At 38.7% G+C, this 133,659-nt stretch overlaps 6 protein-coding genes, 1 long non-coding RNA gene and 2 pseudogenes across 26 annotated transcripts in view; 4 read left to right on the top strand and 5 right to left on the bottom strand.

Annotated features, from left to right (window-relative positions):
* The first annotated feature begins 13,957 nt into the window (after nucleotides 1-13,957).
* On the top strand, nucleotides 13,958-25,026 carry LOC103708317 (CTP synthase-like). Of its 6 annotated transcripts, none has more exons than XM_039131208.1 (22): nucleotides 13,963-14,504; nucleotides 16,103-16,182; nucleotides 17,132-17,218; nucleotides 17,421-17,471; nucleotides 17,583-17,700; nucleotides 17,837-17,941; nucleotides 18,048-18,112; nucleotides 18,276-18,359; nucleotides 18,461-18,511; nucleotides 18,607-18,669; nucleotides 18,776-18,822; nucleotides 18,963-19,032; nucleotides 19,208-19,270; nucleotides 21,943-22,032; nucleotides 22,105-22,143; nucleotides 22,276-22,503; nucleotides 22,582-22,667; nucleotides 22,782-22,830; nucleotides 22,974-23,054; nucleotides 23,145-23,238; nucleotides 24,484-24,672; nucleotides 24,765-25,026. In XM_039131208.1, the coding sequence occupies exons 1-22, from the start codon at nucleotides 14,387-14,389 to the stop codon at nucleotides 24,803-24,805; spliced, it is 1,899 nt and encodes a 632-aa protein (XP_038987136.1). In that variant the 5' UTR covers nucleotides 13,963-14,386; the 3' UTR covers nucleotides 24,806-25,026. The 6 variants fall into 6 exon arrangements, with proteins under 6 accessions (XP_038987138.1, XP_038987136.1, XP_038987139.1 ...); XM_039131209.1 differs by having other exon boundaries at nucleotides 13,982-14,504; nucleotides 17,885-17,941; XM_039131212.1 differs by lacking the exon at nucleotides 13,963-14,504 and adding an exon at nucleotides 14,537-15,440.
* Nucleotides 25,027-29,108: 4,082 nt separating this feature from the next.
* On the bottom strand, nucleotides 29,109-37,705 carry LOC103708318 (membrane-bound transcription factor site-2 protease homolog). Of its 11 annotated transcripts, none has more exons than XM_008793188.4 (12): nucleotides 37,603-37,705; nucleotides 36,850-37,156; nucleotides 36,571-36,636; nucleotides 35,618-35,684; nucleotides 34,947-35,045; nucleotides 34,770-34,873; nucleotides 32,776-32,923; nucleotides 32,446-32,526; nucleotides 31,930-32,373; nucleotides 31,172-31,498; nucleotides 29,979-30,171; nucleotides 29,109-29,899 (listed from the first exon to the last, which is right to left on the bottom strand). In XM_008793188.4, the coding sequence occupies exons 2-11, from the start codon at nucleotides 36,936-36,938 to the stop codon at nucleotides 30,013-30,015; spliced, it is 1,584 nt and encodes a 527-aa protein (XP_008791410.2). In that variant the 5' UTR covers nucleotides 36,939-37,156; nucleotides 37,603-37,705; the 3' UTR covers nucleotides 29,109-29,899; nucleotides 29,979-30,012. The 11 variants fall into 11 exon arrangements, with proteins under 11 accessions (XP_008791410.2, XP_008791409.2, XP_017698586.2 ...); XM_008793187.4 differs by having other exon boundaries at nucleotides 29,987-30,171; XM_017843097.3 differs by having other exon boundaries at nucleotides 29,109-30,171.
* A 404-nt stretch (nucleotides 37,706-38,109) lies between these two features.
* LOC103708320 (zinc finger CCCH domain-containing protein 8-like) lies at nucleotides 38,110-49,587 on the top strand. The gene is made up of 12 exons (XM_008793198.3): nucleotides 38,110-38,607; nucleotides 40,747-40,994; nucleotides 45,143-45,202; nucleotides 45,306-45,404; nucleotides 45,505-45,555; nucleotides 45,634-45,855; nucleotides 46,406-46,443; nucleotides 46,539-46,585; nucleotides 46,709-46,842; nucleotides 46,975-47,028; nucleotides 47,664-47,810; nucleotides 49,140-49,587. The coding sequence occupies exons 1-12, from the start codon at nucleotides 38,241-38,243 to the stop codon at nucleotides 49,287-49,289; spliced, it is 1,617 nt and encodes a 538-aa protein (XP_008791420.1). The 5' UTR covers nucleotides 38,110-38,240; the 3' UTR covers nucleotides 49,290-49,587.
* A 350-nt stretch (nucleotides 49,588-49,937) lies between these two features.
* On the bottom strand, nucleotides 49,938-51,520 carry LOC103708321. Of its 3 annotated transcripts, XR_005513788.1 has the most exons (4): nucleotides 51,107-51,520; nucleotides 50,873-51,015; nucleotides 50,688-50,785; nucleotides 49,938-50,393 (listed from the first exon to the last, which is right to left on the bottom strand). It is a non-coding gene; the product is annotated as an uncharacterized LOC103708321 (long non-coding RNA). The 3 variants fall into 3 exon arrangements; XR_003385935.2 differs by having other exon boundaries at nucleotides 49,938-50,785; XR_005513787.1 differs by having other exon boundaries at nucleotides 49,938-50,725.
* A 4,834-nt stretch (nucleotides 51,521-56,354) lies between these two features.
* LOC103708322 lies at nucleotides 56,355-63,179 on the bottom strand (annotated as a pseudogene).
* Nucleotides 63,180-68,806: 5,627 nt separating this feature from the next.
* Nucleotides 68,807-86,207, top strand: LOC103708376 (annotated as a pseudogene).
* A 1,875-nt stretch (nucleotides 86,208-88,082) lies between these two features.
* Nucleotides 88,083-101,268, bottom strand: LOC103708323. The gene is made up of 5 exons (XM_008793199.4): nucleotides 100,163-101,268; nucleotides 92,242-92,905; nucleotides 89,510-90,938; nucleotides 89,312-89,401; nucleotides 88,083-88,656 (listed from the first exon to the last, which is right to left on the bottom strand). Exons 1-5 carry the CDS (start codon nucleotides 100,851-100,853, stop codon nucleotides 88,144-88,146), a joined length of 3,387 nt encoding a protein of 1,128 aa, XP_008791421.1. The 5' UTR covers nucleotides 100,854-101,268; the 3' UTR covers nucleotides 88,083-88,143.
* Nucleotides 101,269-103,744: 2,476 nt separating this feature from the next.
* On the bottom strand, nucleotides 103,745-116,210 carry LOC103708324 (splicing factor SF3a60 homolog). 3 transcript variants are annotated; one of them, XR_604281.3, is made up of 14 exons: nucleotides 115,876-116,210; nucleotides 115,664-115,771; nucleotides 114,744-114,848; nucleotides 112,644-112,786; nucleotides 111,957-112,053; nucleotides 110,925-111,089; nucleotides 110,623-110,694; nucleotides 109,444-109,593; nucleotides 108,753-108,830; nucleotides 106,775-106,903; nucleotides 105,738-105,884; nucleotides 104,667-104,818; nucleotides 104,487-104,569; nucleotides 103,745-104,255 (listed from the first exon to the last, which is right to left on the bottom strand). XR_604281.3 is itself a non-coding variant. In XM_008793200.4 (13 exons), the coding sequence occupies exons 1-12, from the start codon at nucleotides 116,047-116,049 to the stop codon at nucleotides 104,672-104,674; spliced, it is 1,515 nt and encodes a 504-aa protein (XP_008791422.1). In that variant the 5' UTR covers nucleotides 116,050-116,210; the 3' UTR covers nucleotides 104,217-104,569; nucleotides 104,667-104,671. The 3 variants fall into 3 exon arrangements, 1 of the variants encoding a protein (XP_008791422.1); XR_604282.3 differs by having other exon boundaries at nucleotides 103,745-104,082; XM_008793200.4 differs by having other exon boundaries at nucleotides 104,217-104,569.
* Nucleotides 116,211-130,566: 14,356 nt separating this feature from the next.
* The window catches only part of LOC103708325 (glutamate synthase 1 [NADH], chloroplastic-like), a 15,744-nt gene continuing 12,651 nt past the window's right edge, over nucleotides 130,567-133,659 (top strand). Inside the window, exons 1-6 of the mRNA XM_039131205.1 lie at nucleotides 130,567-130,818; nucleotides 131,117-131,729; nucleotides 131,848-131,967; nucleotides 132,211-132,324; nucleotides 133,174-133,326; nucleotides 133,429-133,529. Coding sequence (XP_038987133.1) covers nucleotides 131,370-131,729; nucleotides 131,848-131,967; nucleotides 132,211-132,324; nucleotides 133,174-133,326; nucleotides 133,429-133,529 — 848 coding nt within the window. The 5' untranslated portion in view covers nucleotides 130,567-130,818; nucleotides 131,117-131,369. The remainder of the gene's footprint in view (nucleotides 130,819-131,116; nucleotides 131,730-131,847; nucleotides 131,968-132,210; nucleotides 132,325-133,173; nucleotides 133,327-133,428; nucleotides 133,530-133,659) is intronic.

The raw sequence follows: 133,659 nt of genomic DNA, 5'->3' as shown, positions 1-133,659 counted from the left end.
GCTCTAGACGCATGACAGGGGATGAATCCCAATTCATATTCTTCAAAAAGAAAGTAGGAGGAATAGTTACTTTTGGTGATAATGGCAAAGGCAAGATTATTGGTATTGGTAACATTCGGATCACTCCAACAATTTTTATTGAAAATGTTTTATTAGTAGATGGCTTAAAGCATAATTTACTAAGCATCAGTCAATTCTGTGATAAAGGATATATCGTAACTGTTGAATCATCTATGTGTTTAGTCTCTAGTACAAATAATTATGGTATAATATTTACTGGACATAGACATGGAAATATGTATTTGGTTGATTTAGATCAAATACTCATGAAAAACATGGATTGTTTGGTAGTTATGAAAACCAAAGACAGTGAGACTAGCTGGTTATGGCATCGAAAATTAGCTCATGCCGGCATGGATTTAATCTCAAAACTTATTCGAAAAGAACTTGTTTTTGGATTGCCTAAACTGATTTTTGAAAAAGATAGAATTTGCACTGCATGTAATGCTCTGCTTTTGAAAAATGAAAAGGAACTGCATGAAGAAAATCAAAAGTTAGCTAAAGAAGTTGGTAAACTGAAACCTATAGTAGACAAATTAACCTTAAGCTCTGAAAAAATTAAATCTAATTCTTGAAAGTCAAAAAGTTGTTTATGATAAGGCTGGATTAGGATATAATCCATGGAGAAAACAGAAATTTCTGAAAAACATATCTGTAAAGCCTTCTTATATTCAACGAAAATTCTTCTTTTTTTTTTTTGGTACACCGGCTGCTTGTAACATGAATACAGCCAAGAGAGTAAAAAAAAATAAAAAATAAAAAAAAGAAGATGGCATAGAGGTGGAGTGACAGCTACATGACATGTCCAGGACCTCTTCCGAGTGTTGAGTAGCAAAGGAAGCGACCTAGTCTGTGATATTATTCACCTTCCGGTATATATGCACAGCATAAAAGGTGCTACAATCTCTCACCAGCCAATGAATATTACAAAGCAGTAGGTGTCCATCCCCTCGCTACCCCTCGTCTCGTATCCACTCGATCACCGTGGCTAAGTCCCCTTCAAGAAAGATACTATTAGGCTCCAAAATCCATCTAGTATAGGTGATACCCTCTCATGCTGTCCTGAGCTCCACCCCTGAACGTCATTTAAAAAATGCATTGCCCCCTAATAGCAATCAACCTAGACTCATGATTTCTGGTCACAAAACCCATATCTCCTCTGTCCCCACCTGTGGACATGCAAAATGTTTAGTTTTGTTTGATCTGAGCTGGATTTGATAAAATGTAGATCAGTTATCATTGTTTTGTTTCCTTTAGGCAAAAAAAAAAAGGAAAAAAAAATCCTCCACAGCCTCTTCCGTAGGAAATTCTTATGATCAGCCCATGAAAATTCTTACGGGTTGTGCAATTTTCAAACAATTCATAAGAGAGGCTAGTTTAAACATGAAATAAAGGAAGGGGAAAAGAAAGAACGGAGTAGAACGCCAAATCAGAACTACTGTAAACCAATCAACATTCTCCAAACATTCAAAATGTGAAGTCCCCATAGTTCAAGGTATGGTGTAAACATTTTAACATCCCGAGCAACGGTAAAAAATTTCTGCAGCGTAAGATCTATTTGAATATTCTTACATAATCAGGTTGAAAATTTTATAGAATTTATCGATTGATCCATCTATTTAAATATGGCCATATATCAATCAAATACCACCTAACTCAAATCCTATAGGACGGCCTAAATACTAGGATCTGAGCTAGGTTTAGATAGGCACTTAGAAAATGCAAACTAAATGAGCCAACATGCCCGATCCCTATAGATTTTTCAACCTAATTTCGTGAGAATATCCGAATAGGCCATTAGTGTTATTACCCTTAAAGAATTCTGGAACCCAGAAAGGAAGGACTTATGGCATTGGATTTGCTTCATCGTCTAGCATTACATTCTATATACGTTCAAGTGTCCGAATAAGTTGATTGATGCCAAGTTATCAACCCCAGTACTGTGTGACTACGGTGCACGGATTAATATTCTTCCAAGGCTATACACGTAGCACCGGCCAGTTCCTTTTCAACGAGAATACTGATCGAAGAATACGAAAAAGGATTAAATTTATATTCCAGCATACCCCGTGACGAGTATTGTTTTGTCTGTATGAGAAGCTAGCCGGCTTCGCCAACCACCATTCTATATCACGTAAAAATCGCATGCTAGGTGCCTAATTCGGATTGCTCTGGTTGAAAAATGGTCAAAGCGAACGGTGGAAGCAACGCTATCATATGACCGTATGTCATTAACCGGACAAATTTAGGCATGCATCGAAGGATAAAGTCTTCTGTCTGTCTTGTATGTTGTTACTACTAAATTAAAACTTCCAATGACTAAGAAGAAGGTCAATATTGGTCCTCGGCCAGAGTGGAAAATGGTCCATTCAAAGCCAAACCATACAAAAGAAAGATTGAGCAAGATATGACAACCATATCATCCATGATCGGTATTTTCGTTGATCAAAATATTCTGCTATCGAAAAAAACCATCCCCAAGGATACAATTATCAAAATCTAATTGTGGAAGAGACTTTCTATCATTTGACTGTTGTGTAGGTCCGACATGTGTTGGATCCTACGCGATGCAACATTACCTGCACGTCATGCACTCATGACAAGCACATGCATGGTCTAGAAGATGCATGCCAATTGCATAGCACAAGCACATGGTATTTGATCAATACATATGCCTCTCCTGTGCATTTCATGGCTTGAATTGTTGGCTGGTCTGACAGGTGTCGTACCAATCTCAAAATTCTAATCCTCTCAACACTTACTACAGAAATAAGTGTGAAAAGCGACAGAATTTGCCGATGCCAGAAAGAAGCGTCGGTAAAAAAAATAAAGCATGCAAAATTTTACCGAAGCAGGAGCGTCGTCTTAGCGTCAGCAAGTTAAAACTATTTTTCCAACATTTTTTTAAGCATGACACTCTAAATGTTTGGCAAGTAAAAATTAATTTTCTATGTAATCCAAAAACCCTAGCCCGATTGGTGCCATGTGTTACAATGACCGTATTGAATTCAGACATTCATGGTCATGATTCAGACGACTCGGTTGGCACGGAGACCTTCGCCCCAACCAACCACAACTAACAAAACGTGTTCCACCGTGCAAACTAAAAAAGAATTAAAGTAATCGACACAGCTGCAGCATGGAAGAACCTTGAAGGAGGTTTGTTTGACGTAGAAGATACGGTGGTTGGTTGACCCACGGACCACTGCAGTACTGCTCCATCAATTACAGATAGACCAAGATCAGATCCTTTGTATCCTAACAGGATGATAACATGAAGTCACTGGTGCAGTGGCCACCTTACACCTTTGATGGCATCACACTGATGCTATCACGCATGCAACCTTGTTCCGTCTACCCCAGTCCACGTGTACCCTTCGTGTCCATTCTTTCTTCGTACGTTCCCGTCTTCCACGCGGCAAGAACAATGGGAAGATATGGTGTTAATGTCCTTCCGCTCGTCCTTCTCCAATTCTTTGTCGCCAGCCTACGCAGCACCGACGCAGCACTGAGGCCTCTTGACGTGTCAAATACGTGCGTTGACCGCGACCCTTCGAGTTTGCTCAACTTATTATTATTAGGCCAGAAAAAAAAAAAGAAGAAAAGGAAAAGTCTTCCTGCACTATTCTATTCCACAAAGCAAACTATCTTCATTGGACTGGAACAAAAGCTTTTAATTAGCTATGCGCGGTCCCGGAGGTATCGGTGGCCTACTCCCATTGGAGTTGGAATAAAAGCTAAATTATTCCCGGAGGCATGGGTGGCCTATTCCCACTTCCCTGTGGAGAAAAGAACGAGAAGGTGGATGGACTTCATTTAGGCAGTGGTTCCATCACCGGGTCCCATATTATAATACGGTTCGCTCCGATCCCGCGACGCGGAGCGGAGACTTTCGGGCGTCGGCACGTCGGCGCGTCGGCAGGCGGTGGCCATCGGGCGATGCCGACTGCCCAGCGGATTGATGATCGGCTGGTTCCGAGCTTCGGCCAATTTCGGAGAAAAAAACTTTTGAGAATATTAAAGCATGGTCTGTATATCCATCGGTTCCTGGAGCCAACTCCCATCATCGATCCCTTGCTTCGAAGAACTGTTGGAGAATCATTCCCACTCGATATTCTTTTGAAACGACCCATATTTATTAAAAAGTAAACAGTGCTACTAATTGAATAACGACTTATATATGTCGCTAACTATAAGGCACTGCTCTATGGAAGGTTGTATTAGATATTTCTTTTATTTTTTAAAATATTTTATTTTTTAATTCACATAAATGTATTTTTAATAGATTAGTTTAACAAATCAGATTTTACTAAGAAGAAACATGATTTCAATAACGGACCAGTGTAAGATTATAATTGCCATTGCAGTCATGTATATACGCTATCCGACTGATATTTAATCATTACCAGCTCATTATATTGGCCATTGTGCTATGGATTACGAATTACTAACCATGCTAATTATTTATCAAATTAAAAAAAAGAATAGATTAAATTCGGAACATCCACTTAGATCGATCAAGTTCAAATATTGGTTATCTTGTGGAGGGCGGTGCAGTCAAATAAAATTATATTTTGCTGCATTGCTTCATTATCTTTCTGATGCCGTTAGTGACAGTTTGAACTATAAAATGACTAAATTTATTTAAAAAGAAAAATAAAAGAAATGTTGTTATTATGCCCATTATAATTTTACTCTTACATGATCCAGCTTATATTTGAACTAGGCACATAGCATTTCTTATTTTCTGTTATAACTAAAATATTTTTGTTGGCATCCATGTTTAAATGTTCCTTCAAGTGAGCCCCATGATCCAAAGATGGCTGATGGAATACAGTACATGCGCATGAGGGGTGCCCGTTATTTTTCTGCTCCCTGCCACCATCAGCCAGTTACATTAAAGCTGATAAATGTTTTTCTTTTCTTTTTTTTCTTTTTTTGCTTCATTCTTGACAACAAAGTTTCTAAGCTCAAGTTGTTCTGAGACATGATATCCAAAAATAAGAATTTTAAATATCATGGATTCAATATTTTTATTTAATTAATCTAGTTGATCTCGTGAGTGTTCTCACATCTCTATTTGTTATTCATCATGCGGGGTTGACGCCTTGAAAAAAGAGAGAAGAAGCGCCAAATGCATGCCACATACGCTGATATCATATGTAACGTAGAACAAATGCATACCGTAATATGAGAGAAAGGTTGGCAAATATAATAGCTGATAGCCATCTCGCACCGAGACGCATGTCGCACATCGAAGCCAACATCCTTGCACGTGGCAACGATTCATGCATAAGCTATTTGATACCTAGGTCGCATGCAATCTCTCCTCTCCGTCAAAAGCTTGCGTAGATCCAGTCACAGGATCACCCTTTTCGTCCTTTGGATAAGTGGTCCCGTGCGAGCACGGACACGTGCCAGATGCCGTCCGCACGTCCGGGGGCTCCGCCGACCAAGCCCGCTGTCGGCAGAAGCCGGAACCAGCCCTGGCCCGCCGGTTCCGCACGACCCAATTAACCACCCAACTTCCACTTGCCCCAGCGTGGTCGCGAACACAGCGCGGATACACGCTTTTATGACGTGGCAGCTTCCGGATGATACGGTTGGCGACGCCGGATCCGCGGACCCCACACCAAATCCTCGGAATAGTGCTACAGCCCACCAACCGGATCCCCGCGCGGTCAAGGCGGAATTCCCGCGCTCGGATTCATCATCGTTAATCGTTATGCTGGATGGGTACAGGAACGGTCATGATTGAGCCACGCGAGCGAGGTCGGTGGCGCACAGGTGATCTCTGTTCGCATGTCGCACGTTTGGACCACCATATGACCTTCTAGGCTTCTGCCATGATGCACCATAACCTGGAAGCAGAGGAAGCTTTCATGGATGCATGGTCTGGCTTCATGGGGGAACATGGATGCATTGGGCCATGCTTTTCCAGGTTAAGTTTTGCATGCGGAGACTCCACGCGTAAAACAAAAGTTTTAACGATTCACAAAATTCTGAGAAGAATGTTATACAGCATATGTATTTTGATAACTGATTCCATCATGATGTAGATACTATCTTAATTCAGACGCTTTTTGATGCGGCAGTCGAAACCATAGTCGAGTTGTGCAAAAAGTTTACATGTTTTTTATACAGCATTGACACCTGAGTCATCGATCTTTAAAGATGAACCAAATGGTGATATCAGCTCTAATGGTTTTGGTGGATGATATCTAGGAGTTGAACCACACCTTGTCCAAAGGCAACACCTCTGTTTTGAGACCGTAGAGACTATCCTGGATGTTTGGAGGATTTGTATTGCCAATTTGATTATGGAGAAGTGTAAAAGATGTGCCCCATTATGTTCTTGTGCAATTAGCACGTAACTGATAGGAGGAAATAATAGCATTGGACTATTGGAGCACCGTGTAGTACTGTGACATAGTAGAGTTAAGTGAACGTATCCGCCATTCCATGCATGGGTGGCCAAGTGCCCAAAAGCATCGTAGTGTCCGCTATGACCATTTTAAAGAACTAATTATATAATCCAATCCTGCTTGCGATGATTTAATGGGGAGGGGCCTACCAGGTGCAGGACTTGAGACAAAACACGGAGCTCCATGCCATGCATCGCCGAGTGAGCTAGAAGGACGCACTTCGCTGCATTTTAGCCAGCAGCTTTTCAGAAATCCAAGCCGAGACTATTTTTAGTTTTTACCTTGCTTTTGAGAGGGCTACTACTGCATGCAGCTGGGGTGAAACCACGCCACCGGAGCACTCTGCAGCCATTGGAAAAGAGACAGACTGAAAACTAGAATCCTGCGGGCTAAGAACATGCCATTATTTGACTTTCAAATCAGGAATTTTCTGTGCTGCGTTTCGGAGAGCGATACTCCTTTTCATTCCCGTGGCACAAATAGCCCTGAAAGCAACGAATTCCAAACAAGTTGTCACTTCCCCATGTATCACACTATATATTTAGTGGCGAGAAATTATACTCTACACCATGCATGCAAATCACCCGGTCTCATTTTATGTGGGTCAGTCAACGAGACAAGATGAGGAGGCCTATGGAAATAAGATGAGATGATTGACGTGGTACATTGTCATATAGTGCAAGGGGTGTGGGATATAATTTTGTCTTAGCGATACTGACTAGAAAAAACATCCAGATATACCATATGGCGGTGCATCATGTCAATCATCCCACCTCGTCTCATTTACAACAAGACGAGCCAAGAAGGCCTATAGAAATAAGATATAAGGTGATTGATGTAGTACACTATCATATGGTGCACATGGTGCAGGGTATAATTTTTTCTTAGTGATACTGGCTAGAGGAAATATCCACTATTAGGATATGTGATATACCAAATGGCGGTGCACTATGTCAATCACCCCACCCCATCTCATTTATGTGGGCCAGTCAACGAGACGAGCCGAGGAGGCCTATAAAAATAAGACGAGGTGATTGACGTAATACAATGTTATATAGTGCATATGGTGTGGAGTATAATTTTTTCTTAGTAATATTGGCTGGAGGAAATATCCACAATTAGGATATGCAATATATTTTTTTTGGTTGAGCAACTTTGAACACATCTAATATTATACCAAGGTGGCCAAATTTAAATGTAAACAAAGAATCTGCCTTTTTTTTTTTTTTTGGGTCTATCAAAACCATCATGTACCCAAAAAAATTGCTTATAATTAACTTGGTCGCAGAGGATATACATGTCGGTAAAAGGGTACGTCCTTAGGCGGTCCAAATGATGGATGCATCAAGAAGTGCATTAGTTCAAAATGGAGACAGCTTGTTTGAAGTTCATGAATCACGAATCCACGTGTTCAATACCAACAAGCAGCAATTAACAGGCATCAAGCAAGCAAACAACACACCATCTTTGGAAGTCAATGAAGGAATAGCACGATACGTACTTCTAATTCGAAAGGTTATGAAATTTGAGTGCATGCACCATTTGCTAATGCATGCATTTACGTACGTACTCATTATGTCGCATCATTTATGAAATTCCAGCATGCGGCACACATGAAATAATCATATGATGCTGCTGCCGTGAGATTACATCTTGAACCTTGAAGTTGGTATACTTAGTGTTTTTACACCAAAAGCAGGGGGAAAAAACCAAGTGCTTACAACCAACACCCTCTCTCACCAACTCCAGTACTGAAGCATCCTATGCCAACCTGCCGCACTAGCCAAGCATGCGATGCTTTATTGCAAAGATGAAGAGTAATGGAAATAATTTCTTAGGATTTATATATTGAGCTGATAATAATTAGATAATCCCCATAAACACTGGGTCACAGTAACACTTAACCTGTATCTGTCACAATAGGAGGTCAGGGAAGATGGCTTACTATGCCCTTTGTTTTTTAATTCTGCGAAACAGTTATTATTTCTAAACGTTTGCACCGTCCACCTTTCATCAGGAAGACAAAAGGCTTTACAGATCATACAATTTCAGTGGATAATACTAATGGTGTTGGACTTTAATCTGACAAAATCTAGCAGTCCCCAAAGTTGGGCTTCTTGGAGAGAAAAAAAGCAGAAGATTTCATTTGACGAGGACAAAGGGCTCTAGCTTTTCCTCTAGAGATAGGCTATTTCTTTAGGGAGGCGGCATGACTCTCACCTACCACTAGTGGCTTGACCTTCCCCACGCGATATTCAAGGACATGTTTAGTTGGGGGAGCCGGCTTTAGAATAAAAATGAAAATGAGTAACCTCCATTCTGGCCATCTGGTTGAAGGGAGTCTCATTTGTAGAGGGAAATGAAAATGTTTCAATCACTTAAAACCCAATCTGGACTCTTCCCTAATATTCAAATTTCATTTTGATTCCGATTCTATTTCTAATCACGAGCTAAACACATTAAAGAATATGGCCATTTTGATTCTTATTTCGAAATAATATCAAAATAACATAATTATTACAGCACCCATTCCTTGTTGCACTATCCATTTTCAGGGTCGGCTAGGTATTCGAAACTTAATTAGCAATATAAAATGTCTCGACTTAATATTTGTGCACATATTAATAGATACATATTGTATAATAAGATGCAAGTAGCTTATATATGTTTGGATTCACTGTAGACTTTACGAAAAATAATCCAATCTGTCTATGAATCTATAAGCTGACCTTGGATACACAAGCTGGGGTCAAATCCATGTATATAGGATATGGGCCATGCCAAGTCCAGATCGGTCCTCATCCACCTGTCCCTTGTTCCTACTCCTGTCGAGTGTAATATAACTCTTGTCATGCCATCATAATTACCTTGCACAACAAAATGCTAGAAATATTACATACTTTTCTTTCAATGGAAGAAAAAAATATCTGCATGGTCCCGGGTTGCCCAACTTGATGCTTATCTTCCTCGTTAGTCTTTTCATACGTGGCTTTCGGAAAGTGAAGGGAGACCAGCTACGTTGACATTTTATGTTGTTATTACATTATTCTACAGTATTCTTTTCTTAAGCAATCCTAGAACAAGGATGACATTTTTTTTTATCACCCAACCAGGGTTGAAGCTTTAACTTTCGTTGGAACAAAGGGGGGAGCTTGGAAAGACCGGCTCCAGCTTACGAATGTCGAAAGAGAGCCACCGAAAAGTAGGTGAACTTATTCATACTAGGAAAGAAAAAAAAGGAAAGGCCCGGTGACATATATAGGGAATGGAGCTTCTAGGGTATATGTGCCACAAAGGACGTAGATCCATATAGTGTGATTTAGGGAACATGATCTTGTTGACGTCCTAGATCCTAGATAGGCATGGTGGTCTTTAGGTTGCATAATTGGTGCAATCTATAATCGATTACTACAAGTGTAGATTGATTTCATAATAATTAATTGTGGTGCGATTGATTAGACACTTCAGCAAATACTCATCATCCCAAAAGATCATCACAGAACGCAAAACAGAACATACTAGATATCTTAGTAATGAAGCCTAATCAATGAAATATAACCGGTGCAGCAAACTGAAAATAACTATAATAGAACAATAAAAAAAATACTACCAGTAAACTTGGGTTCCAAGGATGTGATAGATGGCAACGATGATAATGATGATGGGTGGAGATAATGATTGATGGACGAAGAAACGAGGGCTGGGCAAAAGATGGTGATAGAATTAGTCGGATAATTACCTCTGTGAGTTTGGTTCTTCCAATCCAATAAAAATCTTCAGGCCGCACTCCACCAAGGTATAGAGATAAATGATGACGAGGTCAAAAAAGTAGCTCTAAGAAGAAATATGTCAAGAAGCAGTATGAAAGTGGAAGAAAAAAGGTCTCTCAAGGCTTCGCCCACGATGGCACTCACATTTCTAAGATTTCTTCTTTTCTTCCTCTCTTTTTGGCTGATGTCTTCTCTTTTTATAGGCCGAGTTACTGTTCCGTGAACAATAACTCAGATCGGGTTACTGTTTATGTGAACAGTATTTTTTTTTTCTTTTCTAACTTATTTCTCTCATTTTTTTCATACGTTTGACATTTATAATTCTATCTCCAAGACTATCATCCATCCTTCTCTGTTCTTAGAGATAAGTGATGGTCGTGGGCATTAAAGAAATGCCCAGGCTCAAGCAATTAAGTGTAGTGGTTTGGGATTGTGTTAGTCTTCTTATCACACCTAGGTGGACCTTTTTTGCTTGGCAGTCCTAGCACATGACTTGATTGAAAATCCAAGCCTAAACATAGCTTTGGATGAAAAACACAGAAACAACAAAAAATATAAACCATGTCCAAGATGGAGTCCCGAGACTGCCTCAATGATGGATGTTACAATCAAAGATCGACTACATGCAAATTGAGCCATTCATGAATAGCTTGTCTTGAGTTGATAATTTATTCATTCACATAATGAATCTTGCATGGCCTCCATTTATTCAGCTCGAACTCAAGTCCTTTGTATGATCACGAGCTTATGCAGATTGAATCAACCAATCTACATTATAGTGCCAATGCATACCTTCATAGCTGAAAGCTCAATTGCCAACCAGTTGAAACCTTTATAAGTTGGCTGTCATTTCTCATCCCCCATATGAAAAATATGGGGAGTTCAAACTATATTGATGGTATTTCCATCATATATATCTCAAGACCTAAAAAACTAGAAGCTTATCTTTGTTTTCTTAATTTCTCAATTATTTCTTTCTTATGCGAGATAGCTTTATTTCTAATATGACCTCAGAAATAAGAGAACCTAGACCAATAAATTTAAAACATAGGTCCAAGGTGTTTGCTAATGTAACTTAGATAAGTAAGTAAAGCATGATTATGCTTGCTGCAGTTATATTTTTTTTTCATATATTACTATACAACCTAGTCCATTACATGTGTTCTTATATTTTCAATATCACCGGAATTCCATGGTTATTCTCTTTAAAATCATAGACAATTATTGGAATCCATTTCTACGTATGTACTTTCTACAATCATCGAAGTCTTTATTGTTGCACCATCATTGTACATTCCTTGTAGCTATTGCTTCTAAGATTATGGGATTTGTATATTATAGCTTTCCAAAAATTATGAAATATGTATTTTATAAAATTATATACATTCAATGAATTCAATATAAAAGATTAACTCATTCTCCACAAACTAATTTTCTAATGGCATCATAGTAGGGCATCCAACACTCCATGTCCTCTTTGTTGCAATCCATCGCATTCCTTCTTGCATTATACGACTAGAAATATATCGAAAGAAATTACCTTTTAGAAATCCGACATTCCTTCTTACATTTCCAATTGTTGAAACCAAGTCATTGCCGGTTTGCTACGAAATCACAAGATGGCTTATCCAAGAGAAGCATCCAATGAATGAAGCACGTTCCGTTCTTCTTATGAGCTAATAGAAGTGACGCTATCTACCTTTTCTTTATATCGACCGACAAATCTATGGAGAATCCGTTCGTGTTGCCTTCTCCTCGGGACGCTTGTACTGCCACCATTTTGTTACTTCTCCCGGAAGCTCAGAATAACATTCCATAGCAAATTGCTTATAAAAGGAAAAGAAAGAAAGAAAGAAGCTTTTGCCAAGAAAAAAGATCATAGAGCAAATTAGTTTATGGTGATGGTTTTGTGTGGCTAAAACTCTGACCCCAGGTTCCTTGGACAACCTGCGGTACAAGCCGCCTAGGACCTCACCCGTTGGAACAAGAAAGGGCCGGAAGACACGCCACAACCGCTGTTTTTTTTTCCTCCTTCTTTCTCTTTTCTCTTTAAGATGGATGGATCCTACCTGACGAGTACAGGTACACCCAATAAAATCAAAAAATAAAATATCTCGGAGTGATACTGCCAGAGTGACTAGCTACATAATTAACCACTAAGTTCGCAACTCCATTGACTTCACGGAAAACATGCTTGGCCTGGAAGGCCCCTCCGTCCCTCACCAATACTCAGATGTCTTGGAGCAAAGGGTGAATGCAACCATTACTACTTGGACCCCCCCTGAATCCAGCTGATGATCGTGGCCCAGTCTTCCTCTAGGACAATAGAACTGGCCCGTAAACACACCGGACATGACAGAGGCTTGCCCAAGCGGCCCTCAGCTTCGTATCCGGAACTGAAATGTCGAAGAGTTGACTACCCCTGCAGCCACGATCCTGGCAGATGGATCCCAAATAACAAAATCCGTACCACCACGCGTACCTCCGTCCAAGACAGACCCATCGAAGTTGACCTTGAAGAAATCTAGAAGTGGGGGCTCTCAGGTAAAAAATACCGTACATGATGCTGCCGAAGCAAAATAGAAGCCCCAGATGTCTCGAGCTGTCAAGGTCCTTCAATATATATGATATTATGAGCTCTATCGCCTGCACACATGCACTTTCCACTATAAGTCTCGGCGACATACTGCATTCGCCAAAGGTACGAGCGTTCCTACCTAGCCAAACCTAGTAGGACGTGCAAATCGCTTGGGCCTCCTTCTAACGAAGCAGTGGAGACTCCGAACATTGACGCATGGCCTGTAAAAATTGGTCCCACAACCACTACTTTGAGTGCAGTGGAAAAATCCAAAAATCCAAAGGGAACAATAACATACTTTAATTCATCTTTGCTTCTACCCAATAAGGATTTAAAACCACTGATGTGTACAAGATAAACCACATATTATATATGGGCTAATCTAGATAGTGAATTGGCTCCAAGTTTATGACCAATGTGTGGACTTTTTTTTTTTCTATTAGAATGTGTTGTTTTTTATTATACATTCACGATCAACTTTTTCTGCTGGCGTGGCGCACTGCATCAGTGCCTCGGTGGATCTGCGCTGGTCCGCTTGCAATGCTTGCGCTGATGTAGCATGTGGGGACCTGGGTGGTTAGTTATGCATGAAAAGTAAAAAATAGGATCCACACTTTTATTTTTTGTGAAAAAAGAATAGGTGATTTTTTTTTTTTGGTAAAAAATAGGAGGAGAGGGGGAGAATCAGCCTACCCACGTAGCAACCCCTACCGAGCCCTCTTTTTTCTTCCACCTTAGTACAGATGGAAGGAAAGCATATTCGCCAACAAGTTGTCCGGGCGTGGAACATTCGGTCTCCTAATTTAATCGATGCCCATCCATTTTGAACTCGGACAACTTAGATAGAATTATCGCTCCCTTACGACTAGGCTACCATCTTGGTGGCATAGCTATATCAACCATGCATAGCTATCGAAGCATTCCGAACCCACTGCATATATCTTGAAGTGGCGAATGCGCGGTCCATTGATTGAGAAGATGAATCGTTCTTTCGTGTGATACAACCCGAACCCGAGAACTATGGACCGCAAGATAGGTGGTCTCCGATAACTAATATTTATATGTAGCGGATTTTTTTTTTTTTCAAGAGCACGCGAACGAGGGAAAAACCCTAATCCGTCAATGTGGCGGGAGGAATATTGGCAGCGCCCAATTAAATAAAAAGGAAAGAGAACAAAAATCTATTCCCGATTGCTATCGAGAGAGAGCAGGGGCGACGGTATTTAATCCCCTCCGCCTCTACCATTTCTTTCCGCCCCAAATCTTATTACGCCTCCCCGCTTCGCCGCGCCGTTTACAACGCCTCCGGCAAGAGAGATAGAGAGGTATAATATAGTCATATAGATAGAGAGCGAGAGAGTTTCGTCGCCTCCGCCGCTCATACCTTTCTCGTGCTCTGCTCTCACCGAGCTCTCGGCTCTTTTTACCGCCGAGATTCTTAACTCTTCTTCTCTTCGTCGCTTGATTCCAATCCTCTTCTCCTTGTTCGTGGCTTTTTGCCGTAGAGAGAAGTGAGAGAGAGAGAGAGGGAGAGTGGGAAGAAGGGAGAGAAGATGAAGTACGTGTTGGTGACGGGGGGAGTGGTGAGCGGGCTGGGGAAAGGGGTGACGGCTAGCAGCATTGGAGTCGTCCTCAAGGCGTGCGGCCTCCGTGTTACGTCCATCAAGATCGGTATTTGCCTTGTCTTTCTCTTAAAAGTATTGTCCTTTGATGGTTCTTGGGTTCTTTTCTGGAAAAGGGTGGACTCTTTCTTTCCATTAAGATTCCGTTAGGGGTATGGAGTCTTCACGTTCCTCAAGATTGGTTTTTGTTTTATTTTTATCTTTGAAATCTATGTTCGAAAGGACCCTTTTGCTCCTTTTTTAAGAAAAGAATGCGTGCTCTTTCTAATGAGTTCGTTTGGTTTTTGTTTTATTTTTCTCTTTGAAATCTATGTTCTAAATGATCCTTTTGCTCCTTTTTAAAGAAAAGAATGCGTGCTCTTTCTAATGAGATCGTTTTTCTTGGCACAGAGGTTTCACCTCCATCAAGAATGGTCTTTGCCTTACATTTCTCTTCGAAATTTATGTCTTCAATGACCTTTTTCTGTTCCTTTTTTTTTTTCCAAGCAAAGAAAGAGCCTTTCTTTCTAATTAGCTCTTTTTGTTTTTGTCTCACCTACCTCTTTGTAATCTCTGTTGGAAATGATATTTTCTTTTACATCTATAGGGAATGAGATCTTTTTTGGGTCCAGATATTATCTGCCTTCCGTTCCTCTTTGTTGTGATTCCTATTTTGAATACTGCAAACTCTTCTTGCTTGAGAGAAAGATAGTTTTTCTGTCTAACTAGGTCTTGTTGCAGTATAAAGGCCCTAAGAGGAGAAATTAGTTGGTTTTCCCCAAATAATCTCCTTTAATTGTTTAATGAGCAGAACTTGCAAAGTGCTATCTTGAAGCTTAGGAATTTTCTTTTGTTCGGGGCGTTGTAAATTTTGGTTTTTTATTGCCACTCTCTTGGATTAGTACTCTTGGGTTAAGGGGCAATTTTATATTCTTTGGGATTTGCTTATATATCATCTACATGTGGTGGGAGTGATTCTGTGGAAATAGATGCTGCACAAGCCCAGGTGAAATATGGCATCCTTTTGATTTATTTCTTTTTAATAATTTAGGTTTTGGCTTCTAATTTTTTTCTCCTTTTCCTCGCAAAAATCGTTGCCGTTACTTGTGTTTAGTTATTTTAATTTGTGCTTTGTCCACAAATTGACATCTAGAGTGCCCCTTCTTTTAAAATTAGTTTTAACTCACCAAAGAAAAGAAGGGGCAAAAGTAGGTGGCCTTTTTTTCATTTATTCTTCTATATGAGGAGGAATCTGCTGTTACGGTGCTTTGAATCATCTTTTGTCTCAGTGCTTGCCTACTGGGCCGTTGCTTTTAGGTCCTTTTGCCTGTCCTGACATGAATTGGAAACAAACATTGGTTTTGATACGTGGTAGACATAGCTGCTTAATTTGTTTAGTTATAGAAGTTCTTTTCGCAAGGTTATTAAAATACCTATACAGTCTTCTCTTCCTACTGTTCTTCTGTTGATTAAGTTTTATATTCTTTATAATATAAAAACATATCTTCATGGATTTGTCAAATTGAATGGATTATGTGCTGAGATCATTTTGCCTTTTCTATCCTTTATGTCAATGTCCAAGCCACTGTAGGTTGACAAATGAAGTCACATGTTTTCTTTTGTTTTGACGAGGATAACTTATGCTTGGTGTACATAAAATACATGCAGATCCATATCTGAACACTGATGCTGGAACGATGTCCCCATTTGAGCATGGGGAAGTGTTTGTTTTAGATGATGGTGGTGAGGTAAAGAACGCTTCCGATCCCTTCTATATTCTTCCTTACTGTTTTAGATTTTTGAGGACTCGTTTGGTTTGCGGAAAAATTTTTTGCTCCCTGAAATGTTTTTTCTAGGAAGATTTTTGGAAATATGATGCCTGAAAAAATGCTTTTAGCATGTTTGGCTGATCATGGAAAAGTCGCACATCTCAGAGTGGCTTATGTTTGGTTGAACATCTATTTTTTTTGAAAAAGTTGTATAAAATACCTATTATACCCTTAATAAAGGAAAATGCTTTACCCATAGATTTTGATGACTTAAGGGTACTTTTGGAAAAAAAAGAGATCCCAATTTCTAACCAGTGAAAAAATAGCTTTCTCATATCTCCCATGGATTTTTCTTTTTCATGAAACATGAGAATCTTATTCCCATGGGAATGCTACTTTTTCATCTCTCTCCTTTGAAAACTCCTACCAAACAAGAGGTATTTCTTTGTTTTCCGTTGACCACATTTTTTCTCCTTTTCTTGCAAACCAAACGAGTCTTAAAGGTCTCAACATGCCTCTACTTCCCTTCCTTATTCTTATTGTCATATTAGTGTTTGGCTGAAAACATCTGCTGAATGGGATGTTCTGGAAGCAATCATGGTTTGACAAGGCTTACAATTTTCACCTCTTAATTATGTGATTTTTTTTCTTCAAATTCCCCAGAATAAACCTTTGGAATATAATCATTATCATTCAAACTTTCTCTAAACTACGGGTTAATTACTCGACTTTTTTTTCTAAAAAAATTTGAACCTAATGGCTTGTAATTTAAACATTTTTAGTTGCCTTAAAGCCATCCAAGTAAACTTGTTCTCTTGCTTCATTCTTTCACCATGTCTGGGAAATTCTATGTTTTTGCCTGTTATTAGTAAGGTTTCAGCTATGATGCATTGAAATTGTTGTGCCTTACGTACTTTTTATGTTGAAGGTGGACTTGGATCTTGGAAACTATGAAAGGTTCCTAGATATCAAATTGACTTGTGATAACAATATCACCACTGGCAAGATCTACCAGGTATTCAGGCAATCAGGCTTTCTAGATGTAGATATATTGCATTTTAAAGTTACTCTGAAGTATGATGGACAATGTAATCAGGAAATTTTGGGGTCAACTTTTTTTTTTAAAAAAAATTTCAATTTAATGTCCCAGCCTTCCATTTTATTTTTGGGGAATCTGTTTATACTTTCCTTTTTCTTTGGGTTGTCTTTGGTGATAGTCTGTCATTGACAAGGAGCGGAGGGGGGACTATCTAGGGAAAACAGTGCAGGTGTGATCATATTGCCAGCATCTTTTTTCTTGATCATTTTGTTAGTTGGATGGCTCATGTTTGTCTATATATTTAAGAATTCTGAAGCTGTGCCATCATTTTCTTTTTAAGGTTGTGCCACACATCACAGATGCCATACAAGAGTGGATAGAACACGTGGCAGTGATACCTGTGGATGGCAAAGAAGGACCTGCTGATGTTTGTGTCATAGAATTGGGTGGAACTATAGGTAAAATGAACTTATAAATTGCTGTTTATTATAAAAGGGAACTTATAAAACAAAATGTTGGTGCTTTTGAAAATTGCTGTTTTAAAAATTATAATTTGCATTATACTTCCCATAGTGGTGTGAGTATGTGGTGCAGGAGCCACAGTCTATTCAAAGAATAACGGCAATGGAATTCTTGATGCAGGGGATATTGAATCAATGCCATTTATTGAAGCGTTGGGTCAATTTTCTTATCGTGTAGGTGAGTAGACTGTGCAGGCACCTGTTAAAAGATGGTTGGTTTTAAAATCATCTTCCTTTCTCGTACTCTTTCATAATGACATTTCTCCTTTTGGTTCTTGTTTCAGGTCCTGGTAACTTCTGTCTGGTTCATGTCAGTCTTGTGCCAGTTTTGAATGTAGTTGGTGAACAGGTAAGTCAATTTAAAATAGTTGTGCACTCTCTAGAAATTTTAGCACTCAATTTACGTACTCTTTACTAAAAGTTACCTTGTATAACCAGTCAATATCCGACTCTTCATCCTTTTAATGTGATATTCAGTTAGGATAATAATATTTTTTTATATATCCCTGCAGAAAACTAAGCCAACCCAGCATAGTGTTCGTGGCCTAAGAGGACTTGGGTTGACACCAAATATTCTGGCTTGTCGCAGTGCTAAGGTGTCGACTCCAGTCCTTTCTTTCCCTCCTGTTCTTCCCTTTTCCTCATTTTGATTCTTTTGTGGCACTTTATGACTAGTCTGTTTGAATGCTTTTGACAGGTGCTGGAGGAAAATGTAAAAGAAAAACTCTCACAATTTTGCCATGTCCCGGTATCGTAATCAGCTTAATAGTTGCTGTATACTTTTTGCAATTTAGGTGTGTTTGGAGTAACCCACATGTTAATCAATCAGCAACATTTTTGCAGGCGGCAAATATCATTACTCTTAATGATGTTACAAATATATGGCACATTCCTTTACTGTTAAGGGTAGAGTATAATTTATTTTCAATATAGTGAATTCTTTGTTTTGCTGGATCATACAACTTTTCCTAGTTTGTTCGATATCTCATTTTAAACACTTTTTTTCCTGTAGGACCAGAAGGCACATGAAGCTATTTTAAAAGTACTGAACCTTCAACGGTTTGTCCGATGCACTTAACCCATTTTATGTCATTTCTGTTAAAATTAAGCATTTTGATTCATTTGTTTGGGATATCCAATCTGTAGAAGGCAATAGTAATTGCTTTGTTGTCTTGTTGCTTTATCATTGATGTATGTAGAGTTGCCCGAGAGCCAAAGTTGGAGGAATGGATGAATAGAGCTAAACTCTGTGATGCACTGCATGATCCTGTGAGTTGCTTCTCTCTCTCTCTCTCTCTCTCTCTCCCTCTTCCTCTTCTCTCTTCTCCTCTCTTCTCTTCTCTCTCTCTCTCTCTCGCACGCGCCTGCTTGCCTGCTTGTTTATTTGCTTGAGGGTGGTGGTTAGTTTGGCTGGTGATTTATAATCTTTTTGGTAACTTTTCAGGTTAGGATTGCCATGGTTGGAAAGTACACTGGTCTTTCTGATTCTTATCTCTCTGTATTGAAGGTGATTACACATGTCATTCACCAGTACCTATACTTTTCCCCTTGTATGTTGGTGATTTAATTGTCTCGAACTTAATCAAACATTGTTTCCACTAATTATGTGCACTTGTATTTATTCCAACTATCAAAAAGAATATGAAAAGAGGCTAGATTGCTCCTCCTCCCCATCTCTCTCTCTCTCTCACACACACACACACGCACACTTTTTCCACTTTTTGGCTCTTCTAACCAACTAAAAGTGAAACTTAGCTGATGTGAGCTAGTACTGACCCATGCATGCTTTACTTTAAATGCTGGAAGACTATCTTTTCCTTTATTATGAATTATGAGTTGCAATGGCTTGCGTTATCCTATACATGTGATGGATCTTGTATTGTTTTATTTTAGCATTTTGCTTTATTATGTGTTTTAAGTAGACTATTTTATCTCCCAGCTTGGTTATCACATAGTACAACTCCATCATACATGCACTAACTTCAACGCTACTCTGCTTAGGACAGTTTTACTTCTATCCTTATGTTTATAATAAGCTTTGTGCTGCACATGTTATTGATGTGCGCATGAACCACCAGAAAATTTCCAGTAATCAGCCTGTCTGTGTCAGTTAATTTAGTAGGCTGTTGGCTTTGTGCTGCACATGTTATTGATGTGCGCATGAACCACCAGAAAATTTCCAGTAATCAGCCTGTCTGTGTCAGTTAATTTGGTAGACTGTTGGAGAATACTCCTCGTGCAAGTGCTGTATGTTTTATTGTATGTAACAGCTGTCACAATGTTTTCCCTATACAGATTTTAGTTGCAGCAGATTCAATGCTTATTTTTCTAAAACAGCCAGGCCAGTTGCCAATATGTGCTTGTTGGCACGCATGTGCACTAAATATGGTTACCATTTTTTTCCTGCACAGTTTTTCCATGGTGCTGTTTATCCTCTATATGTAACATCATCAAATCTCGTTTCTGTACTCTTAACCTAGTGTGTTGGATCCTCAATAAGTCCTGCACCTTCTTCGATTCATCTTTCCATATAGTTTACCCCTTCTGTCAGATAACATATCTAAGTATCTCATATTTATCAAATTAATCGTACCTTTCTATTCCATGATTTGGATAAGTTATTTTAGAATTATTCTGCAAATGTTTATCAGAAGATTTTTAACAATCAAAGTTTCCCCCCTGACTAATGGCATTCCCATGCCAAGCAGATGCACTGCGAAGTTCATTGGACATTCAACAAAAGTTGTGTTCATACTGTAAACCAAGTTTGTGTCCTTCTTTCTTCCCCTGTTTTGAGGCCTTATGACTGAGCAACTCCTTATGATTTAGTTCCTTGACATCTTGGAATGAATTTTTGATGAAGTTTTGTTTTTCAGTCTATTAACTTCAGATGGTAGAACTATAAATCTAGTTTCCAAGAATTCAATTTTGATTAGGTAGCTGCCAGCACAAAAATACACGTAACTAATAAATTATCATAGAATTACTCTTGTTGATGGTTAATTTTATATGCACCAAGTACAAGAGGGGCTATGCTGCTGGGGATTTCATTTTGTCAAATCTAACTCCACTTCAAACTAGCAAACCTCAATTCTTATGTACAAAATTGGCTTTATGGATTCAATGATGACTCATTGGAGTTTGAGGATGTATTGGAACAAGATCAACCTGACATCAACCTTCCAAACTGCTGCTGAGTTATAGGCTAATGCAATTCTGTGCAAAAGGGGAGAGGGTTGTGCCACAAAGCCTTTACCTTATTAATTACATAGTTTAAGTTCATGCAGCTGGAAATGACCCTGTAAGGTTCTTCAACACTGGAAGGCTCTGAGACGAAAAGGGTATGAAGTAAGGTTGGACATAGGGAACCTAGTTCATCTCTTAGGCAAGAATTATAAGCTGTGATACTAAAGCAAGATCTTATATTCTATGGTCTTTTCTCTTTTCACATTCTTAAACATTTTTAAATTTTCCCTTCCAAGGTTTTACAAAAGGAGGAGGATTGACGTTGATAGACAAGAAAATGTGGAAGCGAAATCAAATTGTATAACGTAGTTGTAGCAAGACTGCAAGAATCAATAGATGGGAGGTGCTTGTTGGCTCTTCTTATTCCTTTTAGTATATTGGCATTTTCCTTGACTTTTAATTAATAAAAGTGCTGGTTCGGCAACTAACTTACCCAGCCAAATAATTCCAAGTTGATATTGATCCTGAAACAAGTTATGTTTGACCTTTAATAGTAAAAGCACCCCATGCACCTAAGCCTATTAATAGCATTTCTTTCTTTTTCTTTTTCTTTTTTCTTTTTTGGTCCAAACTCTTGGTTATACCTGCAATTTTGAGGAAAAGAGAGAGGACTAAGAAAAATAGAGGTTGCTGGCTTTACTTTTTATTGAAGAATGAGATTATTAGTACTTATTGTGTATATTAATTGTTTATATATGTGATTTGTCTATGTTCACATACATAAAATGCAATATTGACTAGACATAAAAGTAAGGATGTATTCAATGCTGATATAGCTCTTTTTTTACGTCCTTTTAAGGTCAACATGAGTAACCATCAGTTTATGCATACTCTAAATGGATGAACCGGTCCATTTACTGATGTATCTGATGTTTTTGGATGTTGTAATATTGACTAAACATCAGTTAATTTATTTTCTGAACCTGGTTGCAGGCTCTTTTGCATGCTAGTGTTGCTTGCCGTAAGAAACTTGTGGTGGACTGGGTTCCATCTACTGATCTCGAAGAAAATACTGCAAAAGAGGTCAGTCTATTACTTTAGTTCTTTCTTTTTGGTGTTCTGTATTGAAGATTAATAGATGTTTTCCTTATATAGGCACCTGATGCTTATAACGCTGCTTGGAATCTATTAAAGGCGAGCACTGTTTTTGCGACACTTGTCTTACATTCAAAATAACACAAATTATTAAGCTTTCTTAACTATATCCAATATTTGTATTAAGATATGTGGCTTCACTTTAGTCATCTGAAAAGTTTCTCAGTTCAGGGTGCAGATGGCATACTAGTTCCAGGAGGTTTTGGAGACAGAGGAGTGCAGGGGAAAATTCTTGCTGCAAAATATGCCCGTGAGAATAATGTTCCATACCTTGGCATTTGTCTGGGCATGCAAATTGCTGTGATTGATTTTGCTCGTTCTGTTATGAACTTGTGGGATGCAAACAGCACAGAGTTTGATCCTGATACAAGAACTCCATGTGTTGTTTTTATGCCAGAGGTAATTAATTTTGTGACCATCTTCTGCTGTTCTTAGTCAATATTTTTGAACTACATATCCTTGAAATTGCATTTGCAGGGCTCCAAAACTCACATGGGAGGGACGATGCGTCTTGGATCAAGGAGGACATATTTCCATGTTACCGACTGCAAATCTGTAAAGTTGTGAGCACCAACATATGCCCTGAATTTTAATTGTTATGTGATGTGTGATTTTGAAATTCGAATATTGTTTTAATTGGGGTATTTGATTCTTGAATTGCACTGTTTCTTTGTTAGGTATGGCAATGTTAGCTATGTAGATGAACGGCATCGACACAGATATGAGGTTTGTTTAATGAAGTTTCTTATTAACAATAGGTCAATTTTGTTATGAGATTATTAAATTCTGTAAAGCTGCAGATGTCCCGGTGCTAGGCTTTATGTCATTATTTCTTTCTTTAATGATCATATTTATTAATTTGTTCACAGGTCAATCCTGATATGGTTGCAGAATTTGAAAGTGCTGGCCTTGCATTTGTCGGTAAGGATGAAACTGGAAAACGTATGGAGGTGTGCACTGCAAATCTTCACTCTTCATTTTGTGATTTCTTTCTCACCCAAATTTCTGATGGTTATCTTTTATGTTGTATATTGTTGCAGATTATTGAGCTGCCTGCCCATCCATACTTTGTCGGTGTCCAATTTCATCCAGAGTTCAAGTCGAGACCTGGACAACCCTCAGCACTTTTCTCAGGTAATCCTTCATTTAAAATGCTGTCAACTTTCTGTGATGCAATATACTTATCTTGCTCTTAAATAGTGCAACCCACAAAATCGTGAAGAGTTCTCATCTGACTTGTTCTCTGATGCATTCTTTAACTTACATTTAAAAAGTCTTACCTATTCTGGGCCTAATGTTTTTTTTTCTTTTTGGGTTAAGGCCTGGTTGATGTTTGTAAATATATATTTTTTTAATACCTTACGTGAATAGGCTGCTAATCCTTAAAATGTTCTTGTTCCTAAGTCCCCTTCAGCTCGTTTTTATTCTTTTTTGCTTATCCTGTCTTCTGATATGTAATTTGTGCCTTTTGTGAACATGTACTTCCAATTATGTGCTTGGTGTTGATAGATGTACATCTAGTATCTTTTTCTTTGGTTGAGCTGTTGATCATTGAAGATGTTTGGTTGGATGCTGCTTGTTTGTTATCATCACAGCTGTGGGTTCCATCCTGGTTGGTTTGCTGCTTCCCATTTAGGAAGGCTGTTGCATATAATAGTACTATGTCTTGCTTAACGATTCTAGGCAATAGTCTCGACTCTCGAATTTATTGAACCACTCGAGTCTTCTTCAAAGCATGCTGCAAGTCCTGATACTCTCCATTTTGATCATGTCAAAATGCAAGATGTGTTCTAAAATTGCAGAATGGAGTTTATCGCTTTATGAATACCTTAAAACCATTACAATTTATTATGAGGCTTGGGTTCAGAATTGTCTGTGTAACACTAAACGAGTTGAGGCTAATCATCACATGCCCAGTTGAATATAACATATCATTTCCCCTGATATCAACATCTTGTCAAGCCCTTTTCCAACTGATCTGCTGGACCTGGTAATGATACCATTTATGACTTCTTTTTTTAAAGTAAATGATAATCTTTATGAGTTTTTTCTGTTGATGCATAACTTATAGTGCAATTTCTTTTTTCCTTGTTATCCATGCACAAGGTTCACTTAGTAAATGCATGACTACCTGTTATAGGTCTGTTTTTCATATGCATGCTTGCTTCTGAGTGTTGTTTCAGAGGTCCAATATGCACCTTTTCTGTGAACTGATACTATACTCTTTACATGCATTATTTTTGGTTAGGCCCCCATTTTGGGTTGCTGTAAATGAGTATCAGGACTTTTTTCAACTTAAAACTGCGAATATGTAGGATTACTAAATTTCCTCTTGTTGAAACCCTGTTTCACAAATACCTGTGATGGAATATTCTACAGGACTAATAGCAGCCTCATGTGGGCAATTGGATGCTTTGCTGCAAAATCCCAGCCACCTTAACAAGCCCATCAAAGCAAAAATTTCAAGCAATGGTGTTTTCTCACCAAAGGTCTATCAAAATGGACATCAAAAAGGACATACACACAAGCCTGCTAATAACCTGGTGAATGGAAACTACTATTCAAACGGTAATGGTGTGCATGTCTAACACCGGCCAGATGACATGGCTTCTTGCATTTTTCCCTCTTGTGGTTTTCTTTGTTGATTTTGCTTCTTTCAGATTGGTTTCATCTCCGCAGTCCATTGAGAAGAGAGGTTTAAACTCGAGCAGACTGCTGCAAGAATTAAGCTTGTTCCAGGGTTTTAACAAGGAACAACCTTGTATTTCCCCCCAAACAACTGGGGTGTGAGGGTGTCTTTTTGTTTCATTTCTTGATAGGTTGGGATTTGTTGGAACTTGTTGATGGGGACTTTGCTACCTTAACATGTGCATTGAGAATTACTTTTTGCAGTGTCTGCTTATATTTCCTGCTACTGACTTCTTTGACCTGTCAAATTGGCTGGCTGCATTATGTGTGCTGGAGTATGATGACCAATCTAGACTATTTCATGCTTCATGGGCATCCCTTAGCTGGAGCCTTGATTATTTTTCTTATGAAATAGGTTAGGAAGTTTGCTTAATCTCAAACTGCGCATGTAACAGCTCAGGACTTCCAGCTGATGAGAATTCTACAGTTGGCTGTAGCTTTTCAGTTAGGGGTGAATGCAATACCCAAGAGTTGGTGGAGACTGGTGAGTGTTCCTCTGGTTGCATGTAAATTGTAAGATTTGTAGAGTCAAATCATTAGGGCTGCCCTATACAGGTTTTTTTTGGTTCTGTTATAGCAACAAACCATGCAATTTCAGTTTCAAAATGAACATCACAAAAGCTACTGCATGGTTTAGAACCAATATTATATGTAGGCCAGCAAGAACTTTAATCCTGTCTCATTCAGAACCTTGGGTTGTCTAAACTACAACTTCATACTGTTATTATGGATAAGAATTTAACACGATATCATATATGGATACGGATTCGATCGAATAATATGCAATAATTTTTAGCGATGCTACCTGTTGTCATGCTTTTTCAACCATTCGTATGTTTTATCAATGGTTTGATATGTTTTCTGCCACGATTTTGACTGCCATAGATCTTTGTTATAGTAACTATTACCAGCACCTTTGTGCCTCTCTGCCTCACTACCACAATATTGATGCCATTATTGTCATTGTCTCTCCCACACTATTGCTAGCATTACTATTGTGGCCTCCACCATGTCGCCTTCATCGTCACAATCTCTAACACAATGCTGCCTCTCTTGCGACCAACACTACCACCGCTGCGTCCACTATACTATCGCTGCTCCTGTCATCAACGCTACAACTACTGTCATTATATTTGCCTTGATTACTGTCACAGCTATATTTATATTTTTTAAAAATAATGTATTACTTTTAAAAATAAGAAAAAGAAGTAGAAGTAGGATTACTATTTTTTTTTGAAAATAGAACAAAATGAAAGTGACTCTAGCACAGCACCTTACAGCTTTTCTTGAGTTTTTTTTTTTTTTTTTGTTGCTAATGCGGGTGGATCACACCTAACGAGACCGGATACACCCAATAAAGTCAGAAAATAAAATACCTCGGAGTGCCAAAGGCAACTCCCCATCGCCACTCCATAAGGTGCCTCCGGAGTGAGAAGCTACATACGCAGCTACCCAATCCGCAGCACCATTACCTTCACGGTAAATATGCTTGGCCCGAAAGGCCCATCCATCCCTCGCCATAACCCAAATGTCACGGAGCAAGGGATGGTCACACCCGCCACGCCTTGGACCCCCCTGGATCCAACTGACAATGGTGGCTGAGTCACCCTCCAGGATAATGGACCTAGCCCGTAAGACACACCGGGCATGGCGAAGGCCTGCCCAGGCTGCTGTCAGCTCCGCGCTGGGAACTGAAGTGTCGAATAACTGACTGCCACCGGCAGCCACAACCCTGGCACACGGGTCCCGGATAACAAAACCCGCGCCTCCCCGCGTGCCACCATCCAAAACAGACCCATCAAAGTTGACCTTGAGGAAACTCGGGGGTGGGGGCTCCCAGGTGAAAAACACCGTACGAGAGGCTGCCGAAGCAGAGTGGGAACCCCAGGTGTCCCGAGCTATCAAGGTCCCTCCAACAGGGATAGTGTAACACAGCTCCGTCGCCTGAGCGCGGGCACTCTCGACAACAAATCGCGGCGACATACGTCGTTCGCTGAAGGTACGAGCATTCCTGGCCAACCAGATCTGGTAGGCAATACAGGTAGCTCGGACAGCCTCCTGACACAGCACCAAGGACTCCGATCCCTGACGCATGGCCTGTAAGTCACTGTTAAGTGCGACAGGCCTCGCCGCGTGTAAAAACGCCCACTAATCGTGTATAAAGCCGGGCCTAGCTGTGTGTAAAGACCTACGTGGCTCCACGATCTCTCACACGCAGACACAAATGTTCGTTTGTATCATCCGAGTTTCCTTGTATCGCCAGTACAAGAGGATGATACCATGGCATAATATTTAGACTAGAAAGGCTTCTTACTTATATACAAAACAGATACTTATGGCTCTTCCTCTATGCCTCGGGCTGGTCACAGATATCCCGGCAACCACTGGGGCAACTTTTGGCGAGCTTTATTGGTATGTAACAAGCCTGCCTTAAATCCAAGAAGAAACCTTCTCCATCGAAATCCTAATGCTCCATTGAGTTATCTCAGGACAAGAAGTGATCCTGCGCTGCGAGAGCCCGGGACCGACCGTGGGGATCCACCGCTTGGTCTTCGTGCGGTTCGAGCAGCAGCTCGGCCGCCAGACGGTGTACGCCCCTGGCTGGCGCCGGAACTTCAGTACCCGGGACTCTGCAGAGCTCCACAACCTCGGCTCTCCGGTTCGCCGTCGTCTACTTCAATTGCCAGAGGGAGTCTGGCTCCGGTGGCGGACTTATAAAGCTCCCCTAAATCTTTTCATAGGATAGTGTTATTCTAGGCCCGACCATCTATCTACTAGTCTTCTATAAGTGTGGCTCGCAGCTTTATAATGTTAGTATATAGGGTGGAATAATGTGTCTAACTAAACTACACCTAACCTCCTTGAATTATAGTAGTAGCGGTAGTGTTTTTAATACTTGTGGTTTGGCCTCTCTTTAGATATGAGCTCGTGCATGGTTAATTTGGTGGGAATAGTCTTTCGATTTTGTTCTGTGAAATTTGATCCACGTACCGATATTCTTTTGGCTGTAAAGAGGAGCACCGTCGTGAAGTCGATGCCAAGGCTGGGATGACGCAGGACCACCCGGGCTTCTCGGCCAACTTTCAAAATACAACATGTTCCCTTGACAACCTGAAACGCAATTCAACCTTTAGGGGTGAAAGTGAAAGTGGATGGAATACGTCCCCCCTAGATCCATTTTAATATCTAAAATTATCCGAATATGAATAAAATTTAAATATTTGACCAATATCTGTATTTATATCCGTATCTATATAAAAAAAATAGATATGAATAGATAACCATTCGATCTATATTTGAATATTTGATTTTATTTATAACTTTATTTAATTTTTTATATGATTCTTATGAACTTTTAAAAGAAATAAACGGCTATACTAAATTTTATTAACTTGATTTGTCTCTAACTTAGTAATATCTTTAATTCTATAGTCGTAAAATTTAATTATCTAATTTATATCTATATTTATATCTATACTTTTAGAATTATATCCGAATCTAAATAAATAGATGTAAATTTTTATGTCCGAGTAGCATCCATTTTTGTATCTGTATTCGACAAACAAAACGAAGATGGATATTCGATCCGTAACTAATCCGATTCCAGTCCTATCAATTTGAGACAAAGCGGGTTCTGTGTTTCCATCATGTGACATTGGTAATTCTCCTATCTTTCTTAAAATAATATATTATACCTATTATTATTAAATTATTTTTTACAAAATTGCTTCGCTCAGGCTATACAATGGGCAACATGGGATTTTGGCATATAATTTTTTAAGTCAGCCATGTTATATACAATATGCAACGGTTATTTTCACTTTAAGTTTTCCATTTATTTTTAAAAAAAGCAAGAAAAGTGAAGGGGATAATAATGCGAGGCTAAGAGCCGGACACATTTTCATTTAAGTCATAATTTCAAAGAAGATTATACAACACTTCACAAGTTGTCCTTGTGATTGCATTGTTCATTAACTAGATAATTAACAAATGATAATTTAGGAAAAACGTGGATGTTAGGATGAAATCGATCAAACCCTGTCTTTTTCTGGATGAAGGTTCCAGGAAAGAAGAACATGTTTTTTTTTTGTTAAAAAAGAAGAACATGTTCGGGCGACGCAGGAAAGGGATAAATAGGAGATCAATGCTATTTTTTGGTTGCTCCCGTGAAAAAGTTCTCTTCGAAAACAGCATCTGTCGATTGCCCCATCCGTGCAAAGCCATAGTCGATTTGCGCATGGCATCGAATTGCATGACATACGTGGCAACGTAACCATGCACGCATTTAAGTTCATGTTACTAACAGCAACTTCAGAGACCCACAACAAATTCAAAGCCCACCTCTTATTTCTCAACAACAAATATAAAAAAGGATGACAACGCCCACCTTGATCATAGATCCTTTTCTCAATTGTACATCTCCTGTCGTTCACTCATAGTAGCACACAAGGCCTTGTACTTTTGTTCAAAACATTATGATCCTCTTCAAAAACATCTGGGACCTAATTCACAAGGCTCCCAAGTTCCAACACAATAAATTGAAAAAAAGAACATTTATAGCAGTTTAGATTTTGTTTTTCCCTACAGAAAAAGCAAGACAATGGATGACTACCAAGTCTCCAGCAAGGTTAGAAGAACCAATTTGCCAAAGTCCCTGTGTACAGATCCCCACCTTTTCCCTGGCAATGGTGCAGAGCGCCGTAGACTGCTCGCCCTCGGTTTGCTACAGATTGGGTTCAAGAAAAGAACAAAACAGAAGCCCGGATATTATGTGGTCTTAAGCCCAGATGTACCCCAAGCTGGGTTTGAGTAAGACTCAGGCAGTCGGTGAAACCTTTTTTCAGCACATCCATCCAAATGAGGTTGCAGCTTGAGAACTAATCTTAGGATGATTCCCACATGATGCTCGACATGGCTCTGTCGCTAGGTCTCTCGCTGGATACCATTCTACGTCAGTCCGCAATGCATGGACAGTTTACAATCTGGCAAGCATATGCTGAGACAATTGATGAAAACCAGAACCCAGGTCGGTGCTAACATGCCAAAGCAAGCTGAATACTGGTTTTGGTGATAAGCTTTTCAGCAGAACTGCCTTGTTGAGTTGTCTCTGTAATAATTTTAGAAATTAGTAATCGAACTCCACCGGTCCGGATAAGAAAAACCCAAGGAAGAAGAGATCAACTCACAATACGACCTGTGATAATTCAAGTTAATTCCATCTCATAGGATGGAGTAAAGGATTCTCAGAATGGTAATGACGGATAAGAGAGTCCCTGTAGCAAGGCAAAATCTAAGGACTCCACGCCGCCGCCTTGGAGTTAGCCAGGTGATGTAGCAAAGACTAGTCTCCAGAATAGATTCACCATCTAGAAAATATACCTATAAAAAAATTGCATGTTTAGAGAAAGCAGTATTAAAATGTATAGAATTGTGTATGTTGTCATTCTTGAGACAGAGAGATGTGCTACAAGAAATGACAAGAAAATTTGAAATTCATCGATAAGCTAGAGCTTTTTATAGAATTTGATAGCTGAAACCACTTAAATAAAGTGACATTTTGTAACATGATGAAATGGTTGAGCTAAAGCTAAGCACAAGCTAGAGGTTTACAAGTAAATACAATGCATCTGACTACTATAGAAAAAACATGAAAGAAAGACACTGGAAGTCATTTTGCAGATGTTAGCTTTCATATAGAGGACTTTGCATAACATATCCACTTAATTATTGGTTTTGCAAGAAAAGATCAGAATTCAGATTTATCTTTTTGCAGAATGATTCACATTTAGAAGCTTCCTGATGATATTGCTCCTGGATTTAGTATGAGACATGCTGTAGTCTAAACAATTGAATAATGGATATTCAAAATATGTGGATCAGGCATTCAGTTAATGTGTATTGGACATTTTAAATTTGTGTATTATCCGTCTGACTAAAAATGGGCATCCTAGAAAACAAATCTCCCACTACTATGGGGTCTAAGAGGTTCAAATGTACGCAGCCTTACCCTCGTGTACAAAGAGGTCATTTGTATGTTTCGGACCTGTGATACCCGGGACAAAATTGCTGAAGGACTCCTAAATGTGTTTCGTTTTGCACAAAAAAAACTGTCCTTTCTTGCAAATCAATAAATAAGTTGATTTTTTATGCAAAACTCAATTCTATAAACAATGCTATTCAGCAAAAACTTATTTCATAAAGGGGGGGAATATACTAATGCTAATGTGAAAAATGAGCAAGGGTTTCTTATGTACTTATAAATTGTCATTCTGCAATATAGCATATAATGCAGGAAGAATCAAATAATGCAAGTAAACTGGTAAAAGAACCATGATGCTCGAGAATTTTCAGAAAATAGATATACTGCACTATGACTTACTGGCAAGCTATTTAGTAAACCCAAAGTTGCAGACACATGGAAGGCACACCCCAAAAGCTTCTCCAGTACATATGGTAAATATGCACTAAAAATAATTGATGACCATCGGGGCTGATATGCTGATAATTGAATGGAATATGCCACCGAGGGCACATCACCAACATATACAAAAGACCCCCCACATGAAGTTGATCCAGAGTTATTTTCAGAATATGTTGATGATAAATTTCTTCTTAGCTTCAAGCACTCCGAAGAATATGGGCTTGAATAAGAGATCTCAACCCATGACAAGCCTGGTATCTGAACAGGTGCCATGCAAGATTCTTCCTGTTGCCATTGTTCAAATCCATATGATTAGATATACTATCAAACCACACTAATAAAAAAGATAATAAAATAATTTTATGGTAGTTTGATTGGTGAGAAAAAACACAAATGTTTAGATTTTGGAAAGACACCAGGATGCATTTATGCTGAGAAATAAGATAATATTGGAAATATGCATTCATGACCTCATACAGTTTTTGAGAAAGCAATCAGTTTTTCATTTGAGAGATGCTTGATCCAATAACCAAGCAGCCTAAAAATTCAAGTGTATTGCTCAATCTTCACATGCATATTATTGTTTTACTTGAGTAGGGAACAAAGCTTAGCAATGAAATAGTAAACTTTAAGATTTATGTGCGGCTTGAAAAGTAAAAATACCTGGATGAGTTGGTCCTTAGGTGGTAATCTATGTTAGATAGAAGTTTTCATACCTCTGAACATGCACAATGGCTTCTTTCATTTCCAGTCATTTCCCATTCATCTCCGCATTTTTTTAACTTGACCACATCTTTAGCAGGCAAGCAATGTCTATCTTCTACTTTGTCCTTGTCACTATCTCCACGCCCAACTAACAAGCTTGAATTGGAACAGGATATGCGCACAAAAGCTGTAAGTTCATCAGGACAAGAGAACTGCTCACTTCTGCTCTCTTCTACCCAAGAATTAGGGATGCAATATCCTTTTCTACCACTAACAGCCTGAGAATGTAGAGACTCTTCCAGGTAGGTAGATTTAGGAAGTATTTGGGCATTAATCTGAGCCATCTTCTTCATCCATTCTTGAGGACTTTTGATGTTTGAACCATCCAACGATACAATAACATCGTAAGGAGACAAAAATCCAGATAAGGCAGATGTTTGGGGCACCCCCAGAACCTGTTGCAACACGTGATTCAGAAACAAAAGAATATCAGTGGGAAACAAATTACTGACTATAAAGGGACTTACCATGGGGCCTTCATTGTGTAAATAAACAGGATGCAAGATTAGAGGAAGTAAGAACAATGCTAGCGCACAAACTGCACAAAACTAGAAACGAGAAGTACATAAGCATTGCTGTTTTAAAATATGAGGCAGTGTCATGACAAAAGGCAAACTGATGCAGCAAACTAGCAACATATTCCCCATACATTAATTCATGACGACCGCATATCGTGCATATTACTAGTTACTCTACCTATAACTACACGAAATCTGACGGGTACAACATAGTGGCTAGGATATTGGGTTAGAAATGACATACATTTTGCTGGAAATTTACACAAAAATATAACTCACCATTACATTATGCCAGATCCCTGCACAATATATTCGAAGGGCAGCAAAATGAGGTAAACTCCGCACCATATCATAGTTGAAAGCGACCAAGGCTCCAGGAAACAAGACTGCTAGGAATATGGCAATGTACTCTATTTGAAGGCCCTCACTGTTTGTTCTTGGAAATGCATATAGTACCGATGAGAAACTAACCATCAGAAGCTAAATATATTTAATGAACTGATAGTTCCTATGGACTCTTTTTACTCAAATAATTTTAATGAGAGTCATTTATAAAGCATCAGAAACACCATTAGAAAACACAAATTTTATTCTAGCACAAGCATATCACAAATATAGTATAATTCAGAGTGCTAATTTGTGTTTGTGGCATTCCACATTGAAACAATAGACATGTTAAGTGCCTACAAATTAATGTTAACATCATTTGCGTCATGCATTTGTCACAACCTTGATCTAAATCAAGCTTCAACATCTTCTGCATTGCAAGCTATAGAAGAATGAGTCGCATGTTAAGAATGTTCCATATGCTGCTTTCTTGCAATCTTCTATAATTCAAATGTTGAGCACCGTAGAGGGTCAAAGGACACAAAATGCACATGGCAGAGATAAGAATGTTGAGGTGTGTCAGCTAGAGGAAGAGTATAACACAAGTACAGAAAACACATCAAGTGAGAATTAAGTTTGGCATGAAGATATATAAAGGTGCCAGCAAGATGAAGAACTCAGTTTTTTTTCAAGGGTCATGGGAAGGAAAAGTTATAAGACGGTACGAAGAAAGAGATTCAGGAAAGCTTATAGTGGCACCAGCAGCAACCTAAGAGGATTGACTGGCGAGGAAGTGAAAGAACTGATACCACATAATTAGGACAATGATTGATGGTTGAAGGTTGATGGTTATGGATGGTTATCAAGAATAAAAGATCCAAAATCCTTAAAAAGCCATATTATTACATAAATAAATTCAATTAGAAAAAAGTTTGACAATCCACAAAATCCAAGGTTTCTTACATGATAAGTGCAGACTATCTGAAGCTTGTCAAGATTACTACAAGAACAAGCTTCAATTTGTTGCTTCACATGAAACAGTTCATTACTCGTCAAGAACTACAAATTCTTATTAATAGATTCCTTATGCTTTCTGCTGACCAGCTTACCACTTTCAGTAAAATAATATCCTTTTTTGAGGAAAGTTAAGCAAAGAACTGCATAATACAACAACAAGAGAAATACCAAATGAAACTTCTCTTTGATGAGCATGGCTTTGATATTTTCCCATCTACTTTTCTCGAATCTTCAGCATAATCCTAAGTCAAATCACTGCTACCTAACATTGTGAAGTCATCACACTCACGTTTATATTCTACATCGCAGTATTTCTTTCATGCCTATGCAATCGCGCTTGTAAATGACAATTATGATGAGAATTTGCTTTAAAGGAGTGGTCCAAGGCTTCTTGTTGTTCATAATGCTAGAGCCGATAAATATGATGAGAACCCGGTTCAAAACATAGTCCTCTTGGTTTCTTGTATGCTCGCTTCTTTACCTTCTTTTTGAAGACATAAATCAGATTTTGGAAGAATTATAGAATACACTGACCTCAAGGCATTGCGTGGAGATAATTTATATGTTTTATAAAGCATAGTAACCGTAGTTTGATATCATCCATTTTGATGATTACCAGTATATTTGAAAACAATAAAGCTTTTCCTTGATGCATCCAGTTTTAAATCTAAATAATGATTTCAAGACGGCCAATATGACACCCATCGCTAGTAGAATATTCTTCATCATGTAAAGCAGAAAGAAAAGTAGAATTTTGTACAGTTGTTATCAGAAACAAGTTGCTAATCAGGAGTTGCACTTAATGTTTACCAACAAGTTACAGCTTAAACCAGAGAGAATAAGCAATATCTTGCTATCCTTCTTCTTTCAATAAAATGGCATCGAATGGCTGAAAGATTATACAATTAGTAAAAGGGAAGAGAATGGACCTTGCAGCAGCAACAGCATGTCCGAATTCATGTAATGCAACAGATATCAGTGTTGAAACTATCATAATGCCAGTGTCCATTATTGATAAGCTCAATCCAGGTACCTACATATATGAAAATAATAAATATTCCAGCATTTTCAGACATGCAGACTCCAATTATTCAACTAATACTAACCAAACGAGAGGTGCCAAACAACCAACTCACTGAAAGACTGTTAATCTCCATATCTCTGCTGCGGAGATGAAAAGGCCCAGCTGAATCCCAGAGTAGCATCTGCCAGTCATATAAAACAAAAAGCAAGTGAATCAGGATTGCTTAATTTTGCCTCCAAAAATAATTGGTAATAATTGATTTGAATCTCATGACATGAATTACTGTGGAAACTGCATTGAACATGGATCCCTAGATACGCACCATAAAATTGGTATACGAAAACATAAAAAGTCTATATCAAAATAATGCAATCAATTTGCATAGGGTGAAATAGGAATTTAGTTTGTACCCTACTTCTTGGATCATAATCTGAACTACTTAAGACTGTTAATAATACGACAGCCAATAGGGACACAGTCATTGGCCTTATGGGACAGCTGATGTTGCATGACACTTTGACCTCAGAACAAACAATTTCAGTCTCTAGAGTTATCGGTATATTCTGCCATATGGTGCTTTTTTATCCAGAGATTATTGGAAGCTGATGGATTCATTAACTTATATATGACCCTGTTTAGAGTGCAGAAGGATGATGACTCTTCGATCTGCAGATAACATATAACTAAAGGGCTCACAGATGGATGGTTTCAATGGTACATGCAGTATGCAACAAATAAAGAACCATCTCTAACCACTGAAACTCCAAGTAGAGCCATGAAACTGAAGGCAACTCCCACTGTGAACCAAACACGCAGAAATCTGTTGAATCAAAAATTGTGCAATCAGCAAATCAACAGGCCAAGTGCTAAATGACAATGTGAACTACTGAAAAACTGCATGCAAAAGAATATGATAGCAAAAAATAAACATAAGTAGAAAGAACGAGTTGTTTGTTAAATTAGGTAATGTAATGTCAGACAACTAATGAATAGACATAATATGTATGTTAGACTTGACAACTTAATGAAGTTGGCAGAACCTCCTCTAATGTAATGTTTGACTTGACTTCTTTTGCAAAAAGAGTCAACTATTGACATGGAAACATGTTGTGATCATGACACAATCATATGAAGTAACAAGGAGTTCTATAAGATGTCATGAATTGTCCAAGTGCCCTGAGCATATGACACATGAAGAGGCTTATAATATTAAGTGTCTAAAATCTAAATAGTAATGGCTTGAACTAAGCACGGAGTTTGTCAAAAGCCACAGCCTTCCAAAGGATGGCAAGGTACTCTAACAATCACTAGGTTCAGAATTTATTGACGAGCAATTAATAAAAACCTCACACTACGCATCTCAAAACTGGTTTATCTACATTTGATTTCCCTTATAAAACGCTAGAAGTGGGTGAGTAATCTACGACTTAGACAAGACAGACAGCATGATTTCATAGGGTAATGTGAAGTGAATTTGTGGATGACAATGTCGAGCAAGGTGCTCTCATAAATTAGCTACTAAATAGTTAATGGCAGCTTTCCTTTCTTTCTCACTTCTTTTTCAGAACTTGAAACAAGCTTGTTCATTCAAAGTCTATCCAGTAAACAACAATATATGAAGTATAGACCACATATATCACATCCTATGTAAAGAATGGAAAACTTGAAACGAAAAAAGCCATGAAAAATTTGCAAAGGTCAGTTACCTGGCATATCGGCATCCGAAAGAGAATAGACGTTCATTGAGGTTATAAATCTTGAAATCACAATACCTGAAAATTAATGAGATTCCATTTGATAAGTTGCATACATAATATTGTGACAGAATTAAATATTACGATGCAGCTGCTCCAGTTAAGCAAGACTGAGACAGCAGTTTGATGGCAAAGGGATTAGCAAGTCACCCTGTTGTCATGGGTGGTAGCCTACGCAACCGCCTAGTTGGTACCGAGCCTCAAGACATTTTGGGAGAGAGAGGGAAATACCAGTACGAGATGGAGCTGGATGGATGGCTCACGTGCAGTGGCAAGCGGGTCTGCACCTCTCTGCGCCTTCTGGTCCATCGGTTTGCCATTTTGACAGTTCTTCTCGCCGGTCGGAGTAGATGGATGATTCCAAAAGCTTCCTGGGTGCAAAAGAGACAGAGTTTCTCTTTTTACGGATGATAAGGATTTTGTCCCATGCCGCTAGCGAAGTAACTTTAAGCACTTCACTTTGGTGACCTAGGGAATCATTGAGTCAGAGCAATCCTAATTTCTACCCAAGTTGGCTTTACAGCTCCCAATCAAGAACCTTGCATGGATGGAGAAAAGAATCAAGGTTAACTAATGACATGAAATATATATCCAACTTCTAGGAACTTATTGATGCATCCAGATAAGAGCAAGGATCCACAGTGGCAATAGTCATCGACCATTAAAGTTTAAAATTTTTAAATGAATACAAGCTAGTAACAACAAGTAGAGTCAGTCAGGCATTTCTTCGAACAGCGAGAATGCATTTCATGCTCCTCAAAGAAAGATCAAACAAGTGGTTAGAAAGATGGCATGCTAGCTTGACTGACCGATGGTTGAGATAGAGCGAAAACAAAGAGAGACGATGTGCGCGTGAGGAGACGAGAGGGAAGGTAGGAAGGGAAGGAAAGAACCATCGCGAGGGATGGATGAAGAAATTGGAGGAGAAAGGCGAGAACCATAAGCAGGTAAAAATCATTAAGACAAGGGTCGTTATCGTGTTACCAGGAGGACGGTGAGGTTTTAACGTCGATTGGAGAGGCCCAACTCTGCTCTGCCATAGGAAAGGAGACGAGGAGAGCTGGTTAGAGGCTAGTAGATTTATTTATTTACTTAGGAAGAAGCTTATATGACAATTTTTATTTGATAAGGGGTTTTCCGTAAAATTGGTGATGTTAAGTTATCTAATGTCGTCACTGTTTATGCCGAGATTAGTTCATGCCTTTCGCAAGCGATTTTGCATACAATCTCCCGTGGGGCGGTTACATACTTACATCGCAACGTCACGTACTCCTGGTAAGACACAACCAGGAATCTTGGATCTACGTGCGAGGGGGGAGACACAGTGCAGTGGTTTGAACGAATCAGCAGCACGATGAGTTCACTGCATCGCGTGGGTCCCACCGCACAAACCAATCAAGTTTAGCTTACGGAGTGCACCGCGTTGTATCATCCACAGACGATCATCTAGACTACTTTTTTTGCTCTTATTTTAAGCCCCTCTAAGCTAGGTCGGATCGTCCCGCCCGAGCGGCGCTTACTGGCCTTTACCCTTTCCTCCCTTCCGAGCCCAAGTGGGCTCCTCTCTTCTCACGGTTTCCTCTAAAAACCTAGCTTTCGTCTCCCCTCGGCCCTCGCCGTCAATGTCCAACCAGATCTATAACTATAGCTCGAGCTTCGGAGGAGGCGGCGGGGCCTCCTCGCTCTACTCGCGGCGCGCCACGAATTCCTACCTCTCCGACGGCGGCTCCTCCAGGCTCTCCAGCGTCGACACATTCCCCGCCGCGGACACAGCCATGTACTCCGATCGGATGTTATCGCTGTATTCGAAGCCGGGAGATAGATCCATGAGGCTCCACGGCAGCGACATCGCTGGGTTCGGCGCTGCCGGGGGCTTCTCGGCGGCGGGCAAGATCGGCGGAGGCATCGGGACGGTGGCGTCGCCGGCGTTGTACGCGAGTTCGGCTTTGGATCCGTCGGCGGTCGGTGGTGCAAAGCGGTCTGTGGAAGGTTAGATTTTCGATGCCCTTGCCCTTAGTTTTGTTGGATCGTTTTTGGATTGTTTCTAAGAAATTTTTGAGGCGTCGTGTAGTTTAATAGGCTGGTTGGTTTGAGATAAAACTCGATGTGAAAAGGTCTTCCATCTGGAATGGAATCAAGGAATGGATTGTTGGTTGTTATACCCTGGGATGACACCGAGGATCTTTGAGATCGCTCTGAAAGTTTGGATGGTTTGAGATTAGGCTTTTTTTTCTTGATTAAGAGGGATTTGATTATTAACTAGAAGTGATGGCAAAAAAGGCTTCGTTGGCCCTATTTGTTATCTCTACTAACAATAAGATTTTACTTATTTCACATTGATGGTAAAAGATTCATGAGATTTGTTTCTAGGATTTATTGGTCTCATGCTCTTTTCAAGTACCTTTTACCTATTATTGCTAACTCTCCTTGTCTAAGATTTTTTTTTTGTGTGTGTGTTGATTCTCACTGACATGCTCTTTTCTCGAGCTTGGACTGCAAAATTCTTCTGGTCAGTACTCAGCTTTTGTTTGGTGAGGATATTCTCAAGGAGCTTCAACAAATCTTCCATTTGTTCTGCTCATATCTGTCAGAGCAATTTTCACATTGTGAAGCGTTGCATTATTAAAAGCAAAAACTTTAAATGTATGCCACAAATTGTTTGTGGCAGATATGATAAGAATAAGTAGACACTGGGAATTATTATACGAATACTGAAGGAAATATTTTTTTAGAAAAAATTCTGTACTAGTTAACTCATCCAATAAATGGTGCCACGTGTAGTCAAATCACTGGTTGTTACAAGAAGTTCACAAGGGCAACAGGTTGGTGAATGAAGAGTCAAATTAGTGGTGATGGTATTAACATGACTATTGATGGTTTGGGGACTTTCCAGCACATTTTATTGATATTTCCATGATTGTAAGAAGAGTATTCTCCAAATTATCTGATGTTAATTACAGTAGTCAAATAATATACGGATTGTTAAATGGGGTAACATCATGGCTTTCGGGAAATCTGGTGCAGTTCTTAATCAACTAATGGGCCAACTGATTGGGAACTTTGGCAAAAACTTGTTTTTGCTGTTACTTACACTTGGTAAAAAAAGAGAGGAAGAGTTCCGTCAATCGTTATATATTTGTGCAGACATATATATTTTAAGGCTCACATCATAGGATGAATCAGTTACCCACCCCCCCCCCCCCCCCCTCTCTCCCCCCCACCCACACCACAAAACACCCCGCCTGCACCTGTTGCCATGGGCATCTGCATGACTTCTTTGAACACAATCCTTTTAGTTTATTGTTCTCGGGGCATGCTTAGTATTGCTTAAAGGAAGTGCTTTTTTGACTTTTAAAGCAAAAAAAGTGCATTGCCTAAAAACATAAGTGTTTGTAATATTTTTTGAAAAGTGTTTTTTATAAGAAGAAGAAGTCGGAAAAGTACTTTTAGGAGAAGCTAAAAAAACAAGCTTCTGGCTTCTCCTTCTCCTGTTATAAAACAGAAGCAACATTAAACATGCCCTAAGTAGCATTATCTCATCTTATATATTACTAAGTGGACTTCCATTTCCTCCACCTTTGGATCTCACTAAGGAAGAGAAGATGAAGTGGCTTCTCTATCTAGAGCTTCAAAAAAAAAAAGTAATAGGGTCCGGGCAAGTATAAGATATTTTGGCCAACTTATGACCAAGCCCGAGTGCAAAGTTTTCTTACTTAGATTTAATCCACTTCACATAGTTTAGCTATGTAATTTACTATTATTGAAATTCAAATATGTACATACCTAATATGGTTGTTTTGCTTTGTTGATTACTTTATTATGTACAATTACAGTTTGATTACCTAGCTTTTATAGTATTGCTATACTGCAAAACTACTGAATTTGTGTGATCAATGACTGCAAAACTTCTGAAGTAGTATGATCAATGACTTTTAGATGGGTTATATTCTTTGTATTTGAATTATATGTATATAGGACTAGATTTATTTTGTATCACTGGAGTCAGGTCCTCTATGATATTCTGCATTCAGGTTCAGTACTATACTATTTATTTTCAACATATGATTTTGTAATATAATCTATGTATACTGCAGTTTTATAATTTTTTTTTGTATTATCTACGTATAGCTCTCTACAATCAGAGTATTCTGGGAAGCCATAACACTATTGGGCAAAGTGATGCTTTATTTTCTTCAAATTCTTTGGTCAAACGCTCTAGACTTGAAACTGCCAGCAATCTTCCCATATATCCACAGCGACCAGGAGAGAAGGACTGTACTCACTATATGTTGACAAGAACATGTAAATTTGGAAATTCCTGCAAGTTCGACCATCCTATTTGGGTTCCTGAGGGTGGAATCCCAGACTGGAAAGAGGTGACCATCTGTTAATGCTATTTCTATATAGTGGGTACTAGTTACATAGTTGATTTATTAGTATGTAATAATACCGTAAACCATATTTAGTCTTTATTTTACATGAAGGGACCAGTGCAATTTGGTTATTTTTGTATACTATACTGGTAGTCAAAAATTTATCTGATCTTTATTTTATAAATTCTACTATGTTATGATTACCACATTTAAATTTCCACTATATTTTGCTCGAGAGGATATTGCTTAATATACATGAATATATATCTCTTAGATAACTCTAATGCTTTTTTATAGCATTTTGCATTATGTGACCTGGAAAGCTAACACTTTCCTACTTATTTTATAGTAAACAATTTACTTTCATGCTAGCAAGAGTCTTTCAGGTTATTCTCAGCACCATAATAAATAAGTGATAGGCTAAATTTTGCTTGAGTAGAGAGTAGGTAGACTCTTAGCATTGCCGGTTTGCACTTCCATCAATGTCTGTTGTCATAAAATATATCTTGGGTCCCTTTATTTATGCTAGCGGGCTTTGAACATCTTTTGCCTTTTTGTTTCCTAGAGAGTACTATTTCATTGACCTATTTAGGAATAACTCTTCTGCATGCAGAATGCAGCCCCCTACAGATTTCTACATCTATTGTCTAAGTTTTTGTGGAAGTATTGGAAGAGATGCAAATCACTTTTTTCCAGAAATAATTCTGGCACAGTCATTAGCATTCATTTCCAGAATCCTTCCAAAATCCTTCCCACGACATTGCTTCATTCATGTTAGTGCAGGCTATTTGTTCTTATTTCAAAGCTGAAGTTTGAGAATATCATCTTTTGTACTTTGGTAGTCATGATGCTCAAAAAGTGGCTTAAAGTCTAACCACAAGTTAGCTCCACTTGAGTTATAAGCATATGCACACACACGCATATGGTTTTGTGTGTGTGTATCTGTGTGTGTAAAGAGCACTACTTGGATTATCCATCTAGTGAGTTGTTTGGATGGTTTTAATTTTTTTGTTTGTGGCTTTATATGTATGGTTGAGACACAACTATGAATTTAGAGAAATTATCTTTGATTGTGAATTAATATTCTATTGAGAGACTTCTGAAAACGTAAAATGTATGCCTTGCTTTGCAATTTCTTGTTTGTGCTTGAAAGTTGGTAACTTGCACTGATGTATGCTAGTCAACACGTGAGTTGGTCTGTGAAATGTGTTTTGTTGTGTTAGAATTAGGAGACATTCACTATTATTATTCTCAACTTTTTCATTCAATTTCTTTCAAATTGTTTATACGATAGTGTTTGTAATAAAGGTTTGCAAAACCAGCCTGACTCGAATTGGTGCAAAATTGGATTGGTTTGCTGGTTTGGTTTAGGACTTGGTCCAAATCGAGCGGAACATTCTACTTGGTATGAGTCAGTTTGAGTCGGTCCCGAGCCATCCCATGAGTAAAAATGGAGGGGAAGGCATCGTAATGCCTTTCTCCTCTCTGTTTTGCTGAGAACATGAAGGGAATGGTGGAAGGTGAGGAAAATCGGGGGAGAAATTTTTTGTGGTTTTGAGCCCCAATCCAAGCCAAGATCATACATGTTCCCCTTACGATTATGCCAAAATTTTATAGCTTGGCATGATTTTATGATATACTGTATTTTGGTCTCGATTATGAATGAGATCTTGACATCTATGAGCGGCATAGACACTCCATGAGGGACTAGATGTTGGTATGTATTTGGTAATTCAATATATTTGATATTTTCAGTTTCAAGATAAAAACTATGCATTGTCTATTTTTATTTATTATAATTGCATTCACCAAGCAATCATACAATCTCTGGGATCAATATGAAATAAATTAACACTAAAACAACCTTATAATCATATTTGCAAGATCCCTAAACCTGAAAATAGCCATGACAAACAATAAAATAAAAAATAGTGAACCAATATTGTACCGGTATGCTTTTGCCGACCAAGTGCCGATACTATACAAAACTGTAACATACCGACCTAGTACCGAGATTGTGATACTTGATTATGATTTTCAAAAAAAAAAGTACATTTGAGGAATAATTGTGCTTGTAATTAGTTGCTGTCTTATATTTCTGTGAAATTAGTTTGGGGCTCCTATTTATTTTAAGCAGCATAGACATGATCAAATATGCAATGAATAACTAATAAATGATACGAAACTCATCAATATTCATTGCAAGTTTATTTTTAATTTTATTTTTTGTCTAAACAAGTGAAAAGATTCGCAGTATTGGTGCGTACCATCCTATATCAGGTGTATGATTACTGTATCAACCTTTCGGGTGTACCAACACTGTATTAACATGGTACCGGTACAAGGTCCAATGCCAAGATTACGAACCTTGGATGAACCTATATAAAGTGGCCCATTTTGCAGCGAGAGAGTTTAATATTTAGGGACATCTCATTCTTGTCAGAGTAATGCATTAAGGTTTTAGACCTTAGTCTTTCAAGAATCATTTCCTGGTCTTTTATTATTATTATTTTTAATACTTTATTTTTTTTAATGAAAGCAATATTGTTAAAGCCTAGGTTTGTGGACTATCAGGTATCTTTGACTTGAATGCTATTATAATGTTGAATAAGACATGGAAAGAGCACCTGATGACCTTTCTTTTGTTTGGCAGCTGAAAAAATGACTGCGGGTATGACTATAGACAGGGCTACCGTTCAGGTGTCATAATTTAAAATTATGATGATATTAAAGTATGAAATTTAATTTGTCACTGTATGAAGTCTATACACCAGCAAGTGGATAACACAGGAAGAGTGTGGATAGCTAAACATGATGAGGTCATTCATACCTCATCCAAACTGCCTGGTATTTCTTTTGAAAATTCAAATCCACTGTGGTCGACATGTTAGGTTTCACTGACTTTTGCATAATGTAATAAGATTCTGGCAGATATGGTAATATACTTAGCTTTTATTATATGAGGGAGGGCAACCATTTTAAGCTACAAGGCTTTTAAATATTGGAATGTACTGGTGGCATGTACTTTCTATGGAGTTACAAAGTCTCTTAGGCCTATCTGCTAGAAGCTTTTTGGGGATTATGGAAACTAAGAAGTTATAGCATATCTAACTATGTGTTCCAAGTTGGTCATATGGTTGATAAGATTTTTTAGGGGTTAAGCTGGCTAGTTACTCTCAAATATTATTAATGGAATAATTGAAAGTTGTATCTCTGAGTTATATCTGTCTCATTATGTCACTGTTACAGGTATTATAACTTGCATGGATCGACAGAAGATGAAAAAAGTGGATGTCGATGGCTGTGCATACAAATTTAGAAGCTCTTATCAGATTGTCTGAATAACATATGTTTCTTATTTTGGTGTCATTGTGTAAGCTATAATAAACCATTACCTTGAATTGACCCGGTTTGGCTCATTTCATGAAATACTCTGCTGCTACCAGAATTTTAAAAAATGCCAGTTTGAGGCCGTGGGGAAGATGTGTTAGGAAAGTATTTATGTGCAAAGAGAAAGAGAGATGGGTGTTTATAAAAATTACTTTCGCATATATGTGCAGTTTGTTTTAATATTTACTAAAACCTACCTGTATGATATTTACTAAAACTTTTGGAGTTCAGATGTCTATTTGATACCCAAATCTGACAATATTCACAACTAGAATGAAAGAGCTGGTAAACAGTTTGTTTAAGCAATGAGTACTTAGTACTCATCGGCAAGCAAATTGTAACACCAATGAAGTCTGGCACTTCTAAATAAATATGTCAAGTCTAAACTGATATCATGATAGATCTACTAAATTTATCAGATTATGGGGCTATTAATCTTGCTTATGACAAAACAATATTGTAACATGTCAATAACATTCAGATTTATTGACCCAATATCATTAGAACTTCCCACGCCAAATTCCTTTAGACACCCAGCATTAGAAACCTGTTTCATGTCCAGATCACATTATTTACCTGATATGTTTAAAATTAAAGATGACCACATTTTGTTGAACCCTAGTAAGCCAGATCAAATTGCCAAATTTTTGAAGAATCTGGGATGTGAGCTCAAATTGCTGTTTTTTTTTTCCAGCATTAAACAATAAGCAGTTTGATCTTCCGTTTCATTTTTAGTAACTTCTTTTTCCTGTTTTTTTCAGGTCCCATTTGTCCCTGCAAGTGAATCTCTTCCTGAGAGGCCAGGAGAATCTGATTGTCCTGTAAGGAGTTTGATTTATTCATATCCTTTTTGTTTGCGTTGCTTGTTCCATGAAACCCTCTGTTTTTGTGTATAATTTGCATTATTGTTCTTGTGATGTCTAGTATTACATGAAGACTCAAAAATGTAAATTTGGATCACGATGCAAGTTCAACCATCCAAAGGACATGCTAAATGCATCTGTTGGTGAAGTAGGTGGAGAGGTAGTCTCCTGGCATCTTCTTTATGCACCTACTGGTTTTCCATCCACCCTTCCCTTTCTCTTCTTTCCTCTTTCTCCATATTTATTTTATGCAACTGCAGGGGGCTGATAACTCAGTGTTACCAGAGAGGCCATCGGAGCCATTATGTTCGGTGAGATGTTTGTATTTTTTGCATTCCTTTGTGGGGTTGCTTGTTTTATTCTTGATGTAAACTTAAAATGTTTTGCAGTTCTATATGAAGACTGGGAAATGTAAGTTTGGCCCAAATTGTAAATTTCATCATCCAAAGGATTTTCAAATACCACCAAATGGAGAAGATACTGGTAACACGGGGCAGATGGAATCTGAGAAGGATGATGGTGCTGCTGGAGGAGATCCAATGCCAGCAAAGGGGCATGTTACAATCACCCCTGCTCTGCTGCATAATTCAAAGGGACTTCCCATACGACCGGTAAAAATCATATAAACGTTTGTCCGCATTTTTCTGGTCATGGTAAAAAGTAAAGAAACTAATGATTGAAAACTGGCAGTTCCCTTATCACATAGAATTAACTATGAAGGAGTTTGTTCAGGATTCTATATATCAATTGAAATTGCTTGCCTTTTCCCCTTTTTTTCTGAGAAAAAAGAGGGGATTATGCCCCATCCAACTACCCGGATGTAGGTTAGATTTGATCCTAGGTCATGGAGTACCACGATCCAATGACTTGATCAACAAAATTGTTTGCTTTTGGTCATGGCATTACAAGCAACTATGTGATATTGTAATATTGTCTGAGCTCTGATGTTTTATATTCTGTTTATCTGGCAATTAGAAAATTTCTTCATATCCCATCATTGTTCTGCTTTGCATCTCAGTAATTTCAGCAACGAGATTTCTAGTAATGATTGCTGTATATGCCCAGTAATAACAGTCAGTTGATTTGCTTAACTAATTAAGATTAACTGTTTTTGACATGCATGCTGTAAATTACATTGTTTTACATCTTCTCTTATTGTAGGGTGAAACAGATTGTCCATTTTACCTCAAGACTGGCAGGTAAAACTTTCTGCAGGATTACAAGTTGTTTGAGACCCAATCTTTTTCTGTAGTATTTAAGCATGTCACACCCTTACTTTCTCTTTGTTATTCAGCTGCAAATATGGTGCTACTTGCCGATACAACCACCCTGACAGAAATTGTATGTTATTTGTACTTTAATTGTTACATACATATTGCTTTCTAGATTTAATATGTTACTGAATTCTCAAGATTTATCTTTATACCTTTTAATAGTGGTCATTTGGTTGGGTGTCTTATGCAGCAATTAATCCACCATTGGCGTCTGCTTTAGGACAAGATATTATACCTTCTCCAGCAACTAATTTGCCTTTTGGAGTATTAAATCCAGCGGCTAGCTTTTTACAGAATATAAATTTGCAGTCAGCCCAAGCATCAGTAAGATAATGAAATAGAATAGCTATCATGATGGCGTTGTCATTGATGATTAATTAGTGTTATTAGATGCACCGTTATATGCCAAATTGCATATAATTAGCAGGTATAATTATACCCCTTTTGTTGATGCAGCTTGGAGGCGTTCCAACTATCTATCCACAAAGGCCTGGAGAAATTGAATGTGATGTATGTTACCAATAGCCTCCTTTTCATGCTGGTCTACTTACTGCATCAAGAGCCCATTTGGCATTAGGACCAATTACAAGAGTCGCCAAGAATTCATCTTTATATGCTGGTCTATTTACGGGATACTAATTTCTATATTTTTAATATGTTACTGAGATCCACATGCAACCATATCAGATGCTTTCGAGTATTTGCTACCTGTATGTCTCATGTTTATGTGCCCATACATAGCTGTATACTGACTATTAGCAATGGCAATTTAACTTGTCTTAGCAATAACATAATATTTGTTATCATGTTGGACAAAATCAAGTAGTAAAGTTCTTGATAGTGCTTACAGCATAAGATTTTTCTCTTCTTATTCAGATGGCTTTTCTAGTTCATAGTATATTATGCCATTTTAGGATTCAACTACCTTGACCTTGTTCATCAAACCAATAATCCTTCTGTGCCCACATTTATGCAGTCATGAGTCTCTCTCTCTCTCTCTCTCTCTCTCTGCCTCTCTCTCTCTCTCACTCTCTCTCACTCTTTCATGCTTGCTTTTATAGCCATGTCGGTACAACTAATTAAGTCTCAAGGATGTCTGTTTGCTAAAACATTTTGATAATTGTTGTGTACAATTGTGGATGCAGTTCTATATGAAGACTGGACAGTGCAAGTTTGGAGAAAGATGCAAGTTTCACCACCCTTTTGACCGGTCAGCACCACCAATATCAGATGCGAAGCAGTCTCTTCAACAGAATGTCAAGCTTACCCTTGCTGGGCTGCCAAGGAGAGAGGTAACATGCCGAAACCATTGCATTAAACTTGTTTAATAAGTTGTCTTCTGTTAGAAGTTAATCCACTTAGTCATTTTGTAAGTCTCTTTCCATGTTGATTCTGCAAATCAATTTTTTCAAGATGTGGTCTAGTTTGTACTTACTGTTTGTTTGAGCTGGTATGTCCTCCCGTATGAATTTAAATGATCTCAATTCTATTGTTTATTGTATCTGCATATGTGAGGATCCCAGATTCTGCATAATTTTAAGTACAAAACCAGGAGAATATAAGGCATATCATTGTTGGATGTTTCACTGGGGCCACCAATATACATCACCTGGATCTTTAAAATAAAGGTTATTGACCACCCAAGCTGGTACTTCAGAGTGACTTGCCGTATATGCTGTCCTGTCTTTTTTTGCTGAAGAGTAGTGAGCACTTGCATCAAGTTTTGGTTGTCAAAATGGATTTTTCTTTAGCTCTTGGATCCAGTAGGCAGATTACCCTGAAACCCAACTACGAAAAATCTGTTCCCATTTCCCTGCTGGGCTTCCATAATGTAGATTATTCCATTGGAGCATAATTTTGCTTTAGCTAGCATTGCCTAGAGAAAAATAGTTATTTCTCGTCCTTCCAAAAATTAACAGAATACAATTAAATTTGCTCAGCTATTGAAAGACCATAAGGTATCTCTTCCAATACCAAATCCGACCTCCAGAATGCCTCTCCATGTGCGCACCTAGGAATTATTCATGTTGACTTGTACAACCGGTTCATCTTATACTAACATAGTTATATCCTTACCCTCAGGAAGAGAAAAAGTGCCCGTACCATAACTGGAAGTGTATATATCAAATTGCATGGACAATAACATGAAAAATGTCAATCAGATTGGTGGATCACATCCATCTATGCTACCCAACATGCATTGCGCATGCTAAACTAGGTACATTGTAGTAGTTCATCAACTGCGAACATTGCAGCACGGTTGCAGAACTTCATGTTCTGGTGTTGTTTTTACATGAAAAAGGAAGTCATGTGGTATTTTCTGATACAGGTAGTAGTTATAATTGAACTCATATTTTATCCTACATGGTGAAAATCATATAAAAAAAACATGTAGGAGTAGAAATTCATAAAAGGTGAACAAATGGCTCCTCAAAGGGCTAGCTACATATTCAATACATTACAAGTTCCACCATGAGATTCAAATCCTGTTTTGTAGAGGCACTTCTGGATCCTAAGTGCTATATGGTGGAGAGTTTTTTGTTATCATTTGCGGTAACCATACATACTGTTAAAATAGTGAGGAGTTTAAATCACTAATCAAGAAGCCACTGTTACTGCAGGATGCTGTTATCTGTTCCTTCTACATGAAGACAGGCACATGCAAATTTGGCGCAACATGCAAGTTTGACCACCCGCCCCCCGGAGAGGCCGTAGCAATGGCAGCTGGAAGTGGGACTGGAAATGGTGTCTCTGCTATCGAGAGTGGGTAGAACAAGTCTGCTGCTGCACCGGCTGACGGACAGCAGTAAGAGGACAATTTCCTCATTCTGTGTGGGGGTCAACTTTTCCTTTGGGCGTCGCTAGTTTTTAAGGACTGTCACTATTGAAGACAATGGCTGCTTGATTGTGTGATGAACTTGATTGACCTGCTGGCTGTTTTGGACAAGTATTCCTGCTTGATCGTTATTGTGTTGAGTGTGTCAAAAAAAAGTTCTAAATTATTCATACTTGAAGACATGTAGCAAAGCAATCTGTTATACTTCATCTTTTGCAGCTTCAGAAAGTTCATCTAAGAAAAACTTAAGGCAGCATATAAGTCAGTGGCGAATGATGATCAAGAGTGAGAATGTGCGAATGCAGCAAAACAACTGGTAAATGATGAGAGGGCATAAATATAAGGCAACATATAAGTCAGTGGTCTGTATTCAAGAATTCATCTAAGAAAAACTTTTGTATGGTGTCAAATCCTTTGCAGCTTGCATAAATTATAAGTGCATCTGTGCATTTGCTGGGACTGGGAAGAAGTTGAAATGGAGCTTTGAAGATACGTATTTGATGTAGGCATTGCAAAATATGTTGATGTTGTTTCAACTTCTGAAAGAGAATGTTTGGAGGGAAAACTTCTAGGTCATGTTAGGTAATGAAGGAATCCTTAGTTGCAAAAAAATTTGATCGAGTCATCAAAAGAAAAAAATAGATGATTTGAGTCCTCAAGTTATTGAAAAATAGTCCTGTCACTCCCTACCCGATGAGTGACTCGCCCTAATCTTCCTCTGCCTCAAGGAGCTCTGCAACTGCCAGCATTTCGCCTCCTCGTCGCTGATTCCCAACTTCAAAAACCCTCGAGGTTTTCCACTGAAGCGGCGACTAACACCGCCTCTTCAAGGACATAGCTAACGGGTATCCCGGGCATCGTCGAGATCGACCTCAAGAAGCTCCCTATCAATGATCGGCCATGCCTCCCATGCTTGCTGTCGAGTGCCGACTCCTCGAAAAGATCCGCCTCGGCGAGTTTGGACGAGTTCGACCGGTGACGAAGTTCTCATGGGCCATGCCCCCCAACCTTCAAGAACTGGTCCAGATGAATTAATATTCTGCTAAAACATCCGAAACGTTTAGTTGCGTGTGGAATCCTGAATTTTATGGTTTGTAGATATATTTTGTAGCCCTTCAAATGAATTATTTGATTGGCCTATATATTTGTTAACGGGCATAATCAATCTGGATTTTAGTAGTTTATTGTGTGTTAGCCAGGCGTCCGAGTTGCTGCACCAATTTATCTCAAGCAAATCGAAAGGTTAGGCATTTAATCATATAGCACGATCATACACGAGAACGCGAGAGAATTTATCATTCAAAACTATGAAACGAGTAATTTCTTTACTAACCTTTCAAGACTAAGCGAAGTTGCAGCTGCCGTGACACTCTGTGAATTCAAAAGCACTAAGTTCCACAAATTGGTCCCAATATCAAGCCCATATCCCCCCTCAAATAACCAATAAAAGAAATTTAGACGGAAAAAAAAAAGATCATTTTTTTCACAAAAAAAAAGAACGTCAGAATAGGGTCTTACAGTTACAGGGGAAATGGGGGTCGACGGCATTCCACCAGAACGAATTACTGCCTTTAGATCGATGCCATTTCCATTAAAAGAGCCGAAGCCAGAGGTTTTGAGACCTGCCCGATTACCGAACCAATCACAGCAGCTACCAGAACCTACAGAGAGAACCAATACCAGCTAAAAAATCTACAGCTTGAACTCCTAATTAGAAGATAGCTTCCAAGAATTCCAGCTGGTAACCGTTACCTTGTTACGGGCGAGCTCAGCGATCTCCTCGACTCCAATTCTCAGAGAACGGATGGGAGCGATCGACCTTCAGGAGAGCCGCGAGGAGAACGAAAGCTTACACTTCTTCGACGATGATGAAATCGGGGGAAGAAAATGAATAGATGCCCGGGGGGGGGTGGGGGGCGCGGGGGGCAAGAAGACGACGAACGGGACTTTTGTTCGTTGCCTCATTTGCCACGGCTTGGACTTTTCACTTGTTTCGCATAGGGCTGTCGCTCCAACCTGGTGAGAATTTTAGATGGAAACTGATTTTTGAAAATTTTAAAACCGATCAGACCTGAAGTCAACCCGGTCTCGCATTAGTACCGAATTTATTTATATAATGGTGCGGACACCAGTGCCAGGTCAGCCGGTCCCCACAGGATCCAGCCAGCTCAGCGGGTTCCAGCCGATTCAGCCAGCCTGATTTTATTTTAGATTGATTTATTTTATGTTGATTGGGTTTATTTGCATATTGTCATTTGGGTTTATTTGCATATTGTCATTTTAGGAGCTTTTTGGAATTATTTTATTTGTAGGGGTTATTTGTTATTTTGTGACCCTATATATATGGGTCCATCCTGATGTTTAGGGTTTAATGAATGAATTAATGAATGAAAAATTGGTCTTCTTCTTCCTCCTCCTCTTTTCCTCTTTCCCCTCTTCTTCCCCCTTCCCTCTTCTTCCTGCAGTTGTCCTGCGTCAGCTTTGGTATCAGAGCAAGGCTGACTTTGCCTCTGTTGCTGAAGTCGAAGGATCCGGTTTATGGACGGACCCCCGCCGATTCCTTTTCGGCCTTTTCCTCACCTGTATTTTGCTAGATCATTTGCACCGCAAACGCCGGAACGCACGGAAGGTCGTCGCACGGCACGCACCCCGAAGAAGAAGGGTCACTCCATTTCTTCCTTATTCTCTTCCCTATTCATCACCTCACCCGCTGTGAAGAAAAAAGAAGTAAAACCCTCCCGTCGGTCGGCTGCTACCCGGCGTCGATCCACAGAGCTCCTTCGCAAGACGCCGTCGCCGCCTTCATTTCCCTCCGCCGATGCCTCCGACGCTCTCACCCTTTCTTGGCCGTCCTCCTCTGTCGGATCTCACGCAGAGAAGGAAGGCTCGGTCGCCGGAAACCCCCAAGGCAGCCCGGGAGGCAAATAAGCCGGCCTCCTATCACTGTGAAAGCATCATCCACCGCCACCGTTTCGCCGCGCCGCCGATTTACCTTTGATCGCCGCCGATTCGCCTTCGGTCGCCGCCGTGCTTCCCGGAGGTCTCGAAAGCATTTTGCTGCCACCGACCGTGGCCGGATCCAAGTGAAGGACGTCGCCGCCCCGATCACTGCTGCACCAGCACCCTCTTCCGCCGGCGCAACACCTCCCCGCAACCACCGCCGCAAAATCAGGCGAGATCCGGCGGAAGCGAGCGGACGGTTGAAGGTTGAAGATGATCTACAGTACGGGTAAGGTCTGCACCCGTTAGCCCGTTAACCCATTATCCATTAACCCGAGTCATTTCAAAAAAAAAAAAAAAAAAAAAATTGCGGGTCGGACTGTCCTAGTGGGTTGGGTCTGTTAACCCGATAACCCGACAACCCGACTTGAGTTAAAAAAAAAAAAAAAAAAACTGGTTGACGCACGTGACGCGTAAGTCGCGCACGTGCGGGAGGTTTCCTCCTTCCTTTTTTATTTTCCCGATTCCCTGGTTTCGTTTTCTTCTTCTCTTCCGACCACCGTCCCCCGTCAACCCCACACTGTTTCCTCTCCGCCGTCAACACCTCCGCCCACCGCCACCGCTGCCGCCGTCAATTCTTCCGCGTCACCACATCTCCCGTCTCTTTCCTCTACCATAGTTGTGTCACTCCGCCGGCATTCATCGGCCCGGCCGAGTCCACCACCACCGTTTTCCGCCCTCCCACCACCGTCAACTTCGGCCTTCCACTGCTGTCAGCGCTCCCCGCTCGCTCCCTACCGCCGCTGCCACGCCTGCTGCTGCACCCCTGCGCTGCGCGCTGCCCCTGCAACTTTTTACTGCCGCTCGCCGCTGCTAAGTTGCTGCCGCACCGCCGCGCCGCCGGGTTGCTCTCACCGCCGCGCCGCCGCGTTGCCGTCGCCGCCGTCGACTGCTGCACCACCACTGTCGGCTCTGACAGTCATCACCGCAGACCGCTCCAACCGTCCTGCATCAGCTTCTCCCTGCCAACAGTTGCTCCGACCACCACCACCGGACCCTGCAACGCCGTGACCTTCTTCCCAGCATCATCTCAGCTGGAACATCTTCGGCAAGCACAAGCCTCAATCAGCTCTGGCCCCCAAGTTGCTGATATCAAGTTCACCGAGTTGCTGTGCTCAGACCCGATTCGCGCTATTTGCATCTGATCGTCGCCCCAACCCAGGTCAGGTTTCTTTCTTACTACAAATTTTATTTGTTTGTCTAAATTTAGAATTAATTAACTCTTATGTGCTCTATTGATGTTGCTTCCTAAAATTCAACATATCCACTCCAAACAACCCCAAAACCCTAGTAGTGGCCTGTCTTTGTTATTAATTGTAGGGCTACCTAATCTTTGGAAGTTCTTTGAGGCTCTGTGCAACCCTGCAACGCACTGAAAACTAGTACTATTTGACTGCAACTACTTATCTGAATTTATTACGTAATTCAAAGCCAATTTCAATTGCTTGAGTTAGCTTCCGATTATATTGAGCATATACCTTGCTATATTAAATTACTTTCATGCATTAGGTCTACTTAGGAACCTCTATAGTTGGTAGGATCATACATTTTGTTATTCATTTTATGCATCTACGTAGTGGTTGTGTCGCATCTCATCCTAAGTCCCAATTAGGCATGGATTCCAAAATCGAAGCCCTATTAAAAGCTATCCACGACACTAATATTCAAGTCCAAAATACCAATGCCCAAGTCCAAGCAAACAACGCCCAAATTCATGACCTAACCACAATGTCCACCCAGGTTAATGCTCGACTCGATTCAATTGAGGTTTCACTTCAAAGGGTTATTGGATCCCAAAGAGCTAGTACTCCCCATTTACCGGGTGTTGATGAGGACGACATCCTAGAACAACAAGCCTCGGTTCGGCAGGACAACTTTGATAATAGGTTTGTTCCAGGTCACCATTATGCCTTCCCTCGCCCTAGAGGACCTGGTCCCATTCCTCATGTTGATAGAGGTCACCGACATACCGTAGAACCCAGAGAACCTCGTGATCCTGATGAAAATGTAATGCGAGGCATTAGGGTTGAAGCCCCCACTTTTGATGGTCGTCTTGATCCGAAGGTTTTTTCCGACTGGTTACGCGAGATGGACCACTTCTTTGAGTGGTATAATTTGTCTGAAAAGAAGAAGGTTCGGTTCGCCAGAATGAAGCTCATTGGTCGAGCTAAACTTTTCTGGCAAAGTACCGAACATCTGTTAGCTAGGAGACATCAACATAAAGTAACTGATTGGGTAGAGATGAAAGAGAGACTTAAAGAAAAATACCTGCCCCTTAACTACCAAGACGATCTCCTATATCGATGGAACACTAAGTCCACATTTGTAAGGCGCCCTGACACACGGAGCACTCCCACCGGCCTTAATTCCTTAGGGTCCAAACCTTCTGTAGGGTCCACTACTCATAGGCCCCCTCCTATTGCCCATGTCACAGGCCGAGACACTAATGGCAAGGGAATGCTTGGTGAGCCTCCCAAACCACATTCCAAAATTCGGTGTTACAAATGCCAAGGTTTTGGTCACGTTATCTCCCAATGTGCGAACAAATTTTTCGTTATTGCTCAGCAAGAGCAGGGAGGTGACATAGATGACTTAGAGGAGCAAATCTATGAACCAAACCTCGATGACATTCAGGACATTGAGGAAGAGTGTGATGACAAACCTGAAACCCTAGGATGCACCCACACTCCACCTAGCTCGCTTGCACAGTCAGATAACGAGTCTGACCAGTCTACCATGAGTGTAGTTGGATATGCCCTCGCACAACCCATCGAAATTGATATTAGGATTTCTGAGCCTGCATATGCATTTACACAACACATTCATAAGTTGTATCAGGAAATCCATAAGGGCATTCATGCATGTACTGCTCAGTATAAGATGCAAGCTGATTTCCGTGCTAAAGAATTTCAAACTTGGGGTTACGTAATGATCCATCTTAAGGAATTGCAGTCTCTTAGTATTGGACCATTCAGGGTGTTGCACAAGGATGGCACTGACGCCTATGCCATTGACTTTCCATTTGATTTCGGTCATAGCCTTACTATTAATATTAAAGATTTGGTTGCAATCCCTGATGACTCTTTTGCTGCACACTCTCCTGCGCCTGATGTTTATCCTATTATTGATTCCATGCCATCTTCGTTTCCTTTTACCCCCAATCGAGCACAAAAAGAGTATATTGATTCTATTTTAGCCGAGCAAATAGTTTTTACCAGTGATGGAGGCATCCAACATTTCCTGGTTCGTTGGCGAGGACGACCAAGGTCCGGCTACACTTGGATCCAGCGCGAGGAGATACCGCCGATTGACCCGGACTTGTTGGAGTACTACCGGGGCTTTACCGAGCCGCTTTCGTCGAGGTCGACTTCTTTCCACCCGAGGAGAGTTAGTGCGGACACCAGTGCCAGGTCAGCCGGTCGCCACAGGATCCAGCCAGCTCAGCGGGTTCCAGCCGATTCAGCCAGCCTGATTTTATTTTAGATTGATTTATTTTATGTTGATTGGGTTTATTTGCATATTGTTATTTGGGTTTATTTGCATATTGTCATTTTAGGAGCTTTTTGGAATTATTTTATTTGTAGGGGTTATTTGTTATTTTGTGACCCTATATATATGGGTCCATCATGATGTTTAGGGTTTAATGAATGAATTAATGAATGAAAAATTGGTCTTCTTCTTCCTCCTCCTCTTTTCCTCTTTCCCCTCTTCTTCCCCCTTCCCTCTTCTTCCTGCAGTTGTCCTGCGTCATATAATATTAGTTTTATTTATATCCTTCAAATATTTAAACTCTTACCATATGAAACTTTATTGTGCGACCCAAAGACATAGAAAGAATAATAAGTAATCATATGTCAGAGCATGTTTCAGTATTTCTAATTGACTTTAAATAAAGTACATTTTTTATTTTTTTTAATTATTATTATTAATTAACTATTAAGTATTTTCTTTTTATACCATAGATTTCACATGTTCGTGAACTGCAAAACATTCTCCCTTGAGTCTCCAGAGAGAAAAAAGCAAGGGTGCATATAATAAAATGAGATACAAGACTATCCTCACTTCAAAGAAAGTTATTATGATAATATCTTCGTCTAATTTGTATTTTCCTAATTACCCAGAAAAACTCACTCTGACCTACCACAGTTATCATTGTTCCGATCCGATAACTGGCGGCTGGAAAGCTCTCAATGTAAATATGCAGCGTGTCAAAATAAATATCAAGTTCTATATTAATTTTGCCAGTAAATATATAGCACAAGTTCTTTGCAGGCAAATTCATACTATTATGGATCTTCAGCAAAACTATCCTTGAAAAGAAGAGGCTCTGGCATGCACTTCGTGGACACCGCAGCATCCTACAGAGACAATGTCAGTTTCAAGAGTTCAAGTCAAAAGAACATTATACCAAACACCCATCAGAGCATCAGACACTTAACTGCACCATCCACTTAAGAGTATCGGACAAATTCAATTATGAAGTTGCTATCTGTAATTGGATGAGAGGAGGTGCTGTTGAACAATTTCTGGAATCGCAGCCAAACATGAAAGCACAGAAAATTCTCTCCGACAATTAATAGTTTAGCTCCTTGAACAATGAAGACTGACAAATGCTTTTCTTATTCAATATCAAAAGCTCTTAATCACACAATGGAAGAATTGTTTTCTGCATGCCGGACCTATTCACACCTGCAATCAATACGGAGCAGCAGAAAAAAGCAAACATTAGATGGGGGCAGCATGAAGGCACACTCAAAACAACATCAGAAGCAACAATCATTTTGGTGATAAATGAAAAAATAGCATGCAAGAGTGACAAAGATTCAAGGCATGCTCAAACAGACATCAGAAGCAACAATCATTTTGGCGACAAATGAAAACGTAGCATGCAAAAGCGACAAAAATCTGAGTTTCTTCAGTAGGATTTACAAATTTCGTTTGCCCAGGAGTCTTGCTCTCAGCTCCTCTGCCCCTGCATCAATGAACTCCTGTGTTCAACCACTGGTCTCGAGTCACCCTGCAAGAGACGAAAAGGCTCGCATAAAATCATCTATTGTTTGATGGTTTATAACAGACGAAAGCTGCCATTTTAGAAACAATAATGGTGACATGAGAGTCAGATGGTACTTTGGTCCATCATTGAGGAGAGCAAGATCTTTTGGTCATCTTTCCAGACTCCACAGTTCCAATGCAAGCAGCTTCCTGTTTCTCGGTAAAATCAAGTAGTCCAGCATTGTCATCTAGCTTTGCTCTGTTGCAAAACAAACATTGTGGGATTCAGAATTTTCATCTAAATGATGGAGGGGCTGAAACCTAGGCGACCACAGTGCTCATGAAGTAGAATACGGTCATTTAATTGGGTGACTGCTAAAATTATGGATAGACAGAACGAGTTTCTTTAGCACAGACAAAAGAAACATGAAGACCTTACAAATTCTTGAAATACAAACTATGAAAACAAATAAACAAATTCTTGAAATACATATTAGGAAAAACAAATAAAAAGAAATATTTCCAGTTAGTGCTTGCAGTTACAACCACTACAATAATCCAAAAGAAAGCCAAAGATACCTGTGTGCAAGCCATCATGACCAGGCAAAGATTGAAGCAATGCTATTTGTACTGGTTTCACCTCCTTTTTGGTGAACCCTGTAATGACGGGTTACTGTGCCATGTGCAGCTTCAGCTTCCATGGTTCTTACATCAGGGCAAACCTAAAAGAAATAAAAATTTCCATCATACTCTAGTGTAGCATCACTTCTAGAACCATCACTTCACAAAAAACTAAACCCCAGCATGACATGTTTCTGCATAGCCATCACATAGAAGACAAGAAAGTTACAAATTGTCCAATGCATGAAAAGTTTAATATTATCAGGTTCATTATGTTTGAGAAGACCAAGACATCTTTTTCTAAGGATTAATTTGTGATAATTCAGTTTATGAAAATGACTATCTCCATGAGACGCCCACGGAACACATAAGTCACACCCCACAAAGACAAAGCCATGAAAACCAGTAATCTGGAACTCATATCAGGGCTCAACTGAAATTGCTTCTTCAATCAAATAAACATTAAATCTGAACACAATAGACTATGCAGCAATGGCATCTGCATGAGAAGACAGCAGTTCCAGAATAAAGACTTAAAAATAGTAAAAGGATAAGGAATAACATAAACCGGTGATAGAGAAGTTGCAATACAAACTACCATAAAGTTAATAATTATGCATTGATGTCCTGACTTCAGAATGCATGCTTTCATTTCAACCAAAAAGAGACAACATGTTTTCTTGTTTACAGCCCTCTAGAGCCCTCAATACATTAAGGAAACACAGTTTGCCAATTCATACTCTAAAACTACCAGGCATGCTATTCCTACCATGAATGGATTCAAATAAAAACAAAGTTCAATACAGAAAAATAAAGACAAATATTTTCCATGGACAAGAAAACAGATTTGCTTTAGAATATGAATACCAGATTCCAACATACCAGTACTGATGTCATCAGACCAAGGGATCCAAAACCTGGAAATACAGGGGGAAAAAATCAGGTGACTCAGACAAACTAATCCCTAGCTTTGGTTTTCAAAAGCCAACAGCAAATAGTTTATGAAAACTGCTTTTCACTTTCACATTAAGAACACATTCTTTTTAAAACAAAAGTGTTTAATGTGATGGATGGTGAAAAGGTTCAAACCTTGAGCCAAGAAATCACTCTGTACGTCTCCATCATAATTCTTGCAAGCCCATACATAGCCACCTTCACTCTTAAGTGCATAGGCAACCATGTCATCAATAAGGCGATGTTCATACCTATTAAATATCGCGTACCATAAGATACAAACAACAGAGATTTGAATGTACCAATAACAGTGAGCATTTGGAGACAGCTCACCAGATTCCTGCAGCCTCAAACTTGGATTTCCGTTCAGCTTCAAACACCTCCTGGAATATGTCCTTAAACCTGCAGGATGGAATAGGTATGCAACAAAAACAGTAAGCACTGATAATTGCTGCAGATTTAGAAGGTGATAAACAATGAGGCTGACAGTTGAATGTTAGTTTGATAAACATCACAAGAGATGCTCACTATGATCTGTACCTTCCATCATATTTTGTCAAAATAGTATTTTTGGTGCTAAGATAAAGTGGCCATTTCTTCTGGTAAGCAGTAGCTGTTGAAGATTCAGCAAAGGCACGAATTGACTGTACAGAACATGCGACAGAGAACAAATATTAGCAGGGAAAAGATACTATTCAGTTAATATCATCAGTGAATAAAAGGTCGCATGTTCACCTCATAAGTATTATACATGGATAAGGCAACTCCTCCAGCACCAGTGAAGTTGAACACTTCTAGTTCAACCTCCTCTTCTTTTCCCTCTGGAAGATCACAAATAGGATAAAGAAGTTACTGAACATAACAGAGGGCAGTAAAAGAAGAATAGTCCAAGTGTCACAAAAAATAACACTGTAAAAATCAATAAGTCGTGGCTTTTTTTTCCTCTTGATACACCCCTTCATCGTAATATAACACGAACCATAATTGCTCATACCAAAAACTAATTTGAGCTTGCCAGGCCCTTTGATAACTGTATCAGTTGCTTAGTACTGATCACCAAATGCATGCCTTCCAATGCATATGGGCTGTTCAGCCTAAGAACAATGAATGCCAGGTTAGGCGGGCATATATGGTATAGTTGCACAAGTTTAAGACATGGCATCATTTTTTACAATACCTGGAACAAGCCGTGGAATGTTTTTACAGAGAATTGGCTCCCTAAACACCGTACCTGCAGCAAAGACAGGTGTTTAGACAACAACATAGTTGCCCATAGTCTAAGGACATTTAACATGCAATCATGCAGGGTTGTCTAACCATTTAGGATGTTCCTGATTGTCCCATTTGGACTCTTCCACATGGATTTCAGATTGAACTCCTTGACCCGAGCTTCATCTGTCATGTTTTAACAAGTTTGCCAACAAAAAATATTAGATGCAATCATGATTAATAAAATAAATAATTATGCCATCGCTTCTGCATGTAGCAGGATGTTAGATCGGTCAACTTTACCAGGAGTGATTGTTGCGCATTTGATTGCTACATTATATCTGCAACCAAATAACACAACTTTGAGTCCAATCTGAAGATATAAAAACTATGAGAAGATAGAAAGTCACAAGAATATAGGTTGCTGAAAACATTAAAATGCTGAACAATAATAAAACACCATCCTCAGCAACTCTATTTATATTATAACATGAAGTAATGGGTAAAACTCTAAAATATTGATAATATGATAGTAATTCATGAAGAAACCGGTGCAATTGAATTTCTAGCATGCTGAACTTTCCATTTTAAATGAAGAGCTGGAACAAATCAAAGCCACAATCACTACCATCAGCTAGACAAAATGAAAAAGGGATTACATCCATATGGAGAAAGGCAGTTCAATTTTTTGTCAATATGCATTGGTTTGAAAAGTGTGGAGAGAAAAGTTTTATTTCAGCAGCAGGTGAAAGGACTGAAAAGTTTTATGCTTACCTAAGAGTAGCTTCTGCACTCTCTACCGTAACTTTATCATCAGTCACATCACGATGGGGAAGGCCTAAGTCAAAGTACTTTATATCCAAGTCCAAGAATGGAAAAATGAGCTGCAAGATCCATCAAAGTATCAGTTTCAGTATAAAATTAGTCTTTAAAATAATTGTTACAACAGAAACTATTACAGTATATCATTCAAGGAAAAATGAATAGAGAAAAGGTGCAGAATACAAATAAATCACCTTCTCTTTGATTGATTTCCAAATAACTTGAGTCATTTCATCCCCTGTATCACAGAAATAATAAACAGCGACGTCAGACTTAACCAAATATCTAGACAATCACAAGCACATCAAATAATTGGACAGATAACAAGGGCATCACTCATCGGGATCTTCTAGGCCCTTTTTTTACTGATCAAAAGAAATAGCTTTGCAGAGTAATGGTGGTCACTGTTTTTCTTCCTGAAGGCATGTGCTTGATGTTCGTAGCATATCAGCAGTTAGTTTAAATGCCATAACATACATCATGATTTGTATATTCCAAAGTGGTAATAAGAACAGTAAAGTGTCGTGTTCGATAATTGGCAGTTCTTCTGTGTTTAGTACCAGGAAGAAAAAAAAAGATTTTATAAAAAGGGAGATCAAGGGCCCAGTATACTATCAGACAACAATGTTTAGGTGCCCTCGAGTAAAAAAAAATGATGAAAAGCAAGTATAAAGATGTCAAAACAACCTTATATTGGTTCCGTTCATCTGCATCTTAATGCTATTGTTCATGTTGTTAGCCACTTCAGTGCTCTTGCTACTCTTACTATCAAATATCAATGTGAAGAGACCAACATATTAGTGAAATCACAACAGGGAAGTGAATGGAAAACTGTCTTGTTCTCCTCGTACAAGTAAAAACCCAACTAATTCATGCAAAGCCTTCTAGATTAGATTTTGCTACATGAGAGCCCACTCCAGATCAGCCACACAGTGAAATGTGGATCACACTAACTTGCAAAACATCCTCTGGGAACAGCAAGGCCACAAATGTCTCAAAGAATGATCATTTTACAGGCCTCCGTCTCCATTTTGCAAGAAAAGTCTCCTAACAATCACAGCCAACTCCATTTAAACAGCTAGCAACTCAAATACTTACACCACCACCACCACCACCCCAAAACCAAATCTAACCATCTGCCATCTGGGGCAGAGAGAGAGGGGTAGGTTGATATCCCCAGACCACTTCAGAAATATGATCAAAAGCTATAATGAACACGACAGTGCAACACATTGCACATCATCTTCCGCAAGACTATTCATCTCTTCTACTACAATTACTTTATGAAATTAACCTCGATATCCGAGCAACAAACTTTTTAGAATCATAACAGCAACCCGATCAAATTTTCCAACCTTATATACTAATCTTGCTGCATGCTTCCCTAAAATCTAATTCTCGCCTCCCAATAAATCTCGATATCCATTTCCCGGACGATAATCCATTACAGATCCAGCAGCCTAAACCCTTAACCCCGTATAGCCAATGGAAAAGCAACTGAAAACTAGATGTGACAACCATATCCATATAAATCTAACTTCCGAAATCAAGTAACCAACAACAAAAAAAAACAACTATTTGCGATTTCTCAACGTCAGATCAACCTCCCCGAGTTTTTAAGATATCATGTGAAACCTCACTCCCAACAGTGGAAAAAGGTTTCAAGTGATACATAGCGAGACAGACAACTAAATAAAACACAGAGATCACGTACGTATTAGATTGAGCAAAAGCCGCTATCTAACCGATATCACTTATAAACCCTAGAATCAAACATCAGACAAAAATATAACAAAACAAGCGATCAGGAACAAATAAGCTCGACAAAACTACTATCTTACATCAGGCAATGACAATAAAGTCAAACATACGCGAATAATATCGTAATACGAGAGAGCACGGATCCGATGGCGGGGCGATGCTGAAATCCGTGCATCAGGGAGTCTAAACATGAATCGGATCGAAGAAAGAGCGAGGAAAAAATATAGTATGCACGAAGAGAGGAAAAAAGGAAAAAAAAGGAACAAATTAATATCGGGAACGGCGAAGATGGGGTTGCTGACCATCCATTTCGACGATGAGGTCGACGACCTTGACCTTGTCAAACGCCATTTTCCCGGAGGCGGTGGTGCGGCGAGGGAGAGGAGAAGCCGAGATCGGAGGAGTGGAAGGAAGATGGGAGAACGGAACAAATATAGAAGTCTAAGCACGGAAATGGGCGGAGTGGGGTATATATAATGCTTGAAAAGGGGTCCGAGCGGTTGAGGGCCGTGACTTTTTAGTGAGATAGGCAACCGACAGGTGACGGTTTCTCTCATCATGTGCCGCACGGTGGCTCTTCTCGATACCTTTGCTTATTGCTCAATGTACATGCCCGGTAACCGGCATGGGCTTTGGTTTCAAATGCGGGGCGCAAAATTTACGCTGATCGGAAATCTAGACAATTGCAAAGGAATAAATTGGTGCTTTGTGTGTTTTTATCATGCCAAAAGGATTTGCAAAGTCCGCATGATTAATGCTAGGGTGTATTTAGTTAGCAATCAGAATGAAAAATAAGATAGCTATATGTTCCGATATATTTGGTTCGGGATTAAAATTGAAATCTGAATCTCTAATTAAAATATTTTTAAAAAATTTAATTAAATAGAAATATATTTTGAAAAGCTAATTTTTTAATTAAATCTAATGGAATGGAATTTGAATATGATAGAAAAATTGGGATTGGATTTTAGGATATTAGGGCATTCCTATTCTTCTGGAATAGGAATAAGAATATAACTCCTCTCAACTACATAATTAGAATAGGAGTCACTCATTCATATTCTCATTCGAGCATCTAACTCTCTTCTAATTAAATGTTCTAGAGTTTGTTAAAACTAAAAAGTGTTACACCATCACGTGTGTCATATAGGCTATATAATTTCTACATACCTAAAATGGTATGTGATAATTGAAATTCTTTGAAAAAAGTATAGTAATAACCCTGATTTTATTCATGGTCAACAGCTCTGATTCTTCTTAATCAAGCATTTATATTCTCATGCTTGATTTGTGCACACTTTTCTCATGCTTGAAAAATTTAGGTTCAATTTAAATAACGGAGCAAAGCAAATTATTCTGTAATACATATGAAAATAAACCGTATATTATTTGTCCACATTTATTGTCAACTAACATTCATATCATATTTGTATCTGAAAGAAAAGGAAATATGTACAACAGCATCTGGTTTCTATTCAAATATTCATTTCGGTCTATATTCCTATTAGGTTTTATAGGCCGCCAACAAACACCCAAAAAAATAGAATAATATTTTACCCATAAAACTTAACTATCTAATATATATATATATATATATATATATATATATATATATATATATATATATATATATATATATATATATATGTATGTATGTATGTATGCATGTATGTATATCAACCTGGAGTCCTCATTCCTAATCACAAAGGCAGCTTTGGCTCTATCACCTCTACTTAGCAGGTTCCCCTCAAAATTTACCTTAAGATGGCCAGAGGGTGGGCGCGTCCGAGAAACAAGGACAAACCTAGGTGCTATAGTAGCAGTAAGGAGGTCCTAGATTTCCCTCGCCATCCCAGATGAAGCAACCATAAGAGCCTCGGAGACCTCTGTAGCCTGACAATGTGCCTTGTCCACAGTAGTCCTCAAGGGTGGCCTACTATTCTCGAAAGTCCTCTCATTCCTATCCAGCCAAATATGATAGGCGACATAGGCACAGGCAATGCCCCATCCGGCGATGCTCGACGACCCCATGGCCGCTCTCATGTGACGTAAAAGATCACCCACTGTCACCATGGAACTCAGTAAGGGAACTACAACCTGCCTCCAAATCTGAACAGCATGTAGACAAATTAGCAGCGCGTGGCTAGTAGTCTCCACTGACTCAGGACAGTCCACACACATTGGGAGAACCCCGACACCCCTCCTAGTCTGCAAGCTTCTAGTCGGCAAGCAGTCCCGGACCGCCTTCAAAATGATAGAGCCACACATGTTAGACTCGCATCCTCCATATCCAACCCTCATTGATCCGCCTGAGCGATCTTTAGGTCGGCAACCAGCGGTGCCACGTGACATTACGTGGTTGGTCCACACGCTGGATGCCACGTAACCTCAGCCACTTACAAATGCGGCTCACTAACTCGACCATCTCACGATGTGGGCGAGACCGCGAGAGGACTGTCTTTATGATCCAAATCGGTCGGTCGATGGCATTTTGGCCCGAGGCATCGGATCAAAATACGGCTCTGATTCCGCTACCGTCATCTGTCCGGAGCCAATGGATAAGAAGGATTCCACGATCGCAGATGGAAAACATCGCTTGTTTCCATGGATGGAACTTTGTCCCGTTCTGGAGGCCAGGCCCGCATATGGAATATACAGTGAATTCAAAGGAGGTGGTTACAATTGGCATAAATATTTATCAGGAGAAAGAGGTGTCTTATAGAAATATACAATTATAACAACCAATCAAAATGCAGGTTGCAATATGTTGTGTTGTAGCTAGAATCTGAGCTGAGGTCAATCTTTGCCCGAAGTTGGTTGAGGTCAGCCGATAACAAGGTAGAAAGCATATTGGCACATAGCCGAGGAAAACTTTAAGATGTTAAAAAGTTATCGACATCTCTCCAGAATGCGAGTCCGACCTAAAAGTTTCTACCGAAAGATTCTCTGAAGCTTAAGTCAGCGGAACTTTAGAACAACAGTGGGAAAATGAGATTGGTAGTAGATTTGAGTGTACTTACTTCAGAATCCCCCAATCACCCCCATATATAGGATAGGGTAGGAGTTCGTTACCTTAATCATCAGGAGGTGAAATAACTACACGATAATGGTTGACATCATACGTTAACTGCATAGTAACGACTTCTCGTGACATACACGTGATGATAATTACGTCGATCGTGCATTTATGGCCGAGCTGGTGTGATCGTTGTCGAGATTATAACTGCGGCTTCTTTAAAGATCCTTAGCGTTGCTCTGTAGTTAATCCGATCTAAATAACACTCCAGCCAGTACTGAGGTCATTAACCTTGGACTAAATTCAAGTTAAAGACTTTGGGACAATCCTAGGTTGACTAATATTGTCTCTGTCGCGTTGCATGCTAGAACTATGAATGATGCAAGAGGAATGATGATGTGAGAGATGGTCGTAGTTTGAAAAGAATGTTCAGGTGGGTCAATGTGGATTAATTAATTCAAATTAGATTTTTTTTTTCATCTCTTTTCATTTTTGTGTATATTGACCTACATTCATTACTCTGAGTTTCACGGTTTTTAAGGACTTTTTCTTTATCCATTGCAATTTAGTTTTAGGGCAATGCCTATCTCCTCTAATAACATGGTATTGTATTTCCAAGGGACTTAGAGGATTTATATTTTCATTTATTTTGGACAAGGACCTTCTTAAAAATCCATTCTTTTATTTGTTGATTTTGTAGCTACAACTTCCTTGGTTAAACAAGGTCGTGAGACACCATATGAAGATTACATCACTACAACAATATAGATAGCCCAAAGCGGATTGTCTTGGACTAGGCTCGTTAACAATTAATGGCTAAGCTGGTTGGTACCCTTTCCTCTACAGAGACAGCTCTCATAATCATTTTAGACCAAGCATATAACAAAAGGTCCTTTTGGTTCTATGATATTGCTCCTTGCCAAACTCATAAAACCTTGCCCTATAAATATACATTTCAATAATAATTATCAAAAAAAATTTCGTTTTTAAATGTTTCTTAAACATTCAAAGTAAGAACACATTGTTCAAACTTGTTGCTATACAAGATATCGTGAGGACCTAATGAGTGTGGGCTTAATTTACATCAATTTTGTAATGGTAAGATTTTATGTACCTATATAAAGCCAAGAAACTTAAATGATAAATTCTATGCAGTATTTTTTGGACGAGGATCTAAAGTGCTACGAGCGTGACAGGTTATAACTTTTGACTTTTTTGCAATTTACGCACAAGAATATGATGCTAATTGTCCATTCTTCTCATACCATCTCACTCTCCTCATTCTGAACCTGCCTCCCCTACCTTCACCACCCGCCGCTCCCTCTGCCGCTTCGCCACTTCCCCTGGGCTACCCTGGATTTCCCATAGTTTCGTACCTCGTACCATCAATTCACCGGGATGCAGTCATGGAAAACCAAACTTATTTTAGACCGACCACTTGACTTCCCTCGATTGGATGGTGGAGATTTAAAGGCATTATCAGTAGAAAAAATATATCATAAAAGCATCATACACGAACCTTTGCTATGAGGGGAGGGGTTGGGATTTGAAGCCTTCTTCAGTTCTTCAGTGTACGATCCCTCTCACACAAGCCGGTCGTCGGATTGATTTGCTTTGCTGCGGAGTTGCCTGGCCACTGGAAACTATACTCGCGTCTCGCAGATGCCAAAAAGCCATGGAAAGGAAATTGCCAAAAGAGCTAACTCATTAATCCATAAATATTCTTCGAAGTTCCAACCACCATCCTAGAGATATAGTATGACTTGGGAGCCACCCCTTTCTTCCCCTCTTTTAAGCAAATTAAAGCCAGCCCATTTCAAACCTTCCCAAGCTCACCAGAGTTCTGGTAAAAATTGTGCAGGCTCATGCCTAAAGAAAAGCTGTGCTAGTCTCCATGCTCGCATGCATCCTCGAGCAATTTGCCCAACAGGAGGCGTGCCAAGTCCAAAGTTGCTCGGTTTCTTGGTAGGTGCCCATCGCCATCGCTTGATTGAGAGAGAAAGCTAGTTGTTTGTAATTTCTTATAGATGCCCATGGTTTCTCACAGTAAAAATGAGAACCTTCTTCAAGGGTTTTTCTCCAGATTAATACTCAAAACCCTTCCATACATACTCCCATCTCCCAATTCGAAGCCCTTCCTCATCAGCAAGTGCCTCACAAGTTCCACAGAGGAGGATGGCTTAGGCTCGAGGATTCCTGCCACTTAGGGAGACTCATGGGGCCGGCTCGGATCACGTCAACCTGGCGGCTACGGTGCCACAAAAGAGTCGCCACCCGAGCCTCTTCCGTACTTCTCACCGGATTTTAAAACTATACTGGATCTTGAGTTCCGGAGAAGCTTCATCCAAGATCTTTCCATGGTGGATCCCCTACCGGCACCGTTGTCGGAAGATTCCGACCGGCATCGCAAGCTGGGAGTGAAAGTTCTGCCCTCAAGACCGCCGTGGCACCGATCTATGACATCTCCAATTCTCCTTGCTTCGTTCATTTCCCAAGCCTCAATTCTTCGTTCGTAGCTTGTTTTAAGGGGAAATAAAAAGAAGAAATTATCAACCGTGGCAGTCATCCAGAAATTGGCCTCTATATCAAATTATCCACTGATAAGACCGGATTTCAATAAAATTTGGAACAAGTGGTGTCATCTCCCACCGCGCTCTAGCGGATACCAGAGAACACAAGAAAACAAATAAATAAATAAATGATCGAGTACCAAAATTTCCAAAGAAGACGACATCCAGAATTACAAAAGTACAAAAAACCACGAATCCTCTTCCAAGCAACCCAGTTCTCCTTCCACGCTCAAATACCCCGAACCAGAGGAACCACCGGGTACAACTTGACCAGGGTCTCTCTCTCTCTCCCCCGGATGGGTAACGAGATCAGGCTTCCACACTATCTAAGAGATCCCACGGGCACATACCAAATAAATAAATAAATAAAAATATAAAACAGTCAACAAAATTCATAAAATTACAACGGGCAGATATTTAAAACTCCCCTCCCATTTCAAAACAACGAAGATCAAAGAAACCGGGCGAGTGCGAATTGGATCGATGCTTGAGAACTAAAAGGTGGCTAACGATGAACTCGAAGGGGACAAATGCATTCAACGAGAGCATCATCTCTACCACCCACCGCCACCACAAGCATCATCACCTCCACCGCCTCCTTAGCTAACCAGAGCCCATCGAGGGGAAATATTACATAATAAAGACATGCATTACAGCCATTGCACGAACAATGCTCTCCTATCTCTTTTCCAATTCTCAACCTTGGAGCCCATCACAAGCTACCAAGCCTTTGACCGGGCCGTGCCAGAATTATAAAAAAGTAATCCTTCCCACCCTCACGGAAACAACGCCACCGCCCCTCTCTCTCTCTCTCTCTTTCTCTCTCCTTCTCCTTCTAAATTTCATCAGGGAAAATTGAAACGCAGGTTACACCATATTTACCTCTATAAATACGGAAAAAAGACCTCCTCATCATCACATCAGAAAACTATCGAAGCCGACGCCAACAACAAAAAGAAAAGAAAAAGGGGAAAAAAGTGACATCTATTTAATCTTAAATTTTCGATAGCAGTTGGGAGCCCATTAGAAGAACAGAAGGCTGAAACCCCGCACGCACCTGATTTCGACCCCCGCGCCGATTACCTCTGGCGAAACCTCGTCCCCCAGGTCCCCCCCCAAAAATCTTCATAAATTAGGGTTTCTTGGTTCGGTCCGTTCTCTCTTTCGTTAGCCCTCGGTGATTCCGAAGATTTTTTTTTTTTTTTATTTAATTTGCCCTCGATGTAGATCTCCGGGTCCTTGATCTCCATCGAATTCTGAGGTTTCTCCGCGGAATTTAGGGATCCTCGTTGCCGGCGAGATGATTATAAAGCGGAGTCAGAGGGCGCAAATTCCGACGCTGAAGCGGTGCAATGTGGAGGGCGCTGCCCCGGGCGAGGACGATGGGGAGAGGCCGCGGAAGAGGCGACGGGAGAATGTGTTCTTCCCGCTGGAGGTGCTCGGGGATGTCTCCGCCGCTGGAATCCCGATATTCCCCTTTGGCTTCCGGCGGCCGAGCGGGGACGTGCGAGAGCAGATGAGCAGCGCGGCCGTGGCGTCTTCTTGGTGCACCGAGGTCTCGTGCTGCTCCGGCGAGGTGGAGTCGGAGTCGAGGGATGGAAAGCGGAGGGAGAGGGATCGGCTGCGCAAGGTGGCGGCGCCACCGCCGCCGGCCCGGCCGCCGGTCGTCCGTACATCCCGAGGGCGCGCACAGGTGCTCCCAGCCAGGTTTAACGACTCCGTTCTCATTGACCCGTGGAAGAAGGAGAAACCCAAGGCGAAGGCGCTCGACCCCGATTTTGAGATCAAGACTGACCTGATGGAACCTAGCGAAGAAAGTTTCAGATGTAAAGATTTCAACATTGGCTCAGTTTTCCCCAATTCAATCAGATTGTTCCACGAAGAAGAACGGTATCGGGCATGCAGAAATTTGAAATTCAAGAAGTATTCTTCTTCTCGTAGTACTCTGACGTCTTTTAATGAGAGTCTTGCGGGAGCTGAGGAGAGGTTGCCGCCGGTGGTTGATGTCGAGGATCCACTTGATTATGATTCTGATACAATGATTGTGGAAAGAAGGATACTGAAGGAGGGTGTGGAACCAAGGGAGGATTTCTATTGCCTGGAGGACTTTGTTCCGGGTGATGTCGTTTGGGCTAAGTTAGGGAAGAAGTATCCTGCTTGGCCAGCGACCGTGGTTAATCCAATGCAGCAAGCTCCGGAGGCAGTTCTGAGGTCCTCCATGCCTGGAGCCATCTGTGTAATGTTCTTCGGGTACTCCGGAAATGGAAATGATAGGGTAAATTAAATCAACTTCTATCGAATTTTCTTAATAGAATCCCGCTCTCTAATGTTATGTGCTTCTATGCTTTTGGCTTATTAATTCTTGCTATCTCGTCATTACCGTCCCATTGTTACTGTTGTTATTCTAAATTAATTATGAGCATTTGTTGGGGAACAGGAGTACGCATGGGTGAAAGAGGGGATGCTCTTTCCTTTTATAGACCATGTAGACAGGTCAGTTTCGTGAATTGGAAAATTTGGAAATATTTTGACGTGGTTATGCTAAAACTTTGTAAGTTCCACTCTAGGTTTCAGGGGCAGACAGAGTTGTGTAACAGCAAGCCTAGCGATTTTCGGTTGGCTATAGAGGAGGCCTTCTTAGCTGAGCATGGTTTCTTAGGAGTGCAAGTAGGTGGAATGGATATGGTTGGGCAGCCAGCATATTATCAGTCCTTTCCGAGAGAAATCCAAGAGGCGACAGATTCCAACCATGATCAGGAGTGCCAATCAGTGATCCAGGCAAGTTGGTTGCAAATTGGATTTATGATATTTTTGCTATAATAATATTGTGGGTGGAAGGTTTTTAGCGGCCACATTATGGCCTCCAAGAACATCATAGTCTGTTAATAGAGAAGTTGTTAACAACATTAGGATTGACACATTTTCTGTATACTCTTCAGGTGAATCTAGTGGACCCTTAAGAGAATTCTTTGCTTAAAATTTGCTATCATATTTCTCAGGTTGCAACAGAAAAGGATAGTTTGTTTGGACATTCGTTACGAAAACCTGCATTTTGTATATAAATTATATAAAAACATCTGGATTTGTTTTACATATGCAACAAAGGGTGGATTGGAAATTTTGCAAAATCAAATATCTCTAACTCATAGAGACACATCGCACACTTTAATCAGCAAAGTACATGGGAAGTTCGATAGTGTTAAATTAAAACACAATATAATTTACAATCTTCTATATTATAATGGGAATACTTGGCCAAGTGAGGCCCAATTCCAAGGTAGTGAAACCTTTGCACGGGTGCATAACATTATAAAAAGGAAAGCTCCTGGACATCTGCGTGTTTTATCCCGCTCTCTCAGTTTTATGTTTTACATGCATCCTAGAAATCCCCACCTAATGAAGGAAAATGATGGGGTGACGCAGCAATTCAAGAGGGACTCTTTTTATTTTTATTTGTTTCTCTAATACTTCTTATTTTTTCTACGATATTTGATCTTGCAAGTCTGGTAAGAGAAGGAAGCTGAAGTGTCAGGGATCTTCTACTTTTCATGTGCCTGTCACTAGTGTATTGCATGTACAGCAGAAGATATAGACTACCATACAAACATATATTGTCAATTTAAGGATACTCTTGTAAAGGGGAACATTACCATTAGATCCACTATCTTTATCCTTGTTAATGTCCAAGCAACAGCTTCTGAAAAGCTGGAGTCCAGGCACCAATACCTTTTGCAACAGTAAATTGACATGAACTGAGATTAACAAGTGTCTTGTGATGTTTATTCCTCTTTTAAGCATTTTGCCTTCTTTATTACAGTTTAGGGAACAATGCCCCACTTTACTTTTTGATTAAAGACTTTCTTTACCTTTTTTCCTTCTTGAGAGCTGTCATCATAGTTCGCCGTATCAGTCCGAACCGGGCGATACGGGGCGCACCGTACCGGTTCAGTACCGGTACATGGTACAAGAGGCATACCAAACATCCCATACTGTACTGTACCGATACTATACTAGTGTGGCACTGGGATCCGATACCGAGATGGCGAATCTTGGTCGCTATACTTTATCCAAGCACCTTCAGCGATTTCTCCTCATCCTCATCATTGTTCGAAAAGACAAATGAAGTTATTGGATTGATGGTGACTGCTAGAAGACTCAAGTCATCTTATACACTTTGCTATCATCTGACAGATGGAAAGGGGTACACTAGGGCATTTGGTCATGTTACCTTCGATTGGGGTGTGTTCATTTCCATGTAAGTGAACCGCCTGAACTGTGCTGGGGTGAGAACAGTTACTTCTAAGCATTTGTTTTTCTGCAATTCAGCCCAATGTGAGGAACTTGGTTTCTCACATAAGAAAAAAAAGGGCCTCCAAAGTGAAGTTCTATGTGGGTGAGTAGGCAATTTAGGCTACTTTAACACTCTCCCACCACAAACCTATGATGAGGATTTACGGATGACTCTTAAACATGAATGCGGTTCTTTGTGTTAGGTACACTTTGTCTCAGTATCTTTGCGTCATGTTTCGGAGAGTGACACGGCAAAATAAATTCATTTAATGTAGTTATTAAAATAGTAGAAGTGTAGTTATCAACTTACTTTGTGCTATGCATAGCTGTAGAAGTCTTGTTGCAGAGCATACCATAACATACTGCTCAAATCAGCAAATGATGATTAGATAAAATGGCATAATGCGGTTCATGCTATATTGATACATGACCACCACATCACAGTATTTTAAACCTTGCCTCCCTCTCACTTTCCCATTACAAGTGGGCCACTTAAGCAGTATTTAAATAATAATTATCATTAAAAAGAACTCAACAATTAATGCTTTAATTTTTTTCACTTTCTACTGACTTCCTCCGAAACAAATACAAGAAACCAAGTTCAAACAGTAATAACACTTATGTGAAAATGAACTCACCCTTAATTTTGCTCCTTTACACAGGATGCTGGAGGATTGATGTCAAATGATGCTAAATGATCCTAATTGTATTTCTAGCAATTTACACATTGGACATATGACCCACCCGGAAAAGTTTCTACATGTAGACATCTTTGTGAAGTTATAAGGCTTATAATTTACTTTTTGCAAGTTGATTTATTATTTCAAATTTTCAATAATGCAATATAGCAATTTTGTCTTGTGCTTATCCTAGTTTTGGGTGGTTGTTGTTCATATGCATGCTATGAAGTAACTTAAGCTATATCAAAACTTTTGAGAGGACCAGATGAGTTCATAATGGCCTGTTGCTTTTGCTTAAGTTGTTCGTAAGAAAAGAAATTCATCAGTTGAATATAATTTTTATGCCAGATGTTTTATTATGTCTTCATAGATTTTATTTCTGGGGATCCTTCTGGTGCTACTTATAGTATATTCCATTCATCCAGAATTTTATGCGCAGAAGCAATTTAATCTTCTTTGATATATGGTTTCCTTGCTAATGTGGAGTATATGCTGATATAAAACAAGGCTTCTCATGAGCTTTTTTTAATTCATTTCTTTGATATGTTTATTCATTCTCTAGGCTATGAATAAATCAGGAACACATTGCGAGAATTGTGGATTGAGCCTTCCAGTCAAAAGTGCAAAGAAAATGAAGCAGAACTCTGAACGATTATTGTGTAGACATTGTGCTAAGGTTTGAACGTGCCAGATCTATGAAAGCTCTAATTTTCTCTCTTTATATATATATATATATATATATATATATATATATATATATATATATATATATATATACATACATACATACATACATATATACATAAATACATATATATGTATATTCACCAGAGCTGATATTGCCATAACCTTTCTTCTTGATCTTCTCATGTGCCTGTGGTTGCATCATTTGCTGTATTTACAGCTTTTAAGTTCAAAACAGTATTGTGGAATATGCAAGAAGATTTGGCATCATAAAGATGGCAGGAAATGGGTAAGAGGATCTGTACACAACTACAAATTTTTGTTGACTTCTTATTTAAAGCAGGGCTTATATTCAATGTCTAATACTTGGGCCTGAATCTCTAATACTTGAGCTTAACCAAGTCAGGTTCATTGTTGTGGATGTCAAACTTGGGTCCATGCAGAATGTGATAAAGTATGCAGCAACCTTAAGGTTCATATTAATCTTGAAAGAATTATGTGTTATTCATGATGTCCTGATATTATCGAAGCCAGTTTAACTGTTTAAGTGAGGTTGACCAATAGAATGTCTTTAATGTCAAAGGATCTGGAAGACTCTGATTATTTCTGCCCTGACTGCAAGGCAAGGTTAAATTTTGAGTCATCAGATACAGAGAAGAAGCATTCAGAATTTAGGTATGCCTAAGTTCTTATTGAGTTATTCCGTATTTACAATATATTATTTAGTGTCTCCCTCTATTTCAGGTTTACCAGATGTTCTTGAGTTAATTGATTCTATCTTAACCTTCTAAGCAGATTTTATAATAACGGTTGGCAAGACACAAGATTCAATAAGATTACTGTTTTTTGTTTCGGCATGGAAGGGGTTTACCTACCAGAGCAACATGTGTAAGTATTAGAAGCTTGTGAGTTTCACTAAAGGCAAAATTTGATAAAAGTAGTCATTCTTATTACCTTATATTATTCAGTTTATCTGCTATTCCTCATATATTGTATCAAGTGAAATAAATCATTAAAGAAGATAAGCTAATTTTATTCTGTGAGGAAAGACATGGTTTGAACCAAAACAATCAGCAAAAAATTGCTTTATATTCATTCTTGTTCTATAAATGCAATACTTACTTCTACAACGTATAGAAGACTAAATCATGGTATGGGTATTGGCCCGAATCAGGAGGTACGAGACGGGTTCGGTATCAGTACCCGATATGGGTGGTGTATTGAGTGTCGGTACGCCAAAAAAATTTCATATCGTAATGTACCGACACTGTGCTAGTATGGCATCGGTATGGAGTCCGGTACCGAGACGGCGAACCTTGGACTAAATAATCATAAGTTATAACTGGCTTTACTCAAAATGTCAAAGTTGGGTGATCAGATAGCTTTGCTTGACAAAATTTATACCTTAATTGTGACCACAACAATAACAAGCTGTTTTATCGATTGGATTTTTTCTAAATTTTTCTTTGACTTCTAAAATCTGCCCTAGCATGAGTACAATGAGAATAGAGGATTTGTTTCATATCTTGGTAGTATCTTTACAGCGGTTCTCAACATTTGAGAAGGCCCTGTAAAGAAAGGGGCTCACTTTGACTTAACATGGTTGGAAAGAGGATTCAAAGACGTTAGAAGCTAGAACACCTTGATGGGAGCAACGAGTAGAAGCAGTAAGAAAGTTTGAAGGGGTTTTCATTAACATCATATTTAGTTTTTTTTATTGGAAGATATACCCAAGATGATTTCAAATAAGGGTCAGGGAGGCCTTAGAGAACCTGGGTGAGCCAAAGAACCTTTGACAATATTTAGCTTTTGACTAGATGAAATATTGAAGATGATTTAACTGATGCACAAATGAAGTTATGGTTATAATTACCACTCTCATACTAACAGTCATGGTCTGTATTTGAGCTTGTGGTCTGGAATAGGTTGTTCCTTGTTGACTGTTTCTTCAACAAAACCATGTTCTTCCCCTCATTTTTATCCTTCTAGACAAGGGAGAGTTTTGTAAACACTGCATTGATTTTGCTGAATGATGCATCAGCCTGATCTTCATCCTTATCTTATTTTGGACTTCTTCGCAAGTTCATGTTTTATATAGTCTAGCACTCTAGCTGTTTATTGTTTTTCAGATGTCTGCTGATTATGCTTATTAAATTTTGTAAACATGGACAGAATCTCATGTCAATGCGGCTGTTGCAAGGGGCAGAAAAAGTTTATGCTTACTGAATGGGAGCGACATACTGGTTCTAAAACTAAAAACTGGAGGTCTAGTGTTAAAGTCAAGAGTACAATGAAGCCATTGGGAAAATGGGTTTGTACTTGATCAAGAATCTTTTATTTTTAAGCAATGATAAATGTAATTTCAATATTTTTCTTTTTGTGTAGCATATTCAGGTTCACCTTTACTGAATTTATTCTGTTGGTTTTTTAAAACACTATTTCTTTATGAGTATATTGATTATTCGAAAATCAGAACTCTGGCTAGTGGCTGTACATAAGAATTTTATGTAAATCTCTTGAACACTTAGCATGGTTGTTTTTCTAATACTGGGTGTGGTTCATGGGTTTCGCACTTTGGCTGCTGCATCACTCTGATTCACTCACATTTTAGGCATTTATCTTCAATATTTGCTCCATTCCATTTTGAATATATAGACTTCTGCTGCAATTAATGATCAAATAGATTAATGTTAATCTTTGCTATGTGGTTTAACTCTCGTTGTTGCTAACTTGCAGGTAGAACATTATCAGGCTACTGTGGTTTCTGCAAACAATGCTAAACGTCCATCTCCAAAAGTAAGGAAAGAAAAGCTACTTGCTTCCTTGCAAGGTAATTCCATTTCTGTAATATTATCTGTTCTTTGATGGTTACCCCATTTGGCAATTGCAACCAACATGCCAGTCCTTGAATTTTTTACTTAGTAAACTGATAATGCTTATGGTTTTCATTTTGATAGAATCATATGACCCAGTATATGTTAGATGGACAACAGAACGATGCGCAATCTGCAGATGGGTTGAAGACTGGGATTACAATAAAATCATTATATGTAACAGGTATTTCACACAATTATGTGGATCCTAAACCTCTACTGAGGTAACTTACTGGATGCAGATTTAGTAGTTTTTGCTGCCTGGAGGCCATGCTAAAAGGACAGCAAAAAAGGATTAGTTTTGAATAATTAACAATCAGTCACATAAATATCCAGATGTCAAATAGCGGTCCACCAGGAATGCTATGGAGTGAGAGGCAAACAAGATTTCACCTCTTGGGTTTGCCGCGCTTGTGAAACCCCAGAGCAGAAGCGGGAGTGCTGCCTTTGCCCTGTAAAAGGTATGATCTCCACATTTTCTCAGAGGCGCGCTATTTGCTTGTTTTGTCATCCTTTGTGCTTCCTGATGAAGATTTTTACTAGTCGTGTTACTGATTTGCATAGAGATCTCGATCTACAAGCTGAGCAGTTCAGTTGAATTGCTCTTCTAGTTTCCAAATTCACAAATGGAATCTACTTTATCCCCAGCTTACAAGTGTATACATAGTTTAAAACTTTAAACTAAGGTCTTGAGTTGTTAAACTAACTTCTTGCTATTTCTGGTTCCCCCACCTTTTTTTATGTGAAATTGGAGGTTTCTATTGATTAATGTTATAAGTTAATCCAGCTCTTAGTGTTTTTATAATGTTGAACCTCAGGTGGTGCTTTGAAGCCGACGGACATTGATACATTATGGGTCCATGTCACGTGTGCCTGGTTTCAGCCTCAAGTTTCTTTTGCAAGTGATGAAATAATGGAGCCTGCTGTTGGCATAGTGAACATTCCATCTGAGTCTTTTGTGAAGGTTAAGACATGATTATGGACAACAATATGTTGCGAACTATGTGATGGACCTCAAATATCTCTGCTATTTTTAAGATCTTTCTCCCAATGGGGAAACTGTTATTTTTCTATCTCACATCGTATAATATGCATCAAATTAGGGACTTAACTGATAATTTGTTTGTCCATGTGTCTCCAGGTTTGTATCATATGTAAGCAAATGCATGGTTCTTGCACGCAATGCTTTAGGTGTTCCACTTATTATCATGCCATGTGTGCATCAAGAGCAGGATACCGCATGGAGGTAGATCATTGACGATAACAATAATTTTGACTCCTCAAGTTTAATGTTTGATTGAATTTATTAATCAGGAGCTTCTAGTATTATTCAAAATATCCCATCAATTCGAATAAAATGGTTTGACTTTGATATGCTGTTGATGGATTGCAGTTGCACTGCTTAGAGAGAAACGGGAAACAGATAACGAAAATGGTTTCATATTGTGCGCATCACCGGTAAACTTCTACTTGTGGCAGTTAGTAATGAAATAGTTTCCATACTTCTTGATGCCTTCCTCTATCACCATTTGTTCTTTTGGAAATTGCTCGAGAAACAGCCCTGTGAACTTTAGACTTGAGAATTAGAAACAAACCTGCCTCCCAGCAAATTATCCCATGTGTCTTGAACTGTGGTCTGTTTCTCAACTTTGAAAATATATATTATGTCATGCTTGAATAGCAGTAGTCTAGCTAAACGAAATGTCAGATTCTCAGAGAGCATCCCTTATGGATGCTAAGCCCAATGTATGTCATATACCTGAATGCGATAACATTTGTCATCATCAAGGTTAAAAAGGGGGGAGACCCCTTCTTTTATCATGTTTTGCAGTGTTATACTCAGAACCTGCTTTTTAAGAATTTTTCTAGAACTTGCATCAATTATTTTTTAATTGAGGTAACACAACTACAGAATTTCTATTTTCTGTGCAGGGCTCCGAACCCAGATACAGTTTTAATCATACATACCCCATTAGGGGTATTCTCTTCCAAAAAGTTGCTCCAGACTAATGAAAAGCAGAGTGGGTCAAGGCTGATTAGGAAAGACATCCCTAAAGTTCCATCCTTACCTTCTCAATATTCTGAAATGTCATCTGCTGCAAGGTGTCTGATCTATAAAAAAATAGAAACTAAGGTATGATAGACATAGAACATTATAATTTCCTTTGATGAAAATTTAATGCTTGTGCAGTCAAATAATCAAGCATGGTTTATTTGGTGCTATCTTGCAATCTGCTATGCTTAATAATGCTTGTCCCCTCTGTCCAAGGCCTTCAAGCACTCTTCCTGGCATGTGGGACATAATATTCTGTCTGAATCCTGGCCTAATTGTCCTGAGAATGCTGATTTGACATAAAAAATAGTGCATCTCCTCTAATGGGATAGCATCATTGTCATGGCAGGAGAATTTCTTAAATAATGGTGTTTGTAGATTTCACGTAGTCCTGATATCGACAGTGCTTCGCATCTTGATTGCTTGTACTTTACTTTAAATTATCCAATCATCCATGATTGCAATAATTATATGGTAAATTATAGGTTTGGTATATAACATCAAGTGCAGCAGGCGGTAACAATTTATGCTTCGTGTGTTACAGAGCTGTGTCTGGATAAAAGTCATCTTCAGTCCTTGTATCTTTAGTCTTGGCCCCATTCTTTTTCTGCTTCATGAAGATAATTTTCTTCCATGTAACACCATGTAGGCCTGTAAATCAGTTCTTACTAACTTTTGTTTGCTATGCAGAGAACACAAGAAGAGGCCGTTGCCCACCAAGTGATGGGGCCTATTCATCATTCTTTGGATGCAATTAAACGCCTTAATAAACCTAGGGTACTTCTCTTGTTCTTCTTATGCTAGACAGGTTCACATAGTTTTATTTTTAGAACTCGATGCTAAACAATTGGAAATTGATGGGATATATTCCATTCTTGTTAAACAGGATGAGAAGGACCCTGAATCATTTTCTACATTCAGGGAGCGTCTTAAATATTTGCAAGTAATTGTTTATCGCATTGTGTTGCCATATGTTGTTACATATTATTCTCAATATCCTCATCAGGTCTTTTGTCTACTTATGCTTCTAGATGACCGAGAATAGCAGAGTTTGTTTCGGTAGATCTGGAATACATGGATGGGGGCCTTTTTGCACGTAGGAACATTCAAGAAGGAGAAATGGTACTATTTCAAACTATAAAGTTCTCACTTATGTTTTTTCTTTCCTCCAAGACAACTTGATTTTTATTTCTGTCTGGATTTACCTGCTAATTCGTCATTGTCTTTGATGGCTTCAGTATTCCCCATGTATGGTCATGGTTAGTGCCAGAATGCATGATGTGCCATCTAGATTGATAATCCACATCTTTCATTACAATATAAATTTCACAAAATGCAAATTTTACAGTATGGTGTAGTTCCAGAATGCATGATGTGCCATCTAGATTGACAGTCCACATCTTTCATTACAATATAAATTTCATAAAATACAATTTTTTTACAAATTAATTTAATGCAGCTACCATCTATGGATTAGAATAAACTCTTTCTTTTGTTACTGAAAAGTATTTATTGTGTGAACACTTGTTGAACGGTAAGAAGTCCCATAATATTTTATTTCTTGATCTCTAGGCATTTTGGATGTTGTAAAACTTGATGAATAGCAATGCCGTCAATTTTGATGGTTAAACATGCATTTTGGCACCAGGGCATTTCTATGGTAGTCATGCCTTACAAGCATCAAAAACCGACGTGTACATATACAGATAAATACATCAATATCTCTATGCAGGCATGCAGCTGTGTTAAATGGAGCTATGTGACAATAATCAAGTAATGATTATTGATTAGGATATAACATGGATTTATGCAGAAAAATGTGTTAAGTGTATCTTTTGTTCTAAGCCATCTATTATTAGTTTGTTTGTGTGCTAGATCATGTTACTTGTTAATGTCTAGATTTTGGTAATATAGCCCAAAAAAAAGGCTAGAGCAGCGCTTGTATATAAATTGGTTATACATAACAAAAGAAAAACCTTGTTTTAAAAGAAGATATGACAGTCTGAAACCTATCACTAGGTCATCGAATACCGCGGGGAGCAGGTCAGGCGCAGTGTTGCGGATTTGAGAGAGGCACGCTACCGGTTGGAAGGAAAAGATTGCTACGTGAGTCATCTTTCTGTGCTTATCCTTGATTTTATTCTTATATTAATCTGCTGATGATAATCACAAGAAAACCAAACCAGAATTTGGGCTGTTTTTTTTTTGGTTTGAAATTTCTTAATTTGTGTACAATAGACTGACAAAACAACAGTAAGCACTACTGAAACTTTATGGATGCTCAGTTATGATCTAGCTTTTGTAAATTTGTTTGGTTGTCTTTCTGGAAGGTCTTAAGTAACACTTCTTACCACAAAAAAAAAATTAATGCCAATATTTTGTTCGTTGGAATTTGAAAAATTAGCACTTGCAAACATATTGGATTGTAGAATTGAAACTTAATGAAGATATTGGCTTTTGCAAAGGCTATGATCTGTGATGTAGTACTGATTACTTTCGTATAATGAGGACATACTTTATTCCAATAGTGACCTGTCTGTTTGGAGTTTGGACAACACCTTTATTTTATGCTAATTTCTGTAACCTGGTAGTATTAAATGTATATTTTTAGTGCATCTGTGCTAACCTACAAATTTCTATGTCATAATGCTTTTGTTAGCTAATATTCATGTGACCTATCTCAGCATATTTATATACAGACTTGACAGTTTATCTTTTAATGCATCTGTGCTAACCTATAAATTTCTATGTAATAATGCTTTTGATAACTAAAATTCATGCAACCTACCTTGACATATTTTTATACATGCTTGACAGTGTATCTGCATGTTGATGTTCTAACTGATGCTTTTTTAAAGGTTATCTATCTAAATCCATTTTAATAAGTGGATCAATAATTGCTACCTCAGGATTGAATCCCTACAACTGTATTTGGTGTCAGTTGTTTTTTCCAAAAAATTTAGACAGAAAACCATCGAATGTTTCAATTTTATTTACAATTTGCTATGACGAAGCAACTGTGAACATGAATTCTAGCATGTGATAGAAATGCAAGATCAATGCTGCCATGTACAGGTGTTTTAATACTCTTATCTATTTCCATATCCCTTCAGGGCTGCTCTCAAGGTGTCATTATGACCTTTGAGTGTTGACATGTATAGGCAAGGAAACATGGAGTTGAGCATGTTTCATCGAATGCCTGAGATCTATGGCAGCCTTAGGCATCCATATATTTAGTTCCAGATCTCCACAAATAGGTTTTGCACACAAATACCTAACAAGTTCGATTCTCTTGATAATCCCTATCTTTCTTTATATTGAAGTTTGACAAATAGAAAAGGGTCTTCGATAGATAAATACCTAATGCTATTTTTGATTGTTTAGAATGCGACACGAAAGTTGGTCAAAGGGGAATATTTTTTCCAATGGTTGAGCAAGGAAACAACATTTAGAGAGAGAGATAGTTGGGCAAAAAATAATGGATGTTGACATATTAGTCCATTTGCAACCATATTCAAATTAGTCCTTTTCTGGTTGGCCCCCACCCCTCCTTTTCTCTTCTTTTTTGTGAATGGGGACAAAATAGTCCCTTCCATCCATTTAGTGCTGTTCCTTTCTCTTTATGTAACTTCAATTTTTCCTAACCATTATAACACAAACTCCACATTTTTAATTGGCATTTCTTTTTCTGATGAGAAGCATGAGTGATTCCCATCTCAATTCCCCTTGTTTATGATAGCCATCAAAGTAGGATTAATCTAAGGTCATACTTTCTATTTAACATAAAGAATTTCATCAACTTAGTTTGAACTTAACCTGCAGATCTTTGGGTTTTAAATGAAATTCCATATTTTGAATACAAGGCTTTGATATATATATATATATATATATATGACTGTAAACTCGGTTAGAAAAAGTGCTTGTACAAGTAATTAATTATTGGCCATGCCTAAGAATACATCTTCAATTACATGCTGTATCCTCCAGTTCTCTGTGATCAAGAAATTTTAGTTTCGTCTCAAGCTGACTAAGTTTTCATTCAAAGGAAGGTTTTTCTTTGTCAGATCCTTTATTTATGTGTGAGCCCTTTGCTTTGAAAAATATGTTTGATCAGTGTAAACTGAACCACTTGCTAAGAATTTTCATTGAAGTTGTTAGGTACATTGTTTAGGGTGGGTGATTCTTAGGGTGCTGGCTCTTTGATCTAGTCTATGTCGATTGTCACATGTGTGCTTAGAATGAGTAGTGGTATGCATGAGCAGAGCTGGGTTTTAAATGAGAAAAGATCTTTATTTATTCTTTCTTTCCTGTATCATTCAAGATTTTTGTTTGTTACTTGTGCATTGAATTGGATTTGGATTAGTAAATAAGTGATCTTATGTTTTGTTTGTATGTTGTAGCTTTTCAAAATCAGTGAAGAAGTAGTGGTTGATGCTACAGATAAAGGGAATATAGCACGTTTAATTAATCATTCTGTAAGTAGTTATATTCAATAAAATTTCCTCATTTTCTTCTTACTGCTTATATGGAGAGTGCTGCCTATACTGATGAAATATTTTTAATTCTTTATGCAGTGCATGCCCAATTGCTATGCAAGAATTATGAGCGTGGGTAATGATGAGAGCAGGATTGTCTTAATAGCTAAGACAAATGTTTCTGCTGGAGATGAGTTAACGTATTATTATTTTCCTCTCCTCAAATTCTGATTTCACTTCTGTTAAATCTGTTTCGGTCTTTTCTTTCATATGAGTTGAGCTTCATTATGTCACCAAGCCGTTTGTGGAATCTTCCTTGAAACTTTTCTTGAGTTCTCAAAGTGATGCATAATAAGGTAGAATTTATGAACAACCCAAAGGAAAATCTTTTCTTCATGGAAGGTTGCCTAGCCAATTTTCGAGGCTATGATGCACAAATATTGACATGGACATTTATCTATTGTGGAATGAAGATACACAAAACATCTATGTACATTTTTTAGGACATGGATATGGATACTGTTAACACATGCAACAAATCTATTTGATAAGGTAAGACAAATTTAAATAAAAATACTTTGAGGTCATATATTCATCTTGACTATATCGTTTCCTTCAAAAAACTGAACATTATCAAGTGCTAACAAAATGTAGGCTTTGGTATCCATCTGTTAGCTCTTTGAGACAGATACATCAAGCTTGTAGAAGTATCTAGTTATCATAACATGTGAGTTGCAGGCCACTATGATTTAACTCTTGGACTCTGTCAGTTACTTGTGATGCTCACATGTGGTCTTGTATGATAGTGATAAATGTGCTTAAATGGGATCATTGACTCGGATCACTTATGTTAAATTGAAAATAACTCTCAAAAGATGAAATATACTTTTTCAGTTTGGATACTGTATAATATCACAGTCAACCGTATCTTATTTGGCTTTTGGTCTTCCTGAAATGGGTCAAATGCTGGCCTGGTACTGCTCAGTACTCAAATGCATCAATCTATTCTATGCACCTATGATCATAAATAGATGCCTATGTCATTGATCGGACCAAGCTTATTCTCAAGCTAAATTTTCTATATTCTGCTTGTGTGCAGGTATGACTACTTGTTTGACCCTGATGAAGGTGATGAATATAAAGTTCCCTGTCTCTGCAAAGCTCCAAACTGTCGGAAATTTATGAATTAGGTAAATGTACATGCCCACTTATTCCTTCACATGAAGCCTAAACAGCAACCCCCCCCCCCCCCCCTCTCCCAAACCTCCAGTCGTTCCTCTATTGTATTCAGTTTCCCATTTTTTATCAATTGAAATTATTTAAAGCTTGAGAGTAACAAGGGCCACATTCTTCGCAAATTGCATACCTCAGTGTATTAACTACAGTTGTTTAATCAATGTAGCATTTTTTTTCTCATAACTGGTCTTGTCTGATTGCTAAAACTAGCCACCAATCCAATGGTCTGTATATTAACTTGCCTCATCAATGATGGAGAATTCCAACATCTGATTTATTTTATTGTCTACGAGATAGTGCCATATTTGTGCATTAGGGATTATTGTGTGCCCGTCCTGATGGCTATCATGGGGCTACATCTGTTTGAAGATAGTGCCTTATTTGTGCATTAGGGATTAAATTGCAGATAACTTTGATATTATACTTTGTTTGGTGTGAAACTTGACACGGTGACAGAGAGCTTATAGTTATCTGCTTGAACTCCTTGCCGTTGGGTTTCAGACGTTGAAAGCAAGAGTGGTGGTGACATCAGGTTTGGCAACCAATTAAGGGTGGAAACTTGGTCTCTCAACTCTTATTTAGAATGTAAACAGTGATAAAACCCAGTTACCATTGGATTCAATTGGCGGATTGGCGGGAAGGCGTGTAAGCTGTGATTGGTGCCGAGGCGCACAGGCGTTCGGAAGGGTTTCGCACTCTGCAAGTTTGCTTTGGAGCTCAAGTCGGCTACAGGTTCCATGAGGATGATCTGATGGCCGTAATATTATCTTCTTATATAAAATTCTGCTCTCTTCTAGGGTTAGAGATAGAGGGTGCATGCTACAGAGAAAATTTGGGTTTTAGGTCTGAGAGCCTTTTATATAATAAAAGGTGTAGGCTTTTTTTTTTTTTTTTTGGTGCTAAAACCGGTGTTTCATACTATACGGGTACAAAGGTGTAGGCTTTCACCATGGAGCCTTTGCCTGGGACCGGGTGATCTTTATTTCATCCTCAATAATGGCTCTCTTTGCTATCTTGGTGGATGCGATCTTTTTATATCATATCTATTTATTTTTAATTATATATATCATATTATGAGTGAAAATTTAAACAAGTTGGTATATAAGTTCGTATAAAATTAAATACGTTAAACATGGATCTATATTTTTTGGATATGGGTTGCCTGTGTTTCTTCCCTGAACTGGGCTCGAGTCGAATCGGCCTGACACAATTTGTTGCCGTTACTATTTCCAGGTCTACTGCAGAATCTTTAGCATTGTAGGAGCACGGGAAGTATAACTTTTGGACCGCGTAGTGGAACGGAAGAACATTGCCATCCCAATCCCTTGACATCCTCCAAAGACAAGGCCCAGCAGCGCAATTGAACCACAGCCGGTGTCCCTGGATGTGCTGGAGTCGGGACAAAAACTAGGCTAGCGAACTTTATCTTTACGTACCTTTCGCAGCAAATTAGACATGCTGAGAGAGAAACACCCTTTTCACTCAAAAGAAGAAAAAAAAAATGGAAAGAATTTTCTTGCTGGTTGGACAGGATTTTGGCATTCCACACATCCAACTTGTTTTTGAATAATGTCGAAAAGGTAAATCCAAGACTGCTTAATTTCTACTTGCATCGAATTGGATGAGATTTACGATTACTTTGTTGATCTATTGGATATTTTAGTTGAAATTAGAAAAGCATTAATGCAAATACAAAACATAAACTTCTATTATCTAATCATATCACAAGCAAACCATGCAATAAAATAACAAGAAGCAACACATAGACATTATAAACAACCTATTCCGTATAAGATTTGTTTGACAACCGCAGAATAGAAACAACGATACAAATAAAGAAATAATCACATTAAACTTATTATTGAAATGAGCTATGAAACATATAGTGTTATCATAGTTTCAGAGAGCAATCAGGTTGATTGAAGTTCAGATCGAGGTATTTAATGATCCAGATCTAATAAATATTCAAAAATAACATATTTTTCAATCCGACTAAATTTGGATGGAATTGAATTCGCTTACTTCAGGTTTCAAATCAGAAGTTCCAGCAAGTGAGAGAATCGAGAAAAAACTGGAAAAAGCTCTCAGAAAACCCTTGAGCACGTTACATCCATGCACTCGAGTACTCCTGGATTTCTTACAAATAGAAGCAAAAACAAAATACACCAGCGCGCGAAAATAGACGTCCTTATGCTCAATATATGCTAGTAGCCAGGAAAAGAGGGGAAAAAGAAAAAGGGTAAAAGGCTAAATTGCTGGCTCCTGCGTTGGAATCGCTCAGTCTGGTGGAGACACCCACCTAGAGTTCATTCGATGCACCCAGGAAAATCAAGGACAACAGTATACACGGAGACAATGCAGAAGATTATGTTAAATGGACGCACCCACCAGACATCATATTATTATGACCCAGCAGAATTATGACCATCGTGCCATGGACTGGTCTTTCCCCACCGGTGCTCTGTATAAAAGGTCCAGTGTAGATCCTCAATAATGTACCCCACCCTGATGGACCCCACTTTAAACCACCAAAGCGAACGGTGCTAGCCTGCCCATGCTTGCCTATCGCCCCATACTTGATATACCACATGCCTCATAATACTACTGTATTTCATCAAAAATTTTCATGTAGAATAATCTCTTTTTTCCCCCTCATTTTCAATGTAAAACATGTTAAGAAATGCAACTATAATCATACTTTCTACCATGGATTTTGGACTTTCCTGCTTCAAGAATTAAAAAAAAAAATCCTAGTGATCATTCGTGACTCCAATATATAAAAGCCTGGGATCATGATAAGAGGGCAGCGATGATAATCCTTCTGATGTTTCAAACTTTCATATTGCAGTAGGTGGACCCTGAACGAAATGAAGTGGCCTAGGAAAAATCTATAATCTCTTACATCTTTGCAACCGCAGAGCTATTAACTTTACCTGAAAATAAAGCAATAAAATTCTCACCTTGCCATGACTTATGCTGTACATCCTCTCCATCGTCATGAACAAGCCAAGTTCTCTAGCTGACGTCCAAACCAGGAAAAATAATATAATGTCTTCTAAACGTGCACCGAAGGTAAAATCATGGAGTGGACTAAAAATTGTGCAATAAAAGAGGGCAAAATTTTTTATAAAGTTAGAGGGCATAGTACCTTAGTAGTGCAGCAGAATTCGGTGTCATCCACACAAAGCTTCGGCAGTGCCATCTTCTTCCCAGCAAGTCATGCAGTTTGAGACTTTCTCGGTGCTAAGTTCAGGTCAAGTTGACAGCGTAGCCAAGAGAGACATACAACAGAAAACAGAAGAAACTAGAGCATAGGGAAAACATCTCTTCTTTGATCTGCTCTAGTCACTTGCAGCCGTACAATGCCATGCCGGCAACAGGAGGAAAAGCAAAATGATGAATATGATTTAATGATAATTTTTTCAGAAATAACAAACAATAATATAATGAACTATAAGGGGCATGCAGAGAAGAGCATAGCACAGTCCGCTCAAAAACAAGCATAGAAGGGGCCACGACCCTGATGGCATTAGGAAAGCAAATAGAAAATGTTTCAATGTGTACTTCCAGGAGAATTATGTATCCAACTTAAATTTACCCTACACTCTGCCTTTAAAGCCTCACAAGTTGGAGAGCCATTGGCAAAAACTACAGCATCAGAAACAAAATTAGATTGTTGTTCGTTGGCATCACCAGGATGAACATCGGCGTCAGTCATTGTGTTCTTTGCTACTTCCATGTCACTAGCAGAACTGGCGCCACTGGCATCAGCAATTCTGTCCTTCACCTCTTCCATGTTACTGGCAAAATTGGCACCAACAGCATCAGTAGTCGTGTTCTTCACCTCTTCCATGTTACTAGCAGAAGTAGCACCATCAGCATTTGCAGCTGTGTTCTTTGCTTCTTCCATAATACTCGCAGAACTGGCACCATTAGGAACACCAGCATCACCAAGCACATCCTTTAATTCATTTGCTGGAGCCGTGTTTTCTGAACAGACAGGTGGTGATGCAGGGAAAGTCACTTTTGATCTTTCATTCTGCTGCTTATACAGGGACATGGCTCTCTGCAAACCATGAATCGACACAAGAAATCAATCATCTAACAGCCATCAGTTCATATTCCTTCAATTTAGTATGCCCAACATATTGTTTGAATCAAACACTTCATAGCTTTTGAAGTGCAAAAAAAAAAAAAAGGCAGTCTACTGCATGAAATAACAAATTGGTTCTGGTTGTGGTATGCGCAAGCCAAATCTGGGTTATGAATTCAGTAGATGATTAAGAATACAAACCACTCATTGAAATATCATGTCATACTGACTAAGGTTCAAAAGTTTAAAAGTTCACAGATAATCAGCCTACAGAATTCCAGTTTGAGTACTAGATCTAAATCCCATTTGACTTAGAACAACGTAAATCTTAATTAAGAAAATGCTTTCTAAATGCTCAAATGTGTTTTAGAAATTGTTATTAAAAGCCCAGAATTCTGTGAAATCAATACATTGTAAACAAAAGCTTAAAAAGTCTGCAAGCATTTAGCCAGCAAATAAGGCTTGCATATAAAGGGACACCAAGAAAATAAAAAAATGAAAAGAGAATTGTGTCTTGCATAACACTGACTTTTGAACATGTATATATTTATTTGAAATGCGAATGGTGAACATCAGTTGACATAAGCTTAAATTTAGCACAAATTCTCATCTTTAAATATTACTATACCTGAAAAATAGCATCTTTTGTTGTGGGAAAGAGTGAGCTGAAGATGTGACTTGCACCTTGTCTTCTCCCTCTAATATCTTCTTTATTATTCTGCAACAGAAGAAATATGTCATCATCAAAGGAAAGAAACATGATACAGTACAGAAAAAAATATGAGAATGATTTTGTTTCAAGCAATATACATTATCTCTTCAGTACCTGAGAGTGTTCATGTTTAGATTTATCGTATGCATCAGTTATCTCCAGTTTCCCCAATAGAGACATGCACTTTTTGTACAACTCTGGATCCGCAAGATCAAGCGAGATGTCAATCCTGGACAGGTACTTGGCACAAAGGTTGGCATTATCATCCCCTGGTGTTTTAGAAGACTCAGGTATCTTCTTCTGTATAGTTTTTGGAGGACTTTCAACAGCATTTTTTGCTGAAGGTGCATCACTTGAGCGCTTTGCATCAATACCTTCAGAAGGCAGATGTTCTGTTCTGGCCCGTTCACTGGATGAGCACTGGCTAGGTTGCTGAACCCAAGCTTCATCCGCAAGAGCATGTGTTGAAGGTTCTGGTTCCTTCCGAGGTACAGGAAAATCCTCATTGATGTTACCATTTTGTCCCTTCCACATATCAGCATTCATCTCCCACCCTCGGCTACCTACTATATGTCTATTCTGATCCCATTCTGACCTTCCATACATATGGGATTCATCACCAAATACACCATTACTACCATTCCACACTTGCAAGTGAGGAGGGCATGATCCATCAACTGGATTATGCCATCCAAATGGGCGGCCATGGCCACTGAACCTGTCAGACACTTCATGCATGTGATAAGAAATCCCAGTATGGCTCAAATCCATTGATGGTCTAACACCAAATAAAGGAGGACCAGGAAAGTGCTGCATAGCTGGATGAAATCCAGCAGGAGGCGGACCATGTTGGAGAGGCATGAAACCATTGGCTACAGGAGAAGGCCAGGCTGGGCCACTTTTCCAAGCATTTCCATGACCTCTTCCCAAACCGATGTCACTGCTCCTTCTTTGACGGTTATAGGATTTGCGATCACCAACCTGGACTCTATTATCATCTTCATATGAGCCCAAAACTGGACTGTCAATTCCAAGCCTGATAGGTGGGGGAGGCAGGAGGTGATTAGGTGAACTGCCAGAGAAGGGACCAGTTCGGTTAATAGATGATGAACCACCTGGAGTGGGCTCCCTATTGCAAAGCTCAGTCTGAGATTGATCATCCAGAATTGGTCTCTCCAGAGGCAATTCTCTATCTCCAGCTCTGGAACTGCAGCGTTTTGGTCCTACTTCATTACCAAAACTTTGTCTAGCACTGGTTCTATCTGGAAATCGTCTCTCACTAGTAGATGGAGATTTTTCTCTTAACTTATTTGTTGAAGTATAAGCATCAGATCTTGGATTCTTATCATACTGAGAAGCAGCAGCGGTTTCCATAAAATGGACGCGATCTTTTGGTTTAAACTTATCAGATGAACGAGAATCAGAAGCTCTCTCACGATCTCTGGTAGCAGTTGGACAATCCCCTGTAGAAGCGGTACTACGGTGAATTCTCTCTTCAGATGGTGATTGTCTGCATGCAGAATCTGCTTGCTTTGATTTATGCCTGAAAATTAAAATAGAAACTGAGGTTATAAATAATACATTATCAAGCGACTGCGAAAGACAGGGAACAACCATATGAATAATATCTGCCACATATTATCAACTGCCAGGAAAATTACACTGGAAAACAATTACCGACAAACACATATCAGGCAACATTAACTAATAACAATAAATAGAGGGAATTAAAATAATATCTGACATCGGAAAAAAAAAAAATCTAAGTGGACATGAGATAAATATAAAGTGGAATAAGACAAGGAAAGAAATCCATAAGAAAAACTCGTAAATGAAGAGTATCTACAACATCTGATATTTCACCAGACAGTTCCTGGCCAAAAAGAAAATCCAAAACAATACAAGCACTTCACAAGCACTTCTCTAGCAGTCCTGACAAGATAGGTGGCAAAAACATGAGCAACCCACCTCTATAATGAGATAACCCCACCATCAGCACACAATACCCACATATCTTCACTAAAAAATATAATCTCTGTCGCTTCAATGCCATTACCCCCCCCCCCCCCAAAAAAAAAAAAAAAAAAACAAAGTTAGATCATTCCATAAGTTTGATATCATGCAGATGTTGAAGCCGCTGGCATTTTGGTGTATCCTTATATAAACAGATCTATAGAGAAGCAGAATAGCTATATGACCGTGCATCTTTTTGAAATCATGACTATTTCTCAAAGTATGGTAACTCGGAAGAATCACTCGGAAAAGTCACTCAGCTGTCTTGCACCATTGACTTTGCTTCATTATGTGGCATTCACAGTGCCAAATCAAAGAGAGCAATGCAGCTACACACCAGCTGTCTTGCACCATTGAGTTACACTTTTGAGTTACCAAAGGATTTTTTGTCCTAAAAACATAGTTTTTAAGATAGTTCCACATCTTTGCAATATAACCATCAAAAAATCTCAAACAGCAACCATACTTCTAATGGAAAAGATCCACAAAATATTGAGATAAGTATTTCTTGAGACCTATACTCCAGGTAATCCATAGTTAAGTTATAATTTTCTATAATATTATATACTGATCACATAGTCTTTCGAGATAATCATGAATGTGTAAGTAATCAATCCAATAGCAACACTATAAAAATTAAAAAATAAAAAAAGGGTGATGGCCATAAAAGAGGGAAAGATTTAACCACAAAATGTGATTGAATATCTTACTAATACAAAAAATAGATAAGGGGCAAGGGATGATTATAGTGCAGGGACTACCTCCAGTGGACACTACTATCAAATACAATGAAATTTAGCAGAAGGGATGAAATAAGAGACAAGAAAAGGTACCTGCTATAATCTTTGACAGCATAAGCACTCGAGCTGGCAGAGCTCTTTGGTCGGTTATTATTTGGACTAGAATCAACCTTTTCTAAATGTCGATGCTCCGACCTAGATTTCTCAATACGGGAATCAATTCTACTAGGAAATTTTTTTTCCGCATCTTCATGTGGTTCCTTTGCACTTCGAATCTTCAAATCACAATGATCCTCGGACCCCTCAGAGAACCTCTTGCTTCCACTATTAAGCTTGGTATCACGATCATCAACATAAGGGCTGCCATCATGATCATTGTGCTGAAGCTTACTTTTTTTATAATGACTCTCAGAGGGAATGTTTTCATCTCTATAATGCTTATTCTCAGACCTCTCACCAATACGATCCCAAGAGGAGCGTTCATCTTCGCGCTTGTCATCCCGGTGTTTTTGGTCCCTGTCAACATCAACCCTGTATTTATCTCTATACTTTCCATCTTCATGCCTTTCATCTCTGTAGCTTTTATTTTTAGTATGATCACCTCTAGCAGATAGTCTCCTATCACTCCTATTATCACTTTCTCTTGCATCACCCATCCATTTATCTTTATCTTCAGAGTCATCTCTCCTTCTCCTAACATGTTTCTCAAGCTCCTTTTCAAAATCAGGATTCTGCAACTCATGCTGTGCTTGCCATTCTGTTAAGTCACAAAGATGGAAGGTACTGGTTAAATCTAAAACTTACTGAATAGGGGAATGCAATATATTTTAGTAACAAATTATAATAAAAATATATGAAACAAATATATGGCATATTTTTGAGTAACAAACTCATATTACACTAGTAAGAAACAAGTCAAAATTCACAAATCAATCTAAGAAAAAATTATGAAGCAACTGTCTGATCGCCGTTGTAATTAGCCCAAATACTAGATTCTGAGATGAGAGAATTGAATTTCTTAAGATTTTGATATGTGAAAATATGAAGTAAGCAACAGCAATGACTATAAAATGAAAATGAACTGTCTTAAAGTAGATGATTTTGTATATGACATGGAATTTCATCACAAAGTAAATTGGCTTCCATAAACCTACTTAGATCTTCAAGGGTGTTATAAAATGGAAGAAGGGAAGAAGAATAAAGAAAACTTCGAGGAAAAGAAGAATTGCAAACAAACCCTAGTATTTCCAGGATGCATGAATGGCAAACAAGCTAGCCTTATACCAACTAGTTAAGCTTGGCAAAATAACCCATCAACAATAATCAGAAAACAAGGTCAAAGTTCGGAGTTTAAGTTATATGTTCAGATTGTATAAAGATCAAATTGTTTGTTTTTGAATTTTCATAAACATGCAAGCTGCTGCTTCTTATTCTATAGTCACTCAATTATATTGATCCTCCCACTTTCCTCTTCAAATCTAGCCATTTATGGAGAGCTGTGATCCTGGATTTCCAATCAATCTGTTTCAATGGTTCCTCAGTTTCGCTTTCTCGAGAATTCTCCCACTTTCTTCTTAAATATCTAACCATTTATGTATAGCTATGGTTAACCGTGCACATTCTTGATATCCAATCAATCTTCAATGGTTCCGCAGTTTCACTTTTCCAAAAATTCTCAACAGATCAGGAGAAGGAACCTGCTCCAAACTTTTGGGGCATTTCATGAGAAACTGCACCAAGCTACCAATGAAGACTGACATCACGCACTAGTGGTTTAAGTTGTACCAGATAACAAAGCATCCCATATCCTATGTCCGGTATTTGGGCAAGCACTTTCCACAATGGTTTTAACTAGTATAATTACGAAGGTAGTTAGTCTCTATTTCCCTTCTTCTTTTTAACATACACTCCCTGCACACCTATAGTTTTGAATTAATAGAAACAAGGAAATGCTTACAAAATCCAGAGAGTAAAGACATACACAGTACACCAAGAATGGAGTTGGGAGTCCATTTTTTTCTCTTTTGCCATACTTTCTCCCAAGTATTAACATAAACTGACACAATTAAAACTCTGTCCTGATCAACTTAAGTCATACAAATCTCTAAACTCTTCTCTTTCTAAACATTTTTTCCAAATTCCTTGTGCATAACCAAAATCCCACTGGACCCACTCTATAGTTTCTTCTCATGGTTGTGTCTCTCCTCACGTTTCTCTGCATCCTATTATCATCACTGACACTTCCCCACAACCACTTGTGCCAGAGTGCCTTATTCAAACTGCCAAGACTCTCACACCTAAATCCCACCAACATTAGTTATTGCACAGAATACTCCAACTGACAAATATATTTCTCTTGTGACTCAATTTTCATCCACTCCACCAAAATAAGTTATTTGAGCTCCATAACCTAGTCATCAGTGAAGCCTGCAGGGTACCAAGCAAGTGAAGTCAATTGTTTAACCTCAACGATAAATGGAATCAGTGGACATGAAAATTTTCCACCCTAAACTTCATAATGCTAGCACTACTAATTATTTCTCACCCATCTACATTTCAATCAAAGCATTCTCATTGCAGTTAACATCTCAAGCATGTACATACGATGAGGAAACTGAAACTAGCTCTGTTTTTTATTTTTCTGCAAACAAGAAAGGTGCAATCACCATGATGAAATCTGAATCAAGACATCATCCTATAGTTCACCAAAAAGTCCTTGAATTAGGCCTTCCATCTCACCTGAAGTTCACTACAAATTTCCACTACTAGATAAAATAAGAAAGGGATATAGAGTCTCTCGAATTAAGATCTTTAGTTGGTGCAATAAAGCTTTCCTGAGACCATTTAACTAAAACATCAAGCATTACTAGATGTTTTTTTTTACCAATGAAACCTTTTCCAAAACTCATCATGGGATAACACAAGAACCCTTTTTTAATTTTTTCAAAGACATTTTTCTAGACTGATTTTGCAAAAAAAGTCCATTATCCAGCAATTATTTGGTATTAAACTATTCAAAAACAATATAGGAGTTAGATGTAGCACATTGACCATTAATGGGAGCACTTTAGATCCTGACAATATATCCTTCAGCTTTCCATCCGATATTGATGGCCACATCTCAATCACTTCTGCAATTTCCATTTAATAAAAAATGCACAATCTTTAACCTCCACAGCCCCTTTTACACAAAATGGTTCAATGAAAGTGTTACAACACCCAGTTAAAAACTTTTGCTGTGAAACTCTCAGAAAATTCAAGTTATCATCTGCAAGAATTCTATATAATCAACAATAAAGCAACAAGACATAAGCCTTCAAGCCCGAAACTATTTTACCTTTCATTTCACAAACCTCCTCCTTCACCTTCTCTTCATGCAAACTCTTTATCAACCTCAACTCCCCAAACCCACATCAAAATTATCGCCCTCCAAATTTTGTCTACACTCTTTTACCCAATCCCAAAGGAAACAAATTGACTTATGAAATATTAATTCACCCTTCTCCTTATATGATTAGCCACCTTCTCAAGTATAGGTATTTCATTTGCTAAAGCCAAATTCTTCCACATCCTTATCCTCAATCAATTGCTTCATCTTATGCGACTCAATGTGCTCCACTTTAAAAAAAAATGTCCCCTCACCATCCTCCTACATCACACTAATCTTTCGAGTAAAGCTCATTGATGTCCTCAAAATGCATAGTTGAGGCTATTATCAACCAGACACGGGCCTTTTTCTATCACAGCCTAAGCTTTGCACTTACATATATTCATTCTGAACCACAATGCTCAGCAAACTTTCTTCTGAACCTTCCACATCATTTTCATCAATTCTTAATCTTTCGAATAGTTTGATAGGCTTTTGTCAACGACAACAGAAGCCTCTATTTACTATAACCCAAAGATTTGCACTTCTACATTTAACTTCTTAATAACCATGCTTACAGAACACCTTCTTCATGATCCTCCAACTACCTTTTGATCCAACTTTCAAGCATCATGTGTTCCAACCACCCTATAAAATCCAAAGAGCTTCAACCCCCAAATATTTCAATGATGCCAAGCATATATGGACCAGTGAACATCCAGGCAAACCATTAGGAAGAGCAAAAATGAAGTGAGCCCTATTCTGTCGCAAGAAACTTCTCAATCTTTTATTTTATCCAACTCCCATGAACTACTTTCTCCAAGTTGCAAGAGCTTGCTATCAATTAGCTTGATTTCTTGGGCTCAAATCCATACCTTTTTCAATCAAATGCTCCATATTCCTTCTTTCACGTGTTAATAATCACACTAAAGTTTCTCTGATGGAGAAGAAACATTCTGCCATCTCAATTTTGTCGTACATGCAGCTTAAACTATCAAGCATTTGACCACAAACATAGCTCCATGCATCACTATTTTCATCCTCGACTTTCCTCCCTAAATTCTTGAGATGAATCTACTATTCTTTCTTATACTATCAAAAGCCTCCTAACCATGCACATTTCAACAAACAAGCCCCAGCAATCACACCAGATCCTTCCTCACAAAATCCTTTCTATGTCATTACCAAATCCTCAACATATCACCTTGACCCAGTTCCCTTGGACCAATATATTAATACCTCCATAAGATTTTGTAATCTATGCTCGATAATTTTTAGGTACACAAGAAACCATAACATACTACAGGTAAATTGATTAGATCAAGGATGGGATAACCTAATAAGATAGACATAAGGGAAAAATTAAAAAGAAAAAGTATTGTATTTACATGGAAAATATATCATCGAATTAGACTTTCTTGATTTTGTTTCTCCAAACAATTGTCTTGCCTTCTTAATTTCTTGCAAGATTCATTAGACTGGAATTTTAGGGGATTTTTTCTTTTTCTTTTTTTTTTCCCTAGTGTGCATGCATCGGTGGGTGGTGGTTATGGTATGTAGGTCACCATCACAATCCTGCATATTTAGGTGCTTAGGTGTTTTCTGGAGCTGATTAAACCCACACAAACCTCAACATGCTCGACAATTACATATAGTTCCCAAACATTGTTGTCAAGATCTTAAGATCCTCGGATTGGGATTAGTATGCATTGCAAGATCGAGATTTGGATCTTACATCCAGATAGTGGATCGGACGGTCCTTCGGAAGGTAAGATCCAGATCTGGGCCATGTCTCTACAAACTAAAGCTATTAGTATATCCATCTTTTAAAAATGATAAATTTCTTTGACTTTAACAGTGACCAATTCATCATTGATAAACTTCCAAAACATCAAATCAGCAATCTCTTTTAAAATTTCAACTTTTAAGAGTGAATAAAAAATATATTTAGTTGTTTTGGAAGCAAAGACCTATAGTTATCACTTTTACCATTTAAAAATTTTGATTTATTCTACAATTTCTTACCTCAAAGGAGAATCAAGCTCGGTAAGTCTATGTGTATATATATTTTTGGGTCAAATAACTCAGATTAAGATATTCCACCGACTTGTGTGGTGAAATATAACTATATTGATTAATAAAACACAATGTTTGTTTCTTGGACATGATATTTATGAGCTTATGGTTGTTGGAAGCTTTTTATGACATTATATGATGCGTGCTTACTCACTGTTCACTCAATCGCAATTTGAATATGCTTCTTATTTTCATGTTGTTTCACATCTATTTCTTGTGTTTACAAGAAATCGGAAAAAGTCTTACAATTTGCAATCCAATTCATGATTCAATCTGACTCAACCCCCGCTATGATTTACGATATGACCCTAACCTTAACAGTGTGGTCCAAAATGTAGACGAAGATCTCCAGCTAAAGTTGTTAGCAGTTTCATCGATAATGAAATCCAACCCAATAGATAAAAAATAATAATTTTAATAATCTAGTCTAGCTAACAAACTTCATGATCTTAATTCAACTAAACTCGCTAGATGTATAGGTCTACTTCAAGCTAACTAGTATATAGAGTTGACAAGACCTAACCCAATTCTTAGCCTACAAAATGGACATCCACCATCACTCTCTTGCATTTTGTCAACTTCTCCACTAAACACAATCCATTAACAATCCTAAGTCTAACCCCTTGTCTCCCAACTGGTCTTGGAATAAACCTCACAATCTCTTAAGTGTTCACTCTATCACCAATTAGAATTATAAAACTAGCTTCTCAGCAACACACCAGAGCTTAAACTTACACCAAATTTTCCACCAACATAGAAACTCTCGATATAATAGATTCTTCCAATTTCTGCCTGCATATTAGTTGAAATCAAAAGTTACAAATGATTACCTAGTCTCCTAGAGATAATTGGTACAAAATATCCTAAGCAACATGCTAAACGAAAACCTTCGAATACATTTTACCATAGTGATGATAGTCTTGAAATCAACCTCATATTCAAAGGTTAGTCCATGGAAAAGGCTTGACTACTTACCACGCCAACACAAATGTTATATTTCAAATGTTACATTGATGAGCACATTATAAAAAGGGTGGCATTCACATGAGATCCTTACACCACATATACCAAATAAAATGCCCACATGATTGAAGTTCATCGAGAACTCATATAAGAATGTCCTCAAAATTGCACCCTTAAGAAGTTTTATTTTCTCCAGCAAGGAGTTTGACTAAAATGTTTAACAAACCAGCCAACTTGGTAAGTTGATTATATGATGGCTTCAGTCCACCAAGCAAAAGAAAAATTCCACAAAAAACAAAACTGGCATACCAATAATATTTCCAATATCCTTGTCTTTCGCTAACCAAATGCATTTTTCCCTCTTATTTTACAATTAAGGTTCCCTCCACATTCAAAGCATCTTAACAAAACCTACTATATCAATACCTTACATTACTTTAATGAATTAGTCTTGAATTCTACCCCTCCTAGTTTTACAATAGATCCACCCTATGTTCATGGATCCTCTCCACTAATAACACTAAGTCTTGTTTTGCACTTATTTTTTTCATTTAGCTCTAGCTAGTATTCAACTTTCACATGACATCTTAAAGTGCAGCTCCACTTCAATTACCAATCTTAGATGTCATTAGAAACATCCTTTTCTATTTCCAGCCTTCTCCAAATAGACAAATAAAATTGGAATGGATCTACTTGTGAATATTGCCATGAACTCAAAACTACATCAGGAACCCCTCAAATATTTCCTTCATGGATTATACATAGTGCTTACCCAGCCTCACCAACAACATTCACCATGTGTAAACAAAGCCCTCCATCGGTCACTTTTGGTCCAATCTTTTAAAAAAAAGAAAAGCAAGGGCTTGTAATATATGCACCCACTCTTCAAGAATACAGCTTGCATTTGCAGCCAAGAAACATCTTATCAACATGCCTGAAACTAATAACACATCCTGATGCCTAACATATCGAAACAAAAATGTAGGCATGAAACCTTCCTTGCATGTACGGATGACTTCAATTCATCCTTGGGTTTGACTATGACTGTTTGACTATGACTGCTCCAATGACAAACAGTGATATTGCGTTTTTTTTTTTTTAATTTACCTTTTCCGCCAACCTGTAAAAGCACAATGTTGCTGTCGCAGGCACAAGTATTATGAATCTTAAATCTAACAAAAATAATTTTACAAAACCACGAATTATGTATGGATACAAAAGATTTGCGTAATATTTTCAAGAATCAGTTTTTTTTCGTATGTTAAGCTTATATGAAACAAATTCATAACAAAATGGTACATCTGGTCTTATATGTTATAGTTAAATTGACTGAAATTATTCAATTAGATTAAATTGGTATCAAATGCCTAGACTAAGAAGTAAAAAGCAGAACAATGTAAGTGAACATGACAAGTATAGACAAATTGTGTGCATAGCATAGTTAAATTCTCATTGATTTCTTGCTGGCGGCTCTGCAAAATCATCATGATATATCTCTGATTAACCAAGTATATCAATGCCATAAGGAACAGAACTCATAATAGATAAGCAAGCAAGAAATAAAATAATAATAACAATAATAGAGGCTAAAGTTATTGGGCGCATTACCACTATTTTCTGTATCCTTCTTTGCTGCATGTTCTTCTTCGGTGCTGCCTGTTTTAGAGCTATGCTTTCTACTCACCACATCATCAGACCTTGCATGCCTGGAATCTTGGGTTTTCTTATCCCTGTCAGATGCCCGCCCTCTGCCCTTGTCCTTTGTCTCCTTATACTGACTATCACTCTCTCTCCAGCTTGAATCCTTCTCCGGCCTCTGTTTTGCCGAATCAACCTTCCCTCCACTGTCCTCATTCCTCCCAACTGAACCCTCACGCCTTCTACTCGACCTGCCCTTTGAATCAGACGCCAATAACTTCGATTTTGAGCTTTTATTCAAGTCCACCGGCCCAAATTCCTCCTCTTTGAACTTCTTATCAACTACAAGATCATCATCTCCTCCCCCATTCCACCGATCAGAAACCGCCACCTCCTCCTCCCGTTCTTTCCTTTTCCTTCCATGCTCCCCCGAGATATCACCATTGCTGGAACCAATCAACTCTTTCCCCTGAGACGAACGCGAGGATTTCCGCCTCTCCAGCTCCAGATCTCTAGAAACCCTAGCTCCCGAGCTGGCGGCAGGCTCTTCCTCCCTCGGCTTCCTCTCTCTCGAGTACACATCCTTATCGGAGTCAGACTGATCTCTCTCCTCCTTGTGCTTGTGCGCCCTATGGGATCTGTGCCGAGAGCTCCGTGGCATCTCCAAGAAACCCTCAAAACCCTAATTCCAGACTCCAAATCAGGAATCCAAAAGAACTAAGAAATACTCCAACAAGCCGACCAACTACCTTCAAGAAACACCGGCTCGCCGATCTCCGTCTTGAATCGAACGATCCAACTGGAAAACTCGAAATTTAAAGCGGACGCCTCGAATAACAAAGAGAAGCGATAGACGGATGCCTGAAACGGAGGGCAAGATCGTCGAAGGAGAAGCGTGTCCTTCTCCGGAGCGGGGCGGTGATCAATCGGAGAGGCGGACGCGGGGAAGAAAGAGAGAGGAGGAGGAGGAGGAGGCGGCCGAGAAGGGGGAAAAGGGTGGGGGAAACGACCTTAGGGGAATCGCGGGAGGGATGATGGGTGGGTCTGAGAAGAGCCGCCCCTCTTTGTCCCTCATTCGAGTTTAATGCGACTCGAGGGCGCGTCTCTTCCACGAGGAGCCCCATAAAACTGGATTCTTTTCATATGGACGAAAATACCCTCATCGCTTTATAGACTATGGTAGTAACCGTAAAGCTCAGTGCGCGCGTTAGAGCTTTCTGTACATCGGACATCGACGTACAACATTTCAAATTTATTGTACATCTTTCCTTGAATGCGTATCTTGACGCATGATTTGCGGATGATAATATGTCGGATTGTAAAAGGTCCGGCTTGGTTTGGACCTAAGCTCAGGATCAGGGGTAGAGTGGGAAGTGGAAGAGTGGGGTCGGGGTGCTCGGGCGTGCCGGTCTCTCTAGGGTAGTTCTAAATACACCCCCCCTATTGCTCAGGACACCCCCCAAAAATTAAAAAAAAATTAAATACTCTCTACACCCCCCCATTTGCTAAGGACACCCCTAAAAAATTAAAAATTCCTAAATTACCCCCACCCTCCCCACCCCCCACCTCCCCACCCCCCGCCTCTGCCTCCTCCTCCTCCCCCCTCCTCATCCTCCTCCTCCCCCTCCCCCTCTTCCCGCCCACCTCTGCCTCCCCCTCATCCCTCTCCCCTCCTCCTCCGCCCCGCCTCTGCCTCCTCCTCCTCCCCCCTCCTCATCCTCCTCCTCCCCCTCCTCCTCTTCCCGCCCACCTCTGCCTCCCCCTCATCCCTCTCCCCTCCTCCTCCGCCCCGCCTCTGCCTCCTCCTCCTCCGCCCCGCCTCATCCTCCTCCTCCCCCTCCCCCTCTTCCCGCCCACCTCTGCCTCCCCCTCATCCCTCTCCCCTCCTCCTCCGCCCCGCCTCTGCCTCCTCCTCCTCCCCCCTCCTCATCCTCCTCCTCCCCCTCCTCCTCTTCCCGCCCACCTCTGCCTCCCCCTCATCCCTCTCCCCTCCTCCTCCGCCCCGCCTCTGCCTCCTCCTCCTCCCCCCTCCTCATCCTCCTCCTCCCCCTCCCCCTCTTCCCGCCCACCTCTGCCTCCCCCTCATCCCTCTCCCCTCCTCCTCCGCCTATTCACCCTCCTCCTCCTCCTCCCTCCTCCCTCCTCCTACTCCTCCACCCCTCTACCTCCGCCCCCCATCCCCATCCCCTCTTACTCTGCATCCCCCTCCGCCTTCTCCCCCTTCTTTGCCTCCTCCTCCACCCCCTATTCCTCCCTGCTCCCATTCCTTCTCCTCCTCCTACCCCTCCTCCCTCTTCTCTTCCACCTCCCCCTCCTCCTCCTCCTCCTCCACCTCCCCCTCCTCCAACTACCCCTCCTACCCCTTCCCCCTCCGCCGCCTCCTCCCCACCCTCCTACCCCTCCTCCCCTCCCCTCCGCCGAACAGAAGGATTCTGTTCGGTTGAGGGTCGCCGAACAGAAGCCTTCTGTTCGGCACCGTTCAGCCGAACAGAAGTATTTTGTTCGGCGATCCAGTGCCGAACGGAGCACGAAACGGAGGAGGAGGAAGGGGGGTGTACTGAGAAAATTTCAAGGGCAATATGGTAATTACACTAAAGGTTAGTTTGGGTATTTTTTTTTTAATTTTTGGGGAGTGTCCTGAGCAATAGGGGGGGTGTATTTAGAACTACCCGTCTCTCTATGGTAAAAAAGGTTAAAAAGGCCTTTTGTGACCCTTTCATTAGTTTCTTTCGTGTCAGGGCCTAAATGTCCTTAGCTGAAAGGATGATGATTATTAAAGTGCATTGTGCCCCGGTGAATCGTAACTAGATACGGGGTTCGGATCTTCTAGATGCGCGAAGAGGGCTTTACGGTCCTCGATAACCTCGACGTCTTCCATTTCAGAGATAAACATCTGTCGCAATTTTGAGAAACAAAAAGGGTCAACTTGGATGCCAAATATGGTGTACTGCAATAGCCGTCCATCTCCATCATGAATGAGATCCGCTGCCGTCCAAATTATCCTGTTCAATTGCTTCGGGCATCAGCTTCAAGGTCATGCCCAAATATTAGTGGCCTAACGTCAAAGTGGAAAAGGGTTGGGTACATGATGGAGCCTCCTTCTAGTCTCCTAGTAGTGAAACTTGTTGTGGATGAGATTGAAGCGTCAATGAGTATTGACATCGATAATGTATTTTGCCAGGAGCGTGCTTCACGAGGTTCAAACATAGCTCCCATCAGAAATATTTAAATATGTTCTAACTTGACGACCAAAGGGTGCAAAAGCATTGGCGATAAGAGATGCTATTCATAATCCATATCGGTATATTCTAAACCAGCGGGCTCGGCTTACATATAACTTGAGAATGTGGGGTCAATAGATCTTACCTGACAACCACATGATCTGTGCATTTGTACAATCCCCAATCCATTAGTTTTAGTATTTTCAATGCCTCATTATTCCTTTCAAAAGGATTCTTTAAAATTATTTTAGGTTCACGTGTGATTTTTTGTTAATGACTCATCCTTCTAAAACCGGCCAACCAATCGGAACATTATTATTCCATCTGGATATTCGACCGAAGGCCTTCGCAATCTTTTAACTATTGTAAAATATAGTTCTATATAGCAACCATCCAGTAGAAATACTTCTAGCAAAGAAGAGTTGGCATTTTGATTCAGACTACTCTGGGGGAATGGACAAGGAAATGGACTCAAAACAGTATGAGAGGCAAAAGCGTCCCTACAAGCTCGGGAACGCGACATGCCTGATGCTGCAGATGCAGATACCAAGTCCCAAATCCTTGATTTTAACAATGCCTGGAGCAGGTTGTCGCTTCAGCTGCAGAATGACGAGGACCAGTGTAATTCATTCGCTATAATCTTCATGGTAGACTGTTGCAATGCTTACCCTGCAATATTATGGTAAACACATGCTATGAAAACCAAATGACCGCTGAAACATTAAAAAGAAGGAACAGCACTTGACGGCGGCCACCCTCATTGGCTGGCGAATCAAGCACATCTGCACATGTTAGGCCCCTCATAGTGAACTTTTTGTTTCACAGACAATTTGAAAAGCTTCCTGTCAGTATGAACAAAACACGGCGACGAGCCCGATCAGCAAACACTAAACATCTTGCATACTAGAACTATAGTGAGTTTTAAGTCTCAGCTAAAATGAAAAACTTTGGCACCGAGTCATAGGTTCCTTTAAAATTGCAGTCTGAAACCCAATCAAGACGTTAGAAGAATTAAAAGCATATAGATCCCCTACTTTCATACAAAACCCACGCAGCTAGAAATAGGAATATACCCCCAGTTGCCCTGCTTCTTGAAGCAATGTCTGATGTAAACTTCAGCAGACACCCCTCCATCTCACGCAAGCTTTAAACAGCACTACAGATATTTAACCCCTTCTTAGTCTCATGTTATTAATGAATACCAAAGAAACCTGGGAAAACATTGAAACTTAGTGTTGCAGGGAGCATAATACCTCTGTTAGATGAGGCCTTGGCGCTGCAGGTCAGTGTATGTTCTCCTATTATAGATGTTACCCTCCCTGTCTTCATACTCTTCTTCAAGGTCTGGGCGCCACTTGATCAATCCTTGCCGTTCTTGTATTTTCTCCCACAGATCCTTTGCTTCCTGCTCACATAAATCAGCATAGTTCGGAGTTCGTGCATTGAAAACATTTAAAAAGGCTGCTAAAGTTTACCCTATAAGCAGAAGGTAAATTCTGAAATAAACAATAAATATCAGTTTTCATCTTAAACGTAGTTGATTTTACAGATATAGGGATACTCAAAAATACCTCTTAACCAAAGTTCGCCGTTTCGGTACCGGAACCCATATCGGTGCCATACTAGCACAATGTCGATACGGTATGGTACAAGATTTTTTTGGCATACCGAGTATTGGTACGCCATCCGTACCGAGTACTGGTACCGAACTAGTACAGTATGCCCCATACTGACCGGTTTTGGGCCGATACAGCATACCATGCTCTTAACAGTTCTTGCCAACACATGGAGAAGAGTAAGCTCTGCTAAATAACACTTCCTAAGGTTATGTCTGGGTTGGGGATAAATCAGGCACCCATCTAACCTGCTTGGTTGGGGAATTAATTGGGCCCTTGGGTTGGATATCGTCGAATGGCAATAATTCATTAAATGTGACAAATGGCAAGCATTCATATGCTTGACCTTAAACACATGGTACAAAGCTTTATATGGTAGTGGTCTAGTCATGACAAATCTTAATAAAGTTCATTAGCTGAGTGATGTAGGTGATATTTTTTTTCTCTTTGGCTGTGTATTATTTAGGTGAATTAGCAATATTAGCTGGAAATTTAGAAAGAGCTTTTTTTGTTTTAAAAAAAATTATTGCTTGACAAAATTAGTTATCATAAAATTATTTTTATGGTCAAAGATTACATTTAAGTATCAATAAGCTAAAGAGATCTCATAATTTCAATTTACAAGCATGCCAAACCAATATAGACCTCAAGATCAATCACAACACAATTTATTGTTCAATAAACTTACAGAAAAAGAGAAATCTGTACCTGAATAGATGTAATTTCATTGAAGTTCTTAGTGTTAGGTATATTTAGACAACGCATTCCATGCTGGTGCCTCCACTCCTTGAAATGACGCTCAAATGCTCTCCGACCCCAATAACTATAATTCCCACATATTTCACACTTGAATTCCTGAAACAAAAGATGATACGGTCATAAAACAGCTAGTGAATCAGAACTAAGTATGGTTATGCACTATTTGATAAAATTACAATGACTGAATGACACTCCAATCTGTGAATTGATTCTCATGCTCCTTGAGACGAAAACATGGGGGAAAAAAACCAAAACTTGTATATTTTTTTTCCTAAACAAAATTGTGCTCATCATATTCATGAACTCATAATAACATCCATGGAGTAATATATAGGAGCACAGACATATCAAACGCAAAGCTAATAATTGAGCTCTATATACTAGCTGCATGTAAAAGCATTATATGATGCAAAAGAAATCGATGCAACAGAACGTCTAAGTTACATGATGTAAACTGCCAATAATGCCACACCTCGAGAATCGGAATAAAGAACATGAAAAATACTAAAGCAGTACAGAAATCTAAAACAAAAAAGGCCACACAACTGATATGTAACTTTTTGACTGGTTCCATGACTTTCTGTATATTGAACTGTACATTGTAGGCTGATTGTAGCAGTGGATAGATCAATTGAAAAGTTACCCAATTGATGTGTAACTTTTTTGAGCAAGGTTTGTGTTAGTGTAGCACTGCTCAAAGCACATCAACATTACAAGCATGATGTGATCCAAACATGGATGTAGCGACCATCAAGGTTGCTGAGATAAAAGATAATTGAGAAGGGGTTCACCACCTAGACAAAGATTTGCCAGTAGTAGCAACCCTAAATAAATTGCAAACATCATATGTGTGTGTGTTCTCGATATGACCCATGATAGAGAATTCATAAAACAGCAATAAACTCAAATTGGCAAGATAAATTACCAAATCAAGGTATACCTGCTATTTCAAAGGTTGTGCATTCCATGCGGTTGAATGAACATACCTGGCCAAGACCATGAAGCTTGTAAAGCCAGTAGGGTATAGGCTTGCCATCCCAACCCATAGGCAACTTCAGAGGATTGTAAATTTGCTGCTCTTCATCATCACTCTCAGTATCAGCTTGTATTTCTTCCTGCTTGACACAATAACAGCAAATTAACAAAACTTCTTAATGACAATTAAGAAGACAAAGTAATACAAGCAGTTAATGCAAAGTTTAAAAATGAAGAGAGAACACATGGAATGTTGTTAAAGTCTCATAAATTAGATTCTGGATACCAGAACTTACGAGACATTCACATAATATATGAAGAATGCACACATCTGGACAAATCTTGTTTCGAAATTACATTGCTAAAGACAGAGTTCACTTGGAGCACGGTAACATGATGGAATGTTGAAAATCTATTTTCATTAGAAAAACTAATGCTGTATTTTGTTGCCATGGCAGTCTGAAAGGTTTTTGATAAGTTTAATAGGACAAAGGGAAAATGTTAAGTCATATATGTCCAGACAAAAAATTATATCTTAACATATTATGTAACTTGTCTGAAGCAAATTTAGCACGATAAAGAATCCGTACTACGTTCATTTTCCAATCTTTAACAACTTTATGGCACATTATCTGATTTCCAGACAATGGCAGTGCCCCTATTTTTTTAGCATATTTAAGTAGCATGGAACTATCATATCAAAAAAAAACAAAAAATACATGGAGTTGTTTCTGCAGCTTGCAAAACTGCTTACAAGGCAAAAAGCAGAGAGTTCAAAACAATCTCAGCAAGCAACCGATTTTAGAGAAACTGTTGCAGTAATCAAAGAAGGCTTGCCATGTTATATCACTCAGAGTGCTAGGTAATAAAGGAAGTGCATGGAAACAAGTTGAATATAGCAGAAATTAGAGTGTTCATATGAATGTGTGGATAGTATAGACAAATTAAGGACCAGGTAATGAAAAATCAATTGAGATACTATAGACATGTACAACGAAGACTGACGATGCATCAATAAGGAGAAGCCCTCTGGTTTGTATTTAAGGTGGCAAGAAAAGGAGGGGAAGGCATATGGTGGCATGAATGGAGGTTGTGAGATAGGTTATGGAGAAACTTGGAATAACATCAGAGGTGACTCTAAATGTGAATAATTGGCGAATGAGGATACATAAACACAAACCAAAATAATTGGTAAAAGGCTAGATGGTTATAGTTATGGCTGTTGCAGCAATTACAGAAACATATAATACTGTGTGGATATAAATTATAGACTTCTGAACATTCGTTATCTCTACCAAAACTTGCTGAAAGACTCAAATGCTCAAAATTCATACAAAGTACGCATTATTTAAGAAAAGCCTAGTCAAGGAACAAATTAACCAGAAGAATAGAAATTCAAAATAGCCTTCAAAATTATTCCCAATTTTTAACTTTTAATGCAGTAACTGTAACATTTAAAGCGATATTACAGAAAAGGAGTTGAAGATGAGTAAAAGGTGCAGTGATAGAAAGGTTATAACAACATAGCAGTTAGCTTTAACTAATGGACACTAACTTGTTCATGAAAAAGATGCATGAAGGACAATAAATTTTAATGGTCAATCATGAAACAAGATTTCATTGAAAAAGAGGACTCCATAGATCTGGCAAACCCTTAGCAAAGACAGGTATTGTTTCTAATGGAGAAAATGTGAACCCTAAGCATTTATTTAAGCAAAAAACATTCTTGAAATGCATAAAAAGGGTCTGAGGAATCACGAAACTACAAAAATTTCGTGCCAAGCCTTAATCGATATGCTAATTGCATATAACAATTGCCATGGTGTCCTTTTAAAATGAATTATAACTTACAATTAACAAATGACCAATTAAGCAAACAGATTACATCATAGAAATTTTTTCCCTTATAGAAGATGCAAAGAGTTTAAATGCTTCAATAATCATCATTATCAGCTAAGACAGGTATATAGTAACCAAGTGCATATTTACCTCTCCACGTTCAGCTTCCATTTCCTCATAAGTCAAAGCTTGTTTCTTTATGACATTTTCCTTTGTTTGTATGATAGTCTGTGCAGAGGAAAGAAAATCATTAAATATCACATAAAAAAGGTGCAATTCAGAATTTCTACATAATTACATGTTACAAGTAATCAGGCACATGGATGTGTGCATATGTGTGCATGTGCCTGTTTGTTTGTCTGTGTGTGTGCATGCATGCATGCGTGACAGAGAGAAAGAGAAAGAGAGAGAGAGAAAGAGAGAGAGGAGGAGGAGAATAAAAGACAAATCAGCATGTTGATACACTTACATAAGGTGCCATTGTTAAATCTAATCGTACAATAAAATTTATATTACAAAAAATGGTTTTTGGGGTCAAACTTGATAATAGGGATCTCTTATCTCTCACCATTAAACATTGTTGAAACTTGCAACATAATGCATTGCCTTCAGCAATTATTCAAGTCTATTTTTCCAAATATCATAAAAATTCCATTTACTCGATAAAATATAGTTTGACAGATTATCTTACACATCAGTTCAAGACCAAGTTAAGGCTTGCTCTAATAGCAATAAGCATTAAGAATAATTTTCAAATTTGTCATTGCACATAGAGAGAATAATTCAGATGAGGTACAACTAAACAAGCTTAACAGCTGTACCAACTGCATCAGAAACAAACCTCTTTTAGCAATTCACACAACCGTTGCATCTTTGCCTCCACTAAAGCAATTTCCTTCTTAGAGTTGGTCTCTTCTGCAACTCCATTTTGCTCCAAACCACGTGAACCTTTAGCAAAATGTTTTCTGTCTAATTGCTCCACGGGTGTGTGCTGCACAACATAAATAAAAACAACAGCATATTTATCAAGACAAGGACATCCCCATATTTGACTACGTAGTTCAAACACTGATATATGCTTAACAATTAGCAGAATTTATAACATGCAAAAATAAATGAACTACTTTAGCAAAACAGAGAATTTTAAATTCTTGAGGCCTGCTTCTTTGTTAGTAATAATGAATGTTCAATAACTTGAGTTTCAAGAAGCCGAAATTCTAGCAACTTTAGCTATTATGGGTGCATTACAAATGCCCGTTCAGCTATTGCAGCTTGACCTACCATAGTTCAACTTGAAACATTTCTGCTGCACTTTGAAGTTACATAACTTGTGATTTTGTAGTTACAACAAAACAAGCACCAGAATATGGGAAATATTAGTGAGTTAGATTTCACAGGGATTACTTCTCATCAGTCAATAGAGGTTGATCTATAAAAAGAAAAGACCTGAGACTCATTAATCCACTCATCTCACTTTAAGCAGTTGTTTACACAAGACATCTACACCTTATCTCCTACCTAGTTACTACAGAACTTTACTGAAAACAATGCACAGCACACGAACTGACATATTACTATTTAAAACTAGGGATTCACTTGCTCATTTTTATGTTGGTTATGTATATAAAATACTTTTTTATTGATTTTCCAAACAGCTCAGCCTTTCAACAATGGACGTGGATTTTCAGTTAAAAATATAACAAGATTCATGCAGTAGAATAAGAAGCTTCTAATATCTTTCCTGCTGAACAGCTTTGCAGAAATACTGACAAAAGGCAACTATGCCCAAAAAAAAGGGTAACAAAATGGAGTTCAGTCATGTCTGACATTGGAAAGAAAAATAAAAAAAATAATAAATCTGTTAATCATAACAATGATAACTTGCAAATAAATTATTCTCCACCTAAATAATGAACAACACAATCATAGCAAGATGGGGCAGTGGATTCAAAGAAAAAAACTATGAACCCAGATGTGAAGTCACTTATACAAGTAGTGAACAGAGTTCATGTATAATTACCTTTGTCAGAAAAAGGCGCTCTGCACGCTGCTGAAGTGTACCACCAGTTTTCAATCCACAAGCAGCCAAGGCCTAGCAAAAAAATTCCTTTATCAGGACAAACAAAGAACATAACAGGAGAAAAATAACAATAACAATCACCATAACTGCCATAAAAGGTTTAAGATAACAGTAAATATGAAAAAAAAACGGCAAATTACCTATTTTCCAAGCCTATACATCTGATGCATTACCTTACTAGTCTAATACTCACTCATACTGAAATTTTAAACAGTAAACAAGGTGAGGGAAAGAACTGAAACCTCTTTCAATTTTTCGGGGCCCACTTCCATAAGTTCTTCCACTGTACTGTAATAATCAAGATCGATCACAGACTCTTGTGATGAAACATGCCCATTTTCTGTCCCCTTGTTTTCCCATCCAAGTACCTTACCATCAGCCCACTGCTCTTCAAACTCTGCCTCCACCTGTGACAAACAAAAATTTATCTCATCAGGCAAATAAGATAGAATATTTCCGGATATGCTAAAAGCATGCAACCAGTAGTATTTTTTCTTTCATTTAATGGAGAAACTTTTCACTAATCCTTCAAACCTCAAAAACCATGATGTGTTTAGCTCTTACTTAATCAACTTCCCCATCCTAAATAAATCTAAGATAGCTCGCTTCTTAATGAAAGAGAAAGAGAGGGTAGGAGAGAGGAGAGGAGAGAGAAAACTAACACTAATAAATTTAATAGATGTTCGTATCCAAGTCAAGTTCATGAGACACTAGAATACAAATTCAACTGAGGAATCATGGTGTTTGAATTTCGGTCACATAAAATATAAAGATTCAAAGAAAGCGCAATAAAAACATCATACTGACTTTTTAAAAAGATATATATACGGCTCATGGAATCAAATGAGCAAGTGACCATATCTACAATGATTCTATATGTCCTGATATGATTCCTACATGGCTTAGTTACCAGAAGCAGGTCCAATACGGCTCGGAGGAAGTGGGTCTTTAAAAAAAATGATAAAAGCTTTGAAAGAAGGTGCAGGGACAAGTTCCTGGGAGATTCAAAGCAAGTATGCCACACCCAGAAAGGAAGATTTCTGCTACAAGGACTCAAAGAAAAGCTTATACAAGGACAACATGGTTACGTGCATGGAATCTACGTTAGGTTACACAGAAATACAGAAAGTGGACCTTCAGCCAGCCCCACAGGATCCAAAGCCAAACAGCTTTTCAGAGCACTTCTAGAATCTTGAAAATGCTCTAGCAAAAGACAAGTGAAATTAAATATGTAGGAGTAGAAAAAATTCATAAAGAAATAATAGAAGCAAAACCTTTGTAAATATTCTCCCAAGGTCTTGCAGGGGCTGTGTACGCTCCAAAAATGAAATCAGATATTCCAGAACATGCTCCAAATATTCTCTATATTGCCTGCAATGCACGATAAAAGTGGTGATGAAAAATATATGTACAGTGAATGGTAGATCATTAAAAGGGATGTCATTTTAATAATGACCAGCAATTGAACTAAATACACCACCACCACCCCTCCCCCACCCCAACCCCCGCCCTTTTTTCTTTCAATCCTCGTATGCGGGCACAGGCACAGATACACCCACCCAGCTGCCCAAAAAAGCAACTGCATTACACAATAAGAAGTTTAACTAACATGCTGGATCAGGAAGGAAAAAAAGACCCCCCCCCCCCCTTTCTCTCTTCCAGTTCTCGTATGCAGGCACAAGCACAGATACACCCACCCAGCCAGCCAAAAAAGCAACTGTGCTACATGATAAAAAGTTTAACATGCTGGATCAGGATGGAAAAAAAGAAAAGGGAAGAAAACTAGTACCAATTTAAACCTGGCAGAACATAACATGATAAGAAAGGTAGAAGTCAACAAGCTATTCAAACTCATCTTCTTTTGCAAGTCAAAACACAAGCTAAAACTTGCAGCATTATACATCTTGTTACGGTAAAGAATCACTGCTTTAGATAGACTTAAATTAGCCATAGGATCTTACCTGGTCAACTTCAGATTGCGAGGAATTTTGTGGGTCTGAGAAAATGTCTCCAAGAAAACAGAGTATTCCATAGGCTCTCCAAATTTTGAGTTGATGTACTTGTTGTATAATTCATGCACGTCCAGGTACCGACCAAAAGCTTCCTACCAACAAAATTAGAAGAATGAGGAAAGGAGTTCCTACTTTATGCAAAAAGAGTATTATAGATTGGCAGAAAATTCAGAGACATTGCAAGGAATTCTTCAGATTTCCTTAACTTTTGGAAGGCATATCCATGCATCTGCCAACACATACTACACAAAAAGCAGTAACAAGCATTGTCGGAATTACCAGTGTGACAAAGACAGCACACATATTATTTAATAAAATATGTGTATTGATTAGGTCAGTTTTTGCATAGATGAACTATTTCCTATATCTTACCATGCAACCCAGCATGATCTTATACGTAGAGTCATAAAACCCTGCAGAAATTAAAATACATGTATCACGACAGAGATCCACTCAATTGACATCACCATTGAAGTAAACAAAGTAATAACCAGAAAAATTTCGAAGTCAACCAAAATCACACATGAAGTCAACAAAAAGGGTGAGGAAAAGGAATACTGATCAAGGACCAAGCTTTTGATCAGTTACAATTGATTTAATATTTTATCTCTGCATCCGCAGCCAGATGGGAAGCTATAAATTTTACAGTAAGTACAATCTTTCACAGTCCAGTAAATTCAAACTTAACATTAATTCAAAAGACCATATTTTTGTGCAACATATCTCAGCAAAATACCACACTGAAAAAATAAAGCATCTTGCAACCTTTTCTTGCATTCCTAGTTTGCTGCTTATGGAAGGGGAAGAACATGTTCTTTCTCCCAATTCCAAATGAAGTCAATTGGGCACCAGGACACATACAAGCGAATCTTGACCAAAAAATTGAAGGAAAGATATCGTAATCATGCAGAGGCAAAGAACTTGGAGGATAATCAGTAAGTAGGTCCACTAACGATCTTTTTGTTTCGGTTTTGATTTGGGAGGAGGTGAGGGAATTTGACTGTATATGAATCCAACGCTTGCTTGTAAGTAAATAACAAGATATCATTGGTTCATTCTACCAAAAGAAAGTAAACACACAAATGTCATCTATCCTTGACCCCTTAGAAGAACTCATCTAAACAACCAAAAAATAGAACACTCTTGAATTAATGTAAGGAATGTATATAAGACCATTGAAATATCCAAAGAAAAAAAAACAATTAAAACATTTACAAACTGGAAACGTTTCGAATTCTAACATGGTAATTAATTCTGATTATTTTTACTTTATTTAATGATTGCCCATGTACTTTGATCAAAGTACAACAATGAAAAAAATGTGCTTTCAGCCCATGAAATTGCATTTACGTATCAATCCTCCCCTCTAGTATGCCTACAAAGTATATCTTTCAACATCCTTGGCATATCCTTTGGTGTCATGTAGGTATTTTATCATCCTAGAGCATGCCAATGTTCAATTACTCATGATATGCCATATTTTGGGTGTTTTCTTAGTATTTAAAAAATGAGAAGACTCTGAATTCTGTTTTCATGACTCCCCGGAGCATGGTAAAAGATTTCTACTCATCATGTTTGGACTGTAACTTCTTTATAGAACAAACCTATCAGAAAATCAATCACACTATCACACAAAGGTATCTGACCATGATGAGTTTATGCTTTGGTTGCATATAATTTTCTTACAGATAAACAACTACAACAAGAAAATGTATAGGAATTTCTAGTAGTTGATTCAGATCTATGACATGAATGATTACAGAAATACCATATAGAGACAGTCTTCAAGAAATATCTTCCAATCCCTTGACCAGATGTGTGTGGTACGAGATGAGCAGAGAAAATTAATCTATGTAACATCTTTGATATATACAGTAATAGGAACCAGGCAATCCATGCTAAAGCTATCCCTGCTATATCAACAATGGGAAGAAAGCCCAAGACATTACAACATAACTACCTTACGAACAAAAACTGAAAGACAGATCTTTAAAACAAAAAGAGGAACCACTATTTTAGATATAACTAAAAAGAAGATAGGAAAAATACCTCTCCGCTGAATTCAATTTGTGGCTCTTCCTTCAGTAACTCTTCGAATTCTTCATTCGCATCAACCACGCGTGCAGCTGGATGTCGCCTATGGTAGTCGCGAATCTGTGCCGTTAAAGATGTAAAACAGCATGAGACAATCTAAAAAGAGATATCCATAAAAAATGAACCTTCTTATTAAAATAATGTAATAATCAAATAAGTTCGCTTGCCTTCTATATCTAAGCGCATGTTTTGTGTTGCTTTAGAATGGTAATCTTTTTGTAACTTTTAAAGCATGATAGGTCCTCAAATAAAACACGTTTGGTAACGATACTGAAAAGTTCTTCTACAAGAAGAAAATGAAAAAAAGAAGGGTTGAATGAGTGCGTCTATGAGGGCAAGTTGCCAAATCAAGCTGATGAATATAGGACAAATCTTATTCTCATGGGGCTTTATTGGCAAAAGAAAATCTTGAGAGAGTTTATATTTTTCATATTTTTATCAGGTTTTTCAGGGGAAATTCTCCAATCAAAATTAAAGAATGCCTATTAAATATCAAGTGACTGAAGACTGAAAAACATTGAAAAGATTATATGTGTTACATTTATAATTATATAATAACAAAGAAACGTTAATCATATTTATCATCAGAGTAAACCATTGGAGCCCTCCCAAGGAAGGTACCGAAATAGCTCCAAATCCCCCATTGTCTATGCAGAGAGCTAAAATAAGAACCACCATCAATGCAGAGCCGTCAATGTTTACAAGCAGATTTCTATTATTCAAAGGCCATCAAAATTAATTTAGAAAGGGATTGCAATTTTCCAGTATTTTTTTCTTAAAGAAGTCAAGATAAAAAAAAATTTAACGATGCGAGACCTCTCTTATTTCTAACGATACTTGTTAATTACTTCTAGGTTTTGATAGAAAATCTTTACCTCCTTCAAACGGTCATAGAAAGCAGGAAAACAATTGTTCGGGCCACCCGCTCCCAGCGCCGCAATCTCATCTCGCCTCGCATTGTCTTTGTCCTCATATATCTCGACCTTGAAGAATTTGTCCACCAAAACGGAGCAAACAAAAAAAAAATCAGAAAAGAATCAAAAAAAAGAAGGTAAAAAAAAAAAATCAAGTAGGGCAAGAAAATTACGAGCTTGTCGCTGGTGATCCTGATTAGATCAATCATGTGCCGGACGCGGTGATTCTGGAAGAGGCGCTCCCGATTGTTGGCCGGCTCCCTCTGGAGCTCCTTCACGACAAGCCGCTCGAGCCGCTCCACGTCCTCGTGGGCGGCCCGCGTCACCTCGAGAAGGGTCGAAGACATCGCCTCCCGCCTCGGATCGACCTTGCCGGAGAGAAGGAAGAGGAGATGATATGAGGAACCAGCGGCCCGGCCTCGTCGCCGGAGGGCCTAGGGTTTTCTCTCCAAGCCGCGGTTGAGGGGAGTATCGTTGCCAGGGATTGGGATAAGAAGCCTTACACATCAAGTTCCCGACCGACGTTATAGAGGCGTGGGGATTGAGGCGGAGTCCCAATGTGAAGTCGGCACACACTTGCCGACTTTGTTTGGATGTGTGCTTTTATTATAATACCTATCTAAATATCGGATTTTGCATGGATACTTGTTTAAAATTGATATTTACATATATACCCCTGTAAAATACTTATTTTTACCATTCTATCTTTTTTTTATTTTTGTTTTTGCATATGTACTCATGCTATCAATGACGTTAAAAAATTAACGGTTTCAAATTAAAATGACTAAAATATCCTTAATGAGTAGACATGCAAATAGATCACGATCCTCATAGCAGGAAAAAAAGACAGAAACAATAGCATAATTTTAAAATTTTATTTTATTTTTAATTAATATAAATATGATTTTTCTTAATACCGTTAGAACAACTATTATATTACGGGCATTTGTACAATAACAGAGTTTTACAGGGGTATACATGCAAATATCAATTTTGGAAGAATATTCATATAAAATCCGATATTTAGAAGAGTATCCATACAAAAAATCCTTTGTTCTAAACACACGCAATCCACCTTGACGAAGGATGGCTGTCCTCCGACTTTATTTTTTATTTTATTTTATTTTATTTGGGTTGAAATGGATGTACCATACATAGCATATACGAATATATCTAAAGAATTCTTCCAATTTTGTTGAGACTACGAGAACTGGGCTATGATAGAAATCATCATCAAGTGTCTTCTGCTTTATACATACGAGGTTGTAAGGGAAGCTGGTGACAATAAACCGCGCTTTATATGGTCTTTACACTAGCAATATCTGCAATGTCTTCATGGATTACGTTCATCTTTAAAATACATATGCATGCATATATATATATATATATATATATTATATATATATATATATACACGCGCGCGCGCATATACTAGGGGCTCGTTTGGTTCGCAGGAAGCATTTTCCTTCTTAGGAATATGATTCCTGGGAAACAAATTCCTAGGAAGAGGATGCCTAGGAAAGTACTTTTGGCATGTTTGGTTGACCATGGAAAAGTAACAAATTTCCAAGGTGCTTATGTTTGGTTGGCCATCCACTTTCCTAGGAAAGTTATATATAATTCCTATTATGCCCTTAATAAAAATTAGGTTTTTAATGCCTCTTTAATGCTTCTTTAATGCTGAAGGGACTTTTTGGGAAAAAGTAAAAATGGAGTGATTCCCGCCTCATGGAAAAGTAACTTTCCCATGTTTCTCATGGGAAAGACTTTTCCATGAAGGGCTCGTTTGGTTCGCGGAAAGCATTTTCTTTCCTAGGAATATGATTCCTAGGAAACAAATTCCTAGGAAGAGGATGCCTAGGAAAGTACTTTTGGCATGTTTGGTTGACAATGGGAAAGTGACAAATTTCCAAGGTGCTTATGTTTGGTTGGCCATCCACTTTCCTAGGAAAGTTATATATAATTCCTATTATGCCCTTAATAAAAATTAGGTTTTTAATGCCTCTTTAATGCTTCTTTAATGCTGAAGGGACTTTTTGGGAAAAAGTAAAAATGGAGTGATTCCCATGGGAAAGTTACTTTCCCATGAAATGTGGGAATCACATTCCCATGGGAATACAACTTTCCTTTCTCTCTCCTTTGAAAACTCCAACCAAACAAGAGGCATCTCATTACTTTCCCGTTGACCACACTTTCCCCCTTCTTTTTCCGCGAACCAAACGAGCCCGAAATGTGGGAATCACATTTCCATGGGAATACAACTTTCCCTTCTCTCTCCTTTGAAAACTCCAACCAAACAAGAGGCATCTCATTACTTTCCCGTTGACCACACTTTCTCCCCTTCTTTTCCCGCGAACCAAACGAGCCCTAGAGGTTTCTGGTATAAGAATGTAAATGGAAAATAGTGATGTAACGGTGGAAGAGCCAATCTGCGGCCGTCATTGCAGTTAGGCGCCATGCGGTTGAGTTCATCTCTAGTCATCAGCTCCATGGCATGCAAACCAGTCCCTTAGCGCGCAGAGTTGAGCGCACTGTAATATGAATGTGCTGAAATGGGCCTTGGGAACTTTAGCCGCCTGCAATAAAAGCTCAGCCCAACCCTCAATCCTATTGCTGAACGGCAAACTGTTCAGTTATTTCCCATAATGTCTTTTAGGACTCGTTCCAGAAGAGAAAGAAGATATATAGCCAAAAAAAAAATAAAAAATATTTTATATTAGGTTGAAGTTTTGAAAGGATAGAGATGAAAAAGTAGCTTTTCCACCGAAATAAAATTTTTAAGTTTCCAAAAAAAAATCCACGTGGAGCATAAAAAAGTTCAATCTCCAATAGCCGAAAATTAATTTTTTTTTAAATTATTCTTAAGCTTTTAGATAGAATAGAATAAATTTTTTCACTTTATTAAAAGTACATAATTTAAAAAAAAAATAGATGTTCAACCAAATATAAACTATTCTGGCCATTTTTGTATGATTAACCAAACATGGAAATCTATTTTTCTCACATCTAACATCAGCTCTTCATAAAAAAAAAAATGGTGGAAATAAAAATTCCGGCAAACCAAACAAGTCTTTAGGAAGTGGGTCAAGCCTTCCCCCATATTGCCGGAATATATCATAAGGTGAACAGTTTTATTTTCTATTAACATTTCAAGATGCTGTCTTATGGTATAAGAATTAGGAAATCTGTAGCCCGAGTTTTGACTAGACCACTTGAAACTTATGGTTGATAATTGCAAAGTGTACATGCGTGCATGGACCAATGCACTCGTAGCTTATTGTTCCTAAGATGGACGTATTGGCAATTTTTCCATCGTCCTCTCTTCAATTAAATAAATATAGGACACGTGGCTTCCACTTATCTGTTCATGGATATAAAATGGAGCCAAGGCTTCAGCACCATCGAGACATCCAAATAATAAATCACCTTCAGAATTGTTATTTATTTATTATTTGCCTAGCTCAACATAGACTACATTTTTTTTAAGAATAAAATATTAATTATTATTACCTCCATTACTAGCCATTTTAATGAAAAAATAATTAAAAAAATAAAAAAATAAATGTTACTCAATCACTATCCATATGGAGAGATAGAGAAATTTGACGCTAGCTAGCACGTAAATTTGTATTCAAAAATTAAAAAACATTTTATTGAGATGAATATCAAAAGTGGTCGTTCCTCAAATCACTTATGAGATTGTTCAGCTTGTTAAATAATTTAACAGATCTATCGTTATCTTTTATAAAAAAAATATTTTTTATATATATTTTTTGTAAATTTTTTGCAAATAGTTTCTGTAAATTTTATTTTTTTAATAAAATCCAAATGGTTTTGCCTCCCTTTCTATCAAAAGCAAAAAATATTGAAAGTGGTCTTCTTTTTTTTTTTTTTTTGTAATTACCCACCTATATTCTGAACCTTGCGTGGTACTCGGCAGTTATTATGATGGAACCAAATAAGTTTCATTCTTCTCGCTTCTAAAACTAGAATGTTCACTTTTCCTTTGGCGCTTGTCAGCCTGTCGGTTCCAGTGCTCCACGGAGGATCTCATGCATGCAAGACCCCTCATGCTGACCAGCTGCTGTGGATCTTTTGGTAGTGTTATCAGTGGTAGATGCTGTGCGAAGAATCATGTGTAATAGCTTGATGCTAAAACGTGGGATTCAGGGTTGACAAAGATAAATAACATGATGCTATAAATTTTGCACTAGTGTTCATTATGTTGGCTCCTTTTGTCACCACAAGAAAACTTTAGGGAGCCAGCTAGTGTCTCTCGTGAGCCATAGGCGATCCATTTCAATGATTAGGGCACCCATTGCTGCACTTGGATGTAATCTTGTGAGGATCCATGCATGATGTATTTAGTTCCTCATCACTCATCAGCTATGTACTAAATAGATCTTGGGTGTTGATACAAAGTGAAGGAACCAAATACGTATTTTCCAACAAATTTTTTTGAATGAGGTCCTCGATTGTTATGATGGTACTAGAATGAATCTAGCTCATGTTCATGCAAATCAAGGGACATTGCACACAAGCTTATCTTGGTCGATCGCAAGTTGGTCGTGGTGTTTTTAATTAGATTTGTGGTACTTGTGAATAGTTTTGAATGATGTACCCTTAGACAATATAGAATATGCGAGAATCTGTGCGAGTACTTGTACAAGACCAAAAATCCAAATAATATCATTTAGGTAGCCTTTTGGAGTTCAGTTGGAGGTCTAGGTTGTCACAGTTCCATGGATGGGTAGTGGCTAAACACAATCTATTCCTTGCTAATACAATCAATTTTGTCATATCTCAATAAAAAGAAAAAAGAAAAAGCAAAGAGAAAGAAAGAGAAGGGCAATTACCTGGAAGGAATAATACCTCCTAATTACTGCTTAATTAGGTCGTGGTTAGCCTACTTAGAATATTTTTTTCATTCATTATTTACTAATAGTGTAATATACTTGTTATACATGACATCAAATGATTCAAAAAAAGAAAATAAAATCTAGACAGACTCCTCATTAGACACATTGGACCCCTATCACAATAATCTAATCAAATCTGACTTTTAATAATCCATTAGACTCCTAACACTATAACACTGAAAGCTTTACAATCAAGGGTCATGGCCGAGCTGGTGGGCTCTCCAAGCATGAGGATAATCTTGGTGCATGGAAGCTGCAGTTTCAAACCACTCCAATATTTGTACCGCGAGAGCCGTACGTGGGTGCTCAAAACCTTTTTAACTATTTGATTTACTGTGCCTCACGCCCTCACCTTCCACCTAACTTAAAAAACTAGGTTTCAATCAAACAACTTACCTTAGTGCTTTGTTGCACAGCGTATAATGGTTATGAAAAAGTGCAAGTTATTACATGCAACCATTCCCTGGATGCCGATCCTGGCTAGCTAACTAATCTGAAAATAGGCAACATTAATGGAATACTTTCACTAGATTGATCAAATACTGTTCATTAGCACCAACACTCATGCATGCACCCCCATAACCATACATCGAGAAAGTTGTGCATGGAGATAAAGTATGTTTCCAAAAGTTTCCTCCACTGTATCTATAGTTATAATGTGATGCTGCACTTTCCAAACAGAGAGAGAGAGAGAGAGAGAGAGAGCGCTTTGAAGAAGTTTTGAGACTTGTCATGACTAGCATGTCACACAGGCCGCATGCCAATTAGCTTTTTATATTAGAGAACCTTGTTCCTCAGTTAGTTAAACAAACAACCATGTCTTTAATTGCTTAAGAAGCTTGAATTTTAAGTATTTTCCCTGACTCTATAGGTCATCAACACCTCCTTTCTTTAGGAGACAAGTTCTACTATTTAGCGTTGCCTAAACTGCAGTGTAATCTAGTCCTACCCAATGAAATTGATGTACTTGTCCTCTCAGACACTATGAGTCCCACTTCAGTGGTGCTACATGAATCAAAAGACTTTGATATTTCCCACTGGGTCCTCCCTCTGGATCTCCCCAGTGTATGGAAAGAGCACACCTGAGCTACGTTTTTTGGAAAACCTTTTATGGCCCTTTGAGGTGCTAATTGCTAACAATTGCACAAACCTTGCAGGGCGACTCAGCTAGCTTCGGTGATCAAAAAGATCTGCGGACGACTCTCCGAATCGGATGGGCAGTCCTTGCTTCTTGACATACGGTGGATGGCAGGGAACTGTGGCTTCTTCAGGATCATGCATGTGTATCGAGAGGCCAACACAGTTGCTGACTGATTGGCCTTCTACACGGTGCATTACCCCGAGCATTTTTTTTAAGGAAATCAGGTAGATGTTCCTTACTCACTTAGCCAGCTTTTTTTTTTTCTGATTTTTTTGGCTGTACTGTGTAGGTTTGGTGTGAAGGGTCGGCGTAAATAATAATAATAATAATAAAAAAAAACCAACCTTATCATTATCAATAGATCACAACCATCCAGTGACACATGGGACCCATGAGCTCCTGCTGGACCCACCAGAAATCGATCCAGTCCCAATCATCTCAGCTCCCACTGCACTCACCCTTTGTGCGGATTTCGTAGCGCACCTTCACCATGACATGTTGGTATGCAACTGCATCCATCTATAGACCAGAAAAACAAGTCTCCATACCTTTTCCATCTTCTCTCCATACCTTTTCCTTCCGAGTTGCTCTATCCCATTCTATTTAGCAGACCGAAATCCTCAAGAGTGGATGCCATATATGAGCACAAATCATATGGTACTCTTCCAGATAGTGGTGCAATTGGATCGAGGACACTTGCATTTATATATAACACAAATTAGTTCTCCAACACTGGCTTGCTTGGTGCATCCATAGTTATATTCGGATTAAATACCTCCTCAATCAGGCAAGTCGATGCAAGAAGTTATAAAATAAAAAAATTCAACCATAAATATTAAAATTCTTGTTCAATTATATACATAATTACACATGCTTATCAGCTGCCGTTCCTGTTTTATTTAACACTGGCTTGCTTGGTGCATCCATAGTTTTATTTAGATTAAATGCCTCCTCGATGAGGCGAGTCGAAGATGCAAGAAGCTATAAAATAAAGAGATTCAACTATAAAGTATCAGAATTCTTGCTCGTCACGTATATGGTTACACGTGTTTATCAGTTGCCATCCCTGTTTTGCTAGGTCACAACTTCTGTGAGACAGAGAATTGTTATTTTCGTTTGATAAGCAGCGGCCCTTATCATGAAAGGGACAGTGTAACTCAGGAGCCGTCTGACTACACGCGGAGTCCCATGTGATAACTTATGGCGAGACAGTACATGGCATTGACCCTTGGGTCCTTTTTCCATGTCGGCTTTTAAGGGGAAACTTTTTGGAAGGCAGGAACTGGGTCGCATCAACGGCACGTGGGAATCGCAAGACTGTTTAGGATGTGAGCCGTTGTAAGGAACAAATGGCGCACACTAACTACTTTCTTTCCTTTTCTCTTTTTAAAAAAAAGATAAAGACGACCCGGATCTCTTGAAAATCAATGCAAATCAAGAATGTAGAGTGTCAGTATGGAATATTCAACCCTTGCAAATCAATACAATTATTAGTTTTTTTAATATAAACCAATTTTGGATCATACCAAGCATATCCATAATGTTTATGTGCTATGGAACTAGATGGAGTCTAAAAAATTCAAAATTAGCACGCCCCATATAGGTCAAAAGGTCTTTGTCATGCTCCTACATGCGCGACCCAGTGCCCTGCCAGACATGAATTTGGAGACACCTGTCTCATATGTCCAAGCTCTAAAATAAATCTAGCCGATTTGGAATCTTTCATTCATCCACCTTCAGACTAGAGCCGTCATCGACTCTGATACCAAATGTCATGCTTCCGCCTACGCGGGGTACGTGAGGTACCCAGTGCCCATATAGAGGCCACATGAGAGGGAAATACGAAGCTCTCATGTCAGATATTGTCCGATTCCAGAATCTGCACCCGCACGCACGCGCCGCTCAGATTCCTTTCCGATTTATTTTCCATTCAAAATGCATATGCAAGATTTGAAGATATCCGCCTCATATACTTAGGTTCTGAAACGAGTCTATCCGACATGAGGTCTTTCGGTCTTAATATAAAACATTCAAGCCTTGTAATTCTTAACCATTATTAGTTTTTTAATGTTTGATCGGTTGCAGAAACCAAGCATCTTACTATTGGAAGGAGTAAGTATAAAGAATTTAAAACTAACTTATCATGTCATATAAATGATTTTTGTTTTTTTTGCTTTGTATTTTTTTTGGTAAATGCGGCATTTTATATAGCTCTAATTTGAGTATATCCAGCAACTCTTCAAGATATTTTAGCCAGCTGCACAGCACAGGCTGAACTTTTATTTTAAATATATATAAATAGACAATAGATGATAGATGTATTAGACCATAACGACTATGCTAATCTTTTTTGGATCGACGGAGGTAATAAGACACAATGAATCCAATATATAATTAAAAAAAATCTCTAACTTATGTCTTACAACAGGTGGACTTAGTATTTCTCATGGCTTAAACTATATGCAGAATAGGGTAAACTTGAACAGCCATCCATCTTCTGTTCATTATAAAAATCACAAACAACTACAAGGAATAGCCCAATGAGAGTTCTGTGGGCAAGACTTGGCATGGATTAAACTGTCGCCTTCCCAGGGGCGCCAACAATTAAAGGCCTGGAAGTCAAAAACTGCTACCTGCGGCCGCGTAAAACTATTGGCCAGAATCAGCGGGCCCCAAGCCAATCACCGAACCTCAGCCCCTCTACGAACCACGCTCGCATTCAAAAAAAGAGGCCGTTGGTTAGCCTTCTCCTCCGTATTTTATTCGCAAACGTCGCTGACTCCATGCACAGAGAAATGGGGACGTGGAATTCTTACACTTCCACTTAAAATATGGTTTTATGTACAAAATCATACGTTTGAAGCCTGATATCATCCACCACTAGATCATGTTCATATATTTGATGCTTCGTAGGTCCCATAAGGGACATGTTCTTCATAGTTTGAGAACTTTCAATTAATATATGTAATTTTAATTTAGTAATTGAAAGTAATTGAGAACCAAGAAGGTATTGATGGCACGGAATTAATGTACGATGGTGGCGGTTGAAGGAGATATTTAAATCCATAGTTTCCACATTATGAATGTTTTTTTTTTTGATACATTAAGATTTTTTTCTTTTCTACTTTTTTTAGTGCAGTGAAGATTTATGTACATACATAGTTGAGACAGATTGGCCAGGCAAAAGTGTATTCTTTTTGATTGTTTTTTTCTTGTACAGAAGGAGAATCACATACGAAAAAGACAAAAAAAGGTAAATGCATTGCAAGCAGGAAATTGCAATTTTCTTTAACAAACAAAAATAAAAAAAAAATCTTAGAGAGAAAAAATCTTAATTGTGTTAATTAATTGAATGCAATATATTAAATTGGGATTAGGTCTTGATTGATCATATTTGTAATGGTGGTTGGATTTTAAGGCAGCAAAATACAGATACTTTTGATTTTTATTTTGAAGAAAACTCAGCCATGGTTTTTCTTGCAAAAAGGAAAGGCCACAAAAAAAAATGCTCTAGATTATAAACCAATATTTATACTATCTCTTGTTTTCCCTTATTTGTAACCGACATCTTCATGCTCTCGATGAAGACGGGAGTGGCAAAACTAAAAAATATTACCACCTACTTTGACCACATGAATTTTCCACAATATGTTCTAAATAAAGCTATATTAACTGGTCAGTAAAAAGAATGAGCAATACATATCCACATCTCGCAGTATATTTGTTGATTTGGAGACTTAGAAACAACTTCTTTTTTGTATTAGTTGAAGATATTACTCAAGGACATGATATGTATTTTTTTTAAAAAAACATGCAGAAAAAAAAATGTGTGAAAAGAGCACGACTTGCTTGTTTCTTCTCCCCTCTCGCCATTTCACTAATATTTTTTGCTTCCAAAAGCTAATTGATTCAAGCATAAGATCAAAACATGGAGCCAGCAGTATCATTCTACTGAATTCATTTTCTTTGCTCTTACTTTTATTTTTTTTAATGAACAATACTGCATTTTTAAGCTATAAATATATAAATTTTGATTATGTGGCATACTTTATAATCTTGTTTATTACTTGTATGAAAAATCCTAGGGGCTTGTACTTATAATTGCATATTAGAAGCAATGGCATGCCATTATATAATACACTTGTGTGTCTAGAAGCAGGTGGTTAGAGCAAAAGGCATGATTAGGCATATTTATAGGGACATAGCTAGCTACACTTCATGTCCGATCAAATATATTTATAGGAAGGCTAATAGCACGGCTAACCGGGTGGTATCCTACATGGTGAAGCATAATAGTAGTGTGATATGATCAGTCCTCATTATAACTAACCTATTGACTCTGAGACTTAATTGCGATTGATGCTAGTGGTTGTATTTACTTTATAGCGCTATAATATAGCTGATTCAACAACAATAACAAAAAAAAACATGATAATTAGACCACTCATCCTAGGATTATACTAACCAAAGATTATTTTTATTGAAGATTCATATGTAAATTTAAATGAGTCTCTCTTTTCGTCAATTCTAATATTTTCTAAACTATATTGAATCCTGAATAGAAAAAGATGGAAATCACAGTCCTGCCCCGTTGGTACTTGATAGGAATCCCTCAATCTCTTGCCGTCTCATTTATGCTATCTTCTGTCTTTAGTAGTTAGTTAATCAATATGATTTTTTAATGGCAGTTCAGTCTCCCCTTAGCCCAACAAACACAAGTCGATAGAAAAGAGGGAAAAAATCTTGCTTATACTATAGTATCAGCATGTATAATTGCAAATAGAGGTGCAAGTCCTTTCATGGTATCAGAAAACCATACATGCGTATAGGTAGTGTATAAGAGTCAGAGCTATTAATGAAAGGAATGAATGTAAAAATCTAGCTAGCTTGTATTTAGAAAGATTGGCCTAAAGAAAAGAAGCAAGATGTGTGATGCATTTTAGAAAGTATGGTATGCTTTTTTCATACTGTCAATTCAAACCCAATAATATAAATTTTATGTTTGAATTAAATCTAATGTTTATTACACCATTTTTAATCGATTGCTTTGATGTTTGATTCTAGTTTGCTTCTCTCTATTGAAATTTGATGAGTGGACTCAAACTTCAAATAAATACAAATTATTATTTTCAAATAAAAATGTATACACAATGTACTTTTTCAAACTTGTATTTCAATGAACATGCTAGATGTGAGTCATGTGACTGATAGCATCCAATGCTTTTAATATGTAACATTTACTCTTAAGATTGAGGATGAGTGGTTATCATTTATTTTGATACACCCACCACAAAGTCCACCTTTAATATCATTAGTGAAGATTTGCATCAAGTTGCTAGCCAACACCAAGATAGAAATCATATATGACATGTTACTAGTCTTTCAAAGACAACAACATGCTATCAGTCCAAGTTGCATGCTGATGATGTGATGTATAGTGTTCACAATCGGGGTGATAATTTCTTGTCATCTATATCCCATTCATCAACTTTAGTAATATCGTTATTACAGGCCGCTCTTTTTCACCAATAATATATTTCTATCGGCCTCTAGCCTGACCAACAACTATAGTTTAACTGGATTGAAATGGATTAAAGAGTTTTGGATGCCATTTTAGAACTAAGCACACACACAGAGAGAGAGAGAGAGAGAGAGAGAGAGAGAGAGAGAGAGAGAGAGACGGATGAGACATCTGATTAGATTTGGTGGACTAAAATTCTTCGTAGTATGAAAAGGAATCTCTTATGAATTCTCAGATCCATACAAAGAGCTTGGGAGGGCAGCAGATCAATATTTCTAAAGTTTACAAAACTTCCAATTGGATCAATCAGTTGGCGATGTCATTGGCCTTGGTGCAAATCTTGCATCGGAGCAAGGAATAAGTGATTTGATTCGCTATTCCAGTAGAGTAGAAAGTCTCTAGTTGGATCTGATGCCAGTCCTAAAAGAGGCGAAGCTGATCATGATGAAGTCGCAACCTTTAAAGATTGATGTGCAGATAAGCTCCAAATCAAATTAGGTTAGAGCAGATAGTTCATCGGTGAAGAAAGAGCTTGAGACACAAACTCAAAAATAAAGAACGCGCTGACAACTCAGATGAATAGCACAAATTAACTTAGAACCACAATGGCTCTAATATAGTGACAAAATATTGGTAGAAAACTGAAAAAAAAAAATACAACGGTGTATTCTTGAGTAGCTCTCCATTTATCAAAGCGTACAACTACGCAACAAGCTGCACAATATATGATACATAAATAAAAATGGAATGATGTAAAATTATAATTAGTTACAAGTACATCATACATAGCTAAGTAAAGAGAGATCTGTTATAATTAAAAAGCTAAATAAAATAAAACAAGTAAATTTGAAAGATAACCACGACGTTACAAGGGAAAGATTCTTAATGAGTATGGGTCGGATATTGCTTTCCTCACATTACTTAAATCCACTGAATCTGTGGAGATACAGCTTGGATATGTTTCTGATCCAAACAGCGTGGCTCGCGGTCATCACCAACTTCACCGCCTCAGCTCTTCCATTAGGCCACACTCCCAACAAGGGAAAAAAGAAAACCAACAAAATAAAATAAATCAAATATTTATTATATCAAACTCAGAAATTTACGACGTTGACCTCTCATCGCGTTCTTACATTACACCCATGCAAAAGACTTTTTTTTTTCTTTCCCATTCCGCCCAATATTTTTATTAAGCTAAATAAAATAAAAAAAATAACCATACCGTTGTAAGAAAAGATTCTTATCGGGTCGGATTGCTTTCCTCACATTACTTAAATCCGCTGAATCTGTGCAAATACAGCTCAGATTTGCCGCATTAATTAAAAAAGTAGATAATCCTGCAACAATGATTCGACCAGCGTGGCCGGCGGTCAACCCACGAACTTCACCTCCTCAACTTGTTCCATTAGGCCACACTCCCAACTAGGGGTGCAAATGGGTCGGATCGGGTCGGGTCCTAGGTGACCCCGATCCGACCCGGTTTTTTGTTCGGGTCCCAATTTTGGACCCGGACCCGACCCGGTTGAAGATCGGGTTGGGTCGGGTCGGGTCCGAGTCGGGTTCGGGTCGGGTCCGGGTCTAATTCGGGTCGGGTCCGGGTCCGATCGGATCCAATTTTTTTGTGCTTTTGGGAAAAAATTTGGACAAATCTAATTTGGTCATACCATAATTATGAGGTGCTGGGTGACCCATGACTTTGAAAGACTTTGCAATTGAGCTCTAGTCAGAACAGATTGACCCATGACTCACTAACTAAGTCGGTCTACAAGCCAAATTTCATATCACACTATTTTTTATCTATATGACTGATTGGACGGAACTCGGTGTCTCCCAGCTCCCCTCTCACGAGGACAAAAAAAAAATCCCAGACCTTCTTCCAAAATCCAATTCCATTACAGAAAACTGGCACATGACCCATATTCAGTTGCAGTGTTCCCTCACTTTCTCCCTTCAAAAGTTAAAAGAAACAAAAACCAAAAAACAGAAGGAAAAAAAAAAAAAAAAAGGCAGCTACACACCAGAGGTCTCAACAGTGTAATAGATCGAGAGAGAATCCTGACGGGCCGACGTTCCTTTGGATTCTGTGAACCTATGCTTGTTGCTAACTTGCTATCCTCCCACACTGACCAACAGTACCACAACCCACGCCAAAAAAAAAGAAAAAGAAAAAGAAAAAGAAAAGACTTTCTTTTGCTTTTCCTCTCTCTCTTCGGGTCCATTCGGGTTGGGTCGGGTCCGTTTGGTAAACCCAGACCCGACCCAGAAAATGATTCGGGTCCAATTTTAGGACCCGACCCGGACCCGCGGGTCCTAAAATTCGGGTCGGGTCGGGTCACGGGTCGACTCGACCCATTTGCAGCCTTACTCCCAACGGAAAAAAAAAAAACTTAAATATTTTATTATATCAAACTCAGGAATTTAAGACGTTGATTTCCCACCGCGTTCAAGCATTATTATTATTATTATTATTAGTATTATTATTATGGGCTTTTTACATGAATATCCTCTCCAAATTTAAATTTACGTGAATACTTTCTTAAAATTTATATTTATTTCTGTATCTTCATAAAACGTTGTTTTTGCACAAATATTTCTAATATAATGAGCCTTCTAACATCATTACTGAAAACCATATTTATTTTAATTAAAAATAAAATAAAATTTTAAAATTATTTTTTTGTCCTCAATCGTAATTGCTTTATAAATATTTCTTTTTGCACATCCACTTATTAAGAATATTTTAGTCATTTTAATTTAAAAACCGCTAATTTTTTAACAGTATTAGATGGTATGGGTACGTATGTAAAAATAATGATAAAAAAGAACAGAATAGCAAAATAAGTATTTTACGAGAGTATTAATACAAATATCAATTTTGGAAGGATACTTCGACAAAATTTGATATTTAGATGGAATTTATGAAAAAAAATCTATTATTATCGTGGGATGCGCAGAGAGAGAAGTGGGGTAAGAATACGGGCGGTGGCCGTAACTACCCATGCGGGCTCCCGCCGCCAGCAGCTAATTAGTAGACCCTCTCATAATAGCAAATCAACACACCTCTTAATTACTTTATTATTATTTTTGTTATCATTTTACTTCCCATCGCGGCGCCGCGGAGGCACGGAGCCGAACCAGGAGGCGGCCACCGGTCTCACGCGACGTGGCGTCGCTGCGTTGGGCTCCACCACAGCGCCTATCGCGTGGCGCATACGGAGTCCCACCCCGACGTGTTCCTATAAATCTAGGAGAGCCCGGCCTTCGTCGAGGCGTATCGAGCGAAGGAGAGAGGAAGAAGGGGATTGTCGGCTGTGCGCTGTCCTCCCTAGCCATTTTTCTCCGTCTTTGTTTTGCGATCCGAGAGGAGGGATTTCGAGGGAGCGCATCTCTGGAAAAACTCGCTGGAGATCGATTTTTTCCCGTGTTTTTTTATTCGTTTTTGGTTAGACCCGACTGTTTCCTTGGGTAGGAAGAGTGGAAAAAAAAAGGTGGATTTGAGGTGGTGGCGGGGGAAAGGGCGGTTCTTTGTCTCCAGGTAAAAGGAAAAGATCTTATATGGTTAGAAGCCTGCGTAGAGATTTATCTCAGATTGGTTTTTTCCTGTTTTCTTTATACTTTTCGGAGTTTCTAAGGTTCTTGATGTTGTTTTAGAGAAGAAAGATCCAATGAAGCTTTGTCCTCTTTTTTTTTTTTTTTAAAGAAATGATAGATCCTTCAAAGCTTTGTTATGTTCCGGGGTGGGGTTTTGATTTCTTTATTGTTTTTCCTTTCACCTGTCACGTCTCTGTTACGTCTGGGAGGCTTACAGTTTTCGTCGTCCTTCCGTTATGCAGAGGAGCAACGAGGAAGAAGGCTACCGTTTTGAAGTCGTCCAGGGAAAACCAACCTTGATCGGTTCTTGGGCGGAAGAAAAAAAAGTCCTCTGATCACTGCTTATTGGAGTCTTTCTAAGTCAAGATCCTGCAAATCTGTTTCTTTTTGGCTGGATCTTCCTAAACCTTTCCAAGATCTCACAGAGACTCATTGTTCCTTCGGAAAACCTGAAAAGAATTGTCTCTTTTATTATCTTGTTGTGAAATAGAAACCATGGCCGCCGTCCCAGGCTCGACCCATAAGCTCCAATATGGTTCAGCGGCTCTTCCCCCTGTTTTAAGCCATAAGAGGCGTGTCCGCCGTGGGAATGCGCGATACCCTGCTTCGAGACGGCTGCATGCCATCTCTTTAGAAAACAAGTTTCTCGGCATGAAGCTCCGAGCTTGTGAACGAGTCCAGATGTGGCGGACTGATGGCCCGGGACGTTCCCCGAAGCTGAGAGTCGTATCGCCGTCCATGTCAATCTCTCAGGTGCCTGAGAAGCCCCTGGGTCTCTATGATGCGTCCTTTGACAAGGATTCTTGTGGCGTCGGATTTGTTGCAGAGCTCTCTGGGGAGCATAACCGGAAAACTGTAAATCTTTTGATCATTTTTGAGTCACTTCTCTCTTCTTTTTTTTTTTTATGGAGGAGCAATTTTGATGAAATTCATATGTTTTTCCTGTTAACGTTGATTGGTAAAATGTGTGCAGATTGCTGACGCGATTGAGATGCTGGAGAGGATGGCCCATCGCGGCGCCTGTGGTGCCGAGACCAATACAGGAGATGGAGCTGGAATCCTCGTAGCTCTACCACACGACTTCTTCAAGGAGGTAAGCTCCTTGTTTGCTTTTAGGAGCATTGCTCTTCTTGAACAAGTGGTGTCCAATTTCAACTATTGTGGTGTTGTTTATTGTTGGTGTTTTCTCTTCTTTTTTTTTCTGAGAAAAGCTGGTGTTTTTGTTTACAAATTGTCCATATATAAATCTATCAAGTCGCATATAGTTATTAGTTCTTCGGTTAACATTTTATTGCCAAGGATATCTTGGTTACTTGTCTGTTTTTATGTTTTCCAGGTAACAAAGGATGCAGGTTTTGTACTGCCACCACCTAATCAGTATGCTGTTGGTATGTTCTTCTTGCCAACTGATGACAGTCGCAGGGAGAAAAGCAAAGCTGTATTTACTAAGGTAATTTTGCAATTTTAATAATGAATTTAATCTGAAGATTCACCAACACCTGTAGTTATGACAGAAATTGTTATATTTTTCTTTGGAATTGTGTATTCCCTTTTTCCTCCTATTTGGTTGTATCAGCTCACTCTCTTAGAAAACATATTAGATTGTCTCTTTAGACTACAACAAGGTGTATATTCACTGTACTTACATAAGTTTGGATATTTCCCTAGTAAATTAGTATCATAAGTGCCACTTTTTTCAACAAACTACTTGGGGTTCTTTACCTTCCTGTCACTCAATCATTTTTTTTTAATTCAATCAATTTCTGAACAAGCTATATTTCATCTAAAATATGTTTGCCTCGATTTAGAGATTTATGGGTACTATTGTTGAGAAGCGTGGCATCACAGAGGATGTCATCTAATGCAAACTCGTGTGGAACAGTTTCAACCTTGTTAACTCATCTCTTTTGTACCGGATTCTGACAATCTGAAATACCTCTGAATGTTGATCTTGTTCGGTGAATTCAAGAAATTGTTATACGCCATCTTATTGATATCTGAAGGTTTGAAATCCGTAGTTCAGGTGGAAATCTAACAAGAAACCAAAGAAAAACATGAGTGGGAAGGGAGAAAGGGGATACTTTGTTCTCTTTTCCTTCTTCAGAATCTAATAAATTCAATAATGGAATTTGCAGTATTGCTGCATTTATGCCACAAGCATAATCTGTTTGCTCTGAACTCTGAAGTCTTTTTGAATTTTTTTTTTTTTGGTGTGCATATTTTTATAATTCATCTATATCTCCTTATACCAACAACACTATTCTCTGAAAAATTGTTGGATCCTTGTCACTGTATGCAGGTTGCAGAGTCGTTGGGACATGCTGTCCTTGGGTGGCGCCCTGTACCAACAAACAATACAGATTTGGGTGTCTCTGCTCGACAAACAGAGCCAATCATTGAACAAGTATTTCTTACACCAAGTCCAAAATCAAGTGCTGATTTCGAGCAACAGGTCCTCTCTTGCTTTTGTCATTAATGGAGAAAGGTTGGCAATCATGTTATATCAGTAAAGACTTGTTACTGATGATATTATTTTTTAATATTATAAATTTAGATGTATATATTACGGAGGGTTGCAATGGTTTCTATTAGAGCTGCTCTGAATCTACAGCATGGTGGAATGAGGGACTTCTATATATGCTCCCTTTCTTCAAGGTACCACCCCTCCTCTTTCTTACAAGAAGGAACAAGTTGGACCTTGAACCGACTCCATATAGAGGGTACAAAAGTGCTGATTTATGTTCAACTTCTTCTTTACCTGAGTGTGTTTTTAGTTTTGTTCTTA

This window comes from Phoenix dactylifera, chromosome 11, assembly GCF_009389715.1.
Source record: "Phoenix dactylifera cultivar Barhee BC4 chromosome 11, palm_55x_up_171113_PBpolish2nd_filt_p, whole genome shotgun sequence".
Taxonomy (NCBI): domain Eukaryota; kingdom Viridiplantae; phylum Streptophyta; class Magnoliopsida; order Arecales; family Arecaceae; genus Phoenix; species Phoenix dactylifera.
Note: the sequence above shows the minus strand (reverse complement) of the source record. Positions and strands in the feature narration are given on the sequence as shown.

Bases quoted from the DNA above. Each gene is read 5' to 3' on its own strand.
- LOC103708320 (XM_008793198.3), top strand. From the start codon at position 38,241: ATGTCCAACCAGATCTATAACTATAGCTCGAGCTTCGGAGGAGGCGGC. The intron at 45,856-46,405 runs GTAAAAATCATA...CTCTTATTGTAG, and splicing joins AGGGACTTCCCATACGACCG to GGTGAAACAGATTGTCCATT. The intron at 46,586-46,708 runs GTATGTTATTTG...TGTCTTATGCAG, and splicing joins CAACCACCCTGACAGAAATT to CAATTAATCCACCATTGGCG.
- LOC103708317 (XM_039131208.1), top strand. From the start codon at position 14,387: ATGAAGTACGTGTTGGTGACGGGGGGAGTGGTGAGCGGGCTGGGGAAA. The intron at 17,701-17,836 runs GTAAAATGAACT...TATGTGGTGCAG, and splicing joins AGAATTGGGTGGAACTATAG to GAGCCACAGTCTATTCAAAG. The intron at 22,668-22,781 runs GTGAGCACCAAC...TTTCTTTGTTAG, and splicing joins GACTGCAAATCTGTAAAGTT to GTATGGCAATGTTAGCTATG.
- LOC103708323 (XM_008793199.4), bottom strand. From the start codon at position 100,853: ATGCCACGGAGCTCTCGGCACAGATCCCATAGGGCGCACAAGCACAAG. The intron at 90,939-92,241 runs GTACCTTTTCTT...TTTAATTTTCAG, and splicing joins GCTGTCAAAGATTATAGCAG to GCATAAATCAAAGCAAGCAG. The intron at 88,657-89,311 runs GTATAGTAATAT...CATGGTTTGCAG, and splicing joins CAAAAGATGCTATTTTTCAG to AGAGCCATGTCCCTGTATAA.
- LOC103708318 (XM_017843097.3), bottom strand. From the start codon at position 36,938: ATGGCAAACCGATGGACCAGAAGGCGCAGAGAGGTGCAGACCCGCTTG. The intron at 32,374-32,445 runs GTAAGTCCCTTT...GTGTTGCAACAG, and splicing joins TACACAATGAAGGCCCCATG to GTTCTGGGGGTGCCCCAAAC. The intron at 31,499-31,929 runs GTATGAAAACTT...CAATGGCAACAG, and splicing joins GCCATTGTGCATGTTCAGAG to GAAGAATCTTGCATGGCACC.
- LOC103708324 (XM_008793200.4), bottom strand. From the start codon at position 116,049: ATGTCTTCGACCCTTCTCGAGGTGACGCGGGCCGCCCACGAGGACGTG. The intron at 111,090-111,956 runs GTTTTGCTTCTA...TGTTTGTCACAG, and splicing joins TTGGGAGAATATTTACAAAG to GTGGAGGCAGAGTTTGAAGA. The intron at 110,695-110,924 runs GTTTCAGTTCTT...TTTTTTTGCTAG, and splicing joins GCCCCGAAAAATTGAAAGAG to GCCTTGGCTGCTTGTGGATT.